Raw genomic sequence first — 120,458 nt, forward strand, 5'->3', positions numbered from 1 at the left:
CTCTGCCTGTGGCAGTGTTCAGCTATTGTGGCCATAAGGTAAGGGAGTAATGTTGAGGCCACAACTTGGAGCTAGGGCTGACGACACCTCCCAGGGACGGCATAGGTCCATAGGTTACAACTTGCCCTCTGTACCTGAGCTATTTCTGAAACCTCTTCCTGCTAGAAAATTAGCAGGCTTTCTTGTCATCTGCTATATATTAGTTTGGCTGTCCTAACAAAATACTATTAGGGTAAAAAGTTAGGCAGTTCAAGGCCAGTTTGGCAGCGTTAAAACAGCCAGACCCAAGATTTTGCTTTCTTTTATTTTTACTATCCTAGGGTGTGGTCCTTGTCATCCAGATCCAGGATGTCTGGTTATATTTAGCAGCAAAATGGAGAAAAGGGGTTGGAAGACATGCTTTTCCTGTTTAAGGTTACAACCCCAAAGTTTCATATATCCCTCTGTTCCCATCCCCAAACCATGGAACAGTCATTCAAGGGAGCCTGGGTGATGGAATCAATTCTGAGTGTCTATATGTCTAGCTAAAATTCTAGGGTTCCCTTACTGAAGGAAAAAAGTTAGGTGGAACTCCCTGATCTGAGTGTAACGTCTACTTAAAATATTGGTGATTGCTTGCACTCTCCCATCTAGGTAGATGCTCTGGATCTTGAGTATTGAGTCCATTCATCCCTCTTTATCTCCGACCGATCCTTTGGTTGTGGGTCTGTCTTCCAGTTACGTCCACGTGGATGCATTCTCAGAATCACAGATTGGTTATGCTCTGAGATGCTCAGCTACCACCTAACCTGCAGATTTATCTTCATTCCTGAGCATGACAGGACATCATATGGCTCACTTCATTGCCACACAAGCTTCCCTGAAGATCAGTGGAATAATTAAGTAAAATTTTCACACCTTGCTATGTGTTCCATAATGGGCATGTATATTTCCTATACATTAATTTAATAAGAAAAGTATTATTCTCATTTTACTATGTGGTAATGGAGGCTCAGAGATGTTAAGTACCTTTCCCTAGGTAACTCAGTGGCAGAAGTGGGATATCATATTTTATTGTAAGGAAATTATTACAAATTCAAATCACTGCAATGTAAAGAAAGGTGTTTGAAGATTTCAGGGAAGGCAGAGTGAAAAATAAACTACTTCTGGCTGGGGTGGTCACAGATTAGAGAGGAAATGGACCATGCAGGACAGGTAAGACTCTGATAGATCTTGATATGACTAGTGTATTAACATTTTCCAGGAGCTCCCATCATGGCTTAGTGGTTAAGGAACCCGACTAGCATCCATGAGGATGTAGGTTCAATCCCTGGCCTTGCTCAGTGGGTTAATGATCCAGTGTTGCTGTGAGCTCTGGTGTAGGTCACAGATGCAGCTTGGATCCTGCGTTGCTGTGGCTGTGGCATAGGCTGGTGGCTACAGCTCTGATTCAACACCTAGCCTGGGAACCTCCATATGCCGCGGGTGCGACCCTGAAAAGCAAAAAAAAAAAAAAAAAAACAAAAAAAACCTCCAACATTTTCCAGTGAACAAAACTCATAGGAAGTGTGTGGAGAGAGAGAGAGGGAGTTTGTTTTGCTCACATGATTGTGGAGGCTGGCAAGTCTGAATTCTGTAGGACAGGCCAGTAGGCTTGAGATCCCAGGAAGAATTGATGCTGCAGCTCAAGTAAGAAAGTAATCTCCAAAAAAAAAAAAAACAAAACAAAAAACAAAAAACAGGAGTTCCTATCATGGCTCAGTGGTTAACAAATCTGACTAGGAACCATGAGGTTGTGGGTTTGATCTCTGGTCTCGCTCAGTGGGTTAAGGATGTGGTGTTGCCATGAGCTGTGGTGTAGGTTGCAGACACAGCTCGGATCCTGCGTTGCTGTGGCTCTGGTGTAGACCAGCAGCTGTAGCTCCGATTGGACCCCTAGCCTGGCAACCTCCATATACTGCGAGTGCAGCCCTAGAAAAAGCCAAAAAAAAAGTAATCTCCGGGCAAAATTCCTTCTTCCTTGGGGGATCTTAGTCTTTTTCTCTTAAGATCTTCAACTCTCTGGACGAGTCCCACCCACATTGTGGAGGGTAAACAGTTTTAATCAAAGTCTGCTGATCCAGAACCCTTCAGAGTGACATCTAGACTGGTTCTTACTGAACGTGTGGGTACCGTGCCAGCCAAGCTGACACATAACAGTAACCATTACAGCTAGAATCAGGAGAGGTGGACCTAGGTGAACTTTCAATGCTAGATGGTTTAGCTTAATTAAATTATGAAATGTGTATAATAGCATCTGAGGCATATTAGGCAGTCAAATTGTAATTCTCTTTCTCTGTTAGGAAGATTTTGAAAGTTTTTGAATAATGGAGTAGGGTGATCAAAGCAGTACTTACAGAGGTATTTTTGCTTCTAATGGTATGATGTATTAAAAAGGAATAAGGGACTTCCCGTCGTGGCGCAGTGGTTAACGAATCCGACTAGGAACCATGAGGTTGCGGGTTCAGTCCCTGGCCTGGACGAGTGGGTTAACCATCCGGCGTTGCCCTGAGCTGTGGTGTAGGTTGCAGACGCGGCTCGGATCCCGCATTGCTGTGGCTCTGGTGTAGGCCGGTGGCTACAGCTCCGATTTGACCCCTAGCCTGGGAACCTCCCATATGCTGCCGGAGCAGCCCAAGAAATGGCAAAAAGACTAAATAAATAAATAAATAAATAAATAAAATAAAATAAAAAGGAATAAGAGGAGCTCTCTTATGATGCAGTGGGTTAAGGATCCAGTATTGTCACTGCTGTGGTGCAGGTTCGATCCCTGGTCCAGGAACTTTCACATGCTGCTGGTGTGACGTTTCCCCCCTCCCCGTCCCCCAAAAAAGAAATAAGAGAAGGAGAAGGGATATGAGTTAGAAATCTATTGCCAGAGTTTCCATTGTGGCTGAGCAGAAATGAATCTGACTAGTATCCAATATGTCGGAGGTTCGACCCCTGGCCCTGCTCAGTGGGTGAAAGATCCAACGTTGCTGTGGCTGTGGTTTAGGCTTTTAGCTGCAGCTCTGATTTTGGACCCTTAGCCCGGGAACGTCCATATGCCACACCTGTGGCACTAAAAAGCAAAAAAGAAAATAAAAAAGTCATGGGTCAGGTATGAGGGAAGATTGATCACTTAATATATGTCAAGCATGAATATATGCTTTAGATACATGATCTCATTTAATACTATAACCACCCTAATAAAGTAAGTACTACTTGGAGTCCCCATCGTGGCTCAGTGGTTAATGAATCTGACTAGGAACCATGACGTTGCGGATTCGATCCCTGGCCTTGCTCAGTGGGTTAAGGATCCGGGGTTGCCGTGGGTTGTGGTGTAGGTTGCAGATGCGTCTTGGATCCTGCGTTGCTGTGGCTCTGGCGCAGGCCAGTGGCTACAGCTCCGATTCGACCCCTAGCCTGGGAACCTCCATATGCCGCGGGAGCAGCCCTAGAAAAGGCAAAAAGACAAAAAAAAAAAAAAATAAAGTAAGTACTACTTGACCAACGAAAAACTGCTGTCTTCCCCCTGCCCCACCCCAAATGAATAAGATCTTGCAACTAGTAAATTGTGGAGATGGGATTCAACCCCAAGTCTGTCTGATTCCACCTATACTGTTATTAATGCAGGTGGCAGCAGTGAGCAGGCTACGACAACAGTCCAGGAGGTGTTGACTGATGGTAGCTTGGACCAGGGCAGAGGCAAAGAGAAGGGGGTCAGCATTTGGATATATTTGGAAAATAGAGCAGACTTGCTTATGGTTTGTATGTGAGATGTAAGGGGGAAATATGTGAATTTTAAAGTAGAATGTTTGTATTTCAATGGCAATATCTAACAGCTCTCAAAAGCATTAAGACTGGAGTGCAAGGGAGGGGATGATGCTGGAGACAGAGGCTTGAGAAACAGTCACAGTAATGCCACTAAGATGACTTTAAGGAGTTTCCAAAAATGTGTGTGGGGGGTGGGGGAAGATGCCAGCGTATAGCTAGAGAACATAATGGAGAGTGTTGGATCTTTAGCAATGGGAAGGTATAGAGGGTAGCAAGAGGAACCAAGAAAGATACCTGGGGGCATGGGATAGTTGTCATCAATTCCAATTCATTAGATTTTGTGTTTTATGACTCAGTCTTTGAAAGAGAATGAATCAACATAGTACTATTACCGCTATTTTTGGAAGTCTCCCACTAATGGTGCTAATACTCCGTTTTATTTTTGATTAAAGCACTTGCTCTTTTGAATCATCAAGTTAAACATATGACAGTTGACAGAAGTTTGATTGGAAAAATTGGAAAGGTGATTGGTATACTTTTATCTTTTTAGTTCTTTTTGTTTCAAGCTGCTTAATTTGTACATATGAAAAATATGTTACATCCACCTGTGATGAGCTATTCTGTTCTTCCCACAGGCACTAACCTCATTCTTGTTTGGATTCTTTTTCTTCTTCTTCTTCTTCCTTTTTTTTTTTTTTGATGTATAAAACACTAGGATTAATTTAGTGTTCACTTTTGGGCTTATAAATCCTTAATTTAAGTAAAACTGGCTTTCACTGGCTTTTCCTTTACATGTTCTAAAGACTCTGAATTATCGTTAAAAAATGAGTGTTACATAAGCAAGGCCCTTATGTGCAAACAGTAAATTCAAGATTTAGCTGCAGAATGAGAAGTCTTCTCTTTTACAGAAAGAAGCATTTAACTATTCAGAATGTGCCACATCTGCACTGATGGGCTCAAGGTGTGCAGACCCTGGGGAAGTATAGGGTGTTCCGCAAATGTCTTCCGACTTACTGTGATCTGGACTTTTTCCTCATCCCTGGGTGAGTAACAGTCTCTTCTTGGTTGCATCTCCTCAGCCATGATCACCACCGTGCAAGCTCATGGTTATAATTTGATCAGTCCTCTGCATCCCTTACCCTGTCGAGTGTCTGCTTACACTCTTCCTACTTTGCAGCCCACACAGCTTCTCTTCGTCTTGAGAATGCTTCCCATTCCTACTCTTAACCTTCTTCCTACGGCTTCGTCTGAACATGTTTAGTGACTGAAAGCCTGCTTACATGACTCTCATCGTCAAGAAATATCCTCTAGGAGTTCCCGTCGTGGGGCAGTGGTTAAGGAATCCGACTAGGAACCATGAGGTTGCGGGTTCGGTCCCTGCCCTTGCTCAGTGGGTTAACGATCCGGCGTTGCCGTGAGCTGTGGTGTAGGTTGCAGACGCGGCTCGGATCCCGAGTTGCTGTGGCTCTGGCATAGGCCGGTGGCTGCAGCTCCGATTTGACCCCTAGCCTGGGAACCTCCATATGCCGCGGGAGCGGCCCAAGAAATGGCAAAAAGACAAAAAAAAAAAAAAGAAATATCCTCTAATGCACAATGGATTTCAGACTGAAGGTTTTTTTTAAATTTTTTTATTACTTTTTTTTTTAATTTCTTTGGGGCCTCACCCATGGCCTGTGGAAGTTCCTGGGTCTGGGATTAAACCCATGACACAGCAGTGACCCAAACCACTGCAGTGACAACACCGGATCCTTAATCTGCTGCATCACAAGAGAATTCTCCAGCCTGAAGATTTTTAAATTTAGAAGCTTCATGTTTCAAAAGCTGCATTTGTATATCGTCTCACCAGCTCTAATTAGCATAAAATGGAGGACTTGAGTGAAGGTGTAATAGCCACAGCCAGAGTTGAGAGCTTATGGTATGCCAAGCATTTTATATATTTTAACTTGTTTAATCCTTATAACAAAATTCTATGAGGCAGATATTACCAACCTATCCACTTTACAGATGGGGTAACTGAGTCCTAGACTCTTTAATTAACGTGGCCAAGGTAATGCAGCCAGAAATTGGATTCGAACTCATGCTGTGTGGCTCCACAGTCCACAGAGAGCCCCTGCCCACCTCTGTCTCTCCTTCCTCACAGTGAACATCTTCACACTGACTTGTGGTAGCCAGGCGTTCCGGTGGGATAACTCATGGTTGTGCAGGACAACCCACGCTTTGCAGGATGTTTCATATCCCCAGCTTCTGGCCCCGAATGTTGGTAGCTCATTGCCCTTCACTGTCTATGTCCCTGAGAAATCAAAAGCACCCTCATCCATCTCCAAATGCTGCTCAATTCATTGTCCCCAGTCAAGAATCACAGGCGGAAATGTCTATATAAAAACATGCAATACATCCATATTCTATCTGTTATGTATCTCACAGCTTTTCTAAAAGTTTCGTAAGTTTTTTATAAATATAATAACTTTAAAACCACACAGCAACACAACTGATAGGGAAAGACAAGGATCAGGTGATGAAAATGAGGTAATTCTGAAATGTGTTTGTAGTGTTCCTCTTCATTATTTGGGAATAAACAATTTTGAGCCTAAGAGATCTCTGATAGTTTGACAGTCATTATTAAGATAAACACTATCGTTTACCCATCTGTCTAGCAAACATTTTTTTTGCACAGTGCACAGGTAAACTTGACTTCAGCCTGGGCCAAATCTCAGAGTCATGCATCTGAAAGTCAGGATTTTTCCCATGTTTAGTTTTGGCTGTCAAATTCAGACCATCAGGCTTGTTGCCCTTTTACCAGCATCAGCCCTTCCTCAGGGAGACCGTAACAAGTATAAATATTTAGTAGAATAAAAAGCAATCGGGGGCTTTTGTATTTTCTAAAGTATGCTAGGTCTACTTCACTAGACTTTGCCCAATTAGAGCTAAATCTCCAAGGTCATCGCACAGCTCAGTCACCTCACAAGGTTGCACTGTGGACCCTGAACTCCATTTTTAAATGACTCTTTTTCAGGGATGTTATGACAGTGCCCTGAGCTGTGCAGGAGGAGGAATCCATTTACTTAAGGAGGAAAAAGGGCCAATGATAAGATGTATCCTGAAATAGATACGCCTAGAAGTCCCCACCCCCACCCCAATTTGGTTCACTTATTAAATAGCCTACTAGTCTTAAAATACTGTATAATCTTAGTCAACATTTTAGTTACTGTCCACACCAGGTAAAAACGTTAGGTTTTGTTCTTACCCTCTGTTGTCTGTTACATATCTGTTTTGCAGCATGCTGCTACAGCTTGGACAACACAGTACATGAGATATTTTAATGTCCCTGATGACCTAAAATTTAGGCCTTTTATTATTAGATCTATTTAATGATGATGTGGAGATTTAAAATAAGAATTTCCCTTTGACAGCTGTGAAATGAGAGACAAACCTACATACGCTGGTATAGCCAAGTGTTGAAATACATAATCTAGGCAAAATGAAAGCAATTCACAAAAAAATGTTCTGCTAGTTTCTTAAAATCTGCTTTATGGAAATTGCCTTAAAATATTTTTATTCCTAAGAAATAAGGCAGAATGTACTTTAAAAAGTAGTTTATCCATAGTATGAGTGTGCATTTTATTTCATTTAAGAAGTCAACTGTGCCAAACATTTTTACTTATCCTTTGCCCTTTTCCTGACTATGGGTTAGAGGTAGTTAAGAGATCAGAGTTTTGCTAGCACTTTCCGGACCCTTTTTGTGAAGGAAGACGGCAATCTTCTGCAACTGGGAGTTTTGGCGGCTTACTGCCAGGGGAGTTTGCTCAGTCTGATCTGTGGAAAGGAGCAAACTATTGGATCTGAGTAGCTAAGAGGTTACAGAATTCTTCATGAAAGTGAAAATGGTACTTCTTAATGTGTAAGAGTCATCTTGGTTGCATTAGTGGGAAAAATGAAGTGCACTTAAAAGTTTTTTGGTTTTTTTTAATCTACAAAAGATCCAATGGATTAAGGGGAGACTTGCATTTTATTTCAGTTCTTTTCAAAAGATACTGAATTTTTTCAATATTGCAATTATTATACCTAAACAAATTCTCTTTCACAACTGAGCCTGACTTCCAATGGTGCCAGTGTTGCCAATGAAATAATAATGTTTACTCAAGTGCTATAGGTAAGAGCAGGACATAAGCTAAACTGAAGTTGTGAAGAGATGGAGTTAGACAAAATGAAATAATTTAAAGAAAGATGAAAACTTCCAATAAAACAGGCTTAACTGTACATGATGGGATAAATATAAGCAAAGAGAAAGTGAGAAAAAGTTCAAAAAAAAAAAAAGCATAGACATGCTTGCCAGTGAAATATGGCGCTTAACTACAATTTGAAGATTAGATAGATAGATAGATACATACATACATACACACACAAATACACAAATATAATTAACTGGATTAATGAATCAAGTATTTTGGTAATTAGAAAAAAAGACAAATCTTGTAATCCAAAGGAAGTTTGGGTTCAAATTTCATAAATTGGTTAAATTCATCATTTAATTATTCATTTCTTCATATTACATTGCATGTATTGTCTTAGGTTGTGTTTTGAAAAGCAAACCAGAACCAAAATTCCATTTCACAGATCTGAAAATTAAAACCACAATACATTTAAACATTAAAGGTCTCAAAACTACTACATGAAAAACCAACAAGCTATGTCATTTTTTTGAGATAAGCACATGGTTTAGGGCATGGAGTAGAGGAACCAACATTGGCTGTAGAGTTCAGTCAGTGTTCAATCATCGTTCTGCCAACCCTGTTCAGGCCATTTAGTCTCTCCAATGACACTTTTCCATGTGATTCCCCTTACTGGAGTAATAACTACTCAGAGTTGTAAAGATTGAGAGGTATAAGTATTTGTAAAGCATTAAGCATAATTATTTCTAGATAGATTTTTTTTTTTATTTTTTAAATTAAATTATTTATTTTTGTCACTTCAGGGCCACACCCACAGCACATGGAGGTTCCCAGGCTAGAGGGAGAATTGGAGCTGTAGCTGCTGGCCTACATCACAGCCACAGCAATGCAGGATCCGAGTTGTGTCTTTGACCTACACCACAGCTCAGGGACACTATGCTGGATCCTTAAGCCACTGAGCAAGGCCAGGGATTGAACCCATGTCCTTGGGGAATACTAGTCGGGTTCATTAACTGCTGAGCCACGATGAGAACTCCATATATATATATGGTTTTTGTTGATTTTTTTTTTTTTTTGACTTTTAGGCCCTCACCAGTAGCATATGGACGTTCCCAGGCTACAGGTTGAATCTGAGCTATAGCCGCTGGCCTACGCCAGAGCCACAGCAATGCAGGATCTGAGCCACGTCTACAACCTACACCACTGCTTACAGCAATGCCAGATCCTTAACCCACTGAGCGAGGCCAGGGATCAAACCCTCGTCCTCATGGATGCTAGTCAGGTTCATTAGCCCTGAGCCATGACGGGAACTCCTGTTTTTTTTTTTTTTTTAAATGGCTACATTCTCTTCCTTATTACACACACACATACTCTTTTCATATTTAATTCATGTTAAAGAAAATATTTTGAGGTTTTTTGTGAACTTTTTTTTTGTCTACTCACTTCAAAACAATTTATATAATAAAAGTCCAGTTTAGCACAATATTGGACTGTGCTTCAGCTTTTCGTTTCATCATTGGGATTGACTGGTATATGATATACAACATGTATGAGGCAGATATTACACCTAGGTTCTTTTGTATCTATGAAATTGTGCAAATTTTAAAAATTTTGTATGTGAAAATGGTTACTTTTCTTACAAAATACATATGTCTCAGAGTTCCCGTCATGGTGCAGTAGTTAATGAATCCGACTAGGAACCATGAGGTTGTGGGTTCGATCCCTGGCCTTGCTCAGTGGGTTAAGGATCTGGTATTGCCATGAGCTGTGGTGTAGGTTGCAGATGTGGCTCAGATCCTATATTGCTGTGGCTGTGGTGTTTGTTGGCAGCTATAGCTCCAATTCAACCCTTAGCTTGGGAACCTCCATATGCCTTGGGTTCAGCCCTAAAAAAGCCAAAAAAAACCAAAAAACAAAAAAAACCCCAAAAAACCATATGTCTTTTTTCTTCTTGTTGCCTCACAGAGTCAAGTACCTTACATAAAACTTCTTGTACTCTAGTGGCAATGCCTGTAGCAAACCAGAAATTCTTACAACTGAAATCAGAAACCCAGTGGTCTCCATAGATACACCTTTTGAAAGTCAAGATCTCTAACAATGTATGAATAATACAAGTAAATACTTTATTGTGGTAATTTTAATGAATTAACAGTTGTATTTTCTCAGCATGTTACCAGTTTGAATATGCTTTACTTATGATAACATATTTTTAATGATAATTAAATGCAATAAACACATATTTTCCAACTCAAAAATAGAAGAGAGGAGTTCCTATTGTGACTCAGTGGGTTAAGAACCCAACATAGTGTCCATGAGGATGCAGGTTTGATCCCTGGCCTCTCTCAGTGGGCTAAGGATCTGGCATTGCAGCAAGCTGCGATGTAGTTGCAGATGAGGCTCGGATTTGGCACTGCTATGGCTGTGGCATAGGCCAGCAGCCACAGCTCCCATTCAACCCCTAGGCTGGGAACTTCCATATGCTATGGGTGTGGCCCTAAAAAAGACAAATAAATAAATAAAATAGAGAAAATGTCATTTATATTTAAAACTTTTGAAACTATGGTGCATATTCAAACATTATTGGCCATTGTCCAAAATGATAATTTTATTAATCTGTTTTTAAAAGTTGCCATGGAGGTCCCTTGTGGCTCAGCAGTTTAAGGATCCAGTGTTGTCACTGCTATGGCTCTGGTTATAGCTGTGGCAAGCATTTGAGCACTAGCCCAGGAAGTTTCCCATGCTGTGGGTGCAGCCCCCTCCCCACCCAAAAAAAGAGTTGCCATACCAATATTTTAGTGCCAAATGGAAGCTTCGTACACATTTGTTTTTCTACTAAAAATTGTATTATTACCATACTGGATTCTTTACATGTATAAAAACATTTCCTACTATGGAATAAATTTGGAGATATCATTACTAGGTTTTTTTTTTTTTTTTTTAAGGGTCACAACCACAGCATATGGAAGTTCCCAGCTAGGGGTTGAATGGGAGCTGTAGCTGCTGGCCTATGCCACAGCCACAGCAACGCCAGACCCAAGCTGTGTCTGCAACCTACATTGCAGCTTGCTGCAATGCCGTATCCTTAACCCACTGAATGAGGCTAGGCATCGAACCCACATCCTCATGGACACTATGTCGGGTTCTTAACCTACTGAACCACAATGGGCACTTCTACTAGTTTCATTTTTTTCCAACCAAATAAAAGCTGCTGGTCTTTCAGCATCTACTGTGTGCAAAACACACTGCTATAGATGCCACACACATATACTTGCTATCTTGGCAACAGTCCTGCAGTGACAGAGATTGCTGGTAGCCCTCCCATCACAAAGTGCAGTCACCATGCAGGTGAAAGTGGCCATGCAATGTAGTTGGCCAATCAGATCTAAAAGGAAGTTACTAGGATGGTTCAAGAAAATCTCTTTTTTAAGGAAACCCAGCTCAGCTGACACGCTTTCTTCTACCCATCACTTCTACCAAAGCAAACCTACAATATATGAGGTGAAATAGCTCATTACCAGTTGACAAGCACACATTAAGATTGGCTGAACAAAAAACCAAGAGAGAGCCTCATGTTCTTAATGACATCATAAAACTTAAGAGTGGACAAATGAGGGAGGCCTGCCTTGGACTGCCTACCACTGACATAGGTGGTAAAAATAACCCTTGTTTTTCAGGTTTCTTATTCACGGATGAATGCAACTCTCAACTGACTCACCTGCAAAGAGAATGTTGAGCTTTCAGTATCTAAGAGGAGGCAACCCAGCTGGTAGAAAATAGGATAATCATTTGATACATAGGTTTCAGAATCATTAATGATCTGATTTAAAAGTGCTTAGAGAATTTTGGATTTTAAATGTTATATACTATGGGGAAGGTACAATGTTAGGGGCTATTGAAACATTTCCCTTGATTTTATTATATTTCTACCTTGAGCAAGTGTCTTTAATCCTGGTCCTCCGTTTATTTATCTTTAATATAAGAGAATCATATTAGATTATTTCTAAGATTCTTTGCATTGAGAACTATTAGAATGCTGTACATACTGGCCTGTAATGAGACAACAACAACTTGGCCCCCAAATGCATAATTCTTGGCAATATTATGAATATTTGTGAGCCATAAATGTTTGCAGTACAGAATTTAATACACAGGAGTCACATTTTACCTAAGAGAAATAGTCTAAACAGACATGTAGTGTTATACTCTGTAGTGAGGTTTAACAGAAAAGTTAAAGAAATGAAATCACTAAAAGAATGTGGACTCAGCCTTAAATTTTACTTTTCTATACAGAGTATGCTTTTTTAGAAGAAAAATGAACAAAAGTGCTATTCAGGTACAATACAGAGTATAGTAAAAGCTCTCTGATAGATGACTGGTGGATTGAAAAAGTCAATTAAAGCAGAGAAATTTTTAAAATGATGCTACATGTCTTAAAGTTAAAATAAGTTGAAATACAATTGTACAGTTGACCCCTGAACATTAGGGGTTTGAACTGTACAGACCCACTTATATGCACATTTTTTTCACTAGTAAGTACTGCTATACTCTGTGATTCTTGGGTAATTGAATCCATGCGTTTGATACAGAGGGTGGATACCCAGGAACTGCATATATGGAGGATTATATATGCAATTATAAATTCTTCTTGGATTTCCCACTGTGTAGCTGGCCAGCTCCCCTAGCCCGTGCTTTGTTCAAGGGACAACTGTATTTCCTTTGTCAGTCTTTTGAAATACACAATATTTGTAGATTTTTACTTTTCTAGGCTTTTGCAGTTTTGTTTATGGCTAATTTGATAACAATTTCTTTTTTCTTTTTTTCCCTTTTTTTTTTTTTTTTTTTTTTTTTTTTTTAGGGCCACATCTGCAGCATGTGGAAGTTCCCAGGTTAGGGGGCAAATCTGAGCTGTTGCTGCTGGCCTAACCACAGCCACAGCAACGAGGGATCCAGGCTGCATCAGCGACCTACACCACAGCTCATGGCAATGCTGGATCGTTAACCCACTGAGAGAGGCCAGGGAAGGAACCTGCGTCCTCATGGATACTAGTCGGGTTCATTACCACTGAGCCACAATGGGAACTCCAGGTAGCAATTTCTTTAGTGACTTCATTTCACATTCCATTGGTTGATATAGTAATTAATTAACATAATTACAAGTTCAACTGGTATGAGGAGGCCTCAGGAAAATGCAGATGACTACACAAGCATGCAGCTTGTAGTGGGAGCAGGAGCTCACAATTATATAAAAGGAAATTCTACTAGTGTTGGTCATATACCATGCTCTGGGCTTGTTTTAAAGAGGGAATGAGGAGCATCAGTTAATCTGGAGAATTAAGTGGATGTCATAAGAGCTCCTGTGTGCCCATCATCAATGATAGATACTGCGTAATAAGATGTGAAGCTATTTTACTTGCTGTTTTAGAACTCTGGTCTTTGGAGACCAGTGAACTGAATATGAAAATGATGTTCACACTAACACCTAGATGCTGTCACCTCGTTATCCTTCTCATCTTGTTCTTACAAGCAAATTCTTCCCTTTAAGATCTTCTGCTAATTGGCTTTCTTATGTTTTCCTCTGTGCCCTATTCTCTGCTTTGTTTTTGTTCCAAGTATCCTAGTTCCTACAGTCTGCACAGGGATTGGAGCCCTGTCCCTAAACCCTAATTCCCATGGATGGGCTTGCTGTGGATTATGCCCCTGGATTCAGATCTAGGTTCTAAGTCTATTTTGCTTTGTGACCTTGGACTATACTTATTTATATTACTTGGTCTCCATTTTCTTTTCTGAAAAAGAAAGAACACTTAGTTTGCAAGTTTGTTAGAAGATTTAAATGATCATAGGAAGCTCTAGCAGTGTGCCTGGCATAAGTAGGCTATGAAATGCTTGTTTTCTTCCCATTTCCTTGACTTCACATTCCCAACTCAGAGCTCTGACCGCTTCCAGGATGGCCTGTTGAATGCCCCAGAGGTTGACCACCTGCTTGCCAGGATCTTTGCCCCTTAAGAGCTCAGAAGATCTGCTTGTTTGTCCATACTCTCCCCTGCTAACCACTGAAGAGATTTCCCTGGAGCATTGAGCTGGTCCCTAGTCCCACTGCTCAGCTTGGGCAACCATCCAATTACCATCACTCCCTCAGCATCCATTCTCTCCACCTCTGAATTTCTCTATAAGGGTTTTTGTCATTCAACATAGATTAAACATTTGCTGGCATATTAGTCAGGGTTCTCCAGAGAAACAGAACACAGAACACACATACAGAGAGAGACAGATTGATTATAAAGAATTGGTTCATGTGATCATGGGGCCTGAGAAGTCACAAGATCTGTAGGTGGCAAGGTGGAGACCTAAGAGAGGTGATAGCGTGGTTCCAGCCCCCAAACCAGGAGACTTGAGACTCAAGAAGAGCCAGTGTTTGACTTTGAGCGTGAAGGCAGGAGAAGACTGAAGTCCCAGCTCAAGGCAGTTTGCGGAGAGGTCCCTCATTCTCCTAGGAGGGTGTCTCTTTGTTCTATTCAGGTCTTGAATTGGATGAGGCCCACCCACTTTGAGGAGGGCAAGATGCTTAACTCAGTTTACCCATTCAAATGTTAATCTCACCTAAAAACACACTCACAGGCACATCCAGAATAATGTTTGACCAAATATCTGGGCATCCTATGGCCAAGTTGACACATACAATTAACCATCACATTGGGCACTGTGCTGGCCATTGTTCATTTTCCGGTCGTTATTTCTGGCCTTAGAGACGTCACTGCCCTTCTTTGACAGCCTCATGTTCCCACCTGTGCTCTTGACCTTGTCCTTTTCTGCTCCTGAGAGCCCCCTGCCCCATACCTCTCTCACACCTTCAGTTTTCCCCCACTTTTTCTCTACCTAAAAACATGTTCAGGTTTTTCCTTTACTTTAAAATAAAGGTTTTCTTTGGTCCTTTGAGCTACCATCCCATTCTCTTTTTTTAGCACAAAAAAGAGAAGTTTATATTCTCTGGCTTCTGTCATTCACTAAAACCCCTGGTGATCTAATTCACCTTATTTCTTCTGTCTTTATATTCTTTATAAAAGTCAGCAATGGCTTTCTCAAATCTAATAGCTTTTGTTCAGTCTGCACTTTGATATGCCATTAGTTTTTGAAAAAATATATTCTCCTTTCGGAAATTCTCTTTTCTCTTTGCTTTGTCAAGTTCCTGGTTATCCACTTTGTTCTCTGCTAATTTGGGGGGTTTCTCTTTCTTGTCTTGTCCAATTAGGTAATGTCCTTCATTGCATTTTGAACTTCTTTTAGGCATTTATCAAATTCCACTCCATGTCTTAGTTATTTCTGTTGCACAGGTTTAAAAGGGAAGCACCGAGCCCCACCACTTATTCCTTTTCCCTGCTTTATTTTTTTTCCAGATCACTTATCACTATCTCACAAAATATGGAGTTTACATATTTATTCTCTCTCTCTCTGTCCTTTTCCCCATATGGGCAAAGATTTGGGACTGTATTTTCATTAACACAACATCCAGAGCAGCAACTAATGTTCAACTAATTGTTATTGAATTATTACAAGGATTAATGTATAGGGCTGTTCAGTGCATCATTTATAAAACATCTAGAAATATCTAGTAATAAGAAAAAATAAATCATGATATATATTCATGGGATGGAATATTATGCACTTATTAAAAGTCATATTTTTAAAATTATTTAATGAAAAATATTCACATTATTTTAGGTGGGAAAAAAGCAGGATAGAAAAAAAATACACTCTTTTAAAACAAAACAAAACAAAAATTTGAAGTGGAGTTCCTATCGTGGCTCAGTGGTTAACGAACCTGATTAGCATCCATGAGGACGTGGGTTCAATCCCTGACCTTGCTCAGTGGGTTAAGAACCAGGTGTTGCTGTGAGCTGTGGTGTAGGTCGCAGATTTGGCTCAAATCCTGCGTTGCTGTGGCTGTGGCGTAGGCTGGCAGCTACAGCTCCAATTCGACCTCTAGCCTAGGAACCTACATATGCTGCCAGTGCGGCCCTGAAAAGACAAAAAAAAAAAAAAAAATGAAGATAGAAAATTATAAAGCTTTGAAGAAAAAATGCTTTCTTATTCAGTTGCTTTATTCTATTCTCTAGTCTGAATGAATCTCTCACTTCAATTAGAGATACTATTTGCACTTATGTTTTGGCACTGATTACATTCTGCTTAGTATTATGTATCTTTATTTCCTCTATTAGGCAATAGAAATCAGAAATCATGTCTTAGTTATAATTTTCAGAGCCTACAGTTCCTGTGTCTACATTCAATAACTGGTTGAAAGAAAAAAATATTTAAAACGTTTTAATAGCCAGAAATAATGCAGTGTTAGTTGCTTATGGAAACCATCAAATCATGTAATTTTCTTACATTAATCTCATGTCCCTGATGATTGCCTTGAAAACAGTCAGGTTTAAAGCTACCATAGAATGATGACTATGGGTTTGGGTTGAAGATGGCAACATAGGAAGAGCTCAAGCTCATATCCTTCTATGGAATCTACAGCTGCATTTAGAACAGTTTCCTCTGGAAAACAAATCAAAACAAAACAAAAAACTAAAAGCTGGCAAACCAGAGGGAAATGGCATTGAAGGAGGTAGAAGAGGCTGAGACGCAATCTTACCATAAACCCCAAGCACAGCCTGGTGACCCATAATCAGGGTGGAATGAATAACCTGGAGTTTCTCCCTGAGGGAAGGGTTCATACCCCACACGGGACACCCCAGTTTTTAAAACCAGCTCCTGAGAAAATGATGGCTGCAGTACAAGCATTTATACACATTTTATTAGTTGTTGGTATATTACATGAAAACTTGATTCTGGAGTAAACCTGGGCATGATAGTAGATTTTAGGACGGACACATGAAGTTAGTTAGGCTAGGCTGGTGTTACAAAGACATCATGGGACAATGGAACCAACACACACAGCTCAAACACAAGTTTATTTCTTGCTCTTAAGGATGGATGTTCTTGGTCGGCAGTCAGTTTCCTCCACACGTTCAGAGTCCCAATGTCTTCCATTTTATGGCTTCCCAGGTTATACAGCATATACACTGTATATTAATGGCATTTACTAATTTCTGCCTCCAGTAGCTTAGGGTGTAGGTTCAATGAGGGCATAGAATTGCCAGATTCAGCAAGTAAAAATATCGGATGCCCAGCTAAATTTGAATTTCAGATGAATGACACATAACTTTTAGTATAAGTGTGTTCCACATAATATTGGTACATAATTATACTTAAAAATTATGCATTATCTTGTAACTGACAAGGGCTTAAATTGTAAAATATACAAACAACTTATACAACTCAACAGCAAAAAAGCCAACAACCCAATAGAAAAACGGGCAAAAGAACTGAATAGACATTTCTCCAAAGAAGATATACAGATGGCCAACAAGCACATGAACAAATGCTCAACATAAATGATTATTAGATGCAAATCAAAACTACCATGAGATACCACCTCACACCAGTCAGAATGGCCATCATTAATAAGTCCACAAATAACAAATGCTGGAGAGGGTGTGGAGAAAAGGGAACCCTCCTGCACTGTTGGTGGGAATGTAAGCTGGTACAGCCACTATGGAGAACAGTATGGAGGTACCTTCGAAATCTATACATAGAACTACGATATGATCCAGCAATCCCACTCTTGGGCATATATCCAGACAAAACTTGTCTTGAAAAAGACGCATGCACTCATATGTTCATTGTAGCGCTATTCACAATGGCCAAGACATGGAAACAACCTAAATGTCCATTGATAGATGATTAGATTGAGAAGATGTTGTATATATACACAATGGAATACTACTCAGCCATCAAAAAGAACAAAATAATGCCATTTGTGGCAACATGGATGGAACTAGAGACTCTCATTCTGAGTGAAGTAAGTCAGAAAGAGAAAGACAAATACCATATGATATCACTTATACCTGGAATCTACTATGTGGAACAAATGAACCTTTCCATAGAAAAGGAACTCATGGACATGGAGAATAGACTTGTGGTTGCCAATGGGGAGGGGGAGGGAGCGGGATGGATTGGGAACTTGGGGTTAATAGATGCAGACTCTTGCCTTTGGAATGGATAAACAATGAGATCCTGCTATATAGCACTGGGAACTGTATCTAGTCACTTATAATGGAGCATGATAATGTGAGAAAAAAGACTCTATACATGTATGTGTAACTGGATCACCTTGCTGTACAGTAGAAAATTGACAACACTGTAAACCAGTTATAATTAAAAAAATCATTATAAATAAAAAATTATGCATTATCTAAAATTCCAATTTTGGATCCTGTATTTTTATCTGGCAACTCTCTGAGGGTAGGAAGTAGGTCTATCTCATTTAACACTGAACCTCTAGAATCTAAAATAGTACCTGGTGACTTTGAGACAAATCTCTCAATATTTAATGAATAATTGTTATTCTGCCTGTCAGGGAGAACCTATATAACAAAGACTACGTATTATTATTAATTAGAACAACACTGCTCTTAGTAAGAATATGTTTAAGATTCAGCCAAGAGTAGTTATTATTAATAATACTTACTGTTATTAATAAGAATACTTACTAAGTATCAGCAAAGAAAACTTACCAAGTGATAAAACTTTAAAATGTGTCAGTATTTCGAACTGTCTTGGTAAACTTCAGTAGCCAGATAAAATCTGTCTTCGCCTAGATATCGGCCTTCCCCACAGCTCTGCCTCTCCCTTCTTTCAGGTCCCTACGCAAATGTCAGTTTCTCAGTGGTGTTTTCCCTGTTCGCTTTAGCTGAAACTACAACCCTTCCCCGTCTGTAACACGGATACCTTTCTTGCTTTATTTTTCCTCCTTTGCGATTACAGTGAACATACCATATGCTCATCTTGTTTACGGCCTACTCTCTCGCACTGGAATGTCAGCTTCATAAGGACAGGCCTTGTCCTGTTTTATTCACTGCAGAATTCTTGGCTCCTGCACATACTAGAAATTCAATAAATATCTGTTGAGCAAATGACCAAATTAATACCACTGGTTCTTATTAGAATTTATAGTTACCAGTGGTTTTTCACTCTACACGACGCAAGATGGATTTACTCTCACAGTACCATAATTGTGCCTGCATCTGTTCAGTTTACCAAATCCTTATCAATTCATGGAGTCCATCACCTCCGTCTTTGAAAACCTCCACCTTACCTTGCTGCCTCTATTTTCGTATCCACCGTGATTCCTATTTGCTGCCAAATTGCCTAATTGGTCTTCTTGCCTACTGTCTTCCCATTCTGATCCATCTAACCAATTTTTTGTTTTGTTTTGTTTTGCTTTTTAGGGCCACACCCGCAGCATATGGAGGTTGCCAGGCTAGGGATCGAATCTGAACTATAACTGCCGGCCTACGGCACAGCCACGCAGGATCCAAGCCACGTCTTTGACCTACACCACAGCTCATGGCAACGCTGGATCCTTAACCCACTGAGCAAGGCCAGGGATTGAAGCTGCATCCTCATGGATGCTAGTCAGGTTCGTTAACCACTGAGCCATGACAGGAACTGCTTATCTTTCTAAAATGAAAATGTGATTATATTTCTCCCTTACCCCCAAACTCTTACTATCTTCCAAAAATAAAATTCAAAATTTCTTACTTGGACACATGAAATCCTTTATAAAGTGGTCCAGTCTCAACTCCAGCCTCTTTTCCACACAGAATCCAACCCCATGGATTTCTGTCTGCTCAGATAATCACTTTGTGAGATTAGCTGTTCTATCCTCAGTAGGCTGTCTTCAAATGATGCTTATTTTAAGAGCTATAAGCACTAAATGGGATTTTACTGATTCTAAGATGTACTTTTTCTTTTAACATCTCTAAAATTGGAATTCAACTTTTTATCTTTTTTTTTTTTTTATAGGGCCGCACCTGTGGCATATGGAGGTTCCCAGGCTAGGTATCAAATCAGAGCTGTAGCTGCTGGCCCATGCCAGATCCGAGCCACGTCTGCGACCTACACCACAGCTCACAACAACACTGGATCCTTAACCCACTTAAACTGAGAGGACAGAGATGGGAACCTGCATCCTCATGGCTACTAGTCAGATTTGTTTCCACTGAGACATGATTGTAACTCCTAACACCTTCTATTTGGATCAAGAAAGCACCAGTATCATAACTTGTAGAATGAAAGCCAGTGGTTTAGAAGAAAATACCAAAGACAATAGTGCAGTAGTCTTTTATTTATTTATTGGGTTTTTATTTTTTCTATTATAGTTGATTTACATTTTTTTTAATTTTTATTTTTTAGGTTTTTATTTTTTCTATTACAGTTGATTCACATTGAGTATTCTTGTAACATTAGTGTTCTATCACTAATGTTCCTGATGGATAGAATTCAATACAATATGGAAAAATTCTAAGTGATAAGATAACAATATGTCATAGTTTAATTAGCTACACTTTTTTTCAGGAGTCCAAAAATAATGGCCTTTCTTAGAACCTGTGGTACCTCAGAATTGATAAAATATGGTTGGTATGTTACCCTGCATTTTCAAAACAATCCTTTAAGATAGGTTTTGTTGTATCATGCCTGGGATCTGCTGACTTATCATAATAGCGTATTCTCATCTATTTATCTGTCTTCTTTCTTTCCATTAAACTAAATGCTTCAAGACTTACCATAGTGCCTGTCACATAGTAGGTAGGCTCTTAATAATAATTTAAATCATTAGTGCCATGTTCATGATCCTTTCATAGAGAATCTGTTCCAGTATGATTCTTTTTTTTTTTTTTGTCTTTTTGTCTTTTTAGGGCCACACTCATGGCATATGGAGGTTCCCAGGCTAGGGGTCGAATCGGAGCTACAGCCGCCGGCCTACACCACAGCCACAGCAACGCAGGATCCGAGCCACATCTGCAACCTACACCACAGCTCATGGCAACGCTGGATCCCCAACCCACCGAGCAAGGCCAGGGATTAAACCCGCAACCATGCTTCCTAGTCGGATTTGTTTCCGCTGCGCCACAACAGGAACTCCCCCACTGTGATTCTAATTCTCAATTTGTATCTGTTCATTTTCAGTGCTTATCTTGAATCATCTAAGACCTCAACTATTACTGTGAGATACTATGTGTTGGGTTGCTCTAATTTCTTTTTAATCATAGTCAGTAGTAGCATTTTTCTGAGGATTGATATATAATTGGTGTTATATAATACTGTAAATTAGGATGACCAAAATTAAATTTCCTTATATATGTATTATCCAAATACTTCTCTTATGTTTTCAGCCTCTCAACATCATTGGCTATTGCCATCTCAAAGAAGAAAGCAGAAAATTGGGGAAATGAATGGTTAAGACAGTCAAAAGAAACTTTGTTAGTTACACATGAGGAACACTAAGTTCATCTGATTATTCTGTTCAGATGGCACATCCAGATACCATAAGCCAAGTCATTGGCACATAATTATTTTTAAACAGTGTTACCCTGCTTAATTGGTTTAAAATAATTTAAAAGGGCTCTGATTGGCTCCTACAAATGAATATAATTCATCAGTCCTTAATTCTGTTAGAATAGCTCCATTTCAAAAATTTAGGCTATTGTTTAAGCCAGAGTAACCATTCTTTCATAGGATTTTTTATAATGTATTCATTCCTTTTTAAATCAGAGCCATAGCATTGGGCAATAATTCCTTTAAAAACAGCAGCAAAGAGCATGTTTTCTCCCACATACCTCTTCTGACCAGTATCTTCCCAGAAAAAATTTCCGTAATCCTCTAGACTGCAACAGTACAGGGCTTAGCACATACTTCTCCAGCTAGTTTTTCCTCCAGCATTGCAAGAGCTCAGTTTCTTCAGTTGAGACTGATGAAACAGTTGGCTTGCATTTGGGGGCCATGTTTTAGAAACATAAGCCTGCATGTAACCAGAAATCTTTCTGGAATCACATTCTAGAATTATAGAGACTGAGTGAAGAAGAGATTCGTGTTTCCCATCTTGTGCTTCCTGCAAGGCCTCAGCTCACGGAGGGGAACAGTGGGAGTCTCTGGCATTATTTAGCTTTCTCTTTTTACTTTTTGTCAGACATAGTGGAATTCAAAGCTATCCATGTAAGCATATGACTGGTGTCACATTTATAGTTTTTTTTCCCCCTATAGTTTGCAGATTTATTTTGGGAGTTCTTGAAAGAAATGTAGTAATCCTGGGGTAGGTAAAATTTTAAAGTTATGTCCTGAGTCCTACTGGATGCTAGACAAATTTTTTCTCATACTCTGAGCATATAGTTTTTTTTTTTTTTTCCCCTCTTTTGCTTTTTAGGGGCACAGGTGCAGCATATGATAGTTCCCAGGCTAGAGGTCGACAGGGAGCTACAGCTGCTGGCCTACGCCAGTCACAGCAAAGCTGGATCTGAGCCACATCTGCGATCTATACCACAGCTCACAGCAATGCCAGATCCTCAACCCACTGAGTGAGGCCAGAGATTGAACCTGTATCTTCATGGATACTAGTTGGGTTTGTTTCTACTGAGGCACAATGGGAACTACTGAGCATATCGTTCTTAATCAGCATTATTTAAGATTCTCCTGCACTTAAAAAAAAAAAAATGAGATGTCTAGGGCCCATCTCAGTTCTACTATATCACTTTCCTCTGGGTTTGGGGATTATTATTTTTAAGCTCTATTGGTAAAGCTGATGGTCACCTCCTGGCCCAAAACCACTGCTTTAAGCCATCAACTAATAGCTTAATTGTCAACCAGAGTCACTAAGAATAAACTTGGCCTATTTCACAATTTTTGTCTAGGGACCACTTGTCAATGCTTCCTGGTTTCTGATTGCCTCTTGGATTTGCTGCATATATATGTCCTGATTTCTTTCCTGTTCTGCCTTGGGGGCTTTGCCTTTGAGCCTTTCTGAGCTCTGAATTGCAAACTTGGCCTTTGATCTCAGGTGCCATCCTAAGCATAGGTTCGGGTTATATGCGCCACGTTGGTTCCTTGGACTTGGTTCTCCTCGTCTTTGCATCTAATCCTGGCTCTACCATACACCTCCATTTCTGACTCTAGGGCCACAATCTGCCAGTTCCACGGAGTCAGGGAAGAATGACCGTGATGGCTCCATTGGAAATGGTTTCAAATCGCTGCAATAGGTAAGGTCATTATTAATGCATGCTCATCTACTTCATTCGTCTAGTTTGATTCCCTTCCAACACTGCTTTGTACTCAGCACTGTAACTAAAAACTCTAATTTATATGGAATAAAGGCCCTCTACTATCTAGACCTGACCTTTCAGGATCTTATTCTATTCTTCATGTACCTGGTGCTCCAGCCTAGCTGAACTTGATTGTTCCCCAGGAAGCCATTAGCCATGCTGTGCTAACTTCCTTTCTTTACTACATTTTCAATGTCTAGAAGGATTTTTAAATAGCAGCTTCTTTTCCTTTACCCACAAATCCAAATCCTACCAGTCTTTTAAAGCCGTGTTTCTCAAACCTGTAACATAAAAGAAATTCTTACAATTCTAGAGAATATATTTTCTGACAGGCAAGGGTCTAGAGACCACAGTTTGAAAAGCACTGATAGATGAAGCTAGAGAAACCTGAAGACCAATTCTATGAAAATCTCTTTCAGTTGCAAATTATCACGTTTTTTTTTTTTTTTTTTTTGGCAGTGCCCCTGGCATGCACAGGTTCCCAGGCCAGGGATCAAACCCTGTGCTGCAGCTGTAACCAGAGCTATAGCAGTGACTCTGGGTCCTTAACCCATTGAGCCATGAAGGAATGCTGCAAACTATCACTTTTAAGAGTATTTTTCTTTATAAATAATAAAACAATTTGTACGTTGTCATTAAAGTGAAAACTAAAATTTTAGGTATCAAAGAACTCTAATTGTTATCTCCAGGTCTAGGATCCCAGTTTGAGAAACACTTCTGTAAGGCACCACTTAAACACACAGACCCTGGAAAATGTTCTTTCATTACTCCAGGGAAATAAAATTTCCTCTTTTCTGAATTATTTAGTATCTAATCACTTTCTGCCCTGGAGTAGCTAATAATATGTAGGCAGTATTTTTTCTAGAAAAACCATAAGCTCTTTGAAGGCAGGGACAATACTTTAATCATTTTTTAACTCCACCAGTCCTTAGCAAATATTGGATATAAGGTCTGTATTCCATCTTTTTTTTTGTCTTTTGTCTTTTTTTGTTGTTGTTGTTGCTATTTCTTGGGCCGCTCCCACGGCATATGGAGGTTCCCAGGCTAGGGGTTGAATCGGAGCTGTAGCCACCACAGCAACCTACACCACAGCTCACCGGATCGTTAACCCACTGAGCAAGGGCAGGGACCGAACCCGCAACCTCATGGTTCCTAGTCAGATTCGTTAACCACTGCGCCACGACGGGAACTCCCTGAATTCCATCTTATTTCATAGTCCAGATCTCTTAAAAAGGTTTCACTCTTCTGTGGTACACATGCATGGAACAAACCCTACTATATTACGGAAATAGCTCTACTATAAATTTTAAAAAGTTCAGAAGTTGTCTTAAATATTAGGGAAAGTCCAAGTTATAAAATTCAAAAATTTTAAAAGTGCCACAAAATATGTCTGCTCTGTGTTCATAGTAACAGGAACAATTTTTTTGAATGACTAGTAGGTAAATAATTAAACATTTCAGGATAAACAAAAAAATCGAAATGCAAGGTTAGTAGGAGAGGCCCTCTTAATTTCTACATGGTATTATAAAGATCATATGTCCCTAATTCAACTTTTATTTAATGTCCTCAAGTTTTCAACAAGTATATTTGAGGAAACTTCCTCAGACACTTTGGCGAGGATTCATTAAGTCATCAGGAATGCTAACAGGGGCTGGTTTTTACAGAGAAAAGTCTTCTCTCATGTAGTATTTAGGTAAGTCTGAGCTAGCACATAGTGAAAGCAAAGAGCACTGGAGGAATCCACTCTGTGTGTCACCTAGGCAAGCTGAAGTCAGTTCATTTAAAAATAAGTAATGGATTATGGTTTACTAAGGTCTCTTTTAGATGGCCCTAAGTAAAAATGGCTTGAGAGAGGTTATTTCTTTGGGCAGGACGGTTTATTTTTCCCCGAGTATAAAAAGGGCAATAAACTCTGTATCGATATTTGAGTCTTCCTACCGCCTGCCCTTTTTAGGGCTGAGTTAAGAAAAAACGGGTTGTTCCCTTTTTGGTGGGTCCTTCTACAAGAGGGCTCCTGGCCAGGTCCGGCCCCCACCCTCGATAACTGCCCAAGACCAAGCGACACTGGGGGCGAAGCTGGCCCCACGTTCCCACTCCCCAGTGGGAGCGGTGTGACTTGCGAAGGAGATTAGTCCCTGGTCATAAACAACCTCTCACTTCCCCTCCCCCGCCCTGGGCCCGCCCGCGCTGGGGCCGGCCCTCCGAGGCCCATGGAACCTCCTCCGACGACCGCGGGCCTGCTCCCGACTCCTAACCGGGCGTTTGATCGCTTTACTCATCCCCTCCTCATTCGCGCACTCGGGAAGGGGCTCGCTACAGCGACCTCCAGATGGGCGCTCAGACCAGTCTCCATCTCCCTTTCCCCGACCCCTATCACCTCCAACAGCCAAGGAGAGGCCGCCAGCCCTGATGCGCAGACGCACAGCGGCAGCCGCCTAGAGCGCGCTGACGCGGCCCCCGCCCTGATCCCGCGGTCCTTCCGCGGCCCATCCCCGCCCCTTCCCGGAGCCCGCCTCCGCGTCACCGGCCCTCCTGCTCGCCTCTCGCGCTCGCTCTCGCGCGCACCCGACGCCCCGCCTCCGCGCGTGCTCCGTAACTGTTCCCGGAGCCGGCCTCCAAGCTTCCCCCGCCCCTGGGCTGTTTGAATATGCTAATAAGAAGCTAGGGACCAGCCAATAGAACAGTGGGGCGGTGCATCACGTGGCTCGAGGACGTGTCAGAGGGCGGAGCTTCTGCAGCCCCTGCCCGAGTTAAAACCGGAGTGTGAGAGAGAAAAGCGCTTCAGTAGCGAGAGGGGCTGAGAAAGTGGTGACACCGCCGGGGTGCGGAGGGAGTCCCTGAAACTTCTCCCAACAGCCCCAGGGCCAATCTCCCCTCAGCCCACTCCCCTCGTCGCCAGCTCCCAGGTCCCCACTCCCTGCACCGGGGGTGGGGTAGGGAGCCAGGCCCGTCTCCCGCTGGGACACACACAGGGGCCGGGAGTGGGGACGGGACCCCCGAGGCGGGGGGGACGCACCGACAGACAGACGGCCGGGCGCCCGCCCCTGCGGGCAGGCAGGCAGGAGGAGGCGGAGGCGGGGGTACGAAGGGGAGGACTGGGTCTGGGGAGTTTCCTCTCAACTATCGGGGGAGAAACTCCCCGCAGCCGGAGGAAAGACCCAGACGGTGTTTTCCTCCCGGGGGCCGCGCTCCCCCGCCCCGCGTAGCGGCGGTCGCCGCCGCCGCCACCGGCGCCTCCACCTCTATCATCTCTTTCTCCACCACCTCGGGCCCCGGTGTCCCCGGCCAGCACTATGCCCATCTTACTGTTCCTGATAGACACGTCTGCCTCTATGAACCAGCGCAGCCATCTGGGCACCACCTACCTGGACACGGCCAAAGGCGCGGTAGAGACCTTCATGAAGGTACCGACTGACCGAGCCCGGGCGGCGACCCCGGCCCGGCGGCCCGCGGGCGGCAGGGGTGGGGGGAGGGCGGCCGGGGGCGGCGAGGCGGAGGTGTCGGGGACCTGACTGCGGGAGCTGCCGGGCTCGGGGACCCCCTCCCCCACCGCGCGGGCGGGCGGGCAGGCGCTGCGAGCCGGGCTCGGCCCGGGCCCGGGCTCCGGCCCCGGGCGGTGTGTGGGGGCCGATCTGTGTGTGTAGGGCGGCATGGAGGGGTGGCCGCGGCGTGTGCGGTACTATGGGGGGCGGCGGGGCCGCTGGCGCCCCTTCTCCGCCTGGTAACCTCGCCTCTGTGCTTCTCTCTCGCCTGCCCTGTTCCACCTCCCGTCCCCCACCCGCTCTCCCGCAGCTCCGTGCCCGGGACCCTGCCAGCAGAGGAGACAGGTATATGCTGGTCACTTTCGAAGAGCCGCCCTATGCTATCAAGGTAACAGCCCTCGCCCTCCCCCTTCCCTTCCCTGTTCCTTCCTCTCTCGCCCTCCCCGCCCCCCCATTCACCCTTCATTATGCTCCCCTCCCCCACCCGCTGTGCTCCAGGCGCTGAGGTCCTTTCCCCTGCGGGCTCCCACCCCCTCCCCCGCTCCGGAGCGTCCTGGCGCGGCGCGGAGTCGCCGGGCCACCGCCGTCCCCTCCCCAGCCCGACCCAGCGGCGGCGGCGGCGGCGGCGGCGCTGCGATCAACATGGCCGACATTTCCCCTCCGCGGCGTGAGCGGCAGCAATGAACTGTGGGGGATATTTATTCAAGTTAGCCCGAGTGACAGCCGGGCCCGGCAGCGCCGAGCCCGGGTTTGCATTAAAGGGGAATCGGCCCGAGGCTCGGGCGGGCCGGCGGGGCGGGGGGCGGGGGGCTGCGGGACCGGGTGTCCGGATTCTCCCCGAGAGGGCCTCGGGCGGGTGGGACGGCTCTAGGGGAACTTCAGAAGTCCCGCTCACTTTTGCTTTCCACCAGTACCTTCTCTTCCCCGAGTATTGGGTATTAGGTTGGGGAGTACATTTCCTGGGGAAGTTACAAACTATGAAGACTGGTAGCGAGGGAAAGCTGTAGAGCCAGCAGGTTTATTCTTGGCCACCTTTGGAAGAGACTTTCCTCGGCACTGATACGGTATTGACACGTTACCCAAAACCATACAGTACAGTGGAGCAGCTACTTGGTGAACGGCAGATTGTAACGGCCCTGCCGTCCATGTATACAGGGCTTAAAAGATGGGAAAAAAAATTCTTACATTTTTCTTTTCAGGCCGGATGGAAAGAAAACCATGCAACGTTTATGAATGAACTGAAAAACCTTCAGGCTGAAGGACTTACGACTCTTGGCCAATCCCTAAGGACAGCTTTTGATTTATTAAATTTAAATAGATTAGTAACTGGCATAGACAACTATGGGCAGGTAGGTTGTATATTAAGGTGGAAAAACAGTTGATTTAAAAAAAATTTTTTTTGGTTGGAAAAGCAATCCAGTCCAAAAAGTATAAAACATGAAATACAACTCTAAAACATTTCAGATTAAAATACAATATGTATATTATACAAAAGTGAAACTGATTACACCTTATGGTTTTATAGCCCTCACTTTTTTTTTCCTTTTCTTAAAATGTGTTGTATTCAGGGTTTGAGCCTGAATTCTTTGCTATAAAGTTAGACATGAATTTAGTGTTAATCCCTCGAAGTTCACTCAGGAAACAACAGGGAAAACATCCTGCCTCACCACACTCAGTGACTCTGATAGTCTACCCACAGGCGCTTGTGCAATGACTTACAGACACTGGTTGATGAGTGGTCTTAAAATGTTAGAGGAAATTATTCTATTTGTTGTATCAGAGTTTAATTTAACCATACTGTATAATGAGGTTCTGAAAAGTAAAACAGTTTTCATTGGGATGCAATAACTGGCTGAGACCATTAGGATTTCTCGGTTTTTGAAGTATATACAATAAGCCACTCTGCAGGAAGAATTCTGAAGCCATTCTTGAATTAAAGGGCAGGTCCAGAGTTGGGGGGTTTTTTTTGGTTGAGTGTTTTTTTTTTTTTTTTTTTTTAATTTGAAACCCCTGGAAAAGTGACTGTTTGAACTTATGAACGAACCCATCTTTCCTCCCTTAACTCCCCCGGTTCCTCTGTTGCACTTGCTGTTAGCTGAGGATGAGACAAGAGCTTTAAATCACATGCTGGTTCACTGTGGGATAATGCAAGTTGGTCCATTTTAACACTTTGTGAGATTGCTGGCCTGTAAAATAAAAGATAGTGATGAATGTGTAATGTTACACATAACAAAGGAATATTAAATCCAAGGAGTTCAGTTTTTATGTTGTAGGGCAAAGCACTGTTACCACAAGGATACTTTGAAATATACATTTTGTTTTTCCTCAAGTTTCATGAGCCACAATATTCAGGAGTTTTATAAATTTCAGGAAAATTCTTCCCACAATACAGCTTTTTGGTTTCTTTATATAGAAAGAAGCAGAATTGTTCCCTTGTTTTAGAAATGTTTATGCTTCACTTCTTAGGGTAACTTCAGCTCCTGAACATCTTTGGAGATGGTTGAATGTAGTCCTATAGCATTGGAAGTATACATTGCAACTTGGAGTCACGCTTTGTTTCTGTTTTTATGGAATTGCACTTCTATTGTTTAATTAGTAAATGTGTATTTTCTTATCACATTAATCTTTTTATGTTTCTTCTTTCTGTGCTGCTTTGTTTTGCAACTCTTAACTTAGGCCATGAACTTTTCAGTTTGTTTCTTTAAAATAATGGATTTCTTTTCATATTCTTTTGTTATGTGTAGTGTCCTGTCTTACTGCTTAAGGTTTTGATCTAAACTTTTGAGTTCAAAGACAGATATGAAACGACATTTTTCAGTTGTCCTTATTTCCTTACTATTGGATATTCTTAATATTTGATTGTCAGGTTGTCATTGTGTAGCAGAACTATTTTCTGTTTTTCTGAATCACATTGATAAATGGGAAAGGCCTTTAAACTTTCTACCTCCTATTAAAAATATTTCTTAGGTGCTTCCTTAGAAAAACCCATTAAAAATGTTTCTTAGGTGCTTCCTTAGATTGTCTGGTTCCTTAGAGAGGCTGAAGACATTTGTAACTTATTATTTTATTTTTTGTCTTTTTAGGGCTGCCCCACGGTATGTGGAAGTTCCCAGGCTAGAAGTCGAATCTGAGCTCAAGCCGCTGGCCTATACCACAGACACAGCAACGTCAGCTTTGAGATGTGTCTGTGGCCTACACCACACTCATGGCAACGCCGGATCTTTAACCCAAACCTGCATCCTCACGGATCCTAGTCAGATTTGTTTCTGCTAAGCCACGATAGGAACTCTGACGTTTGTAATTTAATCCTCTGTTTTCCTTTTCCCCGTTGCCATCTTCCACTAGAGAACACTTAAGTTCTTGTCTATAAAGCTCACAAAATGTTTGAGGTTGAAGGTGATCCTGCTGTGCTCTTACCACTTTTACCAAGAGAGGACCTGGAGATTAGGATGTTTTATATGTTAGGATTTATTAATTCAGCAAGGAGGAGAATGCCTCTCAGTTACTTTGATGAATAAGCAAGGATGCAAGGAGTAATGTTAATGCTTATGACCTGAATTGGCACATAAAAGTGACACTAGCATTAGAGTAACTTAGGAAGCCACAATTTTCCAAATGAAAGTGACAATGATTGATTAAGGTGTTTATTTAGAAAACATATTCCCAGAAGATATTTTTCATCATAACTTTGTCTTGCTAATTTAAATGTATGTTTTCTATTGAAAAAAAGAATAACTTATCAAAAACTTGAGATGTCTCAAATATTTAATACTGAATGTAGTTCATGTATTTTCTTTGTAAGGATATCTGCCTGTTTCTGTGGAATACCTTTATTCTGTAACCCCAATATTTCTACATAAATACTTCCCCTTTCATGCGCTATATTAGGATCTGCAGAGCCCACAGTACTAAATATAACGTATATCATCTCAGTAGTTGAAGGAAATGAGAAAAGGTGAGCCAGATGAAAGTCAGAGCATATTGAAAGTTTTTGAATAATTTTTTGTAAACAATTAAATGTGGGTTTATATATATGTATTTAAATATATAGATGACTCTACATGTGTTCCTCCCGCCCATAAACGTGCACAATACGTGATTTCCTTAATCCTAAGAGTACTTTTAATATCTATATTGCATATGCTTAATTAGCATACCTATAAATAAAACATCTTTGAGATATTAGCCAGGATACTAACAGAACTTGCAGGTCATCGCTAAGGTTAAAGTAGCCGAGAAAAAAATGATTCTTGGTGATTGTTTTCCATAAACACTTTTGATATATCACCAACAAATTCCTTGCATATCGAAGTCCTTATAAATATTTAATTTTGATAATTAGTACCATTTGCTGATATTTCTATAAATAGGGAACAATGTATAGTCAGTCTTTTCCTTAGCAGTAGTAACACCTTATTAAGTTATCATTGCACCTAAATTTGATAGATTTTTTTTTCCGCATGTGTTCAATGGAATTTCAGGTAATCCTGATCTTTTGAGAGCCACTGAAAATTTGGACCTGCCTTAATATCTGAAGTTTAGACCTATAAAGTTTTAGAGGTCTGATTAAAGTTTCATATGTAAATCAGTTTACTTTTCATACTTTTCTAAATCATTCTGTTTTCTGTCAATGTTTTCAACATTGTTTATTATCCTTTTAAAAGTCAGGTTCCAGTTAGTTTAGCTGCTCTCTATTAGTCTGGCCTACAGTTCATCATTTTTGATTCCACACTCCTACTACTTAATATATTAGTACTCATTTGATTGTCCCAGGACTTAGTGCCTGACCCATTACTCTATGTGTTTGGTGAAGACAGTCCTCCATGAAAGGAACTAAAGTATGTGTTTTTTGAGGGTTTTCTATTTTAACTGTTTACCTCATTGAAAAATGGTGGCTTTCAGACAAAAATTGGATGGATATTTAAGAAGAAAAATTTTAGCCAATTTTATCCTTCAGCAGAAAGAGCTATATGTGTAACTCAGGTAGATTTTTCGAATATTTTTTCCCCCTTTACCCAAACAGTCTCCATTTAGTGTCAGGTAGTACATACATAATACAAAGCTTCTTTTCAGATGTCGTAGGTGAAGTAATGAAAACTTGGTTCTCATTTGGGCTTTTTGGTTTCCCTGAGGCTGTCAACAAATGTATAGACAATAGTTTGGTGTATGTTGACCTACAGATACTTTTTAAAAGAAAATAAATTATTATACTTGAACATTCTGTGCTGAATATGAACTGGAAACGATGGTGAATGGTACTTTGTAAATTTTTTCTTTTCTAATTTTTAAATTGTAAAAACAACATCAAATTTACCATCCTAAGCATTTTTAAATGTACAGTTCAGTAGTGTTACGTATGTTCACATTATTGTGCAACCAATCTCTGGAACATTTTTGTCTTTGAAAACTGAAACTCTATACCTATTAAACAATAACTCCTCATTTTCCCCTCCCCCCAGTCCCTAGCAGTCAAAGAATAGCACCTTTCTACTTTCTGTTTCTATAAATTTGACTATTCTAGAGCTACCTCCTAAATAGAATCATACAGTATTTGTCTTATTTCATTTAGCATAATGTCCTCAAGGTCCATTCATGTTGTAGCATGTGTCAACATTTCATTTCTTTATATGGCTGAATAATATTTCATTGTATGTGTGTATATATATATATATATATATATATGTATATATATATATAGCACTTCTTTCTTTTTGAATTTTGCATATGCCACATTTTGCTTGGGGATGGATGCTTGGGTTGCTTCCATCTCTTGGCTGTTGGGAATAATGCTGCTATGAACATGGTGTGTAAATGTCTCTCTGAGATCCTGCTTTCAATTCTTTGGGGTATATACTCTGAAGTAGAATTGCTAAATCATGTGGTAATTCTATTTAAAACGTTTTAAGGAACTACCATGTTGTTCTCCATAAAGGTTATACTGTTTTTATATTCCCACTGTTAGTGCACAAGAATTTGGGTTTCTCTACATCCTCGATAACTCTATTTTCCTTTTCTCTAATATTAGCTATCCTTATCAATTTGAGATGATACCTCATTGGTTTGTTGAATTTACCTAATTATTTACATTGAACACCTCTCTTCATATGCTGAGTGGACGTTTGTATATTGGCTTGGAAAAATGTGTATTCAGGTCCTTTGCTTATTTTTTTAATTTTTTTTTTCTCTTGAGCAGGTAGTTCTTTAAATATTCTGGATATTAATCCCTCATCAGATATGTGGTTTATAAGTATTTTCTCTCATTCTGTGGGTTGCCTTTTTACTCTTGATTGTCCTTTATACAGAAGTTTTAATTTTTGATGTAGTCCCGTTGTTCTATTTTTTCCTTTTGTTGCCTTTGCTTTAGGTGTCATGTTTAAGAAAACATTGCCAAATCCAATGTATTGACACTTGTCCCCATATTTTAAGAGTTTTAGTTTTGTATCTTTAATCCATTTTGAGTTAATTTTGGAATATGGTGTGGAGTAAGGGTTCAGCTTTGTGTTTTTGCCTGTGGATGTCCTAGTATTCCCAACACTGTAGAAGAGACTGTCCTTTCCCCTTTGAAAGGTCTTGGCAAGTCCCTGAACTTGAGGCCTCCTAAAATTATTGATGAATAAGGGACTCTGTAGTCAAATTTGATTAAATTTTTTTTCTCCCATCTTTAATTGTGTAAAAGAAGAGTAATGGCCAGGAATGTGAAAATTGGATACCAGTCCTGATTTTGACCTTGAATTACTATGTAACGTTGGGCAGTCACTTTACCATCTTGTGCCTCTCTTCATTTTCCAAATTGCCAGTAATGAAGCCATTATTTCCTTATTGTAGAATCAATGAGAGGTTGAAATGCGATGGTATATTAAAATGTACTTTAAAAATTATGAAGTGCTCAGTAGACACAAAGCATACTTTCCCCCCTCAATAGATTTACCTCTAGTTTTCTGTTTTTCAACTTTGAATTTGAAATTACAGTAATAAAAATCTAGTGATATTTGAAGCTGATTTTTATTATGTGCTTTGAAATCCATTAGCATATTGAGTGTGTGTGTGTTTATAATGTGTGTGTATATATATCTGTTTGGGAGGCTTTGTATTGCTTCTTAGGGAAGCAGCATGACAAGTAAATATAACTGAAAAATTGTCTTAATGGCAGTTGATAAGCATGGAATAAAGTACAAGGATGGTATTTTGTTTTAAAAATGTTAAAACTAGATGAATGTAGTTCAGATAAGTCAGGAAGCCATTCTTTTATAGGAATAGTTAGAAAAGGAACCCTTAGAAGACAAAAACACATGTTTTAGGATTCTTTAAAATAGCCTCCCCTGAGTGCATTTAAGATGAGATTTACGCAAGTTTGATTCGCAAGGAACTTTTAAGGACCACATCTATAGGGTAAATTAAGAAATAAGTGATTTATTTCTTACTGAGCATTAATTTTAAAGGTGGTAATTTAAATGAAAGATTTCAAGACCTAGTTTTTATTCTTTGAAAACACTTGCTATAATTTATCTTCATAATTTTACACTCTAAAGCTTTTCTAAAGGACCAAAAGACTGCCTCGTGACTTAGAGAATGAAAAAGATATCCCAATGACATCATTGCATTTTTAATTAGAAATTATTGAAATTATTGAAAAGTCATATTTTTACAGAAGGTAAAAATAATATGTTCCACTCCTTCAAAGAGAATTTTATTTTCCCTTCATGCAAAAGAATGTCAATGATATTGTATTAAACTATGTACAACTGAAAATTAAAAGACCAGGAACAAATACTTAAATGACAGAATTTTTACTTAATTATTTTGAATTGAGTTAAGGTCACTTATAGTCAGAATTAGCTAAAAGTATTATTTAACCACATTCATGTTATGGATTTCTCCAAAGAGATTGTGTAAGATAACATGAAATTTTCTTAAAATATTTAAAATTTTTAGTCATCATAATCCTTCACTCAAATTTATACTCATAAATAAAAATGTCTTGATAGGTTTCTTTTCTTGAGTTGATATACCAGCTCAATATACCAGCCCTGTCTTCTTTCATTTTAAAAGAGTAATTTCCTTAAATAAACTTAATTTTTATGGGAGTTCCTGTCATGGAAATCAATCCAAATAGTATCCACGAGGACATGGGTTCAATCCCTGGTCCCCTTTAGTGGGTGGGGGAGTCCGGCGTTGCCGTGAGCTGGGGTGTAGGTCTCAGACACGCCTCAGATCCCCTGTTGCTGTGGCTGTGGTGTAGGGTGGCAGCTGGAGCTCCAATTCCATCCCTAGCCTGGGAATGTCCATGTGCCACAGGTGTGGCCCTAAAAAAAGGCAAAAAATAAAACCACCCTAAAAACCCAAATTTATTTAGCCTTATTAATCTGTTTCATTAAAGCATGACCACAGACAGTGTTTGGTTTTGTTTTAGTCTTTATTCCTTGATCCCTCTTCTTCCCCCCTAGTCTTTTTTGTTGAGCTAGTCCTTAAATACACGTATTTTAAGTGTGAAGCTTAGTGAATTTTTATATTCACTCTTGGAGAAAAAATATTGAACTTTTTGCATCTACTGACAGAACTCTTCTTTAGATTGTCTCTAAGTATTATGGTGATTGTTTCGTGGGGCATTAGAATCGATAGCGACGTTAGGTATTTATTCCATCTTACTCATTTTATAAATGTACAGAGTAAGCCCAGAGATGTAAAAATGCTTAAATTCTTCACATTATGAAATATTTCATGAGTGCAATTGGTTATGGGACAGCTATACTGATTTTATTAGTAATTTGTGCTTTATTTAAGAGCAAATTTCCTTTAAAGGTATAAACAGTGCATCCAAGTTCCTTTGGTGGAGGACGGGGCAGGGGTGGTGGGGCGGGAGAGGTGTATCTGTAGTTCTCTAAAAAGTCTTTCAGTTCCTCTGGGAAAAGCATTTCATTTTGTCATTGTGTTGCATTTAGCTTTTCTGTAGCGCTCTGTTAAAATGCTGTTAAATTCAGTTGAATTTCCTTACCACTCCATTGTACCTCTCCACTCCCTGAAAAAAATAAGAATGTGAACGTTGGGGGATAGGTGACAGGATATTATACTATTGTTATTTTAAGGCTTAGATGCTAATATTTTTATTTTATAGGACTTTTTGATTTTGTATTTTACAGTTTACTAAGTTTCTAATGTAGGGATCATAGGTCTGTTATAGTCAGTTATAGACTAGCTGACAAAAAACAACCTGCTCAGTTAACTTTTGGTCGACTTTTCCAGTGTAGTATGCCAAACAGGATTACTGCTGAAAATGTCTAAGTTTTTACCTGGACAATTTCATAATTAGTTAGCTGTCATGTTTCCTTTGACGTAAGATAATTTTGAAAATCTCTAATAACTGTTTTAAGATTCAGAAAAGTCTGGCTCTGTGAATTCCCACTCCACCCATGGGTTTCTGATAATTCATGTGATCTCTTAGCCTCAGTTTCCCCACTAGGAAAATAGTATGAAAGAATCTGTCTTGCAGGATTGTGGTGAAGATTAGATGATATACAACGTAATTTATTATTATAATACATCTATTACCATTTTTGTGTGTTTCCTTTTTTTGAATTTTAAAAATTGGAATCGTGGGCAGAGTATTTTATTCAGCTTTTTTTAGTAACGAGAAGTGTGGTGATAGTTTGTTAACTGCTTCATTAGAACTGGCTGTGCCTGGCTCTGCTCCTCCTAGCTTATGTTGTATTGATTGGCACATCCCTTCACCTCCCAGAGCCTCAAATTTCTCGTCCGCAAAATGGTGGTGATACCAGTCTGGAAAAATGTGTTGAGGGATTGGAATACTATTTATGAGTCATTTAGCAGAGTGTCTGCTTGAGCCGTGCTGGGAACTCGGATGATGATGGTCCCCTCTAAGTGTTACGGTGAACACTTAGCAGGGTCAAAACTTTCTAAGCTGAAAGCTTTGAGGGAAAAAAACAGAATACAAGTTGTTCCATGACCCTCCATGCATTCAGTATGAGAAGCTAGAATTAGGTATACAGTACTTCCAGCTAAAGTAAAATTTCTTGTCAAAGGGAGCGTGATGGTTTTGGCTTTGAAATGAAGCTCTGTAGGTTCCTCCAGAAATACTTTCCCCTTGGTGTTACACAAATCTTTTCCTCAGAATCTTTATTTCTTATTCAGAAATGGTTTGCTAACAGTGAATACTTCAAACAAACATGTTTTTGATTTGCAAAGCAAGAAAGTTTTTAAACTTCTTTGAGGAAATTTAGATCTGAGTGCATTTTTAGGGCTTTGTAATGGTATATTTTATTTCATTTTTTATTTCGTCTTTTTAGGGTCATACCCGTGGCATATGAAAGTTCCCAGGCTAGAAGGTTGAATCGGAGCTGTAGCTGTCAGCCTACGCCACAGCCACAGCCACAGCAACGGAGGATCCGAGCTGTGTCTGCGACCTACACGGCAGCTCACGGCAACGCTGGATCCTTAACCCACTGAGCGAGGCCAGGGAACAAATACGCATCCTCTTGGATACTAGTCAGGTTTGTTACCTCTGTGCCACCATGGGAACTCCTGTAATAGTGTATTTTAGAATTCAGGTTGGTGATAGGATAGGGCTGGAGGATGTTCTTGTGCAGTAGAAATGTTGGATGTAAAGTGTACGATCCCTTTTATTGTTTGTCATGTAGATCTATATGGGAGCAAAACATAATAGGATAAGCCTAGGAAGGATTATTTTTTGTGATATTTCTCTTTTAGGGGCTGTGTGATTTGAAATTTGATTATTTTACTATATTGAGAGGTAGTTGCTCATAAAAAGTATTTTAACTTAAAAGTCTTATAATTAAGAGGATTAGTTGTAACCAAAGGACCAGTTTATATCAGCTTAGCAATGTCTTTTTTTTTTTTTTTTTGCTTTTTAGGGCCAAACCTGTGGCATATGGTGGTTCCCAGGCTAGAGGTCTAATTGGAGCTATAGCTGCTGGCCTATGGCATAGGCACAGCAACTCGGAATCTGAGCCACTTCTGCCGCCTACACCACAGCTCACTGTAATGCCGGATCCTTAACCCACTGAGCAAGGCCAGGGATCGAACCTGTTTCCTAGTCGGATTTGTTTCCACTGTGCATGATGGGAACTCCAGCTTAGTGATGTCTTATCAAAACTTATTCTAGTAGTTCCCTTCTGGCTTGGCAGGTTAAGGATCTAGTCTTGTCACTGCTGTGGCTCTGATTATAGCTATGGTAAAGGTTCAATCCCTGGCCTGCTGGGAACTTTCAAATGGCGAGGGCATGGCCAACCCTTCCACCTCCCAAAAAAACAACAAAAAACTTACTTATTCTAGGTCCTACATACTCTTGCCTTTTTTTTCTGTACTGTAAGAGCAAATTACATTTTAACATTTTCTATTAGTTTTGCCCAGATAAGCTGAGGGTCTTTGGAAAGATTATATCATCTAAAAAACTTTATATTGGAGAAAGGAAAACAGTTCTGAGTATGTGAGAAAAAGTAATTGTAGCATTAGTTATTACGTAATGTAATTTGTAACTAGTCAATGACAGGATTGATGCTGGCGTACTAAAGGAAAACTCTCCGTTTGTCTTAAAGCTGATGAACCTATTTAGATATTAGGAAACATCAACAAGTCTTGATTATTGGGGAGTTTAAACACTGGAAGCATCCAGACAATTATTCTGAAAGGATTATCCACTATTGATTATTTTTAATCAATTGGAGATTGTTGAATATGCAGTGTCTGAAAGGTTAGGCTGCAAGCCGCAGTGGGTGATGTTACAAAGGCTGGGTCCATAAGATAATGACAGATTATAATACTTTGATTATTGGGAATAAAGTGAGGTTTTTTGGTGACCTCTGATGTAATGCCTGAGTTGTGGTGGTTCCTGATCATTTATATACTTTGGAAGGTAGTAAGTAATGTAAAATTTTGAATTTTTGTTGTACATTTTTAGTTATCAACCTCATTTCTCAACCCAGGAAGTTAGAATAATCAATTAATTGTATCCAGAAAGTTGGGCCTAAATCAAATAGTAGAAAGAGTGAAAGATCTTTACATCTAAGTTTTATTGTTCATTCAAAATAATAATGTCTAATCCTAAATAAGATTATGTTGAATGTAAATCCTAATGTAGAAAAGTTATCTTGTCACGTTCCTAGAGCTTCCATTTCAGTGAGCTGTAGTATCAGTCAAAAACTTGTAACAATCTGTGCAGTCACTCACCCATCCATATGTGATATCTCCTTTTTCCTGAGGGTCATTTCTAAGGTAAAACCTTGGTGGATTTATATGTTTAGTTAGGAAGGCTAATAAAAATTTGTTTTTAACAGTAGGCCCAAATATTATGTGCTTTTTTGTTTCCAAAAAATGTAAACTGTTTTGAAAAATTTAAATCTGTGAACACTTGAAAAGGTCTTTAACACAAGCATCAAAACATGTTTGAATTAGAATCTAGCAAGAATGAATTATTAGAAACTCTTTACCCGAGTCCATATACCTATAAAATGGATTTGGAGAAATTAATTTATTTATTTTAAATTTTTTATTTTTGCCTCTTTTAGGGCTGCACCCACGGCATAATGGATGTTCCCAGGCTAGGGGTCGAATCAGAGCTGTAGCTGCTGGCCTACACCACAGCCACAGCAACATGGGATCCAAGCCATGTCTGCGACCTGCACCACAGCTCACGGAAACACCAGACAGATCCTTAACCCCCTGTGTGAGGCCAGGGATTGAACCTGTGTCCTCATGGGCGCTAGTCAGATTCATTTCTACTGAGCCATGACAGGAACTCTGGATTTGGAGAAATTTAAAAATGTCTTCCTAAAAGCAATCTTACTGAAATTGAGTTACCACAATTTTTTTCCTGGAAAATGAAAAAAAATTTTTTTTTTTAAAAAGCCACGCTTGGAGTTCCTGTCATAGTTCAGTGGTTAACAAACCTGACTAGTGTCCATGAGGTCACAGGTTTGATCCCTGGCCTTGCTCAGTGGGTTAAGGATGTGGTGTTGCCATGAGCTGTGGTGTAGGCTGGCAGCTGCAGCTCCAATTCGACCTCTAGCCTGGGAACCTGGGAACCTCCATGTGCTGTGGGTGCGGCCCTAAAAAGGCAAAAAGACAAGAAAAAAAAAAAAAAGCAGGGTCCCTTAAAGTTAATCTCACATTATGATTTATTCAGTTACATTGAGGTTGACCTGAAGTCATAGCACATGGGAAACAATAGACTATTGGTTTTTCCAAGTACTTATCATGAATTATTTTCCTTTATTAAGTTTAGTGCTGTATTGCAAACTTGACTGATACCCAGCATTTGTTAGACTGTTCTTTATTTTCAGTTGTAGTCTTGAAGATACTTATGCTGAATGCTGTGGTTGAATTTGTCTTTTTTGTAGGACAGCTTTTGCATGTGTGAATGATTCTTTTGAGAGCATATTTATAGTATGGATGCTTAGAAGGAAGTAATGATAATGGATACAGGTGTGATTTAATCAGATTTTTGCAAATATAATATCTTTAGGTTTGGTGGTAGTCAACAACCCAAGAAGATGATTAACTCTGATAGAATAAGCAGATCTTTATACATTTTTGTGCTTTTTTTTTGGCAAAGTCTATGGCATGTGGAAGTTCCCGGGCCAGAGATCTAACCTGAGCCACAGCAGTAATTCAAGATAAAGCAGTGGCAACACTAAATCCTTAACTGCTAGGCCACCAGGGGACTCCTTTATGATTTTTTTAAGATCAAATTAATTTTCAGCATTACTGCTGTATAACTGTACCTGTCTTTGAAAATGTGTTCTCATGTTAGCTTTTTTTTTTTTTTTGTCTTTTGTCTTTTGTTGTTGTTGTTGTTGTTGTTGTTGTTGTTGCTATTTCTTGGGCCGCTCCCGCGGCATATGGGGGTTCCCAGGCTAGGGGTTGAATCAGAGCTGTAGCCACTGGCCTACGCCAGAGCCACAGCAACGCGGGATCCGAGCCGCGTCTGCAACCTACACCACAGCTCACGGCAACGCCGGATTGTTAACCCACTGAGCAAGGGCAGGGACCGAACCCGCAACCTCATGGTTCCTAGTCGGATTCGTTAACCACTGCGCCACGATGGGAACTCCCTCATGTTAGCTTTTTTAAAAACCTTTTCTTCTATGTTTCCAACATGTTTATTATATACTTTGCTAGAAATAACATGTGTTGGATGTATTAGGTTCTTTATCCAGAATATTAGTATTTTTTAAGTAAAATTATATTTGATACTGTCATTACGCTTTTTCTGCCACTATAAACACTATTTGCCTGCTACTACTTTTTTTTAATATTTTTATGGTTGCATCTGCAGCATATGGGATTTCCTGGGCCGGGGATTGAATCCGAGCCGTAGCAGTGACTTACACTGCAGCTGTGGCAGTGCTGGATTCTTGACCCACTACAGCTGGCAGGGATCGAACCCATGCCTCTGCAGTGATCTGAGCTTTTGCATTTGGATTCTTAACCCACTGAGCCACAGTAGGAACTCCTACTACTTTTAAGTTAATGCCAAAACCATTTATTTGTTAGTTATCCAAACTTCAGATTCTAGTTCAAATTCTGTGAGATTATTAAATATTTAATATTTCAGATACAGTGAATTTGTATTACTGTCCTTTGGAGCAGTAATACTTAACTCTTATCAGTTAGTGAGTTTAACATTAATTTTTTTCATGAAGTCAAGGTAGTAATTCTTCAGTTCTTATTTCCGAATATTTTTTTGTATTACCATTGCAGTTAACATGAGTTGGAACTATGTGGGTTCACTTACATGCAGAATTTTTTTTACTAATACATACTAGTACAGAACTACATGATCTGGGCTTGGTTGAAGCCGAGGATATGAACGTGCCGATATGAAGGGCCACCTGTAAAGTTGCATGTGGATTTTTGGCTGCAGGGATCAGCGCCCATAAACTTTGCGTTGTTCAAGGGTTAGCAATGTTTAGTTTATTATTCAAGTCAAATTCCAAGATGTTTCTCTTTAATCATTATGTTAAATACACGATTACCTCCTACTTCTGCTCAAGTCTTATTTTATCTCTTTCTAACGCTGTTGTTTTTAACATAAGGAATTATTAGATAAAGGAAGTATATATGTACATAGTTGTTGCATAATGGAATTACTCGAGACTAAAAATGTATTTTTTTTTTTGCCTGTGCCTGCAGCATGTGGAAGTTCCTGGGCCAGCGATTGAACCCACGCCCCAGCAGCTACCCAAGCTGCTGCAGTGACACTGCTGGATCCTTAACCTGCTGTGCCACAAGAGAACTCTAACAAATATATTTCTCTTATTGGGGAATTTGAACATGCTTTTCTTTAGTTTATACTTCAGTGTATTCAAAGTACTAGGTTTTTTTGGGAGTTCCCATCGTGGCGCAGTGGTTAACGAATCCGACTAGGAACCAAGAGGTTGCGGGTTCGATCCCTGCCCTTGCTCAGTGGGTTGACGATCTGGCGTTGTCGTGAGCTGTGGTGTAGGTTGCAGACATGGCTCGGATCCTGCGTTGCTGTGGCTGTGGCGGCTACAGCTCTGATTGGACCCCTAGCCTGGGAACATCCCATATGCCGCGGGAGCAGCCCAAGAAATGGCAAAAAGACAAAACAAAACAAAACAAACAACAACAACAAAGTACTAGGTTTTTATACACTAGCAGATTTTTTTAAAAGCTTAGTTTTGGGATACTAAGCACATTTTAATTTCAAAGAGTACTTGTTTGGAATATGTAATAAATGCATGTGGTTAAAAAGTTTAAGCATTGTAGGAAGTTATATAGTTACTTCAGTTCTTCGGCGGTAACCATGTTTAATCTGTTTGTAGTGTATATCCTTCAGAGATCTTATGTATGTAGTCAAGGGTATTATTTTAAAAGCACTAATTTCTTAAGATGAATATCTTGAGTTTTTAATGCCAAAAGGCTTACTTATGCTATACCACTTGAGATCTTGGTTATAAATGTAATAATCTTGTGGAATTTGAAAACAAACATAAAACTTGTAATTCTGGCCTTAGAATATTGATTTTAAAGGCCTGTCAAGCCTTTATTGACTTAAATGATTATATTTTGTTTGGAACGTGTGATTAGCCAGTTATATATTCATCCTTGTAATATGATGAGCCTGTTCTCCACCCTTTGAATAGCTAAATGGTATTAATGATAGTGAATTATTGAGCAGAAAATATAATTAGCACATCAAAACTGATTTCATAGAGTCAGTTGCTATAGTTGGAGGCAAATATAAAAATAACTGATTAAAGAAAAATATTAAGTATATACATATTAATGTAGGTAGCAAGTAGATATTGAAAAAATTCTGGTTGTGGTATTCAAAAGTATGAAGTTTGAGCATTACTAAACTAAAGAATGTTATTAAGTCTGGTTGACTTGTGTTGCACAGGATGTATTAAAACCTTTTTTGGGGAGTTCCCATTGTGGTTCAGCAGGTTACAGACCCGACTAGTATCCATGAGGATACAGGTTCGATCCTTGGCTGTGTTCAGTGGGTTAAGGATCCAGTGTTGCCAGTGAGCTGTGGTGTAGGTCACAGACATGGCTTGGATCCTTCGTTGCTGTGGTTGTAGGCCCACAGCTGCAGTTCCAATCCCACACCTAGCCTGGGAACATCCATATGCCACAGATGCAGCCCTTAAAAAAAAGCTGCTTTTTTCAATTCTGTATAGTTGTAAAAGTGTTAGTATTATGACCAATAAAGTTTTGGTTGTGAATTGCATTTTAAGATACTTTTTGAAGTAAGCTTAAAGTAGAAGAATGTTTAATATTCATGTTTGTATATTTTATATTTGTTTAGAGGCTGATTTTTGACAAATTATGAAAGGAGGTGTCAAAAAAAGTTCCTAAATAATGTGAGGAGGTTTATCCTATTTTAGACATTTGTTGTTACCTCCTTATTATCTATGGTAATAGAGGAAAATAGGATAGATAATGTAGGCTTTATTTCATACTCACTGTTTATGTGCATTTTTACAGAGATGGAAGTAAAGGGAACCTAAAGCTCTAGTTTTGAACTTAACCATTACAAAATTTGGGTAGCAGTCTTGCTAGGTACTTGTCCAATATATGCATGAGAACCTTTAGTGAAGTAGTACTTATTTCTCAGGACTAACCCTTTTCATCTCTTTATATTTTTGCTTGTTGTCACTGTAATTTGCTTAAAAAGCAAGTTTTAGATTTAAAAAAGCACAGGCTGTTTCTGGAAGTTTTTGATTTTTCTTGCTAGGTAATAGACTTCTAGCCTAGAAGTATAATGTTACACATCTTTTTTTTTTTGTCTTTTTAGGGCTGCACATGCAGCATATGGAGATTCCCAGGCTAGGGGTCAAACCAGAGCTGCAGCTTCCAGCCTGTGGCCCAGCCATAGCAATGCCAGATCCGAGCCACATCTGCGACCTACGCCACAGCTCACGGCAGTGCCGTATCCTTAACCCACTGAATGGGGATTGAACTCAAATCCTCATGGATACTAGTGGTTCGTTACTGCTGAGCCACAACGGGAACTCCTATAATGTTATACATCTTAACATCTTTTTTGTTGCTTTCTCTTTGCCATGGCTTTCCCGGCACATAGCAAAATAGCTAGACAGTAATAGATGTGGGTTAGTTGAAGATGCTGTTGTCACGGGAGAGAGCCAGAGAGTGCATCTTGGGTGCTCGTTTTCCCTGCCATGGGCCCTTGGCTATCCTTATGGGATTGTTTAAAGCACTGGCATCATGGTGCAGCATGGTGGCATGGAAAGAAAACTTGAGCTCTTTGGTAGCCACTAAAAAATCTCCTGAATTCTCAGGACTGCCTTCCTTTTGCTTCAGAAGATAATAAGACATATTTAAGGGTACAGTAAAATTCCTTTGCCCTCTCTCTCTACATTTGAAATTTCTTGGTTAAAACTAAACATTCTGCTTCTGAGAACTTGGGTTAGTGTTACTGGGGAAATTAGCTTTATTTTTACATTATCAAAACTCTTTGCTAGTTTTAACATTTAAACATTTAACATTAAAATAGTTTTAACATTTTTTAAAGCATTTTCTTTGAAAAAATGAAATTGGTTTTAGTTGGTAAGATCTACTTACTTTAATTGTATTTAAATTTTCTTAATGAGGTTTTATGCCTTAATTTAATTAACACCAGAATAATGTTAAATTATTGAGAGAACTTAATGAAAGCTTTTATATTTATCTTTAGTCAAACTCTTTTTTACCTGAGACTTTTGACCAGTAGTAAAGTCAGATTTTCTAAATGACAAGATTTTTATTAATAAGTATTTCTAGAGGTAGAATATACTTTGCACTGTATCCTCAGTTAAATGTGTAGATTCTTTATGCCATGAACCCGTTTCCTGTGAATGGGAAAAAAAAAATCTGTGTTTTATTCTGCCAATGGCAAAAGTAAACTTTTAGTCCCTCTACTGGCTGCCTTTGTCATAGCAGAGCTTAAAATTTTTTTTTTTCTTTTCAACTCTTATAACTAAGGTATTTATGACCAAGACGAATTTTGAGAGACATTCTAATATGAACTGTCCCCAAACTGAGTCACTTTATAAACATTTGGAGTTAAAATGTAAAATAGTGACTCTTAAATATAAAGGTTTGAGAATTATTAAGTTGCAGAGGCTTAGCACTGAATAGCTAATAATAATTATATTACAGTGATTGAATCATAACTTTGAGATTTTTGAAATGTTAAATTTTTTTTGTAAAACATGAAAAAAATCTTGATACTGGTAGAAAAACAAAAATGTGTTTTAGTTTGCTGGGTAAAGATAATGTCAGAGAAAGATTCCCATTGTTGATGTTTCTGCCAAGAGTAAATGTACTACAAAAGGCAGAGGAGGAACTGCCCAAAACTGTATATAAAAAAACTTAATTTTTGCAAGATAGTCTGGTCATTTTCTAAAGTTGATTTAGAAATTTATGCTTAGAGAAATGTTAATCCAATTATTTTTATATAGAAGTAGGGGTAATTTTTCTCTGAAGAAATAGAAAATCTCTTTTTGTGTATAAATTACATTCTTTAAATCATTCTAATTTTTTTAAGATTTTTTTATTACAGTTGATTTATCATGTTCTGTTAATTTCTGCTGTACAGCAAAGTGACCACTCATACACACACACACACACACACACATTCTTTTTCTCACATTATCCCCCATCATGTTCCATCACAACATTCTATTCTTTTTTTTTTTTTTTTTTTTTTTTTGCTTTTTAGGGCCACACCTGTAGCATATGGAGGTTCCCAGGCTAGGAGTCTAGTCAGAGCTACAGCTGCCGGCCTACACCACAGCCACAGCAACGCCAGATCCGAGCCACATCTCCGACCTGCGCCACAGCTCATGGCAACGCCGGATCCTTGACCCACTGAGCAAAGCCAGGAATCAAACTTGCAACCTCATGGTTCCTAGTCGGATTCGTTTCTGCCGTGCCACAACGGGAACTCCACATTATTCTAATTTTTATCATAACTAATACTGTTACTTAGTGTGATTCTTGACTAAATTCTTTCGTCTTAGGAAGGGGTCTTAAGCACATTAGGGTTAAGTGGTTAAATAGGTGAAATGATAATGGCCATATTTTTCTTTACCTTTTTCTGTCTTTGATCTTTATCTGCTTTTCCCCAAATTTAAAGTCATTAAAAGAGTTCCTTGGTGGCTCAGTGTGTTGAGGACCCAGCATTGTCACTGCTGTGGCATGGGTTTAATTGCTGGCCTGGGAACTTCTGCATTTTGCTATCATGGTCAATAAGTAAATAAAGTTATTAAAATGTTATTTTATATTTCTGTATATACTATCTAAAAGTTAATTGAAGTAACATAGTTTTCAAAAGTAAGTAATACATATAGCATTTTGTCTTACTGTGTTTTTGTTGGGGGAATAGTTTATTGATTTACATATAGAAATATTGGTAGGTAAGATATCATAGAGCAACAAGAAATCAAGGAATGGAATAGTCCTCCTGTAGATAATTTCACTGCAATCCAATTATAATACCGGGCATTGTCATGTGAATATGGCACAATCCAGGTTGGTGTAGGGATTGAATCTAAGAGAATTTAGCTGCTACTGCAAGACCTTTGGATGCTGCACAAAGACCATGTGATTTATAGTTGGAATCAGGTGTCGGTTTTTTGTTTGTTTTTTCTTTTACAGTAGTTTTGAAGATACTAGGATATCTTGATTTTCTTTGTCTCTTTTTGCCCATTTTTGAGCTAAAATAGTATTTGTGGTGGCCAGGAGGGGAGAGTTATTGTTATATGTGCATAGGTACATACATTTATTATGTATGAGAGTAGAAATTATATATCATGTACCTAACACAGTGCTTGATGTGAGGTAACCACTCAGTAACTGTTTAAATGACAAACAGGAGAGAATGGGCAAGGGACACCTGGACAGATGTTGGATTGAGGTGTTATACCCTTGTGACCTAGCAAATCATGAATTATTAAGTTTAGGAAGCACTTATTTATATTGAGGTAAAGGCAACATCTATGTTTTTTGAAGCTCATTGAAGTTTGAGTAATTCTATTAGGCTGTACTCAGTATATCAATAAATATTTCAGTGTCCAGTGCTTAAGTATTTTAAGCTCAGCATGAGGAAGAATTGTAACATGATCCTTGCCTTCGGTGTAGTCACACACATGAAACAATAGCAGAGAGTACAAGATGGTATGTATTTTTTTAAGTGTGTAGTGAAGGAGCTCCCACTGTGGTGCAATGGGTTAAGAACCAGCTGCAGTGGCTCCGGTTGTTACGGAGGTATGGTTTTGATACCTGGGTTAAACAGATTAAACGATCTGTCTGGTGTTGCTGTAGCTGTGGCTTGGATTCATTTCCTAGCCCAGAATCTCCACAGTGCCATGGGCGTGTCCATTAAAAAAAAAAATGTGGTAAAAATGTGTAACAAAATTTACTGTTTGAGCCATTTTTAAGTGTCGAGTTAAGTAGTGTTAATTATATTCACATTGTTGTGCGAGGTATTATATATTTAAATTGAGGAGTTCCCAGTGTGGCTCAGCAGGTTAAGAACCCAACTAGTATCTGTGAGGATGTGGGATTCCTCAGTGGGTTAAGGATCCTAGATGTGGCTCGGATCTGGTGTTGCTGTGGTTGTGGCATAGGCCTCAGCTGCAGTTCCAATTTGACAGGTGTATATATATATTCATAAAATAAATTGAAAATAATGTGAGGAGAGGATAAATGCTTTTGGGAAGTGGTGTTCAAAATGTACTGCATGAAACCAGTCTGAATCCACAGTTTTATTCAAGGAAATGTATATTTAAGTTTGAAAACTACCACTTTTAGAATTTGGAGAAGGAAAGGGGTAAATTATTCAAGCCAGAGTAATCAGGAAAAGGTTTCATGGCGGAAGAGGAAGACTTAAATTGAGCCTTAAGGACTGGTTAGAAATTGGGTGGGGAGTTCCCGTCGTAGCGCAGTGGTTAACGAATCTGACTAAGAACCATGAGGTTGCGGGTTCAGTCCCTGCCCTTGCTCAGTGGGTTAACGATCCGGCGTTGCCGTGAGCTGTGGTGTAGGTCGCAGACGCGGCTCGGATCCCGCGTTGTGGCTGTGGCGTAGGCTGGTGGCTACAGCTCCGATTGGACCCCTAGCTTGGGAACCTCCATATGCCGCAGGGAGCGGCCCAAAGAAATAACAAAAAAAAAAAAAAAAGAAATTGGATGGGTTGTGGGCAGGAAAAAGGAAAAACATAGTTGAGGGAACACCTTCAAAGCTCAGAGGTTGGGAATGAACATTGCCTATTTCTAGATTGATGAGAAGACCTGCATTATAAGAATTTGTTGTTTATGTTGAAGGTGAATGGGTGTGAGAGGCAAAGCAGTGTAAGGAAATGTTTCCCTAAATATGTCCCATCTACCATCAATGTTGTAGAGGAAGAAGGGAAGGGAAATTCAGGTTTTTTTCCTGCAAGGCCCCAGTAACATTTGAATGTAACTGTTCATTTAAAAGCTGCTGAGGTTATATCCAACATAATTTAATTTTATTTGACCAAAATGTTCTCTGTTTGGAACCATTGTTTCTTGGACACTAGTTTGAAAAATTATGTGCCACTTATAGACACTTAAACTTGCTTGGCTTGATCAAGAAATTTAATATATCAGATATCCCCCTGCTCCCACTTTATGATTGGTTATAATCATAATTAGTGTGTGAAAAGTGTAGACTCATTCATCAGCCATGGAGTATGTGCTATAGTCTGCTAATGATGGAGAGTTATGTGAGTTTAAAGGAAGGTTATGGAAGCATAGAATATTACATGCCCCTAACCCTTCTGCATCCTTGCTGTTACAAATATGGTCAGCGGACATTAGCATCTCCAAGACTGCGGTCTTATTAGAAGTGTGAAATTTTAGTCTTTGCCCAAGGCCTACTAAACCAGAACCTGCATTTTATTAAGCTCACCATGTGATTCATAGCCACATCGAGAATTGTCATATGCTCTTCTACATCATATCCAGCAAAACTTTGTTTTGTCCTGTCTTGAACACTGTCGGTAGCAGAGAATTTGATACCTTTGATTTTTTTTTTTTTTGTCTTTTTGCCATTTCTTGGGCCTCTCCCGCGGCATATGGAGGTTCTCAGGCTAGGGGTCAAATCGGAGCTATAGCCACCAGTGTACGCCAGAGCCACAGCAACGCGGGATCCGAGCCGCGTCTGCAACCTACACCACAGCTCACGGCAACGCCGGATCGTTAACCCACTGAGCAAGGGCAGGGACCGAACCCGCAACCTCATGGTTCCTAGTCGGGTTCGTTAACCACTGCGCCAAGACAGGAACTCCTGATACCTTTGATTTAACAAAATGTGTTACCTAGTACTCATAGAATGACTGGGCCAGCGATTTGAATGGAAGTTACTGAATTTATTTCACCTTAGCTATAGAGCATTTGAAAGTTCTCTGCCGCTGTATTCCATTGCCTTTGCTGCTATTATTTTTGTACTTGTCTCACCAAGCAATTTCTTTAAGTAGTTATCCTTATTTTAATTTTTCATATTGGACTGTTGTTAAATTTTCCTGAGCTCTGAGTAGGCCTAGTGTTTCTATAGAACCAGCTCTTAGCATGCTTCCATCTGTATACCTAGTCACTTGGTTAGGTACTTTGATAACAGGTATAGATTGCATAGTAAATATTCACCTACTGTTTTTCCTTCCTTTTTAAGAAGTTCCTAAAAAGGTACTTATTATTTTAATTTTAAATGTGTAGCTTTGTCAAATTATTAGAATTGGGCTTTAGAGTTTAAGAAATTAAATGCTTTAGTTAGTTATTTATAGACTCTCTAAAAATTAATACAATACAAAGATGTAGATGTGAAAAATCCCTTTTTACTCTTTCTCTTCCTAACCTACTTCATGTTTAACCTCTGTTTAGTTTACATTTCATCTTAAATGTTGTTTTAAAGTTCAAAAGCTATATGCTATATATAAAATTTAAAAACAAGAAAGGGGGATTTATATACTGTTCTGAAAATTGTGTTTTTTGACTTTAGGGAAGAAACCCTTTTTTTTTGGAGCCAGCAATAATTATTACAATTACTGATGGGAGCAAGTTGACTACTACCAGTGGAGTCCAGGATGAGGTAAGATATGTTTGTATTAGCATGGATTATGCAAATACAGTTGAAAAGTTTTTATTTGTATATGCATTGTAGGATATTGAACACCTTCAATAGATTCTCTCTCTGATTATTTGATACAGTCTAGAGTCATATGGCTCCTAGGACTCATTTACTTTCTGTTGTTTGTAGCAATGGTCTCTAAATTTTCTTGAATAGGAATCCCTTCTGTGACAAATTTTGGAGCCTACCCCCATCCCAATTATATGTGTATTTTTGAGTTAATGTGAGGGCCGTAGTGTCAGTTCATACAGTAAATTTAGTAAAACGAATTTTTAGTTTCAGGCTAAAAAATGGAGACAACATTCTAATAATTTCTTCCCATATTTGAGTAGGTAGTCACATATACTCCACTGTGGAGACTCTAGACTAGAGTACAGCAAAGTCAAGAGGAGGTTAAGACTAGGAAAAGTAAAGTTTTTTGGACATTTTAATTCTAAGTCAAATACAGTGTAAGTACTTTATAGCTAACTTTACATATCTCTACCAGCATGCATTGTGTGTGGTGTGAGTACAGTAGATTTATTTTAACTTTAAGCTGTTTTTACTGTAGTATTTGAACTACTCTTGAACATTATACTTGTGTATTAAAATATATTGATATAGGAAGGAGATGGTTACACCACTTTCTTTGCTTGCATTTGATTTAGAATCTTAATTTTAATTCTTACTGTTTTTACACAGGCTTTGATTAAGTAGGAAAAGTGTAGTTTTTATGTTTAGTAGTTTTTAGAAATACTTTTCATTTGTGTGACATTGTGGAATGCCAATTGGATATGGAGTTAGGACATGTGGGTTCTAGTCTTTGCTCAGCCCCTTCCTAGCAGTGAAGATTGTACCAGTTACCTAGCTTCTTTAAATCTCCATCCTTGTCCATGAAATAAAGATGATAATTCTTGTCTTATCTCATAGGGTTGTTAGAAGACTGATATGTAATAATGCATATGAAAGTGCTTGGTAGGCTGTAACGAAAAGAACACTGTATTGTTGTATCAGGAGGCATGGGAGCTAGTAAAGAATTGTTACTGCCTGATCTTGACTTGGCAGCAAGAGAGCCAGAATTGTTTTGTTGAATGGTTGATATTAAAGGAAATTCAGGATATAATTTATGAAGAGGCAGTTGAAAAGTTTAGGTAGATTAAAATTCATAATTAAATAATTTATAGTCTGTACATAATTAGAAGCCTTGGAAGACTCAGTGGCTGAACTTAATGGGTTTGGGGGTTTTTCTGAACCTAGTTGATATGTATAGACAGTTATATCCTGCCACTGTCAGGAACAGATAAACATTGATTATATACATAAATAAGCAATATGTTGCTTAACTTTATTTTGTTTTTATGGACGGATCCACGACGTATGGAAGTTCCCAGGCCAGGGGCTTGAATCCAAGCTGTAGCTACAGCTTATGATGTGGCTACAGCAATACAAGGTCCTTTAACCCACTGCACTAGGCCGGGGATCTAACCTACACCTCTGCAGCGACTGAGCCACTACAGTTGGAGTCTTAAACCATACATAGTGCCACAGATGGTGCTTATGTTGCTTATCTAAATTTGAAGCTCTTAAATTGATTTGTCCCACTTTTCCTTTTGAAAAATTTGAGTGAGAGAAAGATTGAGGTGTCAATAATCAGGTCAGAAATACTAATAATGATGTTGTTTTGTATTTGTAATGACTGTAAAGGTATTTCTGTTTACATTTTATATTTATACTTACATGAAATATTCCTACATGTCAGATTATCCGTTCAACATACTCTGTCTTAGCACCTTTGTAGAAAAGACCTTTGGGGTGCAATATATTTTGTTCCCATACATCTGAATCTGCTTTGTTTCTAATACTTGTTTTGTAAGACCTCCTTGAGCTTTAAAAAATATCTTGACATATACATGGATGTTGGAATGGCTCACTTTTCTTCTTAGGTCCTTGGGAAAAATATTGGAGAAGTAGACCTAAAACTCCTCGCTAGTAAGGTTGGGAAGATTTCCCTATGGGCCAGGACCTTACTTTTTAGTTCTCGTATATCTTCTGTGATATTTGGCATAGTACTGAGAACAGAGTTTACATTAAAAAAAATTATTATTACAGATACTGTTGTGTTGAGTCTGTAGTCATCAAGATCAAAATTGATCACTATTGCTTCTTAACTGAGGTAGAAGATTCATTTGTTATTAGGCAAAGTTTTATTTGGGGTGTATAGTTGGAACATAGGTCCGTGAGTTGTTTGGGGTTTCAAGTTTAGGAGTTTGATCCTCTGCATGTTTGGTTTTTAATGTCTCAACAATACTCATTTTGTGGGCCAGAGAATGTACCCTAAATGTATATATTGTGGAAGCTTAATTTTAGCTGAAATGTGAGATACTGGTCTCTTCTAGCCCAAATAATTCAGTTGTGTGATTCATTTTGAGGAGAATTATCAATTTATAAAAAGCATAAAGATGCTTTTTAGTTTGCTTGTGTGTGTGTATGTACCCCTGCGTGGTACATATGATCTATATTGTCATATTTTCTACTAGGAAATAACAAGCAGAATTTTGGCTTTATGTCTCTTTCTCTTGTGTTCTCTTAATCTTTGCCTTTGGCAAAACTTGATTCTTTTTAAAGATTTGTTGGGTGAGTGATTATGTTGATGATTTCCACATTAGTACATATGTAGTGTGTATAATTCTTGATTGGCTGTGACTGCTATTGATGTGACCTGCCACTCTTTATGGAGTTGGGCACCCCACCCATACAAGACCCTTTGTTTTGTTCAGTAATTACGTTATCTCACATAGTATATTTTACCTGTTCTGCTAGTGCTGTTTTGTGGGAATAAGTATTCCTGCTGCTTTGAAATCATCCTCATGGAATATAAGGAAACATGGAGCTCCTCTAGTATTTTTTTATTTTACAAATAAGGAAATTGAGATCTAGGGAGAGAAAAAGATTTGCTCAAGGTTACAACATTTATTATTGCCAAAACCTGATTAGAATTGATCTGAGTTCTAAAGACATCCTAGCCCCTCAAGACCCAGTGCCCTTGTCTTTCTGTTTGATTCTATTTTTGTCTGCTCATGAAATTTACATTCTACTTACCTGATTTCTTATTGGGCTACTTCCCCTTTCTATACAGTTGTGACATAGGTATTATGTTCTTATTCATTCAGTATCCCTTAAATGACTATTATGGCCATGGCGTTTCTAGACAGTGAAGATAATGGAGATGAATAAGGTGAATTTCTGGTTCTTTAATTCACAGTGTTATGGGGAAGGATTGCCTGTTAAGTGGTTTTATGAATGATAAAATAGAGATACACACTGAGTGTATGAGAGGACTAAAGAGGGGGAGGGGAAGGTCAGTATACCTATCTTGGGCATAGGTCAAACCCAGTGTAATAGGAATTTTTATAGTCATTTTAATTTTGATTAATTTCAAAGATCTTGTGGATGATTTGGTATAGGATGTGCTTCATAGATTATATCTGTGAAAGTTATAAAGAAACCTGGTACAAAGTTGTTTTAGGCCTAGAAAATAGTTAATGGAAAAAATTGGTGCTGTAGTGCCTCTTGACCTGACTAAATTTGCACAGGCCAGTTGGATCTAATTTCTTATAATTTGCTTATCAAAATAATACAGGAATACCTTTTCCTCTATGACAGGTCGTCATTTAGCAGTGTATTTGGAGTTAGAAGAGAAACAGCTTGTATTATGGACAGAAATCTTGAGCTGTATACAATCATTCTGCCTTAATTCATGATTTTAATTCTCTTTTTTGGCCTTATTGTCTCATTGTTTGAGTTGCTCATGAGTGTGTTTCTAGTGTAGTGTGTTTGGAGAAATCTGTAGGACTTTTGATGATTGCTTGTGATAGAAAAATATGTGTGTATCTTTTGCCTTTTTTTCTGTTTCAGTGTAGTTATGTGATAAAACCGGTTGTTTGCGGTTTTTTGTCACTCATGAGATATGAATTAGATGGGACTTTGAATTCTAATACACAAGAAGTTTCTGTTTCTTATTTCCATAATCATCGTCTTTGTTGTTGATAAGCATACTTGTGGCCAAAAACTCACAGTACCATTCATCATGTTATATTACCAGTGTATCAGATATTTTGGTAGACTTACCAAATAGAGTTACTGAAAAAGATTATTTCTGGTTTTTATTGCCTGCAAAGATCTTCTAGTACTTCTTTGCAGTGGAAAACTATTTCGTGCTATGATTCCAGGAATATGTGGCTAACTATATTGCTCAATAAAGTAGCCAGAAGAAATCCTGCCAGTACCTTCTTGGTGCTGAATGACATTCCAGGATCGTGTAGCAGTTATTTTTCTCTTCCTTGAAAGTGCTAATAGTAGTGTTATCTTTCAAATATTGAGATTTGCTGAAGACTCTTTCTGCGTCTCTTTATCAACGTTGTGATTGTCCTGAAGGCTAACGTGTGCAGTCAAAAGAACCTAGTGGCTTTTGAGATTAAAAGCTTTGCTTTCTTATGAGCTTTCCCACCTTTTTAAGAGAAACTAAGACAACTGCTTTCATAATTTTTTGGAAGATGTTCAGGAAAGGCATGAGTTTGTAGAGAGAGAATGTCTGGGTAACCTTAACTGTGTGTTCAAGTGGCTCAACTTGCCACTTCTCAAAAGGTGATGCAGAAGTCCCATCAGTCTGTGAGATGTGGTTTGGTATTAGTAATTTTTCTGGATCATTCTGGGCAGTGCAAATGGTTTCACCTCTTACAAGGATAATCTATGATTAGGATCTATAATTAGGATCTTCATGATCCATACTGATTAAAAAATCCAGAACTTTAAAATGTTTCTAGTATCTGAAGTAATTCAGAAACCATCTCTCCCCTGTAAAATGTTTTTATTTCACTAAAATCACCAAAAATATGTGCCAAAAAGCTGTCAAAACATTCTTTTTTCCCTTTTTTGGCTGCCCTGCTGCATATGGATTTCCCCAGCCAAGCATCAGATGGTTGTGACCTACACTGCCAGCTGCTGTGGCAGTGCAGGATCCTTTACCCACTGTACTGGGCTGAGGAACAAACCTGAGTCCCGGCATTCTGGAGACGACTGCTGATCCTGTTGTGCCTCAGTGGGAACTCCGGTCAAAACTATTTTTATTGTTTATGCAAAGATTTTTAAACATATTTAAGATTGTTTCCCAGTACGCTTAGAATTTTGTCTTTATTTAATTTTTTTAAAAAGACCTCTAGGGAATCTTAAGGGATGTCATTGTAGTTTGATAGAATGTATTAAACAAATCTGTGTGTAAATGCATTTCTGAGGTTTTATCCGTAACCCTCAGTAGTGCTGCCTTTGCATCTTGGATATTACTAGGGGCTCAGTAGCGTTACCAAGATTAGCTCCTGTCTTACTGATTTGTGATTCACATGTTCTAAGCATGTATAGAACATTACTGCATATGTTAGTCTCTATCAGTTTGACTTTCCAAGAACATTTACTAAGAATTTGTTGGATATAGATCATTTGCATTTTTTTCACACATGTATTTGACCCTGACCTCTCAATCCCTGGATTTATCACCTCTTGGTGTGCTATAGAAATATATTTATCTGCAATTATTAGTATTTGAAAATTTGTAATTATAATAAAAATGCATAATTAAAAGGTTGATGATATATTTCAATTTAATATCTATAGTGAATTTTCTGCAGTTCAAATTTGCAATACTCTTTTTGAGTATACCTTTTTTCAAGGTCATATGCAAAGAAAATCTTGTAAGGATTGCCTCTAGACCAATGCTATAATAGAAGAATTACAAAGGAAGGCTGGCTGATCACTCTTGTGAAGCTGTATGGCTACAATTACTAATCTGTTATCTAGAATTCTGTGTTAAGATACATAAAAATGGTTTTTATGGGGAAGCAACTTCGCCCTGCATTTATTAGCCTGTCAGAACCAGTAAGCAATGAAATATTGCACATTTAAGGAAAATTTCATTTAGAGGTATTTCTATTACTTGTCTGATTCTAGCTCTTCCATATATAAACTACTGTGATATTTAGAAAAGTAGTTTTCACATGGCTGCATCAAAATCACCTGGTATTTTATAAAATATACATGCCACATTTCTAATTCTGGGAATTTTTGTTCTGTTGATCTGAACAGGAACCTGGGAATCTATTTTTGAAAGTGTCCCAGTTGATTCTGATAACACACAGTCAGGTTTGGAAACACAGCTGAACTACAAATATATATATTTTTTAAAACTAAAAAAAAATGCATGTGAAAATGAACAACTTGAACAAAACAAGATAAAACAGTTTTTAACTTAAAAGGCCAGCAGTATGTCTTTTTAAGATAAAAATTAGGAGTTCCTGTCGTGGCACAGTGGTTAACGAATCTGACTAGGAACCATGAGGTTGCGGGTTCGGTCCCTGGCCTTGCTCAGTGGGTTAACGATCCGGCGTTGCCAGTGAGCTGTGGTGTAGGTTGCAGACGCGGCTCGGATCCCTCGTTGCTGTGGCTTTGGCTTTGGCGTAGGCCGGGGGCTGCAGCTCTGATTCGACCCCTAGCCTGGGAACCTCCATATGCCGCAGGAGCGGCCCAAGAAATGGCAAAAAGACAAAAAACAAAACAAAAAAAATTCTTGACCTTTAGAATTATTAAACTTGGGACTGAGTATCCAAGGGATATGGAATAGGTCTTCTGTGAATATTTTTTATTGCATTCTATGTGACTTAGAGTCAGTTATTGGATAGCCCTGAAATATTAACTTCTGTGCTGACTCCAGTCTACCTGTAGTTCCTGCTGTGGTGTGCTGTATTGAAGAGGACTCTTAGACTCTTGAGAATGAGATGGGGTGGAGGAGGAAAGGGTAAAAAAGGGGGAGTAATTAATTCATATTATCTGTCCTGTGCTTGCTATATCTGACTTAGGAATTTTTATCCAAAGGACTACAGAGTTTTCTGTTATACCTTAATTCCTGACTTGAATGTTCATAACTAGCATTATTCAAAAAATATATAAAGAATTGGTGACAGTTACACTTAATTTCTGCTTTCTAGAGAGTTGCTGCTAACATACTCTTCCATATGAATTGTCCCAATTTTGAATACTTAAAGTGTATTTTAGATTGATTCAGCAATTTTTTGTGTGTGATTCATAGTGACTATGTACAAGAATAATGGCACACCATACATTTCTATCTAGTACTGCTATATTCTAGGTACTGGGGGGACAATGATGGAATTAAAATTAAGCAAGGCTTTTGCCCCTATAAAACATGTTATTTTGAAGATAGGGAAGGAAATAAAATAAGCTTTTTGTGTGTTTGTTTTTTTAGGGCCGTACCCGTGGCATATGGAAGTTCCCAGGTGAGAGGTCAAATTGGAGCTGCAGCTGCCGGCCTATGCCACAGCCACAGCAACGTGGAATCAGAGCTGCGTCTGCAACCTATACCACAGCTCACGGCAATGCCGGATCTTAAGCCGCTGAGCGAGGCCAGGGATTGAACCTGCATCCTCCTGGATACTAGTTGGATTTCGTTACCAATGAGCCACGACGGGAACTCCCTAAATAAGCATTTTTTAACACTCTGAGATCAATCTCATGGCACAGATAAATAAAGAGAGAAGCTAAGTTTTGAGGGATGAGAAGGGATTGAGCCATAACATTTCAGAAAGAAGGAACAGTATATACAAGTATGAAGGCATGAAAACAGTGCATTGGGAGGCTGTAAACTATATGAGCGCAGTTATATGTAATTATAATAAAAATGCATAATTGAAAGAAGTTGATGATGTATTTCAATTTAATATCTACAGTGCGTTTTCAGCAGTCCACATTTTTGAGTATGCCTTTAGTGCAGGTAGGAGGAAGGGACTTGAAATGTAGCTTGAGGCGGGATGATACCACCCTAAGGAGACTGGACATCATCCTATTAACACTGGCAGAGGAGGTATTGAAAATTTTAAGTAGGTGAGTTACATGATCAGATTTGCATTTTAGTAAGTGTACTCTGCCAGCAGCATGAAAGAAGATAGATTTGAAAGATGGGTAAATTGGTAAGGATTAGCAAACGACATACAACCACCCAGGAGAAACAGGCTGTGCTAAAACTAAGCCAGTGCTGGCTAGGCAGGTGGAAATCTGACAGATGTAGTCAGCAGGTATGTTAGGCATCCCTGTGCTCAGGGATGGTAAGGGAGACGAAAGCAAAGTATCAGACAGGGCTGCTGACCCCAGGGTTCGGGTCTGGGTTCAGAGATTCTGTGGATTCTCTGCAGTCGTATCCAGACATGGTCTAGATGTGTATGCACGTGTTCCTGGGGGACAGAGGTCTAGAGCTCTACTCATATTCTCAGAAAGTAAAAACAAAACAAATCGAAAATATTGTTTACTAGTACCCACAGTCCTCTAGTATTTTGAGGTTTCCACCTTAGTAGTCTGTGTGGCTGTTGGTGGTGGTAACTGAAAGTGGAATATTGGAAAAGTAGCAGAAAAGAATATAAAATAATTGATGGAGTATCATTATTTTTAGGGTACAAATGTATTAAAGGAGTTATAAGCAAACTTTTTTGCCTTTTAACAGTATGTCTTGGAAAAAGTATTTTGTATTTAAAAACAGAGAAAAGGTGAAATTTTATCTCTGGATCCTGGTAGAATTTTTATTTTGAAGCAGATTAAATCAATAAATTGTTAAGTAATCTTACCATTTATTATCAGATCTGTAAATTTTGTTTGTTTGTTTTAAGGCCATGATGTGAACATCTTACAGTGCTTTTTTTTTTTTCTTTTCTTTTGTTGTCTTTTTGCCTTTTCTGGGGCTGCTCCCGCGGCATGTGGAGATTCCCAGGCTAGGGATCTAATCGGAGCTGTAGCTGCCAACCTATGCCAGAGCCACAGCAACGCCAGATCTGAGCTGCGTCTGCAACCTACACCACAGCTCACGGCAATGCTGGATCCTTAACCCACTGAGTGAGGCCAGGGATCGAACCCACAACCTCATGGTTCCTAGTCGGATTCGTGAACCACTGCACCACGACAGGAACTCCAACAGTGCTTATTTTAAAGAAGTGTAAAAACTGAAATTCAGAATGTTAGAACAAGAGCATTGCGTGTGTGTGTTGGGGGGGGGTATACCTTTGTAGTAGTGTCAAGTCATTTAGAGAGGATGCAAGTGTAATTTCTTTTCTCTTCATCAGTATGTAATTTATAGGTAGTAGTAGATTGCCTTTGACTGCATGGCAGTTTTCTGCCAGTTAAACTCAGTTCAGGTCAGTCTATTAGATATATTTCAGATGACAACTTGAAAGCATGAAAGAGCTGAGTACTTGATCTCCTGATGAGTCATACTTACCTTGGCCTTAGGTTGTTTGTCTTATATAAGTACCTTTATTATATCCTTTATGATATTATTTAGCTGTGTTGCATAATAGTATTTTATGTAACTTCCTCTTTGAATTGCTCTTTGCAGATGTAATACAGTAGATATACAGTTTTTTTATGTTTGTGTTTTTGGAATAAACGTTGTGCAGTGACTGGAACTATGATCTTTACATCAAGGCAAGGCTACATTTTGATCTAGACAAGGCTATTTTGGTATATTTTTCCCCACGTTCTGTCTTTTCAGGTTGAATTACTGATTTTTTCCCCCTTTGTTTTGTTTGTTGTGGTTTTGATGTTCTTTTTCCTTTCAGCTAAAGGAGCAATCCAGTGGTTTTCAAGAAGTGCCAAAGTGCACTGACGGTCTCATGATGACTGGTGCCTCAGGGAGGGTCATGATTCCTGGATACAGGATCGACCTGATCCTGGATGTCACTTCAAGCAGTCAGATCGTGGGGAAAAGCCTTGTCTAATGGCTAGCCTTCCTCAAAAGTCTGATGCTAGTCATCTCGGAAGGCCTCAGAGAAAGCCTTGAAGGTGAGCAGAGTAGAGTGTAGTTCTCTCTGGGGGCTGTGACTATTTGTTGGAGAATATGATGCAACACAGAATGACAACCCTAACTTGACAAATCTAGGTTCAATTGGTAAATTAACTTTAGCTTATAAATTTATTGAGGATGGTGATCAGAACCTGACTTTTAAGTTACTAGGAATTTGGTATTAGGCCTTTCAGAACCTTAGATTAGTATCTGTTTGTCTTACATGGAAACAGTATATCACAACTAAGGGACGTTTTAGTTACAGAACTGCATCATGTTAAGTACTGATGGGTTTAAAAAAATGTAGTGAGGTGCTCTCTTAGTTTATATATTTGTCATATATTGATTATATATCAGACAATTGGGCTTTAGAATTTGGAAGGACACACTGGCATTTGATTATTACAGAGATTTTTAAAAAAACATAGTGGCTTCTGAAGAGGTTTGGGTTTATGTAACACACATTTTATTACATTCAACTTAAAGGATATTAGGACTCTCTGCATCATTTGCCTAACATTTTTAGTCCCATGAAAAGATTCTTTAGAGATGTTTTGAGCATTTTGGTATGGGAGAGGTTTAATTCCAAGGTTTTTTCTGTGTGCTTTGGAGCACTTACAGAACCTAGTTGTTCATAAAATAATCTTGATTGCTAAATTTTCATGTAAACTCTAAAATTTGTCTACCCTAAATAAGACTTGCTCGGTTTCTTTTTTTTTTTTTTTGTCCATGCCTGTGCCATGTGGAAGTTCCTAGTCCAAGGATCAAACCCATGCCACAGCAGCAACTGGAGCCAGAAGAGAAATCTTAGGTTTTTTTATTTAAAAAATTGGAAAAAAAAGAAAATTGAGTCACCTATATTAGTCAAAAAAGAATATGGGCATGTACCATACCCAGTGTATGTACATTTTTACATTTAGAAATTATATATAATCAGTGCTATATTAATAATAGAAAATATATGCAAAAATAGAAATTTTTAAAAGATGAGATGAAAACACTTATATAAAGAGAGTTGTGGTATTTTCTCCTTCTTTACCCCTGCCGTCATGCATCATGATGTGTCTTGGGTTGGCAAACTCTTTTTAAAGGGCCAGATAGTAAATATTTTAGGCTTTTCAGCCCATGGTCTCTGTTGGAACCACTCAATTCTGCTGTGGTAGGCTAAAAGCAGCCCCAGACAATATGTTAATCAAATGAGCATGGCTGTTTTCAGTACATTTTTTTTTAACTGAGACATGCTGTGGGCTGGATTTGACCGGAGGGCCATAAGTTGCAGACTCCTGGAGTATACTTTGTTTGCAGACCACTGCCCTAGACATTCCAGTTGTTATGCTGCGTCTGTTAGGTCCTTTCACCATCAGTTTTGGAGTGCAGTTGATCTTCCTTAATGAAATGAGGGGATGAATATTAGTAGTCAGAATTTATTATTTAATTGGACTTACTTTGAGCTTACTTATTTATAAACACCAGAAATGTTCAGACACAAGGTTAGGTACTGGGATGAGTTTGGCAAGAGAGATAGGTAAACAGTTAAGGATTTTGTTAGAAGTAAGATGATTATGGCACAAGCTGCTGAGAAAGTGAGACTGGCACTGGTAAACGATGTCTCACATTGGACTTCGAAAACTTAATGCAGGTTTGTGAAGCAGATGAGTTCAAAGACACGAAGGTGATGGAGCATGGGAGAACTCTGTACTCAGTACGGGCTGTTGGCAGAGTGTTCAAGAAGGAAGCAGCAGGGAGTGAGACTGGACATACCAGCATGGCCCATAGGATGTGCTCTGCCAAGGAACTTATATATAGGTTGATGGTAACCATTGAAGAGGTTTTAGCTGAGGAAAACATGATCAGATTTGGGTTTTAGAAAGATAGTGGCAATAGAATGGAATATACAAGGAGTAAATATTCTTGGCAACTTTTTTTTTTAATCTTGTAAAATAGGACACACATTGTGTGTCATTTTATACCAGGTTAAAACAAAAAAATTTGGAATACTATTTAGCAACAAAAAAGGAATGAACCATTGACGTGCTACAATGTGGATGGACCTCCAAAATATTATGCTAAATGCAAAAGACTGTATGTGATTCTGTTTGTTTTTTTGTGGAATGTCCGTTGCCTGGGAATAGTGGTTGCCTGGGAATAGACTGGGGCCTGACTGCAAATGGGCACAAGGCATCTTTTTACAGTGTTGGAAACCTACAACTCTGTAAATTTCCTGAAAATAATTGCATTGGACACTTTTTAAAATGGGTAAATTTTATGGTAGGTAATTATATCTCAATAAAGTTGTTAAAGAGTTGGAAGGACCTCACTTTTGAAATTTGTTGGGATAAAACATATTGTGGATTGCCAAGCAATTACTCTTTCCTCTGAACAAATAATGATCTTAAGCTACTAGAAGCAGAAAGCAACAACAAAAATCAGTGCTTTTCCTCCTAAACTTAAAGGGTAGATATAACTGTAGGAATTACCAACTAAATAAATCAAGTTGTTACAAAGTTTTTAGAATTCACTTTGACTTGAAAAATTTCTGAATTTGGAGTTCCCTTCGTGACTCAGAGGAAACCAATCCGACTAGGAACCATGAGGTTGTGGGTTCAATCCCTGGTCTTGCTCAGTGGCTCACCCATGTTGTGAGCTGTGGTGTAGGTCGCAGGAGTAGCTATTGTAGGCCCACAGCTGTGGCTCGATTCCACCCCTAGTGTGGGAACCTCCCTATGCTGTGGGTACGGCCCTAAAAAGCAAAAAAAAAAAATCTTAATTTTCCTTTTTTTATTAAATATCATATGAAGGAAACCTTCTTAAATGAAATATTGGATAATATTCAAAAGCTAGAAGTAGTCTAAGTGAAATATACTTCTTTTTTTAAGGAAATAATTGCTCAATAAAGAACTTAAAGTACAATGATATAAAATTTATGAATTGTTTCCTCAATCTTAACCTTCATAGAAAATAAGTACAAAGCAGTTGGAAAATAGTTTTGCTCAATAAATGTTTATTGAGGGCCTACTATGTGCTAGGCACAGTTTCTTAGAAAGAGATTATGGAAGATTCTTACTATGTTACTTTTACAAGGTAATTTTGCACCTCACTTAATTCCTGATTCTGTGAGAGTGAGGAAAATGAGTCTTATTTAGTATAGTTGATTCCCAAGTAAGAGGCAGAGTTAGACTTGACCTCGGTTTTTGTTTTTACTTCAAGTCCATTGTTCTTCACACTCTAGTGTGGGATTTAAAGAATGAAGATAACCTCCCTTTAAAGCCCCCAACAGCAGAGTTCTGCATAAGGATAACATAGATCAACAGATACAATAGAGTCCAGAAACAATTGATGGTCAGTCAATTTTCAAAAATGGAGACAAGATAGTTTAATGGGGAAAGAGTGATCTTTTCAAGCAGCAGCACTGGATAACTGAATAGCCACATGCAAGAGAGTGAAGTTGGACTCCTACGTGATGCCGTATGCAAAAATGAAATCAAAATGGGAGGATAGCTGAAATGCGAGAGCTAAAACTTGTGAAGAACAGCGTAGGTATAAATCTTCCTGACCTTGGGTTAATTAGGCAATGCTGTCTTAGACATGACACCACAGACACAACCAAAGGAAAATTAGATAAATTGACTTCATCAAAATTAGAAAACATTTGTTGCTTTGAGAAAAGATAGTAGCAGAATAGGAGAAAATATTTGCAAATCATATATATCTGATAAGGACCTAGTATCTAGAATATAAGAGGAACTCTTACAACACAAAATTAAAAGACACCCCAATTTAAAAAACGGACAAAGAATTTGAAAATTTGTTTTTCCAAGGAGGACTTACAAATGGCCAATAAGTACATGAAAAGATGTTCAGCATCATTAGCCATTAGGGAAATGCAAACCAAAACCGTAATGAGACACCACTTCATACCTACTATAATGGCTAAAATAAAAGAGATGGACAGGAGTTCCCATCGTGGCGCAGTGGTTAACGAATCCGACTAGGAACCATGAGGTTGTGGGTTTGATCCCTGGCCTTGCTCAGTGGGTTAATGATCCGGCGTTGCCGTGAGCTGTGGTGTAGGTTGCAGACGCGGCTTGGATCCTGCCTTGCTGTGGCTCTGGCGTAGGCCGGTGACTACAGCTCTGATTTGACCCCTAGCCTGGGAACCTCCATATGCCGCAGGAGCGGCCCAAGAAATGGCAAAAAAAAAAAAAAAAAAAAAGACAAAAAAAAAGAGATGGACAAAGCAAATGTTGGTGAGAATGTAGAGAAACTGGAACCCTCATTGCTATCGATGTAGCTCCTGAGGAAAATAGTTTGACAGTTCCCTGAGAAGTTAAACACAGTTATGCTATGATCCCAAAATTCTACTTCCTGGTATGTGCCAGAGAGAAATGAAAACATTTCTACCTTAAATGTAACAACATTATCTTTAATAGCCAGAAAGCAGAAACATTACAATGTCCATCAACTGATGAATGGATAAACAAATGTATCTGCATTTGTTTTTCAGCCTGAAGAAGGAATAAAATTCTTAGGTAACACTGCAATGTGGATGACCCTTTAAAATATGCTAAATGAAAGACTTCAGACACATGCTTACCACATGATTCCGTTTATATGAAAAGTCTAGACTGTGCAATTCTGTAGAAACAGAAAGTGGTTGCTAGGGGTTGGGGTTGAGAGGAGGTGATAATAGGTATGGTGTTTCTTTTTGGTGATGAAAATGTCTGAAATTACACAGTAATGATGGTTGTCCTCTGCCTCCCTGGTTCAGCCATTCTTTGCCTTCACACATCTTATTTCCCTCTCTAGTGACTTTATTTCCTTTTATAGCAAATTTAGAAGTTGTTTCTGATAGCGCCTTCACTTCCCTACCTCTTTTGTACTCCTTATTACAATCTAGTTTCTGATTCTACCCTTCTTAATAAGGTCACCAATGACTTCCTCATCTTCCAAATCCAACCATTGATTTTTAATTTTTCTCCTTCATGATATTTTGCTAGCACTATTGAATGCTCTTTCGTAAAAGTTTCTCTTGGCTTCTGGATTTATACTCTCCTGGCTTTCCTTTGGCTTTCTCTTCTGTGTGAATCCTTGGTCTAAGTTTATTTGACTGTTTGTTAACACTTGTGACTGGTTTAATCTGATTTTTTTTTTGCCTTTTTATTTGATATTCTCCTTTTGGGCAATTTAATTTATTCCTATGCTTCATCTATCAGTATATATGGATTTCCTTCTATCAACAGGTACCCAAGATTTGTTTTTCTAGCCTTTATCTTTTTAAAAAACTTCACTGTTTAAAATTTTTGATATGGTAAGCATCGATAGATATAACCCTCTTAAAAGCTCTTGAGAGTTCTCAATTTTTAAGCCTTCCAATGATATCAAGGTAAAAAAACTGTTGAGCATTGCTGCTCTTGGGTGTGTGTATATATATATATATATATATATAGTGTGTGTGTGTGTGTATCTTTTTTTTTTTGAAAAAGTTGATATAATTGACATATAACATTTATATTGTTTTGGGGTATACAACACAATGATTCAGTATTTGTATTGTTGTGAAATGATGACCACAATAACTTTAGTGAACATTGATCATTATACACAGGAAAAAAACTTTGTTCTTGTGATGAGAATTTTTAAGATCTACTCTCTTAGCAGTTTTCAAACATACGGTGCAGTATTGTTAACTGTAGTCACTACAGCCACAGCAACGTGGGATTCGAGCCACATCTGCCACCTATACTGCAGCTTGTGGCAACACTGGATCCCTGACCCACTGAATGAGATCAGGGATCGAACCCACATCCTTGTGGATACTAGTCGGGTGCTTAACCCACTGAGCCACAACAGGAACTTCTGCTTGAGTTTTAATACTACTTAGGTGTTCTCCCTTTTCGCCTAATTTCCTACCTTGGGATATCTGTACTCCCTAACTGGGCACACAGGGCCCTTTATGATTTGATTCCAGTGTTTTCCGAGGTGTATTTGGTTTACACTGCCTTTAAGTGCTTCACCAACACAGGACTCACCCCATTGTCTCTTGAGTACATGACTCTTGTTTATCAGGCCCTGTTCCTGTGATTCGGAAATGTTTCCTATTTCTTCCCACCTTTCTTTCCCCATAACCTACTTTGTTGAAACACTAGTCAGATGCCACCTCCTATGAAGCTTTTAGGTATCTAGTTGTACTACCTTCTGTGCACTTTTAGGGCTTTCTCCTTGTCACCAGAGTTCATTGTTAACCCCAGTTTATCTCCATTATCGTACTTTATTTATCTTATTGCCACTAGACTTTGTGCTGGGCTCCTGCCTGGCAAGCCCTTCTGTTTGGAAACTCATATTCTTTAAGTCTTTAAGTTTGACAGTCTTTTCCTTCTTATGTTTCTGTTGTTTCTTTTTTGGATGTAGGACTTTTGAATTGGTCTGTTGTTATCATAATTTATCTTTTCTCCCTATTTCCATCTTTGTCTTTCTTTCTCAGAGTTTTCCTTAACTAGATTGGTAAAGGGATTGACTTTTGCTAAGGTTGGTATGTTTTTTTGTTGACGTGAAATTCATATAACATAAAATTAATCATTTTAAAAAGAACAATTAAGTGATATTTAGTACATCTTTTTTTAAATGGCTTTGCTCCCAGTATATGGAAGTTTCCGGGCCAGGGATTGAACCCACACCTCCCCAGCAACCTGAGCCACTGCAGTCAGATTCCTAACCCACTGTGCCACAGCAGGAACTCCTAGTACATCCTTTTTAATAAAACTCTTATACTAGGCAGAAATAAAAGGTGTGTTAACAGAATGCATTTTTGCATTGTTCTTCTCTATTCCTAAGCAGCAAATTCTAGGATAGGCAAATTTCTCTCTCTCTCTCTTTTTTTTTTTTTTTTGGCATGGGTGCTGTACCTGCAGCCTATGCAAGTTTCCAGGCTAGGGGTTGAATCGAGCTGCAGCTGCTGGCCTGTACCACAGCCACAGCAATGCCAGATCCGAGCTATGTCTTTGACCTACACCTAGCTCATGGCAATGCCAGATCCTTAACCCACTGAACAAGGCCATGGATCGAACCCACATCCTCATGAATATTAGTCCGGTTTGCTACCACTGAGCCACAATGGGAACTCTGCAAATTTCTTATTCATACCTTTTCTCTATCAGATAATTTCAGTTTGGGTATCCTTAGACTTTAAACTGTTCTTGAAACTAATCAGGAAAATAATTGAGGATTATAATTGCTGAGGGATAAAATCTTAAGGAGAGAAAGGAAGTTGAAGTACTAAATCTTGAGTTTTAGAATTATTGCTATGTGTATTGGGAAGGAGGAAACTGAAATGAATCTATAAGGGCTTGATAGTAGTTATATGGATTTTTTTTTTTTTTTTTTTGGTTCCTGATGAGTAAGAGCTAAGACTGTACTGTATTTGAGGAATTAGATTTAAGAAATACTCAGATTCACTGAAAATGTTAAAATTTTATTTGAAGCTTTCTTCTGTCTATATTATCCAAGGAAATCTAAATAATGGGACTTGCTCCTGGAGGTGTCAGCTTTCTATTTATTAAATCACAAAGGCATTTAGCATTGGTTTAACTACAGTGTGTGCTTCCCTGCCTTTAATGCGCATACAGTGCCTCCTTGAGTGCATATTTTCTGTAACAAAGCAAAACAAATTGACAAGCTTAGTGAATTTTCAAGGATTCCGAAAAGCTTCTGGAAAGGTATATTTTTTATGATATTGTTGTAAGTATGACAAAAGTAAAAGTAACTTAAAAAGACAGAAAGTTTCTTTTTCTCTGACATCAAAGACAGAACTGGTTAGTGGTCTTGGAGGTAGAGTAGTTCTGTTCCAAGCTCTTTTCTAGGCCTCCAGTTTCCTCTTTTTGTTTTTGTTTTTGTTTTTGTTTTTGGGTCTTTTTGTTTTTGTTTTTGTTTTTGTGTCTTTTTGTTTTTTAGGGCCACACTTGCCGCATATGGAAGTTCCCGCAGGCTAGATTGGATTGGAGCTACAGCTGCCAGCCTCTGCCATGACAACAGCAACGCCAGATCCTTAACCCACTGAGTGAGGCTAGGGACCGAACCCACGTCCTCATGGATACTAGTCGGGTTCGTTACCACTGAGCCACAACGGGAACTCCTCCTCTTTGTTGCTCTGTCTTTGCTTTTATCTAAATGGTTGAGACAGGTTTTATAACACATTCCAATTCAATACTAAAACTGAATTTCAGCCTGTGGGAAGAAGTACAGAATGTGGAGGGCAGGCAGCTTCCTAAAGTTTTAGGTCATATCTAGTTCCAATCAGAAACCAAACCTCACCACACTTGTGCAAGGCAGAGTAGAAAATATAATCTCTACTTGGGCGACCATGTGTCCAGCCAAAATTTAGGGGTTTTGATGAGAAAGAAGGAGTGATTAGATTTTGAGGATCAGGTTTTAGTTTCTGAAGTAAAAGCGATAGTAAAAAAAAATCATCATGCTTTAAAAACCTTGGAAACTTCTTTACCTTGTAGCTTGACATCTTGTTCTAAGGTTACATTATCATACATTTTTGCTCCAGACCTGGAATCGTATCAGGTTCTGTGTATTAGGAAATGGTCCATGGAAGTTGTAATCTGGGTGTTGAGAGGTGATCGTTTCTGTTGAGTTGGTCATTGTTTTCAGGCCCTTGCAGTGGACAAAGTTAGGAAATACGTACTTTTTTTTCCCCTGAAAGTATGTCATGAATTCATACTAGTGTTTCCAGTTCAGATGTAAGGTAGATATTTAAAATGTACTGATTAAAGAATGTGTTTGTGTCCTAAAGAGCCAGGTTTGATTCTTGGCAGCTAATTAAGGATGTAACCTAATTCTCTCCTGTTGTAAATTTCGGTTTCCTCATCATTGAAATGGGGATAATAATGATTATGTCTCATGTTGCTGTAATGATTAAATGAGAAAGTAAGTGCACAAGAAATTTTACTTTTTTATCACATAACAAAAAGGGAGACTCCTAACCTTTGTAGAGGTTAGAGAAGACTTGCCCATAAAGGTAGCATTGGTGCTGTCAGGAGAGATTGGGTGTTAATGGGATATAGCGATTTAGTTAGAAAAATATCAGGGCAAGAGTGATCTACATGACTTAAGACTGGATCTTGAGCTCCCTTTTGGTGCAGTGAATACTGCACCTGAAGGATCAGGTGTTGTCACTGCTGCAGCTTGGGTCACTGTGGCACAGGTTCAGTCCCTGGCCCAGGGAGTTTAAATGCTGTGGGGGCAGCAAAAAAAAAAAAAAAGACTGTAGCATAAAATTGTGTTTTGGGAGTTCCCGTCGTGGCTCGGTGGTTAATGAATCCTACTAGGAAGCATGAGGTTGTAGGTTTGATTCCTTAACCATCCAGCGTTGCCATGAGCTGTGATGTAGGTCCCAGATGCGGCTCAGATCTGGCATTGCTGTGGCTATGGCATAGGCTGGCAGCTACAGCTCCAATTAGACTCCTAGCCTGGGAACCTCTGTATGCCTCAGGTGCAGCCCTAGAAAAAGGGCAAAAAGACAAAAAAAATTCTGTTTTGATGGTCAAAAAAAAAAAAAAATTCCTTATGGCATTTAGCGTAACATGTAAGTACACAGTAATCTGTGTGCTTATTTGATTAATGTCAGCCTGCCTTCCTGCCCCACAAGGGCAATGACGATCCTATCCTTTACTTACCTTCGTAACCCCAGAGTAGTCAAGCCACTCAGTTGATATTAGTACCCTGAATGAACTTTTACAGCATTTATAAATACTACAGAATTTAACATTTGATTATGTACATTTATTATCATGGGTTCCCTTGTCTATATGTAATGTATATGTAAAAAGGTATATATAATATACCTTGTCTATACTGTCGCTCTCCTATAGCTCAGGAACTACTAAGTGACTAGTAACTAATTTCCTTAAGATTTTATAGTTTATAATACTTTAATACTCTGCAGATTTTTGCCATTTATCCATTGTCAGCATTAGTTATTTGTAAATTTTTATTGAAAGAGTGAATTAATGAATGAATCTGCTGAGGCTTCAGTCTTTTTAAGTCTTAGCCATGTTATGAAATGTGTGCCAAGTAATTTATTGTTAAGAGTTTAAAGTACTTCTCAGATGCTTTCTTTCATTTTGTTATGTTGCCTTAAGTGGAAGAGTGCAAGCTTAGAGAGTATCCTCCTAGAATTAGGTCTTAATACTCCCGTGGGAGTGTGTGTGCATGTGTGCTTGCTTGTACGTCTTTTGTGTCCCATAGAAAAGATTGAGGATGAATATTCTCATCTGGATATTTAGAGAAGCTTTCTTAGCGAGGAGGCAGCATGATGATAGTATAAGGCCCTGAACTCCAAATTAAATGGCATGTGTGTTCTAGAGCATTTTCTTTCTCTCTCTTTTTTTTTTTTTGCCACTAAATATATGGTACTCAAAATTTGTATTTGCTTATTTTATATTTATTTTATTGTTATTATTGTGTCCTTTGTTTAACTGTAATCTATAAATAATAAAATACAGCAATTTCAAGTATAAAACTTGAGTTTTGACAAATGTAAACATTGTTATTAGTAGCACAATAATGATGTAAAATATATCACTCTGAAAAGTTCTTTTATTCCTTTGTGGTTAATTTCTGTCCCACTCCCCTGGAAATCACTAATATGCTTTTCTGGCAGTGTGTATGTATGTGTGTGTGGTTTTACCTTTTCTAAAATTTCATATAAATGGAATCATTTAGTATATAATCTGTGTCTGGCTTCTTTCACTTGGCATAATGCTTTTGAGGCTTATCTGCATCATTGCATCTATCAGTAGTTTGTTCCTTTTTAGTGTTGAGTAGTAGTCCACTGTATGGCTATACTATGATTTGCTTATCCATTCACCAAGGTAGAACAGTGGAGGTTTTCCCATTTTTTTCCCCAATGGGGGAGGGGGAGTTATAAATACAGTCATTGTGTACATTGGCCTGCCAGTCCTTTGTGGGCATATGTTTTCATTTCTTTTGGGTATATATGTAGGGATGGGTCTTATTACCATTGTGTGATTCTAACTTTACAAGAATCTGCCAAAACTGTTTACAAAAGTGGCTGTACTGCTTTGCATTCCTACCAGAAAATGTATGAGAATTTCGAGCTGCTCTACATCCTTCCAACACTTGAGTTTTTTCAGGCTAAGTTTTAGACAAAGTAGTGAGTGTGCAGTGGTGTCTCATTTTGGCTTTAGTTTGCATTCCCTAATGACTAATGATGTTAGATATCTTTTCTTGTACTTATATGCCACCTGTATATCTTCGGTGAAGTGAGCATTGCTTCTCTTGCCCATTTTTTACTGGATTGTTTGTTTTGTTATCATTGAGCTGCAAGAATCTTTTATGTGTTCTGGATACAAGTCTTTGATTGGATGCATGTTTTTGGGTATTTTCTCCCAGTCTGTGGCTTGCCTTTTCTTTTTCTTTTTTTTTTATGGTCACACCATGATGTAAAGAAGTTCCTGAGCCAGGGATTGAGCCTGAGCAGCAGTTTCTGATTGTTTGTTGCTAGTACATAGAAATATATTTGTTTTTATATTTTGAACTCTGTGACCTACTTAAAATAACTAATTACTATTAGTTTTTCCTAGATTTCTTAGATTTTTTTTTCTTTTTTTTTGTCTTTTTGCCATTTCTTGGGCCGCTCGTGTGGCATATGGAGGTTCCCAGGCTAGGGGTCTAATCGGAGCTGTACCTGCCAGCCTACGCCAGAGCCAGAGCAGTGCAGGATCTGAGCCGCGTCTGCGACCTATACCACAGCTCACGGCAACGCTGGATGGTTAACCCACTGAGCAAGGCCAGGGATCGAACCCGCAACTTCATGGTTCCTAGTGGGATTCGTTAACCACTGCTCCACAATGGGAACTCCTCTTAGAATTTTTTGCAAATAAAATTATGTGGTCTGTGAATATAGGTAGCTTCATTTCTTTCCAGTATATGTCTGCTTTTTGTTTCTTTTTCTTGCCTTAATGTACTGGTAGAAGTGTTGAGAATAGACATCTTTGCCTTGTTCCTGATCTTAGGAGGTGAGGTCGGAATGAAACCTTTCACTCTATAAGTGTAGTGTTAACTGTAGGTTTTTTCTGTCGTCCTTTAATCAGGGTGTGGAAGTTCTCCTTTGTTCCCACTTTGCTGCTTTTTTGTTTTTTAAAAATCATGAATGAGGGAGTTCTTGTCATGGCTCAGGGGTAATGAACCTGGCTAGAATCCATGAGGATGTGGGTTCAATCCTTGACCTTGCTCAGAGGGTTAAGGATCTGGCGTTGCCCTGAGGTGTGGTGTAGGTCGCAGATGTAGCTTGGATCCTATGTGGCTGTGGCTGTGGTGTAGGATGGCAGCTGTAGCTCCAATCCGACCCCTAGCCTGGAAACATCCATATGCTGTGGGTACAGGCCTAAAAAGCAAAAATTAAAAAGAAAAAAAATCATGAATGAGCATGGGATTTTGCACATGGCTTGGTTTTTTGTTTTTGCTTTTTTTCTTTTTAGGGTCGCACCCATTGGAGGTTCCCAGGCTAGGGGTCGAATCAGCGTATAGCTGCCAGTCTATGCCTAGCCACAGCAATGCAGGATCAGAGCCGCATCTGTGACTTACAGCTCATGACAATGCCGGATCCTTAACTCACTGAGCAAGGCTAGGGATCGAACCTGTAACCTCATGATTACTAGTCAAATTTGTTTCTGCTGTGCCACAATGGGAACTCCTTGCATACGTTTTTAATGTATATGTTGGGATTATTGTGACTTTTTAAATTTTGTTAATATAGTGAATTACATTGGTTAATTTTTAGTGTTAAACCAGCTTGGTTTATATACCTATATACCCTTATTACTTATTTACTTATTTTTTGTCTTTTTTTTAGGGCTGCACCTGCGGCATATGGAGGTTCCCAGGCTAGGGGTCGGATTGGAGCTGTAGCTGCTGGCTTGCGCCACCGCCACAGCAATGCAGGATCTAAGCCACATCTGCAACCTACATCACAACTCATGGCAATGCCGGACCCACTGAGCAAGGCCAGGGACTGAACCCACATCCTCATGGATATTAGTTGGATTCGTTAACACTGAGCCATGATGGGACCTCCCCCTTGTTATTTATTTTATAGATGAGGAAACTGATACACCAAAGTGGTGATGTGAGTAAGAAGGCATAGGAACTTAGAAAGCAGCCATCTGAAATGACTATAAGTCAAGGAGAGAAACAGATTTCAGTTGTTTGACAGTAGATGGCACAATGTAAACATTAGGTGGGAGTCCAGATAAATAACAAGGATGCAGCAAAGTGGGAGAATGTGGTTTTATTTATTTATTTTTTTAAAGTTTATTATAGTTAATTTTCAGTGTTGTATCAATTTCTTCTGTACAGCAGAGTGACCCAGTCATACATATATATACATTTCTTACTATATTCTATCATATTCTATCACAAGTGATTTGGTATAGTTTCCTGTGCTATACAGCAGGACCTCATTGCTTATCCACTTCAGATGCTGTAGTTTGCATCTACTAACCTCAAACTCCAAGTCCATCCCACTCCTTCCGCCTCCCCCTTGGCAACCAGAAGTTTGTTCTTTATGTCCATGAGCTTGTTTCTGTTCTGTAGATGGGCTCATTTATGCCATATTTTAGATTCAACATATAAATGATATCATATGGTATTTGTCTTTTTCTGACTTCACTTAATATGAGAATCTCTAGTTCCATCCATGTTGCTACAAATGGCATTATTTTGTTCTTTTTTAATGGCTGAGTAGTATTCCATTGTGTGTGTGTGTGTGTGTGTGTGTGTGTGTGTGTGTGTGTGTGTGTATGTATCAGATCTTCTTAACCCATTCATCTGTTGATGGACATTTAGGTTGTTTCCATGTCTTGGCCATTGTGAATAGTATTGCAGTGAACATAGGGGTGCATGTATCTTTTTGAATGAAACTTTTGTCTGGATGTATGCCCAGGAGTGGAATTGCTGGATCATACGGTATTTCTATTTCATTTTCTTTCCTTTTTTCTTTTTCTCTTTGATTTTTAGGCTTGCAAGTGCAGCATATGGAAGTTCCCAGGCTAGGGGTTGAATCGGAGCTGTAGCTGCTGCCCTACGCCACAGCTATAGCAACTTGGGATCTGAGCCGCATCTGTGACTTACACCACAGCTCACAGCAACACTGGATCCTTTACCCAGTGAGCGAGGTCAGGGATCAAACCCACGTCCTCATGGATACTAGTCAGATTCGTTTCCTCTTCATCCCAGGAACTCCTATATTTAGTTTTCTGAGGAACCTCATACTGTTTTCCACAGTGGTCGTAGTAATTTACATTCCCACCAACAGTGCAGGAGGGTTCCCTTTCCACACCCTCTCCAGCATTTGTTATTTGTGGACTTATTAATGATAGCCATTCTGACTGGTGTGAGGTGGTACCATTGTAGTTTTGATTTGCATTTCTCTAATAATAAATGATGTTGAGCATTTTTTCATGTGCCTATTGGCAATCCATGTGTCTTCTTTGGAGAAATGACTATTTTTAGGTCTTCTGCCCATTTTTGAATTGGGTTATTTGTTTTTGCTCTAAGTTGTATGAGTTGTTTGTATATTTTGGAGATTAAGCCCTTGTTGTTTGCATCAATTTCAACTATTTTCTCCCCTTCTGTGGTTTGTATTTTCTTTTCTTTTCTTGCTTTCTTTTTTTTAAATGGTTTCCCTTGCTGCATGAAAGCTTGTAAGTTTGATTAGGTCCCATTGGTTTATTTTTGTTTTTATTTCTATTGTCTTGGGAGACTGACCTAAGGAAACATTTGTATGGTTGATGTTAGAGAATGTTTTGCCTATATTCTCTTCTAGGAGTTTTATGGTGTCTTGTCTTAAGCCATTTTGAGTTTATTTTTGTTCATGGTGTGAGGGTGTGTTCTAGTTGCATTGCTATACATGAAGCTGTCCAGTTTTGCCAGCAACACTTGCTAGAGAGACTATCTTTTTCTCATTTTAAATTCTTGCTTCTTCGTTGAAGATTAATTGACTATAGGTGTCTGGGTTTATTTCTAGGCGCTCTGTTGTGTTCCATTTGTCTGTACGTCTTTTTGTACCAGTACCATACTATCTCAATTACTGTAGCTCTGTAATATTGTCTGAAGTCTGTGAGAGTTATGCCTCCTGCTTGGTTTTGTTTGTTTTGTTTTTTTCCCTCAGGATTGCTGCTGAGAATTCCTCTGGGTCTTTTATGGTTCCATGTACATTTTTGGATTGTTCTAGTTCGGTGGAAAATGTCATGGGTAATTTGATAGAGATTGCATTAAATCCGTTGATTGCTTTAGGTAGTGTGGCCACTTTAACAATATTAATTCTTTCAATCCAGCAGCATGGGATAGCTTTCCATTTCTTTGAATCCTCTTTAATTTCCTTGATTACTGTTTTGTAGTTCTCAGCATACAAGTCTTTCACCTCCTTGCTCAGGTTTATTTAATTTTTTGGAGTGCAATTTTAAAAGGTATTTTTTTTATATTCCTTTTCTAATATTTCATTGTTAGTATACAGAAATACAATCATTTTCTGAAAGTTAATTTTGTATCCTGCTATTTTTCTGAATCCATTGATCAGTTCAAGTAGTTTTTATTCAATGTACAGTATCATGACATCTGCATAGAGTAATAATTTTACCTCTTCCAATTTGGATACCTTTTATTTATTTTGTTTCTCTGATTGCTGTGGCCAGGACTTTCATAGTGAGAGTCAACATCCTTGTCTTTTTCCAGATTTTAGTGGGAGAATGTGGGTTTAAATCTTGCTTTTTCTAGAACCTGTGGTTACATGGACAAATTTATCAATCTCTTTGTGTCATGGTTTCCTTATACTTTTCCTACCCCCAAAGGATAATTCTAAGAAATATCCACGCTTCCCCTCCTGCCTCTTCAGCATTTCTGAAATTGGGAGAAATTTGTTAGTTTTCATCTGGACTAAACGGTCTTTTTTATTCTAGTTACTGCCTTTGTCTGTGCAAATTAACACAGGTGTGGGTCATTCTGCTTTCACTTGGGCTGAATTATTTGCTTTATTAGACCTGTGTCAGGAAAATTTTTATATTTAAAAGAGTTAAAAATGTTTCTGTTTAAATAACATGAACGTTTGGCTAATAATTACATTTACACTGGGGCTAGTAATAAAAGCAAGACTTCCCATTCTCATTTCCTTTCCATGGAAACTTTAATTGCTTGCTTTTTTTTTTCTTTTTTAGGGCCGCACCCACAGCATATGGAAGTTCCCAGGCTAGGGGGTCGAATCAGAGCTGCAGCTGCAGGCCCACGCCACAGCCACAGCCACAGCCACAGCCACAAGGAACCTGAGTTCTCATAGATAGTCATGTTTGTTACTGCTGAGCCACAACAGGAACTCCCTAATTGCTTGCTTTTTAATTGTTGGGTTGGTTAGTCACATATGTTCTATTAAAAAAAATTTTTACTGTGGAACTTTTATTCTTTTTATGGCTACACCCACAGCATATGGAGGTTCCCGGACCGGGAATTGAATCCAAGCCACATCTGCGACCTACGGCACAGCTGTGGCCAAGCCAGATCTTTTAACCCATTGTGACTTGCTGGGGATCAAACCACTGTTTCCGCAGTCAGATTCTTAACCCCCTTGGCCACAGTGGGAACTCCTATTGTGGAACTTTCAAATGTACACAGAAATAGGGAAAATAAAATAATAAATCTTAGGAACCCTTGCCCAGCTTCAATAATTAGCCATATTTTGCTGATGTTGTTTTATCAGTTCTGTCCCTTAGCCCTATACACATTTATACATTTATGTAAACATTTATATATACAATATACATTTTTGGGAGGAATACTTTAAATCATAGTCCAGACATTGTATCATGTTATCCTGAATATTTCTTTATGCATCTTTAACATACAAGGACACACCCTGCAATGTTCTATTGCTTAACAAGAATTTATTTAAATAAATTTATTAAATTTAAATTGAATTTTAAAATATAATTAATCTTGGGAGTTCCCTTGTGGCTCAGAGGAAACAGAGGTAACTAGGAACCATGAGGTTATGGATTCAATCCTTGGTCTTGCTCAGTGGGTTAAGGATCCGGCGTTGTCGTGAGCTGTGGTGTAGGTTGCAGATGCGGCTCAGATCTGATGTTGCTTTTTCTGTGGTGTAGGCTGATGGCTACAGCTCTGATTCAGCGCCTAGCCTGGGAACTTCCATATGCTGTGGGCGCAGCCCTAAACAACAACAACAAAAGATATATAAAATCTTTAATTTAGATTTAATTCATCTTTATAGCTTCACAAATAGTTTAAGGGGTTTAATAAATAATATCCAGTATATATCCCAGTTTCTCTATTTGTCTCACTAATATTGACAGTTGTTTTGTTTGAATCACAGTCCAAACATGGTTCACATGTTACATATGATTGTTGTATATTTTTATCTAGAAGTCTCGTAGAAGTTAAATATAATTTTGGATCCCTAATTGTTCTATAAAAAGTTTTTAAGGAAATTATTACTTTACACTGAATTAGCATTGAAACAAACAAAAAACATACAGTAGATCACCCAACTTACAACAAGCAGTATAATATAAAGGCTAAATTTGAAATTGCCAAATTTCTGAGAATTTTTGTTTGTTTTGAGAGGTAAAACTTTGAAAGCTGTGAGATGGTATTGTGACTTTTACCAATTATGAAGAGCTTTTACTGAGGAATTGAACATCTGTCCAAAGACAGCCTTTTAAAGAGAAGCATTATATCATTTAGTAATTTATCATTGAAATTAAGAGAACACAAAAATATTCTAAGGATAATCAAATAGGCAGTGCAAATGAAATTCTAGTAGTCTTTGACATAGTTTGAAATGACACTGTTCAAATTAAAGGTTGCTATAAAGAGGTCAAGGTCATTAGCACAGGAGTTCCTGTCATGGCGTGGTGGTTAACGAATCCGACTAGGAACCATGAAGTTTTGGGTTCGGTCCCTGGCCTTGCTCAGTGGGTTAAGGATCCAGCGTTGCCATGAGCTGTGGTGTAGGTGGCAGACGCGACTCGGATCCCGCATTGCTGTGGCTCTGGTGTAGGCCAGCGGCTACAGCTCCAATTCAACCCCTAGCCTGAGAACCTCCATATGCCGCGGGAGCGGCCCTAGAAAAAGGCAAAAAGAGAAAAAAAAAAATCATTAACACAGGATGTTAAATATAACTGCTTAACTTCTGATGGCCAAAAGGGATTTGGAAGACCCTCTAGACTCAGCGCAGAGGAGACTTAGACTCAAACTCCATGATACTCAAATGCTGTGAAACTCTGATGTGGCAGAATAAGGGGATATATAGCTATATGGATAATTATGTGCTATTGTTGGAAAAAGATTCATGTACATTTAATATTAAATTTGGGGAAAGCAAGGAAATTCATTACATTGCTGATAAAGAGTCTAAGTTATAGGTAGCAGGTGTATTGGAGGATTAAATGCCATGATTCAAGCAGAATATCTAATTGAAACCCTGGCATAGAGTTCAGTCAATGACGAATTATCAGCCTAACTCACTATGTGATTTGGGGTGCTACTTGGTATGAACAAGAGGTCTTTAAGCTCTTTTTTTCATTTGTTTTTTGGTCTTTTTTTTTTTTAGGGCTGCACCAGCGGCATATCGAGGTTCCCAGACCAGGGTCCACTCAGAACCATGGTCACCAGCCTATGCCATAGCTACAGCAATGCTAGATCCGAGCCGCATCTGTACCCTACCCCACAGCTCATGGCAATGCTGGATCCCTAACCCACTAAGCAGGGCCAGGGATTGAGCCCAAGTCCTCATGGATGCTAGTCGGGTTTGCTAAATGCTGAGCCACGACGGGAACTCCTCCTTAAGCTTTTTTTTCTCTCCCTACTTCTTTGTGTTATTAACAAAAAGTTATTTTTGTTTATGTAGGGGGTACAATCTGTTTCCAGACTATAAGGACATATGTAATGTACTAAAGGCTGTTTGTTAAGTTTTTGAAGCATTGAATGCTCTCAGTTACTTAGGAAATGACTCAAAATGATTCACAAAGCTTTTACTATATTTTTCATTTTTTTAAGTTTCTTTACCAATTTGCTTTAGATTAACCTTCTGACCTACTTTTTTATAATTTATTCCAGTTTAAATGTTTTATGTTAGAGATTCCAAATAATTTGGGGTATGATTTAATAATTATGTGTAGGTATATGTTAGCGTCAGTAACATTATTGTACATCTTTTGAAAAAAATGTTCTTTTTCAGAGTGTCTGTATGTCTTTCTGGAACTTAATTTTTTTTAAGCCATGCTTCATATATTACAGTGACTTGTTACTAATGGTAGAGGTAGAGAAGGCATTAGGGCCTTGGGGGTCATATCATATTCTATATTTTTCCCTCTAATTGTCTTTGGTATGAATCCCTTGCTTTTTGTTTTCATTAGTTTGTTTCTTGCTTTCATTCCTTTTCCTTTTGCCATCATTCGCCTTGGTCTTTTTCTTAAACTTTTATATTAGCTCTTTAACTTGTCTTGGTTTCCTTCAGTCTGTCTTTACATTGCACTGATTTTTCTAAAGCACACCACTTGAGTGTATTAACTGTTTAAAATGTTTCATTGCTATCCCTTGTCCACTATATTTCTCAGTACCCTTCACAATTTAGCTAGTTATCCTTATTCATCCAGCCATATTTATTGAGTTTCTTCTATGAGCTAGATTCTACCAGGCTCTGGGGATCAAATGGTAAAACAAGCAGGAGTCTGAGCCCTTGGGTCTATTTGAAAAGAAAAACATTTATAAAAGTATCATTTGATAAAAGTAAAACTGCAGTGATCAAATATCCTACATAAAGATGGAGTATATTCTGTGAGAGCTTACAATAAGAGTGTACTAGATCTAGTCAAGGTCATTGAAAGCTGAGATTTGAAGAGGTGAATAGGTTTTACTACACAAAAAGTGGTAAGGATGATCATACCAGGCAGAGGGACTGTACAAATGTGCTTTTCCCAAAGGAATTGTGTATTGAGACAGAGGCACTAAAAGAAGGCTCATGAGACTTGGAGTGTAAAAGAAGAGGGGTCATTGTACAACATGGAAAAGAAGGTTAGGCTTGACCACACAGTGGGTCTTGAGGCATGCTAAGCAATGTTATTAATATGAATACAATAGGAAGCCATCTAAAGATTTTATTTAGAGGTAGGGGTGGAGGAGACAAGCGGATATTGGAAGACCAGTTAGGCATCGTTGCGTTAATCTTGGCAATAACTTGGTCATACAGGTTTGTGATAGCAGAAGAGATAAAAAGAAGCAACAGTTTCAAGAGGTATTTAGAAGGTTAAATCTACCAAATTTGCTGACACATATTGTACTTGGGCGTATAAGGAAAAGGAAGATGGCTTCTTGCAGAACTGGATAGATTGTGGTACCATTCACTGAGCTAGGGAATTTTGGAAGAGTACCATTTTGGTTGGAAGAAAATCGTAAGCTCAGTTTGAACATACTGAGTTTGAAGTAACTTTGAGCCATTCAAGAGGGTATGGCAAGTAAGCAGAAGAAAGATCTAGGCTGGACATATACAATTTTAAGATACTATCTGAGTATAGGTAGTAATTGAAGCTGTGTGTAGATGGATTGAGGGTTTAGAGTATAAATTGGCCAAAGCTTAACACTGAGCCTTGAGGGTCTGCAGCACGTAATATCTAGGTATTAGAGATAGTAGATATTAGGGGTATTAGAGGGTGGAGTGGAAGGCAGAGGAGCAGCCAGAAAAGCAGAGGATATTTCAGTGGGAAAGCCAAAGTAAGAGTGTCTTTCTAAAGAGTGGTAAATAGTTTTGAATGCTGCTGGGAAGCCAAATGTGACAAATCTTTAGTAGGTTTAATGACTTTCTTTAGTTATCTATTTCTTTTTTTTTTTTTAATATTGCAATTTATTTATTTATTTATTTATTTTTGTCTTTTTGCTATTTCTTTGGGCCAATCCCGTGGCATATGGAGGTTCCCAGGCTAGGGGTCAAATTGGAGCTGTAGCCACTGGCCTACGCCAGAGCCACAGCAATGCGGGATCCGAGCCGCGTCTGCAACCTACACCACAGCTCACGGCAACGCCGGATCCTTGACCCACTGAGCAAGGGCAGGGACCGAACCCGCAACTTCATGGTTCCTAGTCAGATTCGTTAACCACTGCGCCACGGCGGGAACTCCTAGTTATCTATTTCTGTGTAACAAATCATCCTAAATGTTCGTGGGTTAAAAGAACAACATCTTATTTCTCAAGATTCTTCATTCAGCTGGTGGCTTAGCTAGAGCTGGAACAACCAAGATGGCCTCATTTACGTGTCTAGGGCTTTGGTGCACACTATTGCCTGGGCACCTGCTTCTTATCTCTGTGACTTGTGTCTCTCCATATGATCTCTCAACAGGCAGTGGTCTAGCCCAACTTCTTTACATGGCAGCTGGCTTCCACCAGGCTGACAGTGAAGCTTGGAGGCCTCTTAAAACTTAGGCCTGGAACACTTTTGACTGTAACTGTTACTGACTACCATGGCCAAAAAACCATCATTACTGACTTAGTGTGGGAATTGTTTTAGTAGAGTGGAAAGACTAGTAAGTGACTAGCAGATGAAGAAGAATTTCCTATCATTTCCCTGTATTTTCTCTTAACTTGACTGAAAATAGGCTGCTGATTTCCTGAATGCTTCCTGTTTCTTTCTTTCCTGCTCCTTTCCCCTGAGGGTTATTCTTCTTTCTCTACCATATTAAAATCTTAACCAATCTTAAAGGCTTTCTTAAAATCTTCAGTTTCTCTCCTTTGTACTTTGCTCTCCAGCAGTTCTGAATTTTAATTATTTTATATTATTATTTTTTTGGCCACCCCCTTGGCATGTGGAGGTTCCTGGGCCAGGGATTGAACCCATGCCACAGCAGCAACCTGAGCTGGATCCTTAACCCACTGCACTACAAGGGGATTCCTTGAATTTTAATTTAGTTTTTAATCCCATTACTTGTTATTTCTTACCTCTTATGTTTTTTAATCGTCTTTTGCTCTGCATATGCCCCGCAATCTGCAAAAGGTTCCAGATTCTCAGTCAATTTTTCATTGTTCCAGCTACCTCAGATGCGCCTTTCTCTGAGAGCCTTTCCTAATTCACCACCCAAATAATCACTTATTCCTGTACCTCATGTATACTTTCACTACTGTACATGTCATATTACAATTACTTATTTACATGTTCTCGAAGGCAGGAAATTACACTGTCTGCTGTGTTGCTTTTCATAAAATAATTCCTCAGTTATAGTCTGATTTTTGATCCTCATTCTTAATTTTTAAGAAAATGCCCTATTTGATAATAATTAATAACTTTATATTAATAATGACTTAATTACTTCTTTAATACTGTGCCAAGTTCGTTGGTCCTAGGCCAGTACATTAAACTATAAAGAAAAGTAATGGTTTGGTATGTGAGGTAAAAAAAATTTTTGCAAGAAATACTCTTCGTATCTCTAAATTCTTTTTTTTTTTGGTCTTTTTGCTATTTCTTGGGCCGCTCCCGCGGCATGTGGAGGTTCCCAGTTTAGGGGTCCAATCGGAGCTGTAGCCACCGGCCTACACCAGAGCCACAGCAACGTAGGATCCGAGCCGCGTCTGCAACCTACAGCACAGCTCACGGCAACGCCGGATCGTTAACCCACTGAGCAAGGGCAGGGACCGAACCCGCAACCTCATGGTTCCTAGTCGGATTCGTTAACCACTGCGCCACGACGGGAACTCCCGTATCTCTAAATTCTAAGGCCAGAATTTATGAGGTTGTATTCTGTGTGGGCCTCAGTGGAAGTATGGCGTATATAAATTCTCATTATGAGTATTGTACACTGAGCTCAATGGAGGAGTCGTTGATGACTTCAGTATATGGAGTGGTTGTGTCTCTACTCCATCTGTTCTAAGTGTTAGGCAGATTTTGTGTCTTCATATCCTCTGTGTGTGGGTACATACAAGGGTCAGCTGGTTTTATATATGGGGCACAATGATACTTCAGCTCTTGGAGACAGAACTACCTCGTCCTGCAACCCACAGAAACATTACAGTGGAATCCATGGTTGTGTGTCTGCATCCATATCTGTGTGTGTTGGGGTAGGGGGAGCACAATTCTTGTGTCAGGACACTGACTGGTGCTTGTGCTCTGTAGCCCTCATTCTGCTTCTCTTAAGCTGTGGGGATGGGAGGAACCTCTTTCATTCTTTTTTTTGACAGATACTCCAGGCGTTGGAGGCTTGGCACAGAAAAAAATCCTATACCCCTTCTTGCCTTCTCCCTCAAACTGGTGGGGTAGGCAGCCAGGTAAACAGGTCATTAAAACCTACTATTGTGGAAAGTACGATTATTAAAGGACCTAAAATTTGAATTTCTTCGGTAATAGAATCAGTTAGCAGAACATTCAGATGCAAGGGGAAACCTCCTCAGAGTTGGTACAGATCAGTCATAGGACCCTCATGTTGGGCTCTGATGTGATCATTATTCAGGAGCCAGAAGATTGTGTTACAGAAGAAATCTGTTTGGGTCCTGAACTTAAAATGTTTTAAAAGGAAATTTCTCTTATCTTCTTTCACTGTTTGCTGACTTTTATTTATTTTTCACATTCCGCAAGTTTAAAAAATAAGTCATAATGTATGAGAATCCTTGTTATTTGAAAGTTTATTGTTTATCTTAAAGTGAGTTAGCTGAAACATTATCCAAATCTTATTTATTTGGCTTGGTATCATCCTTATTAAATCCTGAAATAATGTCATGCTTATGGTAGACACTCAGTGAATAACTAAATAATTAAGATTTATCTTCAGTTCAGTCTTAGCAGCAAAGTCACAAATAATTAGGATCTGAACCATAAACAAACATAAAACAAGTAAAGAGGGAATCACAACTTTTATACATAAAATTTGAGTGTACCTAGTGATAGACTGTCACCTTCCTAATGTGTCTTTGCTTTTTATACCTATGGAGAAATAAATTGTATCCTTTTTTTAAATAAGAAGATAAGGAGACACTTAAAGGTGAAAGGGCAGTAGGACAGTTCTCCACAGGAAAGAAAGAAGAATAGGAATAGGACAGTCTGTGGCGTTAGGTTTCCTCTTCTGTCAGCTACCAAAATAATAATTATTTAAGAAATCTGGAATGGTGAGATCAATAAAATTAATCATTTAAAATAGTAATATAGAAAACCTCAATTGTATTCAAGTAAAAATAAAACTTGGTTATTATAAACAATTTTCTTTGCTTATTATAAAGCTTTGCCAAGTATAATCTTATGAAGACCCTAATAAAGACCAGTAATTTCATGGTTATGGGGAAATTACTGTATTATTGAATTACACATGATTTATCCAATTCTTAAAATTCACAGTCCTCCTTGGATGCTTTAAACTTGACTGTATAGCAGGGATTGAATATATATTCTCCAAACAGAATACATACTCAAAGTATACATAATGTTATGTTTCAACTCATCTCTAAAACAAGGATAATAATAGTACTTATAATACCTACCCCATTGGCTTGTTATAAGTATAAATAAGAAAAGCTCCTAGAATGGCACTTGGCATATACATAGTAAGTGCTTACGATGCTAGCGATTCTTATTATTGTTTATTTTTGTTGTTATTACCTATGTACTTGAGAACTGGAAATGAACAACAAGAGGGAGAAAAGTGTATTGTTGCCTCTTTCTACTGGGTCAAAGAGTAACTGGGGGAAAAGCTAGGACCGTGCTTTATAAAAACAATCTAAAATGTTTATAAGATACACTCATTAGCGGCATAATATCACTAGATTGACTCAGAAATGGATGATTTAAAATTTTTTCTCTACAAGTAGTTATTTTTACAATTAAAATTTTCTTTTTTCCATTTAATAGAATGTTTCTTTTTTATATTAATACCTCAACACTTGATTTTTTTCAAATGTAGATTGTAGTTTGAATAATAGTTAGGCAGTACAGTGCAGTGTTCTAGACTATCTGGGTTTAAATGGTCTCATCACTTACTGTGTACCTTCCGACAAGGTCCTAAAGCTCTCTGTGCCTCAGTTTTTATCATTTGTAAATAGGAATTACAGTGGTGCCTGCCACATTTGTTTATTTTGTGGATTAAATGATTATATATATGGTTTGGAACAATGTCTGTCATATAATAGTTACCACTAAATAATTGTTATTGTTAATGACTTTCTTTTGGCATCAGAGATGGGACGGTCATTTCAATAAGTGGTGCTGGGAGTTCCCGTCGTGGCGCAGTGGTTAACGAATCTGACTAGGAACCATGAGGTTGCGGGTTCAGTCCCTGCCCTTGCTCAGTGGGTTAATGATCTGGCGTTGCCGTGAGCTGTGGTGTGGGATCCCGCGTTGCTGTGGCTCTGGCGTAGGCTGGTGGCTACAGCTCCGATTTGATCCCTAGCCTGGGAACCTCCATATGCCGCGGCAGCAGCCCAAGAAATAGCCAAAAAAAAAAAAAAAAAGTGGTGCTATGTCAATTGGATATCCTTTGAAGAAAAAAAAATCTACCTTTACCCTTACCTCATATCATGTAACAAACTCTGTTCCAGTTGTATTTCAGGTTTAAATGTATGTGAATTAAAAAAAAAAAGTTTTTAGAACTAGAAAACATCAGAGGACATTTTAATGATCTTTGAGGATCCAAAAAGTACTATCCATGAAAGGAAAAAATATGTTAAGATAGCAAATCTTCTCCAAAGATACAACTAAAATAACGAAAGAGGTTACAGTGGGAGAAGGTACTTGTAGTTCTCATATAGCAGAGGACTCATCTGGAATATATTAATAATCCTTCATATCAGTAAGAAGACAACAGGTAATTAAGTTTTTTATAAAGTAGGCAGAAGTCTTTAGAAGGCACTCCACAGAAGTGCACAGTGAAACTGCCAAGAAATGTATGAAAAGTGTCTGACTTCCTTAGACATCAGGGAAATAAAACACCACTGAGATACCACTACACACACACCAAATGGCTAAGATGAAAAAGACAGCTAATACTAAGCATTGGTGAAGGAGATTTGGAGCAAATGGTACTCTCACGCACTGCTGACTAGAGGATAAATTGGCACAACTACTTTACAGAATTGTCTATCTGATGAAAGTAAATATATTCATATTGTTACCTGGCAGTTTTGCATATAGGTATATACCTAACAGAAATGCATGCATGTTTTCCATAAAGACATGTACTATACTTCATAGTTGCTGTGTTTATAATATACCTAAACTGGAACAATCCAAATGCCTATCAACAACAACAACAAGTGGATAAATATAGTATACTCAGGGCACATGCTATGTGACAATGGGAATGAGTCATCTGCACTTACATGCAATGGTATAGTTAGATCTCACCCTCATAATATTGAATGAAGATGCCATAAACTAGACAGACCATACTCTATAATTTCATTTATATAAAATTCAAAATTAGGCAACACTAATCTATTGGAGAAGGGTAGTAACTGGAGGGGGCATAAATTAGTAAGGTTCTGTTTATCAATATAAGTTCTAGTTACCTATAGGCATTCAAGTTGTGAAATTTCATCAAGCTGTACATTGCTGATTTTTGTTCCTTTATGTATGCATGCACGAATGTATGTATACTATTGAAAAAAATACTGTTTTGAGATCTATGCATGTAGACCTTAGAGATCTAGTTTATTCAACTATGGTTTATGAACAGATTACAATTTATTTATTGATTCCCTTATTTGGACTTCTAGATTGTTCCCAGTTTTGCTCTGTTTTTCAAATAATGTTTTTATATGGCTTCTTGTGGAAATGTATTAGAGTTTCTCCAAGATGCTCAGGGGTAGCATTGCTGTGTCCTAGGATATGCTCATTTCAGCTGTTCTCCAAAATGGTTCTATGTAGGAGTAATGGAGAGTTCCCATTGCTGCTATTTTATACTTCTCATCACTTGGTATTGTCAGACTTTTAAATGTGTTATATATTATGGGTGTAACGTGATATCTCACTGATACTTTAGTTTTACCTGATTGATGAGTGTATTTAAGCATCTTTCCACATATTTATAGGCCATATAGGTTTTCTTGGGTTTGGGGGGATTTTTTTTGTGTGTGTGTGTGCCCATTTTTAACTTTGGGGAATTATCTTTTCATATTTATGCACATTTTTCTAATGGTTAATTTTATATTTTTCTTCTTGCAAGTCTGTGCAATTTGCCTTGATTCTCAAAGTACATTCAGAAAGACTTCCTATTGTGATTTTAAGACTGGTAGAATTTCAACTATAGACTTTAGTTTGGAGTAATTCAACCCTCCTGAGAATATTTTTTTATTCAGGCTTTTTATCTTTTTCCTGTCCCTGCCTGCCTATCATTCCTTCCTATTTTACTAGTGGATTTCAGCTATAGGGGATTTTTTTTCCTCCTCTTTGATGAGAGAGGGTGGTAGTGATAATGGAAATAATAAGAAATAGAAAAATGAATAAAAACTTGACACGTTATATGATATTGTTGTGTGTAAGTATGCTTGTGACTCTTCTTGGCTTTTTGTTTTACTTGAAATACGTTCCAAACATAGCATTATACAGCCAGTAAACAGCTGATGCTCATCATTATCTTAGGGGTGTGTGTGTGTAATCATTATCTGATTAGTTGTGTGTACATTGATTGAGGGCTGTTATTGTCCTGTGTACTACTTAACCTATGAGGTCTCTGCAGTGCTGTTATCGACTGGATTCTTGAGACGGTTCCACATGTCCCTTACTCTCCAGAGCCGCAGTGTTAACAGTTGCAACCCTTTTCCTCCAGTGCCACTGGTGACTTCATATTTGTCTCTTGGAGGGTGTGGTGAAAGCAGCAAAGGCTTGGAGTTCCTGAGCTGTTTTGCGAGTGTTACAGAATCTTTGAGGTTAGAGAACCTACCTGAGAGAACATTCTGGCCCAGATTCCTTCAACAGGCCTTTCTTGCTGCCTTTGACTTCTGCTTCAAGTAGGATCAGTGCCAGAGGAAAAGCGCATGACCCTTGGCCAAGGGCACAAAATCTTAGCTGATCTTGATCCAGGAACCTTGCAGCAGGTTGTCTTGGCATGAGTTTTTTGGAGAGAGGTGCCATTTTAGCAGAGCTTCACTAGGAACTCTCCTAGAAATGAATCTTTTTTTTTTTTAATTTTTATTTTTTTGTCTCTTTTGCCATTTCTTGGGCTGCTCCTGCGGCATATGGAGTTTCCCAGGCTAGGAGTCGAATCAGAGCTATAGCTGCCGGCCTTTGCCACACAGCCACAGCAATGTGGGATCCAAGCCGCATCTGCAACCTACACCACAGCCCACAGCAACGCCGGATCCTTAAACCAGTGAGCAAGGGCAGGGATCGAACCCTCAACCTCATGGTTCCTAGTCGGATTCGTTAACCACTGAGCCACAATGGGAACTCTTTTTTTTTTTTTTTTTTTTAATGGTTTGATTTAAGTCACTGAGGAAACTTGAGTTCTTAATGAGTGTAGAATGACTTCAGTGCCTAATTTATCAAGTTCAGAAATCTTTGAGGTGAAAAGTAGAAAGACTATAAATAATACAATTATATTTTGCTTTTGATTAAAGGAGTGTAAACTCTGGCAATTAATTTGGAAGCAGCAGTTTTAACGTATGTTCCGTATTTTAAAGAAAACCCCAGTATTTGTATAAATAAGTCCCTGAATGTGCTGATTCCGGGTTTCATTTTTATTGTTAAAAATTTTGTAAGTGATAAGGACTTTTGTTTTCCCAAGTGCTGTATTCTCATCACACTTAAATATTGTTAATGATCCCAGTAACGTATGTTTTACATTTTCCCAATTATTACAAAGAACTGTGCGTTTGATTGTTTTGTCTCTGATTCTCTAGTAGTTCCACCAACCTCTCCCCCCACTTTGCTTTTCTGTGCCATTGATACATTGGAGAAACTAGGTCATCTGTCCTGTTGAGTGTCCCACATTCTGGGTTTGACAAATTGCTCCAGCTCCTATGGTGGTGGATAACTTAATCCTGTATTTTCAGTAGTCCCATTAAAGTGGTAGTTAGAACTGAAGGCTTGGTTAGATTCAGATTCAACTTTTCCTTCCCTTTCTTTTGCCTTTTCTTTCAATGTTATGTACTTTGTATTGTATCTCATCATGAGACACATACTGTCCGGTTGGCCCCATTTACTTTTGCTGAGACTGGTATGTGGATCTCTTGGCACAGAGGTACCCATTAGAATTGCTTTAAAACTTTTTATTTCGTTATTTATTTTTTGTCCTTTCTAGGGCCGCTCCCGTGGCATATAGAGGTTCCCAGGCTAGGGGTCTAATTGGAGCTGTAGCCGCCAGTCTATGCCAGAGCCACTGCGACGCGGGATCCGAGCCTCGTCTGCGATCTACACCACAGCTCACGGCAATGCCGGATCCTTAACCCACTGAGCGAGGTCAGGGATCGAACCCACAACCTCATGGTTCCTGGTCGGATTCGTTTCCACTGCGCTGCAACAGGAACTCCCTTAAAGCTTTGTTAAAAGTCTTAAAGAATTGTAGATTCTGATTGAGCAGGTCTGAAGGGAATGGGGAAAGCCATATAATAAAGAACCCCCAGCAAGAACCCTCAAACCTTCTGCCTTTACTCAGATGTAAAAATCATTACCTTTAATACAGTTAATATATAATTAGAGTGAAAAAATTTACTTTTAAGCAAATACTTTGGAAAGATATGTTTTTTTATAAAATGAAGCATATTTAAAATTATTACTGTGGAGATGTTTGAGGCTACTGTGGTGTAATAGGAGAACTATTGACTTCAACCCAGGAGGCCAGATCATTTATTCTGACATTTTTTTTTTATCTAGAAAATAGGAACCCTAAGACATTCATCATAGGGTTATTTTAATGATTAAATGAAATGATTTATTTGGAAGTAGTGCAGCACCTGGTGGTGAGTTATACTGAAATCTGAAAAGCAAGAACAGAAATAGATTTTTTTCCTTTGAGGTCTTCAGAGTAAAGCTTAAAAAAATTGAAGTAATAATATCTCCTGTGCTGTTTTAGCTATATATATAGCTTTTGAGCTTGTTTTTTGAGTGATAGGAGACTAATGACTCATGATGTAATTTTAATGTAAGTGTAATCATTGTGGCCTTGTGGGAGAAATAGTGTGTGGAAATCTTACTGTTTTTCCCCCCTTACTTTCAGCTCCATTTACCTCTTAATTCTCCTTTGCCTGGAAGTGAATTGACCAAGGAACCTTTTCGTTGGGATCAGAGACTCTTTGCATTAGTGTTGCGGTTGCCTGGCACGATGTCAGTAGAATCAGAACAGTTGACAGGTGTCCCTTTAGATGACTCTGCAATCACACCAATGTGTGAAGTGACAGGCGGTAAGTGTTTTGCTGGCAGTAATTTGGTGACTTAAAGCAGAGTTTATCTGAATGTTTTAAAATGTGCATTTCAAAAGTCCGTGTTTGTTTTTGTTTAATAAGTTAATATTAGAAGTTAATAAACATATGGTTTTAAAACTACATTAATGAGGGTCTTTGATCTGATTTGAATAGGATGTAAATACTATTGGATCTGCTAATGAATGATAATTTTTTTCTAATCATATAGAAAATGCTGGTATTTGAAGTTGTTGGACTTCTTTTTTTTGGCTGTGCCTGCAGCATACTGAACTTATATTCTTATCTACAAAGATTGCCAGTGATTTACAAATGCACGGTATTATTTTCTCAGAAAAAATGTTTATCCATATAATGATTAATGCCTGGTTAGGTAGTTTTCCCCAGAGGCAAAGAGGAAGCTGGACAGGTTAGAAGAAACAGGTAGTTGTCTCTTAACCAGCTAGTCCATGTAGTCACTGCTAAGTGTGGAACTGATTAACAGGTGGATTAAATTCATATGGTTATGTATTGAGTGCCTGCTGTTTACCAAGCACTGCTCCATACTTCAGCATTCCTGTAGTGAATATGACAGGCACGGACGGTATTCTTACTTTTGCGGAGCATTTTAGTTCTCACTTAGGGAATTTGATACTAAAAAGTCCAAGTCTGGCATACCACTGTTTCATCTGTGCCAGGGGTTGTGACATGGTCTCCATACACTGTCAGAGCACTGCTGAGATTCCGTTATAACAAGCCAGCTATGTGAGTTAAAGGAAAAATAAAAGGTCTAAATAGAATTTTAGGTGCTTCTAAAATTCTGTGAATTTTGGAAATCTGCAAACTTCACAAACAAGAAGGGTACCCTACATAGGTAAGTGAAGTAGATAAGTTAGGAGAAGATTCCCAAGTCATTGTTGGTAATATCTTTCAATGACCCAGGAACCTTAGTTGCTAAAGGTATTAAGCAGCTTTCCCCAAATTTACATCCTGAATCTCTTCTGATGTAGTGGTTTGCTTCTTTTCATGCTCATGCTAGCAATAATGGAAAGCTGCTTAAGTGCCACTCACATTTTCATATATATTAATAATATGTTTTCTTATTTTTGGAAGACTGTTGACTAAAAATGTTTTTAGGCTAAAGCACCAGAAAAGTAGAAAATTTAATATGCATTGGTGCTGCACCATACAAATATATAATCAATGCTAACATTGTGATCACTACTTATAATTCTGTGCATTTTTAAACTTAATAATAAGAGTAGCGTGTGTACATTTATTTTTTCAATTATAGAATAATTCATGTTCATTAAGGAAAACTTGGAGAGAAATTTGTGTTGCTAAAGTAATTGATTAATATTTTGTTTTTAATGCATACTTAAAAATTATATATAATTGTCACTGTAAACATTTTTCTTTCATCATCAGGTAATTAATGAATACTCTATGCCAAATAACTGTTTTCAGTCTTGGGACTACAGCACGAATAGTAGACAGAAAGCTTACATATTTGGACTGTGTGACAGATAAAATCATATAAAATGAATAAGTAGTATTTTAGGAGTGCTACTTACTGTGTAGAAAAAAAGTGGGGTAAGGGTGCAGAGAGTAACTTGAGGCAGAGAATGAGTATTTCTGAGAAATCTTCTGAGAAGACTTTTTTGGTTTTTTTTTTAAACCATAAAGCTAAAGAATATGCTTACTCCACTTCGAATCAATTTGGAATATTGCATATCCTTGGAGATTATTATACTCCTTATCTAAAGAAGTAAATAAAACTAATATTTCTTTTATAAATTATATTTGCATATCTCTAATTTTGATGTAAAAATTACTTGTTCGAATAAGGATTAAATCAGCCCTGGCTGTATCTTAAAAATATGAATCCTTCTAAAATCATTGTTACAGCATGTTCATCAGCCTTTTTTTTTAATTGAGGTGCAACTGGCATACACAACATTATTTTAGTTCCAGATATACAACATAATGATTCAGTATTTGTATATATTGTGAAATGATCATCCCAGTAAGTCTAGTGCGTTTGAACAGAAACCTTGAGTAATGGTATAAACCATATGAAGATCTAGGAGAGGAAATCATAAGAAAAGGAACAAGCTGTATATTTTTGGAAGCAATAGGAAGGCTGATATGGCTGGAGCTTATGTAGAGTAGAACTAAAGAGTAAAAGATTGGTTTAGAGAGGTGGGCAAGGGCCAAATATTGAATAGCCTTTTAGGCCGTAATACTTTTTATTTTCCAGGTGTGATGAGAAGCCATTGGAAGGCTTTTTTTTTTTTTTTTTTTGCTGCACTTGCGGCACATGGAAGTTCCTGGGCCAGGGATTGAATCCGAGCTACAGCTGTGCCAATGCCGAATCCTTAACCCACTGCACCAGTCCAGGGATCAAACCCGCACCTCCACAGAGACAGCGTCGGATCCTTGAGGGCTGTTAATAGGAGGTGACATCTGATTTGTTTGAAAGATCCCTTCAGCTGCTAGATGAGGATGTACTGTAAAGTGGTGAGGATAGAAGCAGGGAGACTAGTAAGAGAGAAGTGTACTTTGATCTAAATTGCTAGGTTTGGATATGGTGCAAGGCGATCTGATGGAAAGGAGAACTAAGGCTGAGGGCAGTGAGGGAAGAAGGAATCAAGGATGATTCAGTTGGCCTGATTGGAGGTGAATGGCTGGGCCATGCACTGAATAGGTACTCAGAGGAGAAGCAGGTTGAGGAGGGGCTCAGGGATTATATCAAATTATAAAAACATGCCTAAGAGACATGTTGGTGGAAGTACTGAGGATAAAAAGCATTTTACAAGAATTATAAGACTTTTTTCAATTAAATAAAAATTTAACTTAGCCTCTATAAGGAGTGTTGTCCAACTTAGACATGTTCCTTTTGTCTCTTACCCATTTTATTAAAATCATCATCTAGTATACTCTGGGGGGAAAGTAGATTTTGTTTTGTTTTTGTTTTGTTTTCTTTCACTTTACTACCTTCAGACTCATCATATTTAGATTTTTTTGTGGACCCTACATAACCACAAGTGAGCCAGCTCCTTGACTTAAAAGTGTGTGCTTTTCTCACAGATATAATTAGGGATCCCAGAAATTTTATTCTTCGATACAAAGTGCTATACATTTCCAGGAGGTGAGTTTTGACATAAAGAATAAGAGAAACATAACATAGGTTATAGGTTCACTTTGCAAAGATAGAAAAATTTGGTTTAACTTTGAAAAGAACTGATGGGTTTTTATTATTTTCTAAGTGTTTCAAGTTTATATACTTTTTCTCCAATTTTTATAAAATGTCTTTGCTAATAATTTTATTTCATGCAAAGGTCATAAGTGATTTACTTGTATTTTTCTAATCAATTAGTTAATGATACAAGTTAGGGGAGTAGAGAGAGGATTGCCACATTTTATACTTAAAAACTTTTTTTTTTTAATGACATCTTGGGAATATCCTTAAATATCATGAAATAAGATACCAACCTTTATAAAATTTTCTAAATACTCTGATTTAAGACAATCAGCCTTTTAATGTGTTGTTTTATGTGTATGTTTAAATTTACTCAGAAAAAAAGATTTTAATTTGACAATTCATTCATATAAGTATGATTCCATATAGACTTTCTATTTTAAATACTGATTTTGAATTAGCATTATGATTTTCAGGGAACTAGGAATATCCAGATGAAAGTTTCATATACCTTGTAAGGGTTTGAATCTTGGCTGTACTACTGTATACTAACTTGGATACCTTAGTTAATTTCTCTGTGCTTTAGTTTTCTCTTTGGAAAATGGAGAAAGTAACCCATACGATTGTTGGTAGGATGAAATAATACAATAATGTTATTGCGCCGCCGCACTAGCTTGGTCAGTAGAACATGAGACTCTTAATTATGTGATTAGAATAGTGCCAGGTACACAGACACTCAATAATTGGTGGATATTTTTATAATTATGGCTCTCGTTGTGTACAGGTAAGCCATCTGTTATGTGATACTTGTTTTTCTAAGTAAAGCTTACTCTGAGGATTTGAATCATACTACTGCCTAATACTATCTTTTCTGAGTAGCCTTTAGCAAATCACATGTTTAATGTAAATTGAATATACCGTGTTTGGTAATAATTTGTTGAATTTGTTAAAGATAGGATTTTGCCATTTTGAATTTATTACAGATAACATTATGTTTGATAAAAGATTTTTGGTGTTATTTTTCAGCACTGGTCTAGAGCAGCACACAAATAGAAATCTGATATGTTACATATATAATTATAAATTTTTATAGTCACTAAAAAAGAACAGGTAAAAATCATTTTCAATAATATTTAAATCAGTATGTACAAAATATTTCAACATGAAAATGATATTTTAAAATGAGGTATTTTACATTATTTTCATATTGCATCTACAAAATCCAGTGTATAACTGTGTATCTCAATTTGGACTAGCTACAATTCAAGTTCTTAGTAGCCATGTGTGGCCAGTGGCTGCAGTATGGGATAGCATAGGTCTAGATATATTTATTGAAAATCTGGTTTAAGAAATCTTTGCACTTGTGTCTTTTCCTTTTCTTTCTTTCCTTTTCTTTTTTTTCTTAAGGTTGTACCTGCAGCATATGGAAGTTCTCAGGCTAGGGGTTGAATTGGAGCTGCAGCTGCCAACCTATGCCACAGCCACAGCAGTGTGGGAACCAAGCCGCATCTGCTACCTATAGCACAACTCATGGCAACACCAGATCCTTAACCTACTGAGCAAGGCCAGGGATCGAACCCACATCTTCATAGACACTAGTCAGGTTTGTTACTGCTGGGATACAGCAGCAACTCCCACTTATATTTTTTCCTTTTTCTTTTTTTTCTTCTTAGGGCCACACCTGAGGCATATGGAGGTTCCCAGGAAGTTCCCATAGAGGTGCAGTGGAAACAAATCCAACTAGGAAACATGAGGTTGTGGGTTCGATCCCTGGCCTCACTCAGTGGGTTAAGGATCCGCCGTTGCCATGAGCTGTGGTGTGGGTTACAGACACGGCTTGGATCTGGCATGGCTGTGGCTGTGGCATAGGCTGGCAGCTGTAGCTCCGATTAGACCCCTAGCCTGGGAACCTCCATATGCCGCGAGTACGGCCCTAAAAAAAAGCCAAAAAAAAAAAATATATATATATATGTTAAAATATACAAGAGGGAAATTCACTTAAGATAGGTAGTCAGAAAAACATATGCTACTATCTGTATATTAAAGTGCAAGTACTTAAAATATGCAGTGCCTGCTAGCAGATCAATTAATAATTATTGAGTATCTGCTGTGTCCTTAGTATTACTCTTTAGTGATAATACTTGTTTTAAGCAGGAGTAAAATTTTGGGGGAGTTAATCAGATGCTGTGTATGTGCAATAAAGTTAAATTGTATTGGAAAACAGTTGGAGATAGTTTTTTATATTTATATATATTTTAAAATCACATCTCACACAATATATTATATGTAGTGATTTTTTTTCATTGTGGTTTGTTCAGACCAAGATTTCTATTTTCTTTATACCTTTAATTAGAAGAAAAAATTTATATGATTGATTGATGACAACTATTTTTGTTTTGTTATTCTTCCATTAGATGATGAAAAAGTCAAACTTTATCATTGAATTTTTGTAAATCAGTATTGTCAAAAATCCTACTGGGGTTCTTCCTTGTTAAAAGTAGTAATTTCTGCAACTAACAAGTTCTCTTTATTCTTTTTATTTCAGGCCGCTCATACTCTGTATGTTCTCCAAGGATGCTTAATCAGTGTCTGGAGTCCTTGGTGCAGAAAGTACAAAGTGGGGTAGTAATAAACTTTGAAAAAGCAGGACCAGATCCTTCCCCTGTAGAAGGTATTGCACTTTTTTAAACAGACATTTTAAACTTACTTGATAAAGTATTCAACTAGAACGGAAAAATTACTAGGATTTGGCTTTAACGTTGACAAGGCCAAATTATAAGATAACAGAATGACTGTCAGTAAAGAGGGAAGATTAAATAGGGAAGTCAAGATAATGTGATAGTCGTTCAGTAGCATCACCTTTTTAAACTGGTTGTTCATAACCCTAAGAATTTGTAAGAGCCAAAAACCTTTTTAAAGCTTTTACAGATTAGCCTATTTCCTTTTTTAGTTTTGCAACAATGATTCTCTCTAGTATATACACTTCTTCCATGTCCCTTAATTTACAAGAGTATTCAACTCTAGGTGTTTAATTTCTTAACTCTGTTTTTTTCTAAGAGGCAGACTGGTTGGTGTGGTTCCAAAAATGGAAAACTAGCCTTTACCATTTAGCTTGATTTCTATAACTCTTTTAACTTGATTCTTTTTAACTTTTAAGTGAGCCTCAATGGCTTTATTCTAATATTCTGTGATCATGAACTGTTTATATTAGCCAGAGGGTATAAGAAGTTTCACCAGAACTAATGGACAGCTTACATCTGGACCCTCTGCATTGTACAATGTAGCTTATGTAGCTTATGACAAGAATTAGAAAGTTGTTAATGACACTTGGCAGGGGTGATCTGCTAGAATGGGTAACTGGGAAAAAAGTAAGGTCATAAAGATGAGGTAATGGTACCCTCAGAGGCGATTATAGGGAAGGAGCAGAAGGTGGTAAAATTATTTAAGTTGTATTGCTGTGTCTGGTTTAAAAAACAAACTTACAAAAAATTAAATTGTTGGACGTGCAATGTATTTAAATTATTTTAGGACTGTACTTAGAGTTAGGCACTAACTCGGTGTTTATTAAACAGTTGAAGAGAGTTATTATTTTCTAGAACTGTTTTAGATTAAAGGTAGATGCCTCAAATCTGGATTCGCATATTAAGTTTTTGTTTTTGTTATTAGGATTTAATTAAGATGATTTTAAAGAAATATTCATTTAGCAATACTTATACCTTGTATTTACTAAGCTAGGCATTGATGAAAAAGAAATTGGGTGTTTGTCCTTATCATCTGGTGGGAAAAAAACCATTCATTAAACAAATATTTATCGCAAAGTATGTTTTACATACTCTAATTGGGCAAGCAAAGGATGCTGTGGGACCGCCTTTCAGCTGTTGAATTCATAGTTGGAATTTGCTGGTGTTACTCTCTAATGAATTCGAATCTAATCTGAATGTCAAGCCTTAGTCATAATAGTATTCTGCCATGTAAGAAAAACGGGAAAATCTAGAATTTAACAAGAATTAAGACAGTTTTACTAAGTAACTATAAATATATAATAATAAATATAATTTGTATGTTTTTTTCCCTTAATGATATATACTTTCTTTGTTGTAATTTTTGTGCTATAGATGGGCAACCAGATATATCAAGGCCTTTTGGATCCCAGCCTTGGCATAGTTGTCACAAACTCATATATGTCAGACCAAATCCTAAAACTGGGGTTCCTATAGGTCATTGGCCTGTTCCAGAATCTTTTTGGCCAGATCAGAATTCTCCAACACTAGTAAGTATGAGGGAGACTGTGACTTTGTAATAGTAATCATTAACTGCTTTTCATACTGGTTTTAAGTGTTACTATTATTAAAGATATGGTTTATCTATAGGAATTAGATGTTCACAGTGCTATGATAAGCTATGACTTGCTTCAGTATACTATGTTGTTACTGGTGTGGTGGTTAAAAGGCAGATAGGGACCAGACTGTCAAGGTTCTTTGTGTGTGATATTAAAAGAAAAGAATCTGGCCCTATTTTTAGGTGATTGACTGCTACTTTTACCCAGTAATTTGAGATAGGAAAATTATATGATTATATTTCATGGCATGGGATTGCTTGGAGGAGGCTGACTAATTAGGGAGACTAATTAAAAATAAACAGTTGTACTAATCTAGTTTGAGACGTGATGAAGGCGTGAATTTGATTAGTAAGAAAGTTTAGAGTGCTAAGATGAACATTTAGCATGGACAGAAGACAGTACATGCTGAGAAGCTGCCATGTTTATGTGTCTAAGTGGCTTAGAATTTGTGGTACCATTTAATCTATGTCTTTGTGACAGTTAAATATGGAGGAAAGGGGGAGACATTAAGGATAACATTTAGGTTTTAAGAACAGATTTTGTGGTTTGGGGGCCAAAATGATGAATTGGGTAGTAAAATGTCTGAGGGCCCTGTAGAAGATTCAGGTTTTGGCTAATAGGCACTTGGATACAGAAGAGGAATGAGAACGATGTGCTCCTAGCACAGTAGGTTTGGGAGCCGCTAGTGCATATGGATAGTAATCAAGGCTAAAAGGGAGTCCTTTATGGCTGTGCTATTTCACATTATTTCCACATATTTCCACATAGCTCAGAGCTTCACCAGTCTTCCCTTGGTAAGATTTTTAAGAAGGAGACTATTAAGGGGGGGGAAGTAGAGTAACATGTTTTGTTTGTTTTTTCCTTTAAAGTACTGTGGTTTGTGCAGCTCTAGAACAAAGTTGAGTGTATTTATTTACCACAGGGTAACCAATACCCTGAGTAGGGAAGGAAAAGCATTAGAACTTCTATTTATGTTTACTTTTTTCTATTTTCAACATTATTTTGATATATATCTTAATATATACTTATAACTTAATTTATAAATAAATTATAAATTAATATATATACCTGTGTTAATATACTTTATATTCAAAAACTTGTACTGATCAAAGTGTATGATCAGTTTGGAAGCCTCTACTATGTACAAGTAGTTAAATTGCTACAACTGAGGACTAATGAACGTTTCTGTTCATTATTTGTTTCTTATATATAAAAATTAATGAGTACTTATTTAATTCCGAAATTTTGCATTTGATTTTTCTGATAAATTTGATTTTAAGATCTGTAAAGGTCTAATCTTTATAGATTTTGAAGTGTTTTATTTTCTCGTGTATAGTATATAATTTAAGCATTGCATTTAGGTATTTTCTTGCAGTGTAGTGGTGCTCTCATTAGTAAATGAAACTCTCCCTAGCAAAACTGGGTAAACTTGGGTAGTGAGGGATGCTAAAAAGAAGTTTGTTTCTGGTGCTCTCTGTAAAGAGTAATGATAAGCCTTTCTCCTCTAGCCACCTCGTACATCTCATCCTGTAGTGAAGTTTTCCTGTACAGACTGTGAACCAATGGTTATTGACAAATTGCCTTTTGACAAATATGAATTGGAACCTTCACCGCTGACTCAGTTTATCCTGGAAAGAAAATCTCCTCAAACGTGTTGGCAGGTGAGCTAAACAACTGTAGTGATTTGAAAATTTAAGTTGATTGAATCAGTGGTTTTATGTAACATTCTGCAAAGGTTATTAAATAGGAAGTTTTAACCACTCCTTTTTAACAGGTATATGTGAGCAATAGCGCAAAATACAGTGAACTTGGCCATCCCTTTGGTTACTTGAAAGCCAGTACAGCACTGAACTGTGTCAACTTATTTGTGATGCCTTATAATTACCCAGTCCTCCTTCCCCTTTTAGGTAAGTTATTCTTGTCACATTCTCTGTGGCTTAACATACATTGGAATTTTCCTAAAAACAAACTCTGGGAACATCTCTTAAGTTTTCTTGTCTTCTGGAAATTAATGAAGGTTTTCTTTCTTTTTCTTTCTTTTTTTTTGGAAATATTGAAGCTGTCTAAGGTTGTTTTATAGCAACCTGTACATGTTTCTGTTAAATTGAAAGTCAGCATCAAACTTCCTTTGATTCTGCAAACTATTGAAGACTTGTATTTTAAATTTCTAAATTAAATATTCTAAGTTTTTTACAAGTTAGATTCTTATATAGTTAGAATTGGTATGCAGGCCTTGTATTTGGTAAATAATTAGACATTTTGTGGAAGCATATCATTTATAAGATCTAAGTGTGTTTTCTTTCCAAGAATTTATCTATACTTTAATTTTCATTTGGCAAATTTTTCTTTTCTTCTGGCTGCAGCATTCAGCGGCTTGATGTGGGATCTCTGTTCCCAGATCAGGCATTGAACCCATGCCGCAGTGGTGAAAGTGCTGAGTCCTAGCCACTAGACCACTGGGGAACTCCTGGCAAATTTTTTTTTTTAATGACTGAATTAAAATAATATAATAAGCCTAAAGTTGGTTTCCAGGGACCTCTTGGCTATAATTTTTTGAGGGGTAATGTTTGAGAAAACATCTTTCCCTTCATGGAATTGCATAAGATTTAAAAGTTATAATCAAAATGTTAGTGGTATACTTTATAGAAAACATCATGCCTACTTTGTTTCTGTCTTCAAATCCGTTTCATGTTTAGATTTTCCTTGTGTATTTCATGATTCTCCCTTTATTATAACATATTTTAGACTATAATCGGCACCTTTTCATTTTTAAAGTGATATTACTACTCAAAACTGACAGAACCAAAAATTTTTTACCTTTTAAAATTTTTTTAAAAACACAGATTTAATACATAAGAAGGCTGACTTTAAAAATGAAACTTATTTGGAGTTACCATTGTGATGCAGTGGTTAACGAATCTGACTAGAAACCATGAGGTTGCGTGTTCGATCCCTGACCCTGCTCAGTGGGTTAAGGATCCAGCGTTGCCCTGAGCTGTGGTGTAGGTTGCAGATGCAGCTCAGACCTGGCGTTGCTGTAGCTGTGGAATAGGCCAGCACTGTAGCTCCGATGCAACCCCTAGCCTGGGAACCTCCATATGCCTTGGGTGAGGCCCTACAAAGCAAAATAAGTAAATAAATAAATTAGTAAAAATTAAAAATGAAACTTAGTGGACTTGATTTTCATGTGTGAAAGCAGTGAATGATGATCGTTTGTTCACATTATCCATTTATAGATGACTTGTTTAAAGTACATAAAGCAAAACCGACATTGAAATGGAGACAGTCATTTGAAAGTTATTTGAAGACAATGCCTCCCTACTATCTTGGGGTAAGAATATCGTTAAAAACAACTTGTTATAAGATTTTATATTATGCATATAATTTACTGTAGGGATTCAGACTTTTATTTATTATTGTTACAGAATAAATGTCATGAAAATTGAGTGTACAAATGCCTCTATAGCTATAATGGGAGAGAAACGTTTCGGTGTTGTGTAGAGTAATGATGGTGATGATGATCAGGAGAACGTGTGTGCATATAATGCTTACCCAGGCCTGGTACCATCCTCCTCTAATTCATATGGTAACCCTCTGGGGCAGAAATCACTGTTCCTGTTTCACAGATAAGGAGACTAAGTCACTGAAAGATGAAATAATTCATCCAAGGCTACATGGCTCTAGAATTTAGGCTTTTAACCTCAGTTGTACTTAAGTTTTTAAAATTGCAGTCTTACAATTATTTCTCTTTAAGGGTACAAAAAAAGATTTGTATTGCATTTTCCCCTAAATCTCCAGAAACCTGTTTTAAGCATATATTCTCACAGAAACTTGTATTTTTAGAACCATGAATTTTCTGATTATTTAAAACCTAGTGTATCATAATAGGTATTTAATAATGCATACATTATTTTGTGAAAAGTAACTTCTTAACAAAAAGACCTGCATTAAGAGCACTTTAAAACATTACTCCTGCTTTCATTGCAGGAATATTACAGCATTTGACTGTAACTAAGCTTTCTAAGTGGTCCTTAATAAGAACAATAATTCCTTGAGCTTTGAAAATCCTATGTAATAGTTGTAAGAGAAAAGTCATGTGTGTCTAGCATATAGTGCCTGCTATGTGAGTGTAGTAAAAGCAGGAACACTTGGATGTGAACTGTTGCGTGTATTTGACTCATTGTATGCTTCACAGTCAACTGTGAGGATTTAGCCAAAGCTACATGTATATTGAATATCAGATCTGGAATTTGATTCCAGTTTGACACCAGTGCTTTTAAACATTTTCTGATATGTCAGTGAATGGATATCCTTTTCCTGACTTTGTCCCATTCACATATGCTAAATAGTCCGCCAGTGATGTTCTTCATTGCACAAAGTGCTTCTCAATTAGTCTTTCCTTTCAGTTGAAAATTATTTCACTATACCATATCCATAGTAAATATTAGGCTGTTTTTGCTTCTTCATTTTTCCTTCAGAGCTTGTTTCCATTTTTTCAGCTCAGCTAATGATAACAGTAGTAATGATTAATATCTACTGAATACTTAACTGTGTGCCAGATGTATTTAATCCCATGACAAACTTATGAGATAGAAACTAGTATTATCTTACAAATGAGAAACTTAAGGCACTTGAGCCAGGATCACAGAGCTAGTGAGGGGCCTAGCCACAACCCTTCCAGTTAGCCAAGGTAGAAATCGTCTATTTTCCTTGACTCCTTTTCACTTATCCAATCTACCTCTGCACTGTGTCTCCTGCCTGTTTCCAGTGATACTAAGAAGTCCAAGACTTCACCCTTCCTTGCTCTGGGTGTTATTTTTACAGCCTCTAATCTTTGTTGAGTATTTCAGACTGGCTTTCATAACTCACATTTTGCTGAAATACAGATAAGATTATGTGACTCTCTTACTGAAGAAAAGAAGGAGACATTCTTGGGGCAAAATTTTCAAAATCGACAATACATGTAGCTGTAAATTTTCGACAAGCTTAGGATTGAGTGGTGTTTTCTTTTTCCCTACAGCCTTTGAAGAAAGCTGTTAGAATGATGGGAGCACCTAACCTAATAGCAGACAGTATGGAATATGGACTTAGTTACAGTGTCATTTCATACCTCAAAAAACTGAGTCAGCAGGTAATGTTAAGAAATAGAGCCATTAAGTATTTTGAATGGTTTTGGCTAAGGTGTTTTATAGGCCAGATGTTAGTTCTTGATGGTTCTAATTCCATCATATTAATGTAGTACATTTTAAAACCACATCATGTATCATATAATAACATAATTCCATTTCAAGTACATAGTATGCCATATTTTGAAATGTCAGTTTCAAATAATAATTCCTAGTTTGTACAAATGGCTTTATTAATGTGTCCTAGCCTTCCTGTACATGAAGATTCTTCATGTTTTCTTTTGGGAAATTTATGTTAGAAAGTTGTCAAAAAATCAGTTTCTTTTGCTTTAGATTTTAAAATCTATAGTTTATTCTTTCAAAATGGGAATTTCAAATTTCTTTTGAAATGTTTGTAAAAATAATGAATTTTGTCATTTTGAGCATAAATCACATTAACAGTTACTGTAGTATTCAAGCAGTATTCAGTTTGACTGCTGTTACTGAAATTGTATAAAACACAATTTTTCTAGTACTACTGAAATGTAGGTTGGAGTCAAAATATTGCTATTTGCTTTTTAGTGAAAAACTTCAACTCTATTTGCCATATCTTTGAGCATTTAGTTATACCTTGGCTATAATGTAAGTAAATATTGATGAAATTTTCTTTTTCTAATTTACATGGTCTCTGAATTGGAAAGGATACGTTTGCATTTCATGATTTAGGTGTAGTGGATATTAATAAATAAAATAAATTGAAGTTGTGTTTGTATGTCCTGCCCCAAAAGGTAAGAATTGTGATCATTTAAAATCCTAAGACATTATAAACTATGTTAAGTTTACCAAGGACTGAAAATAAACTACAGTACTAAGTAGAGCTTTAAATTTCCTGTGTTCTTTTTAAATGTAGGAAATAATTTATAGAAGACCAAAACTATTAGCATTTAATTTACCACTTTAGATTATGTCAAGACAACTTTTGTTTATTTTTGCTTTAGGCCAAAATAGAATCTGATCGAGTCATCGGTTCTGTAGGCAAAAAAGTAGTACAGGAAACTGGAATTAAAGTCCGAAGCCGATCACATGGTTTATCAATGGCTTATAGGAAAGATTTTCAACAGCTGCTCCAGGGAATTTCAGAGGATGTTCCTCACAGACTGCTAGACCTTAATATGAAAGAATACACTGGGTTCCAAGTTGCTTTGCTTAATAAGGTAATGGTTATAGGAATTTAGTACTGCTCTAGTTACATTGTTATATTGTTGAATACATCCAGTTTTCTGTTCACTGATGCTCAGTTTGTTCAAACTTCTATACCTCTGCAGAAAAATGATCAATTATACTCTTACTGAATCGTTGAATTTTAGAGTTCAACACTGTACCTGGTGAGTGGATGAGTGGACTGGCAAAGAGCAAACCATCCCATTCATTTTATAGATGAGAAGACAGGCTGAAAGTCACATAGCTAAGGGTAGGGTTCACTGTAGTTTGGTACTTACACTGCTGACCTTGGGAGCACAGCATGATTCTGAAACGCTTTGTGAATAATCATTATTAAAAAGGTCCTCATCCCAGTGGTCGTTTTGTAGAAACAGACAGGGTGATTCTAAAATTTATATGTAAGTGTAAAGGTCTTAGAATAGCCAAAACAATTTTGGAAGAGAAAGTTGCAACACTTGCACTATGTACTTTTAAAAGTTTCTGTAAAGCTGCAGTGATCAGTATGTTGTATTGTTGGCATGAGGATAAGTATACAGGTCAGTAGAAGCAGACCCTCACATGTACAGTCAGTTTTTAATAAAGATGCCAAAATAATTCAGTGGGTGAAGAGACAGCCGTTTTAACTGATAGTGCAGGAACAACTGGATATCCATATTTATAAACTTTTGCCTCACATTACTTGAGATGATCATGGTCATAACTAAACCTATAAACTTCTACAAGGAAACAGGATAAATTGTTTAATATGTTGGATCATGGGTCAGTGAAGATTTCTAAAATATAACACAAAAGCACACACACACAAATGCATACAAATTTGATAAACTGAATTGGGTTTTTGTCTTTTTTAGGGCCACACCTGTGGCATATGGAAGTTCCCAAGTTTGGGGTCGAATTGGACCTGTAGCTGCCTTAACCTATACCACACCCACAGCAACATGGGATCCAAGCCACGTCTGCTGCCTACACCACAGCTCATGGCAACATCGGATCCCCAACCCACTGAGTGAGGCCAGGGACTGAACCTGTGTCCTCATGGATACTAGTCGGGTTCGTTACTGCTGAGCCACGACAGGAACTCCATGAACTTTGTTAAAAATGAACATTTTTGTTTTCAGAAGAAACTTTGAAGTTTCTCCCAGGCAAGCTACAGCCTGGGAGAAAAGCATATATTGAATAAAGGACTTGTATCAAAATATATAAAGAACTCAGAGAACTCAAAACAAATATGCAGTTGAAAAATGCACAACATAAGGAGTCTCCTTATGGTGCAGCAGGTTGAGGATCTGATGCTGTCACTGCTGTGGTGTGGGTTCGATCCCTGACCTGGGAACTTCTGCATGTCATGGTCGTGGCCAAAAGATAAATAAAATACATTTTTCAAATGGACAAAATATCTGAACATACACCTCACCAAATAAGCTATACAAACTCAACATGAAAAGAGGTTCAACCTTATTAGCCACTGAGGAAATGTAAATTAAAACTATATGATCACATTTCATTCCCACCTAAATGGCTAAGATTTAAAATTGAAAAATATTAAGTATTGGTAAGGATGTAGAACAACTGAAACGCTCATATATTGTTGATGGAAAATAGTTTGCAGTTTCTTAAGAAAGGTAAATATTGCTATATGACCAACAGTTCTAGTTGTAGGTTTCCCCTGAGATAAATGAAAGTATGTATATAAAGGTTTTGTATGTAAATGTCATAGAAGCATTATTTGTAATAGCCCCAAACTGTAAACAATCTAAGTGTTCTTCAACAGGTGAATGAATAAAGTTATAGTATATCCATGTAATGGAATACTACTCTGCAATAAAAAAGGAATAGACTCGCAGTACCTTAATAATATGGTTGAATCCTAAGAACATGCTTAATAAAAGAAGCCAGATAGGAAAGATTTCATATTGCAAGATTCCACTTATAAAATAGAACATAGAGAGACAGCAGATTAGTGGTTGCTTACAGTAGGAATTAACTACAAATGGGCACAAGGAACTTTTAGGATGATGGAGGTGTCCTAAAACTGGATCGTAATGATGGTTTCACAACTATACATTTACTAACACTCATCAAGTTGTGTATATAAAATGGGTAGTTTTATGTTATGTAAACAATACATCAAAGGATTTTTTTAATAAAAACCTTCATACTCTTTAAAATTTAGAAATCATTTTCTAAGATATTTACTTCTCTTAGCCAGAATATATAATAAAATCTTGGACAGATGTGAATTTGAGATTATTTGGTTGAATCTCACTACCAATTTTGTATTTTTAGGTTCTTAAGATTGCATCATATCTCTTTATTCTATTTTTAAGCTAATTAGTTAACTTGTATATCTTATTTCCAAAGCTGTGTTGCAGGCTAGAGATTTTAGTCTCTCTTAATTCTATGTTTCAAAGTAAATTTTGTCTTTGAATCTTTTTTAACAGGATTTGAAGCCACAGACATTTAGGAATGCATATGACATACCAAGACGGAATCTTCTGGATCACTTAACAAGAATGAGATCTAATCTTTTGAAGAGCACCCGTAGATTTCTTAAAGGACAGGATGAAGGTTAGATTATCGTTTTAATATTGGTATTTCTTTACTAAACTTCTTTCTTTATATTGAAAACACATAGAATGCTGCTGTAACTTTTAAAGAATTATTGCAGTAGTATTACATAATCATTGAATGAAGTAAAAAGTGACTCATCCCTCATTCTCTGCGTTTCTTACTGCCGTCACTGTTGTGCCAAATTCTATTCCCCAGAAGTAACAATCTTTGTTAACAGCTTAATTTCCTTTTTGGCTTTCTTTATACATTCACACATACAGGCACAGACACAAACAACATCGTTTTCTTGTGATGTACTCATATCCGATAATTTAACTCTAAATGGCCAAAATATGTCATATTCTGGTATTTTCTTCTACTCTGCCCATGGCAGCTACTACGAATCAAGTCAGGGGGGACCTTAACCCTTTGCCCACTCTGATGTAAGCATTTCAACTAAGTGTTCTATAAAAAGGGTAATCTACATCATTTTCCTGTAAATTATGCTATAATTATTTGGAATAGAGTAGAAGAGACACTCCTTTTCATGGAAATGTTAAACATATTGCTTGTTCTATACAGCGAAATTTGTTTTGTTTAGAAGATAATTAAGTTTTATTTTTAAAAATCTCTAGATTTTGTCACAATATTTATAATGGCAACAAACTAATGTAGGCCATGTGGTAAGGGAGGACTCCCCCGAGTAACTCCAGGTAGCATTCATACATCAGGAGACACTATTTTTTTTTCTTTCTTTTTTTTTTTTAAGATTTTAATTTTTTTCATTATGGCTGGTTTATAGTGTTCTGTCAATTTTCTACTGTACAGCACGGTGACCCAGTCACACATGCATGTATATATTCTTTTTTCTCACATTATCATGCTCCATCATAAGTGATTAGATACAGTTCCCAGTGCTATACAGCAGGATCTCATTGCTTATCCATTCCAAAGGCAATAGTTTGCATCTATTAACCCCAAATTCCCAGTCCCTCCCACTCCCTCTCCCTCCCCCTTGGCAACCACAAGTCTGTTCTCCAAGTCCATGATTTTCTCTGTGAAAAGGTTCATTTGTGCCATAATTAGATGCCAGGTATAAGTGATATCATATGGTATTTGGCTGACTTACTTCACTTAGTATGAGAGTCTCTAGTTCCATCCATGTTGCTGCAAATGGCATTATTTTGTTCTTTTTTATGGCTGAGTAGTATTCCATTGTGTATATATACCACATCTTAATCCATTCATCTGTTGATGGACATTTAGGTTGTTTTCATGAGAAGATATTATTCGATAACCACATGGAAGGTAGTTTTAGTGAGGTTAACTTTTGTTGTTGCTCTATTCTGTTTGAAAAGATCAAGTGCACAGTGTTCCTATAGCACAAATGGGGAATTACCAGGAATACCTCAAGCAAGTACCTTCTCCACTAAGAGAACTTGATCCTGATCAGCCTCGAAGGTTGCATACATTTGGCAACCCCTTTAAGCTGGATAAAAAGGTAAATTTGGAATGTTATTTATATAATTTATTTGTGCTAGGCACTGTGAATTTAACAGTTCTTAATCTAACTGAAGTAAGCTGAAGCTATTTTCCTGGTAGAATACCTCATGTCACATAGTTAAAATATAGTTATTTTAATGGTAATTGGAATTATTTGTGCCATTTAAAAACTGTATGTAAAGACAGGGAAATTATATTCTTTCTTGTTATAGGGAATGATGATAGATGAGGCAGATGAATTTGTGGCTGGACCTCAAAATAAACATAAACGACCTGGAGAACCAAATATGCAAGGCATCCCTAAAAGACGCCGCTGTATGTCTCCACTACTAAGAGGCAGACAGCAGAATCCCGTTGTGAACAATCATATTGGAGGAAAAGGGCCACCTGTACCTATGACTCAAGCACAGCCAGATCTTATTAAACCCCTTCCTCTTCATAAAGGTAAGAGTTTGTCTTTAACGTTATTTGTTGTTTTTTGATTCTTCATGGAAGAGATTTTTGTAATATATTACGGAAAAAAATCGATGAAGTCCAAGAGTGTCCAAGAGAAGATACTTGTTTATTCTAAATTAGCATGTAAGCATTTCTCTATATCTTTTAAATGAACAGTTATTGAACATTTCATGCTTATTATGTTTAACAGTTATCATGATCTAAAATATCATTTGCAAATCTTAAATATTTAAAAACTACAGTTTTCTAAAGGGGTGTTATCAATACCCACAGAAAGATGGTTTTCAATTTCAGTTTAATTCAACCACTAATTTTTAAATGATACGGTTTTGTTTGTTTATGGCCACACCTGTGGCATATGGAAGTTCCTGGGCTAGGGGTCAAATTGGAACTGAAACTGAGGCCTAGGCCACGGTCATGGCAATACCAGATCTGAGCCGCATCTGTGACCTACACCACAGCTTGTGGTAAGGCTCAGATCCTGAGCATGGCCGGGGATCAAACCCACATCCTCAGGCAGACAGCGTCGGATCCTTGTGCTGCTGAGCCACAATGGGAACTCCATGATATGCTATTTTCGACAGTGCGAAGCACTGAGTTATAGTGGTAAACAAGACAGTGATCTCTGTGCGCATTTATAACGAGTGAGGAAGGAAAGTCATCGAACATTTCACTGGAAGTATGATGAATGTTACAGAAGGGAAGTCTGGTATGTTGGGAAACATTTAGCAAGTGGATTTAACATAGTCTATGGGCACTTTGCTGAGGAAGTTATGTTTAAGCGAACACTTGAAGGATGAGTGGGAATTAGTTAATAACTAAAGCTGTGCATTTGCCTGTGCTACAGTAGTCGTCTAAGAAGAATCTGTGCAAAGGCATACAGTAAAGAGCAGGACATTAGGGGGGCTGAAAGAATTCTAACACATTAGGGGTTAGGATGAGGTAAGGTGAGAACTGAAATACACATGCAGAGTCCAGATCATAGAGGGCCTTGGAAGCCATTGTAAAGATTCTAGACTTTATTCTAAGGACAATGAAAATCCATTGAAAGGTTTTAAAGAGGTAATGATCTGATCTGATTAGCATTTTATAAAGACCAGGCTGGCCTTATTGTGGGCAAGAATGAGAATTGATACAGGAAACTCTTAATTAATGGATTCGTTAATTGCAGGTGGTGATCTTTCATGGCTAATAATGTCTTAACTGGAAGGAAATTAATATTATACCTCTTGATGGAATTACACAGTATTACTTTTAAAGTCATCTTGCGCTCCTCTCCCCAACACACACACACACACAAACTGAACATCAATCTAATCAAGCCTCTGTTAAGTACCAATTTTTAGGAAATATAAGGGACAGAGAAACATGTTAAATTACAAAACAGATATAATTAGCAAAATCCAGATTGTGGGAAACTATAGGACAAAGAATTTGGTGTGTGTGTGTGTGTTTTTCCAGAAAAAAAAAAAGTGCATGGAAAAAAGAGGTACAGAAGGATTTTATAGATTAAAACATACTTAAAAGACATGTAAATCAATTGCAGTGTGTTTATGGTCTGATTTGGACCCTGAACTTTCCACAAACACAGAAGATGTGGCAATTGGAGATTGTGGGCAGTGATTGGGTATTTGATACTATTAATTAATTAATTGTTAGGGATGCACAGGCAACAGTTGGGAAACACAAGGAAGAGCTAATGGTGACCTGGAAGTGGGTTGTGAGAAGAATATTTAAGAAATACTTGGACACATCAGCAAAGGAGTTGGTGATGACTGACTGGATGTTGGAGTCAGGGCAGGGGAGCAGTGGAGAGACAGTGGGTATTTGAGTGTGCTAGGGATGGAGTGGAAGAAGAGGTGTTGAATGAGTTTAGTTTAGAAATATCTATTGGATAGCCAAGTGGAGATCCTCAGTTAGAAGATGGATAGTTGAATTGGAACTCAGAAGAGAACTGGGCTGGAGAGATGGGTATGGGAGGCAGCCTTAAACCCCATTGAGTGACCTAGGGAAAGAGAAGAAAAAGCCTAGAATAGAACTTTGAAAGTAGTGAAGTTTAAGAGGAGAAATAAGATTCAGAGAAAAAGGGAAGAATCCAGAAGATAATAGGGAAGAATTCAGTGTGGTGTGGAAGCTAAAAGGAAAGAGCATTGAGTAGTTGGTGGTCTCAGATGCTTCTTAAGCAGATCAGGAGGACTGAAGTGGGTCTGAAGGTCTTTAAGTTGACAGAGTTGAGTATGTTTAAATGCTGGTGTGATGGAATCAATGGGAGGGGGGCTGAAAATGAAGGTAAAAGAAAGTACAGTCAGTGAGAAGGAGGAAGGGAATGGTTCAGAGCCCACATGAAGGACGTTTCTTCCATTAAAGCTGAGCAGGTGTGGTGGGCACAAGTGTAACGGTGGGAAGTTGAGGAGGTTCCCATTCTATAGCTTTTCTTTCCTTCTTGAAGTTGGAGGTGACTTAATGCTGAGAGGAAGGAGAGATTGGGAAAGTAAGAGATGTTATGTTAGGAGGAAGGAGACGGTTCAAATGATTTTTTTGTGTATGTGTGTGGTAGAAGGAGCAAAGGTTGTAGTAAGAGTGCTAGGCAGTGCTAAGATCCAGGTCATGGACGGTGATTGTGACCACTCTGCAGAGCTGGCTCGTATTCTCCAGTAGTGCTTACCCATCATCCCACCTGCGAGTCTGGCACAAGCAGATAGACTGCATCATCAAATCTGGGATTTTTCAAGACAAAAATTGGGGATTTTTGCCTGACAGGTGTCATGGGAAGACAATAGGATGAGAGAATCTGGGACACTGGTTAAAAAGTGATACATTATGGGATATAAGTTGGCTAGGTAAGAAAGTGGATATCTAGAAAGAATCTGATTAATATGAAGGGGAAAGTAGAGGAGTTGCTGGGAGTGAAAGTCTGACTGAGTTCAAGAGCAGTAGGAGGAATACTGCCAAGATGAGGGTTACACACATCTCTGTCCTTGAATTTGTGTTTGACTTGAGAATCAAAGAGGTGGGTGGAAAAGTTCTTTGGAGATGAAAAGGTGAGGAATTGGGAGGCCAGGTTCTTGGCAGGTGATCTCCTTAGGTGTGGATGTCACACACTGCAGCACTTCTCAAGCTTTAATGTATATAGGAGTCTTGGAGGCAGGGGAGGGAGGTGGTCTAGTTAAACGACAGATTGTAATAAGTTGTGTGGGGGAGGGCTTAAGGTGAGCATCTCTAGCCAGCTCTCTGATGGTGCTAATGCTGCTTGCCTGTCCACAGATCACAATTTGAATACTAAGGACCCAGAATGATATCCCAAGGGACATGGGGTGAAGTCTGTGGACCAGGTGCCAGACACATCCCTGACCACAGGTGTGCCCTGGAGATCAGTAAAGATAGTGCTGAGCAGAGTGAGGATGGGTGGAGTGGGACAGCTAAATCCCAAAAGAGAAAAAGAGTTTTTGCAAGAGTGTATGGAGAAATGATCTTGAAGTGGCCCTGGGAGGTGAAAGAATCAGTGATTCCGATCCTTATTTTAAGTTCATTGAGAATGTTTGCGAGAAAGCAGTTTCTGTTTTTCAGATCTGAAAAAGAAAGTGCAGTATCTTTGCGGGAGAATTGGGTTTCAGTTAAAGCAGGAATTGCTATAGAGAATACTCAGTAAAGTTTGCAAATCATGGAGCAGGATTTAGGAGGGAGAGGGAGTCTCCTGGGGTTCGAGGGGTTTTTATGGGGATGAGTTTACATTTTGGACAGTAAATGAGGAAAACAGAGATGAATTCAGCTGGGCTCCTGGAGGTTGGTAAGCAGTCAGAGAGTTTGGAATTAAGCTGATTTCTGTGGGGAGCAAGTTTAATAATCTAATATTAAGTGGCAAGCTTGCAAGCTTTTTAAGTATGGTCGTCTAGTGAGCTGAAGTGGGCACTGGCTCTTGTGCATTACGACTAGATGAATGGTTATAAGAAAAGGGGATGCTGCGGGACCACCTGTTTGGTGGTTAAACCCCTGTGTTCGCCTTTGCTTCTAAGTAGTAACTACATGAGGCAGAGGCAGGATGGAATGAACTAGTACTCTAACAAAAACTATATCCATGATAATCTTGATCACACATATTTCCCTAAAGCATTCCAAACCTAATTTATTCAATAAAATTGAATAAAGTGAGAACTGAAAGTTATCTGAAATTAGCTTTTATTTTTTTTCCTAAGGGCAAGAGTTGTACAAATTTTGTAAATGGTGTGAATGTTTCACATTGAAACTCACCATATATTTGGCAAGGCTTAAGAACCATATCACATTATTTGTTAATTTGCATCAGGTCAAGGAGAGAGCATTTGTGAATTGCTGTAATATTGTTTCTCTGCAGTTTTCTTTACTGTATGTCTGGAAATTGGCTCTCAATTTTTTCCCCTTATTTTTGTTTTTAGTTTCAGAAGCCACTAATGATTCGACAATAGATGATGTAGTTGAAAATCATGTTGCAGACCAACTTTCTTCAGATATCACACCAAATGCAATGGATACTGAATTTTCAACGTCTTCTCCAGCCAATTTATTGGAACGACCAGCCAATCACACAGAGGGTCTTGGTCATGACCATTTAGGAACTAATGACCTCACTGTTGGTGGATTTTTAGAAAATCATGAGGAGCCAAGAGATAAAGAACAGTGTCCTGAAGAGAATATACCAGCATCCTCACTCAACAAAGGAAAGAAACTGATGCATTGCAGAAGCCATGAAGAGGTCAACACTGAACTAAAAGCACAAATAATGAAAGAGATCCGAAAGCCAGGAAGAAGTATGTATATATAATTAGAGACAAATGAAAAGTGCTCAAAAAAAGTAAAGTTAACTAAAAGCATAGATCTGATTTTATTTTTTTTAGGTTTCCCCCATGAATATTTTTATTTTTAAATGATCTTTATTTTTTCCATGATAGCTGGTTTACAGTGTTCCGTCAGTTTTCTACTGTACAGCACAGTGGCTCAGTCACACATACATACTGTCCTCCATCGTGCTCCATCGTAAGTGACTGAATAGAGTTCCCAGTGCTATACATCAGAATCTCATTGCTTACATAGGTCTGATTTTAGATCCGTTTTTTTTTAAAGTATGGTCATAGTTTATTTATTTTTATTTTTTTGGCTGCACTTGTGGCATGGTGAAGTCCCTGGGCCAGGGACTGAATCTGAGCTGCAGCTGAGGCAATGCCAGATCCTTAGCCCACTGTGCCACAGTGGGAACTCCTTAGATCAGTCTTGAACAACATATGAGCTATGTAAGATTTGATTCTTTATTCAGCTTACAAGTACTGAATATCTGCTGTATCCAAAGTACTGTGTTAGGCATGGGAAGGAGGAGGGACTGAGAGCAGAGGAGGAGCACAAGGATAAGTTACACACGGGGCCTCCCATGATGGGAAGCCATAGTCTCGTGTATTCTTCCAACCAGCAACTGGAATTTTAATGTAATAGCAAACCCAAAAAGATTTAGTCAATATTAAATGACTTCATAGCTGTAATGTTCCTGGCAGAGAACCTACACACCATCTTAACTTTTAAGATTTAAACTATAATAGTGATCAGGGATATGTTTAAGGCCAAAAGCTAAAATTATGAACGCTATCTATTATCTCAGTACAAAAGAACTCTATGAGGTAAAATTTCAGTATTGTTGACTTCATTCAGAAGATGCTGACAGATCACCTGCTCTGATGGTCTAGTGACCCAGGTGTGGTCCCTAAGTGCATAAGACTCAGTACTTGCCATTCAGGAGCTCATAGTCCTTGGCAGAGTTTTAAGGGAAAACCTGAACTGAGATAGCACTCTTAACCTGTTTTGTTTTGTAATTTTTTTTCCTTTATTTTATCCCCCTTCCCCACTGCAGGATGGCTGTAATTTAGAATTTAAGCTTTAAGGATAGATTTTTGTAAAGGCCACTTCTTATTTTTAGTGGCACTACCAGAAAGCTATTTATTCATCCTTCTAAGCTTTATGCTTAATACCTTAACAAGAACTGTTACCAAAAAAGCAGTATTTGACAAGTTATTTTATCTTTGTTGACATGTGTTAAAATAGATGTATTATAAAATCTCTAATGAGCAGTGAAATTTTACATAGACTGTTTTTGGTTTTGTTTTAGTATATTTTGATCTAATAAATTGCAATAGAAAAATACTGAATTAGAGTGCAAAGGAAAAGCCACTTAATTTTTCTGTTTGCTTCTCTTGTTTTAAGAATATGAAAGAATCTTCACTTTACTGAAGCATGTGCAAGGCAGTTTACAAACAAGACTAATATTTTTACAAAATGTCATTAAAGAAGCATCAAGGTAAATAATCTGTTGTACACTCTGATATGATGAAATGAGTCCCCGGTTTATATAGTTGATATTTTAACACTGTCTATTTTATACTTGTTATGAATGTATATGACACACCATGTGTATATAAGTACTTCTCTCTTCTTTTCAGTTTATTGAAAAAATAGCCACAGACAAATTCTCCAGAAATCATGGGCCCTTTCTCCCTACACAGTATATAGATACTTGCATAATTCTTATTAATTGTACTCTGTGGCTTCTTGGTGTCTTTATATTTTATAGTCTTTAATTTTTCTCCTTTGTATATTTAAACTACAGTTAATATTAATTAGTGATGAAAAATAACCTTGAAAGGCAGTATCTGAATGTAGTTCACTTGTACGTGGGAAAACATGTAATTAAGGGGACGAGAGCTGGACAAATGGGCCTTATTCTGATCGCTTCAGTAGCCCAGGGTTATGCGCTTTTAGTACAAGGAATGTGGATCAAGATTATAACTCTGAAGTGCAGTTCACTGGAAAGCATAGTTGTACGAGTTTAGAAAATAAAAAGGTGGTTTTTAATTTTTCTTTTAAGACTTCTAGAATTTTAGTATTTTTAGTAAGAAAACTTAGAGCTTATCTCATCTGACCTTCCCAAATTCCCACCCTTTAACAAGTAACCCAGTTTCTTCCATGCTACATGTAATCTTTTTAGATAAAGCCATTATTTCCCCCGCCCCCATGAATGGCTAGAACATAGGTTACTTTGAATTTTCAAGATAAGGCCATAACTTTTCGTATTATTTATTTTGAGTATTTAACCTGGTCTGCTCTTTATGTAACATTCTGTCAGCTCGTACTTCATCACAGATTTAGCCGTATTCCTGGTGCCTGAATTCTATGTCTGCCACCTTGCCACCTTTTAGAGAGGTGTGTGGTATTATGGTGGTTAGTCATATTCATTTGCAAGTAGAGAGCAAGTAAATATAGATGGGGCAGTGTTTTGGGTATTCTGAAAAGCATCAGAAGTAGTAATACTTAATGTAGACAAAAGCAGTTTCGGTCTACTATATTCATTACTAAATATTTAAAAATTTCCACTTGAACTTTAACTCTTTACTGTATCCTCTACTAGAGACCTCTCATTGTCCTTGATTTGCTAGTTAAGTTGTAATAATAGAACGCCATGGTTTAAATGCGAGAGCCCAACTTTCATTTCTTCCATTTTATGGGGGAATGTATTCATATTTTGTTCACATTCCTTTTAACATTCAGCTTTCAAAGAGCATGAGAAACTATTGGAGTCACTGCTTTTGGGAGCCCAGATTTCACTGGAATATTTATAACTCTTGTATTTATTAGGGTTCCTCCCCTTTTTCTTTTTGCTTGTGAAAGGAATAATCTCTTTCCCATTATAACTAGGGCTAGACTGTTTGTTTTAGGTACAAACTTATAATACTGTACTGATAACATAATTTGCTAATCTTCCAAAAGATTTTGTATATCACTTTGAAAAATCTTCCCAAGGTAGTTTCTCTCTTTAAAGAAAATTATACTGACATATAACTATTTGTTTAAAAAGAAACTGAGAGCTTTGTTACTTCATTTTTTTACAGGTTTAAAAAACGAATGCTAATAGAACAACTGGAGAACTTCTTGGATGAAATTCATCGAAGAGCCAATCAGATCAACCATATTAACAGCAATTAAAAGAAAACAGAATGTGGCCACTTATTTCACTACCTTCTCCAAATACAAAGTAAATACAAGACTGTTGTGATCTTGCATTCATTTTTTGACATGCATTGTTGGCTTTTTGAAATACTAAGAGCAAGTCTACAGATCCTTTTTCCATCATTTTACAGTGACCTTTTCTTCATTTTGGTTTATTTTTGTAATGTGAAAAGTATCACTCTAAAAAACATTTTTATTTAACAAACTAAAAATACTCCTCCAAATCTCTTGCTTGTCATTGACTCTTGCGTGTCAATTTCCCTCAGGTTCTATTTTCTTAAACCAACCTTTAAAACTGTCACCTCTGTTAAGGTTGAACTTTGCCAAAAAAATAAAAAAGAAGTTACTTTGTAATTTTTGGGGAAAAAGCACATACATTAAAACTAGGCAATGTTTTGTATATACAGTTATTTTGGATATATTATTGTAAGTTGTACAAATGTATTTTGAAGAATATTTAAGAAAAGCACTTTTGTTATTCCATCAATAAATGCTCTATTTTACTCTTGTGTGGTTTAGGAAATAATCACATTTAAAGTAATCATTTACAACCATCTTAAGATAATGGAATTTTAAAGGCCTTGCTTTTTAGCATTGGAAAAATACACCACTTGAAGTTCACATTTGTTAAACTTAACTGTACTTACATGTTGCTTAACTTGCATTGTCTTTTTACTCTATGTTCTTAGCTTTTGTTGGCCACTCCATCTACTCCATTTCTGCCTAGATAATGTATCTGCGGCAGGCAGATAGGCAGACGGTTTAAAAGCTGTTTAAAAAGCAGACGCCTTTGGACTTTATTGGTTTCCTTACATACTTTCCTTCAGCTACTTTTTCCTTTCTCACTAGGACTGTGGATGGCACCAGAGAGAAGCTGTGAGTTAGGGAGCTTGAAGTGTAGGGTCCACTGAATACTCTGAAATGTCCAGCATTTAGCAGCTGGATGCTGTGCTTACAGCAGTCCCACAACAGACTGGGGCTTCCAAGGGGATCCCTTTGTTCTTCTCTGCTATTCTCTCACTTAGATTTGTCGTTTATTTAAAAGTTAAATGAAAAAGAAACACGTTCTCCCTGAGTTACCCAGCGTAAGGAAAACCGAACGCTAGTCACTGTCCATTCTCAGTCCAAGATGGCCTCCTGTGTCCTTACTGAGGATGTGACCCTGTGGCCTGACTCACCATTCATAGATCACTTCTGTGCCTTGTAGTGCTTTGGGGATAACCAGTAGGAAAGAAGGTTAAAGTACATTTAGATGAAGAGAGGGCAAAATAAATTTATAAAATTATAGTAAAATTGAAGTATTTTTAGGTTCATAATATTTGAAAGTCACATACCCTTACCTTTTTATACTTTAGCAGAACATTTTTAAAATTTCAAGGGTATAGCCAAATGAAATGCAACTTTTTATGAAGAAAGCATAGATGAAAGTGGAGAACACGCCTGAGATCTGCTAGCTTAGGGGATCGGAAACTCTCCCAATACTGAAGACAAATTCTGTCAAGAAAAAAAAGCATTTCATGTAACATTGTATAGTATTTTCATATGCAGTTCTTTAAACATTTTTTAACCTGTACAAAATACATTTAAGCAGGATACTGTTTAGTAAATGGAACCGTTAAGGTAATTAATCACCTGCAGTCACATAGCTAAATTCAACAAGAGATACATGACATCCAGAATGAATTGTTTTAAATGATGTATGTTTAGATTCTGAGATTAACAGGGGATTATAAATCATTCAGGTAAAAGTTAATAAGAATATTTAGGAAAGGGACTCAATCTTTTCCAATATTTGGCAATATTTCCTTATCAGAAAGTCTTTATTTCTATTTCACAGGTTGCTCCTGAGGTAATAATCCTTTTAGACCCTTGACCTTTAATGCATTTTGGGGTATGAACCCTAGAGGGAGTTGGAAAGAAGCCGTTTGTTCAATCCCTTCTTGTCCTCCATCTCTCTGCCATGATACTCCTTCATCCCCAAACCGAGTCACAACTTGTGAAACACATCAGAGTTCAAGCTTAATATCCCATCTCTCACAGGATATTTCTAACGTTTTAAGAAACTGGGCATATTAGTTAAAGAAGTGAAATACTTACTGCAGAATTCCTGTAAGCAGAGAGGCGGCGGCGTACATTTGAGGGGACTAGCCTGTCTTTTAGGCCCTTCAGATCACTGGGTGACTTTAAAGCTGGACGACAGGGGGTTCTCCCAACAGTTTAATCTTGAGGTTAAGATCATTTTTTTGTAACGTTCTCATATGTGTCCCATTTGTAAACTGATTTGAGTCATTTGCCCTTATCATTAAGCTCTGTCAATTTGGTGAACTGAAGGCTGACTCCCCCTGGCTCTTCATCACCAGAAGAACAGCCACTATGCCTTGTGTGATGTGGGGCAAGTGAACCTCCCAGCAAGAGGTCCACAGATTCACAGTGATTATGTTTAGATGTGCGGCGGATGATGGAACTGGGGTTGGGTTCTATTTTCCTTCTGTTTACTAAGGCGGTTCTGAAGACTCTTATCACAGAAGTCGTGTTTGTCCTTTACTAGACAGTTGAGAGATTTTACAACATTTTTATGCAGTTGAATTCCAAAAGGGAAACTGTTCTTGTAACTGTCATCAACCTTTACTGGCTATCAGCTTTTGACAGTGACCTTTCAGTTCAAGTTTAGTCCTGTTCTTTGTTTCTTGAGGGAGTAGAACCTGCCATTTTTTCATCTTTCGTTTTTTTGACCTGTGCCCTTTTTAAGAGAGGGCTCTCTGTTGCCTGTTCTGAGTGATAAGTGACATTTTCATCTAATAACTGTGGGGTTGGGATGATCATGGTGAAATACTAGGAGGATATTTTCTGTTGATGGACTTTTTCTTCCCAGATAATCTCAAAATAGATTGTTTCCTAGTGAATGATGATCTTCATCCTTTTTGTCACAAGTGTTCCTTTGATTTCTAGCTCAAGCTACAGCAGTATGCAAATGATTCTCAGATAAAATGATGTTGACAGTATTTCCTTAACAATTTGTGTAAAACCTATGCGTAATTTTCATTATTCTAACTTTTGACTTTTTTTTCTCTCCATAAATAAAAATAATGCCTGATGTTTAGTTAAAGTAGATCCACTTTTGCTTGATTTTTATTAGTCTGTTCCATCCTATTTCTTTTTAACACATTGTTTAGACTTGCCAACAACTCTTTACTGAGAATCTCTTTTCTTTCCCAGCCTAAGTAATTGCCAGAGAGGGTGGGGGAACGTTAAGAGGAATAATGTGAATATTTTGTTCAGTGTTTTGATGCTTAAAGGACTTCTGCTGCCCTGATGTTCTAAGGCTCTGCCTGTACCGTACCATCTTTGGATTAAGACTAGGGTTGAATGGTGGGACTGAGAAGTACTAGGGCAAACATCTGATTTTTGTGTAACGTTAGCAAGCTTGAGAAAGATCAACAGAAAAACTACAGAATGCAGGGACATCCCCTAGGATACTTGGGGTGCTGAGAGGCAGAGGACTACTTGGATACCCTAGTGGCCTGA

The 120,458-nt window shown here is 38.1% G+C and overlaps 1 protein-coding gene across 8 annotated transcripts; it reads left to right on the forward strand.

Annotated features, from left to right (window-relative positions):
* Positions 1-25,915: 25,915 nt before the first annotated feature.
* On the forward strand, positions 25,916-117,436 carry INTS6 (integrator complex subunit 6). 8 transcript variants are annotated; one of them, XM_047756431.1, is made up of 18 exons: positions 25,921-26,547; positions 26,936-27,013; positions 27,825-27,974; positions 50,146-50,235; positions 90,355-90,538; positions 96,283-96,408; positions 97,853-98,007; positions 99,585-99,737; positions 99,851-99,983; positions 101,313-101,407; positions 103,097-103,207; positions 104,180-104,395; positions 106,844-106,970; positions 108,311-108,453; positions 108,668-108,899; positions 113,324-113,695; positions 115,134-115,227; positions 116,816-117,436. In XM_047756431.1, the coding sequence occupies exons 1-18, from the start codon at positions 26,437-26,439 to the stop codon at positions 116,907-116,909; spliced, it is 2,664 nt and encodes an 887-aa protein (XP_047612387.1). In that variant the 5' UTR covers positions 25,921-26,436; the 3' UTR covers positions 116,910-117,436. The 8 variants fall into 8 exon arrangements, 7 of the variants coding, with proteins under 7 accessions (XP_047612393.1, XP_047612392.1, XP_047612387.1 ...); XM_047756432.1 differs by lacking the exon at positions 104,180-104,395 and having other exon boundaries at positions 25,925-26,547; XM_047756434.1 differs by lacking the exons at positions 25,921-26,547; positions 26,936-27,013 and adding an exon at positions 27,275-27,292.
* Positions 117,437-120,458: the final 3,022 nt, after the last annotated feature.

This window comes from Phacochoerus africanus, chromosome 13 (assembly GCF_016906955.1).
Source record: "Phacochoerus africanus isolate WHEZ1 chromosome 13, ROS_Pafr_v1, whole genome shotgun sequence".
In the NCBI taxonomy this organism is placed as follows: domain Eukaryota; kingdom Metazoa; phylum Chordata; class Mammalia; order Artiodactyla; family Suidae; genus Phacochoerus; species Phacochoerus africanus.

Bases quoted from the DNA above. Each gene is read 5' to 3' on its own strand.
- INTS6 (XM_047756431.1), top strand. From the start codon at position 26,437: ATGCCCATCTTACTGTTCCTGATAGACACGTCTGCCTCTATGAACCAG. The intron at 99,738-99,850 runs GTGAGCTAAACA...CCTTTTTAACAG, and splicing joins CTCCTCAAACGTGTTGGCAG to GTATATGTGAGCAATAGCGC. The intron at 101,408-103,096 runs GTAAGAATATCG...TTTTCCCTACAG, and splicing joins TGCCTCCCTACTATCTTGGG to CCTTTGAAGAAAGCTGTTAG.